This window comes from Enhydra lutris, unplaced genomic scaffold (genome assembly GCF_002288905.1).
Source record: "Enhydra lutris kenyoni isolate GAN:26980312 unplaced genomic scaffold, ASM228890v2 scaffoldscaffold64, whole genome shotgun sequence".
NCBI lineage: Eukaryota > Metazoa > Chordata > Mammalia > Carnivora > Mustelidae > Enhydra > Enhydra lutris.
In genome coordinates this window covers 8,705,671-8,843,948 of record NW_019154148.1, presented here as the reverse complement: position 1 = coordinate 8,843,948, position 138,278 = coordinate 8,705,671, and the positions used below count along the sequence as shown (strand labels likewise).

The following is a 138,278-nucleotide window of genomic DNA, read 5'->3' as shown; positions in this document are numbered from 1 at the left end:
GAATTTTCTCTCTGCCTCTCTTCGGCATCTGGATTGGAATTTACCCCATCGGTTCTCCAACAATCTCGTGCTCAGGAGATCTTGAGACTTCTCAGCCTTCGTAATTATGTGAGCTAATTCCTTATAATAAATCTATCCATCTATGACCTATCTCTCCTTTGGTTCCTCTGGAGAACCCAGACTAATACCAGGCGGAGCACGGCCAGCTTTGGAAAGATCTCTAAGACACCTTTTAACTCAATAATTCTACTTTTGTAATCTATCCCAAGGGGAAAAAAATCAAGATTAGTATGTGCATAACAGAAAAGTAACGAATGGTTACATTTTTCCTGTTCCACTAGCAGAGAACAGGTGAATTTAGCTCCCTGCCCCCCCCCCCCCCCCAGCCCAGCAGGGAACCCGGAGAGCCTCCCACCATCCCCTACCTGCTGAGGAGCCACACCTGAACCATTTCTGAGATTCCCCGGGGGGACACTGGTGCCTGCCCCTGGCCTCCACGTGCACAAGGGATGAGCCAGGCAGTGAGGGGCTGAGTGCTACGCTGACCTCAGTGCAGCCTGGCAACGCAGAAAACTTTTCCATCGATTTATTTACTCCCATGGCTTTATGGACAGTTACACCCTCTTTATTTCAATAATGATTTACCTCTTTGGAAGACGGCCATGTGGAGCCCGGTTTGGGTTTCAATTAAGATCTCTTCATGCTAACGTACACAACCTCTCCGGGTAGGTCTGCCTCGAGAGTTCATCGTTGGAACTCACATGCCACAGTGCTTAGCAGGGAGACCTGCTGGCAGGCAATGGGGTTGAGAGAAGGTGGGCTGGCCCGGGGTATGGCCTCGGAGGTGGCCAAGGAGGGCCAGATGTGGGGCCTAGTTTGAAGGTATAGACAACAGGATTTGCTGAGGACATGCCAGTCAAACACGAAAGCCAAGGAGAGGTCAAAGCCGACCCTGGGGTTTTTTGGCCTCAGCCAATGAAAGAGTGACCTTGCCATATATCCTGAGATGCAGGAAGACCGGGAGAGGAGCAGGAATGCAGAGGAAAGTCAGGAATTTGACACGGAGCGTGTTCTCTTGGAGATGTCCATTCCACAGCCCAGGGAAGAGAGTGAGGATGGACGGTGATGCTGGGGTTCAGAGGGCAATCACGCCTGGAAGGCTTCCGTGTGTGGATTGCCTCTAAAGCCAGATGACACATGAATGGAATGGTGAACAGAGGGAGATACCCAAGCCTTGGGCCTCTCGAATGTTCAGAGGCTGAGAAACAAGGCAGAGCCTTCAAAGGATGTTGACAAGGAGTTTCTAGAGGTCAAGAGGGAAACCAAAGAAGAATCTGAAGCTGATACAGACCCGGGAAGGAAAGGGCCAGCTGCATCCAATGCTGCTGAGAAGCCATGTAAGACAAGGACCAAGAGCTGACCTCTGGGTTGTCAACACAGGGCAATGAGCGGCGGCCCCCAGGGAGGAGTTCCAGGGAAATGTTAGGGGCGAAAATCCGACGGAAGATGGTGCCAAAGAAAATGGAAAGCTTGAGTATCCTGCAGAAGAATGGGCAGGAGATGAAAACAGTTCACGGAAGAGATGTGAGTGACCCAGACATGTGAGAAGATGCTCACAGGTGCCAGCCATACTCACCTTTGCATTGACCTTGCTGTGTCCCTCCAACCAGGGAGATCCTTCTCCCAGCCCTCAGATCGATATCCTGGGTGTTCCAAGTGATCTGACCTCAGTACAGCTGTGTTCCAGGGACAAGGAAAGCCCTGTGGGTTCCCCCTACTACTCCGCCCTCTTAACTCCTCCCCCAAGCAATGCTCTCCCCTTCCCTCTGAGGAAGACCACATGGGTACACCATTTTTAAGTCTTAGATCAACCAAAATTGTCATCGCCATCATCATCGTAACACTGTGTGGGCAAAGCTGAAGAAACGGGCCCTCCCACTTTGCTCTTTGGGGTATAAATTGCTAACCCCCTACAAAAGTGAGTCTGGCAATTTCCCCCCAAATTACAAGTCTGTGGAATGCAGCAATCCCAGTACTGGAAAGTTTTCTTCCCATTGAGCTCGCACACCGCCAAATGAACAAGCCCGCGTAAGGCTATTCGTTGCAGCACTGCGTGACAGCAAGAGCTTGGAGAACACCTGAATGTCAATAAATAGGAAACTGGTGAAATCAAGCACTGCATGGCCAGAGCGCAGAACACTATGCAGCCGTGAAGAGGATGGTCTTCGTGCACTGGTGTGAAAAGCTACCCGTGAGACAGTACAGATAGAATGCAACACGTAGGGTAGGTTGGCATTCGCATAAAGAGGGACGGGAAGGAATATATATTTACATTTGCTTATGTTACATTAAAAATCTCCTCAAAACGCTATAAACATTTAAAAATACACAGAAACCTAACAAATAAGGGGTAACTGTGTGAACAGAGAGAGATTTTCGGTCTTGGTGCCACGCAATAAGTTACCTATTCAAGAATGAAGTTAAAATTTAATTTTAAAATTTAATACGTACAGGGAGAGAGCACATATCTGAGAATCTGAGGGAAGAAGCCTTCCCATGTCTAGCTGTGGGAGATTTCCCTGCACGTGGGATTACCGGACAGGAACCGTATATTCTCTTACACAGAATAGTACAACATTGCTTTCTAGAATAATGAAAGCACCACAGTGCATTCCCATGATTCATGGGTCCCCAAATCCTTGACAAGACTTAGCAAGATATGTGCCCCAAAATGAAGAAATAAATCAAGAAAGATGACGAGGGTCAGTCATTGTAGGATCCAACACAGGGCGAGAACAAGGGAAGTTCTAGGAGACAAAGGGGCAGTGTTCAGAAAATACCCAGGACCGAATGGAGTCAGCAGGGCCTTTAACACTGTGAATTATTTTCAGTCAGACTTTGATTTTAAATTTTAATTTTAAAAATAATGCCTAGTGCCAAATCATAAAACTCCATTCAAGCATTTTCAAACAAAGAATTACAGTAATTCACTGTGGGTAGGTAGGGTCGGGTTTCCGAATCTGAGGGTGTGTGACCTTGCAAGGGAGGTCTGCTCCCAGGGCAATGAGCAGGGCCATGGTGAAGTACACGGACAGAAAAAGACAGATAAATCTCTCAAAGGTTATCTCCTTCCAGAATAATAGGATCCCAAACACACAGGGCTACCAGGAGGAACACCTGCGAACAGAAGACGGGGAGAGGCGGCCAGACAGATGCTCTGTTCCAGGTGCATATGATCAAAAACAGAGGGCTCCCTCTCCCCACCCCACCCCAGTCAAAGTCAGGGGTTACCATGTCTCCTCAAGAGGAGCCAACCGCCTTCCAGCTACATGTTGCAAAAGGTAAGCCTTGAGTGAGGGCAGCTGAGTGGTTGAGGGCCCTCTCCCTCCACATACTCCCCATCTGCAGAGTAGAAACTCTAGCCCAGGTGCTTCAGTCAGGGAATACTGGAGCCCTGATCACCCTCACCCCAGCTGACTTGTAGGACGTTCTACATTGAGAGAGGCAAGCCAAGAACACCAGAGGCTATACCAGTGCTCTGCTATGGAGTGGTGGCTCACAGGTTTTGTAGGGAGAGGCAAGCTGTAAGAACAGAGAACTCCCAAGCTCTACCCAAAGAAAATGACTTTACTTGAAACAGAGTATAGGGGAGCTCCAACTGAAGAGTATCTCAAAAACAATAAATTTTGGAGGTAAGCAATCAGTAAGAGACTGGTGGGTTCTTGAGAACAATCTAAGCCATAAATCAGCTAGCTTACCAGAGACTAGCCATGGAAAAGGACCCATGAGGAACCCAGTCTTCTTTTCCCCAGCCTCCAATAGTAGGAAGGACCTCACTGTCCTTTGGGTGCTCATGACCATATATCGTCAAGGCCACCAACCACTCCCAAAGCCGAAGTCACACGTTCCAGGCTTCCATTGAGACTATGCCCCACTCCCCACAAACTGACAATCGTTGCAGTTAGCTATTGCTGCATAAGAAATCACCCCAAAATTAGGGACTTCCTAAAAACAATCACTTTATTTTATCTCACGATTTGGTTGGTGGGAAATTCAGGGGCTCCGTTGAAAAGTCTCCCACTCCATGCGACAATAGAGGTCACTTGGTGGTATTCAACTAATCAATGGGTTAGTCTAAGAGAATCTCACCGTAAAAGAAAAACCCAGATTTTTTTCTTCCTGTGTAGGGAAAAACCCAGTTCTTCCCTACCATGAGTTTCTTCCATGTGAGTCTCCTTTACTAACTCACACAGAACACTTGACTTCTGACATTTCTGGTCACCAAATGTATGCAGGTTTTCCCCCAACAACAAGAAGTTCTCTGTGACACCAGCTGGGCATCCTACAAAATAACTCAATTCTGAGTTGTTAATCTCTAGCAGGAGATAGTGTCAGATGGCACAGGGTAAGGGCTTGGTCCCACGAGACTGTACCCACCACCAACACTTAGGGGCCAAATTGTAAGACCAGTCTGTTACCTGTGTGTCTGGCCAATCATCTATAGATTAAAGATTCCAGTGCCCCCTTCTTTGGGTTCTATTAATTTGCTAGAGCAGTTCACAGAGTTCAGAGAAATACTTGCATTTACCAGTTTATTAAAGGATATAATAAAGCATACAGAAAAACAGCCAGATGAAGAGATACATAGGGTGAGTCTGCAGGGTTCCTAAGCATGGGACCTTCTGTGCCCAGGGAGTGCCCACTTTGGGATGCGGAGGTACTCACCAACCAGGAAGCCCTCTGAGCCCCCTCCTATTGGAATTCAATGGAATCTTCTTCATGTAGGCATTCTCAATTATTAAATCCATTTCCAGCTCCCCTTCTCTCTTCTGAGAATGGCAAGTGTGGGGAGTGCTGAAAATTCCTATCAGGGCTTGGTCTTTCTGGTGACCAGCCCCCAACCTGGAGCAATCCAGAAGCCCACACAAAGTCACCTAATTAGAACAACAGATGCTCCTAGAGTTCTTATTGCTTAAGAATTTGCAAGGGCCTTAAAAGCTCTGTGTCGAGGTTGGGGTCAAAGGTTAAATATTAAAACAAGAGATATTCCTGGTATTCTTATCACTGAGGAAATTACAAAGGTTTCCAGAACTCTGTGCCAGGAACCAGAAGTAGAGAACAATATCTATTTTCTGTCATCTCAAACTCACTCATATGACTAACACATTGGTGGGGGGAATGACAGGAAGGTTGAGCTCAGAGGAGACTGTTAACAGAAGCCCCTATGGTTGTCCTTTATGAATGATTAGCTCAAAACAATGAACATGTTAATCCTAGGGTAATCAGGCTTTTTACATGGTGGCTGGATTGCTCCACAGTGAGAAGGTGCCTGATTTCTTATGACCTAGTCTCAAAAGTCCCAGAATATTACTTCTACCGCATTCTGTTGCTCGGGTGTGATCTAAACCCAGATCACAATTGTCAGACTTGATTTTTAAAAATTAACCTTATACTGTTTTAGGGGCACCTGGGTGGCTCAGTGGGTTAAGCCTCTGCCTTCGGCTCAGGTCATGATCCCAGGGTCCTGGGATCGAGCCCCATATTGGGCTCTCTGCTCTGCAGAGAGCCTGCTTCCTCCTCTCTCTCTCTGCCTGCCTCTCTGCCTACTTGTGATCTCTGTCTGTCAAATAAATAAATAAAATCTTTAAAAATTAACCTTATACTGTTTTAAAGAAGTAAACCTTAAACATAAGGAGACTAAAAGGTTTGAAATAAAATGATAGACGAGGATGTACTAGTCAAATATTCACCAAAAGCAATTTGGCCTAGCTATCTAATCTCAGACTTAGGAGAATTTAAGACAAAAAACATTAGTAAAGATAAAAGGAGACATTATATAATGTCTAAATCCATTCAGCCTGCTATAAAAAAAAATCACTAACTGGGTAGATTACAAACAATCAGAAATTTATGCCTGGGAAGTCCAAGATCAAGGCACCAGCATGGTTATCTTCTGGTGAAAGCCCCCTTCTGGGTTCATAGATGGTGACTTCTCACCGTGTCCCCACATGGTAGAAGGGGCAAGGAATCCCCTCGGAGCCTCCTATTCATGAGGGTTCCACCTTCACGACCTAAGCACCACTCAAATGCCCCACCGCTTAACACCATCATCTTTGGGGTTAGGATTTCAACATGTGAATTTTGAGGGAACATAAATATTAAAACTATAGAGTATAAAGATAAAGATAATGATAAAGAACTCAGTTCAATATCAAAATATCATAATACAAAATCTGTATGAATCCAATAACATAGCTTCAAAATATAAAAAGCCAAACTTGAAAGAACAAAGAGGGGAAATTCCAAAAGTCTTAGAAGAAGATTTTAACATACCTCTCTCAATAGTTGATAAATACATCCATAAGGTTGCAAGAAAGTAAGAGAAATCCCCCTGGCCCAACCCTTAGATAAGTGCCTTTTTAGATTTTGCTCTTAAGAATCATCCCAATAAAGCATTTCTAGAAATAGAAAAGAATAAGACCAAACATTCCAAGAGAAAAATGGACAAAGAATGAACAATTCATACACAAAAGGGAGGAATGAGAGGACCTTAAATATACGAAACAGTACACATTCTCATTCATGATAAGAGAACTGCAAATTAAAGTCACAACAACATATTTTTCACCCATAATACTGGCAACACACTCTTAACAACTTGTCAAGATTGTGGGGAAATAGGCACTCATATTAGCCTCCTCAGGCTGCCATAACAGAACAACATAGACTGAGTGGTTTAAACAGTGAAATTTGTTTTCTTACAGTTCTGGAGGCTAGGAATCTAAAAACCAAGGTGCTGGTTGATTTTTGTTTCTGGTAAGATTCTATTGTTAGCTTGCAGGCAGATACCAGCCATCTTGCTATGTGCTCACAGACCTCTTTGTTGGACATCTGTCTCTTTCCTCACTCCCGAAGTCCCATGTCTCCCTCTGGTATCCTTTCTCTTCTACCTCAAGAACTTCTGCTAACATTTCTTTGATTATGGTTTTGCTGGTGACAAATCTCAGTTTCCTGAGACACATCTTGATTTCAGCATCATGCCTAATGGATATTTTCACTGGATATCGAATTTCAGATTGACAGTTATCTCCCTTCAGTGCCATTCCCCCCCACTTTTTAAAGTAAGCTCCATGCTGGGAGCCCAACACAGGGCTTGAACTCCTGACCCTGATATCAAGACCTGAGTTGAGATCAAGAGTCAGATACTTAACCTACTGAGCCACCCAGGTGCCCCTTTGCTTCAGCACTTTATAAAGAGGTTGCCCTACTGTCTTCTGGCCTCTACGGTTTCTTTCTTTCTTTTTATTTTATTAACATATAATGTATTATTTGCCCCAGGTGTACAGGTCTGTGAATCGTCAGGCTTACATATTCATAGCACTCGCCATAGCACATACCCTCCCCAATATCCATAACCCCACCACCCTGTCCCTACCCCCCTACCCCCAGTAACCCTGTTTGTTTTGTGAGATTAAGAGTCTCTTATGGTTTCTCCCTCCTGATCCCATCTCGTTTCACTTTTTCCTTCCTAGCTCCCCAAACCCCCCACATTGCTCCTCAAATTCTTCATATTAGGGAGATCATATGATAATTGACTTTCTCTGATTGACTTATTTCGCTTAGTATAATACCCTCTAGATCCATCCATATCTTGCCAAGTATCAAGATTTTGGTTTTTTTGATGGCTGCATAGTATTCCATTAATATTTATTATATATTTTTTTTTTTTTTTTATATATATACCACCTCTTCTTTATCCATTCATCTGTTGATGGACATCTAGGTTCTTTCCATAGTTTGGCTATTGTGGACACTGCTGTTATAAACATTCAGGTGCACGTGCCCCTTTGGATCACTACATTTGTATCTTTAGGGTAAATACCCAGTAGTGCGATTGCTGGGTCATAGGGTAGCTCTATTTTTTAACTTTTTGAGGAACCTCCATGCTGTTTTCCAGAGTGACTGCACCAGATTGCATTCCCACCAACAGTGTAGGAGGGTTCCCCTTTCTCCACATCCTTGCCAACATCTGCCATTTCCTGACCAGTTAATTTCAGCCATTCTGACTGGTGTGAGGTGGTATATCATTGTGGTTTTTGATTTGTATTTCCCTGATGCCAAGTGATGTGGAGCACTTTTTCATGTGTCTGTTGGCCATCTGGATGTCTTCTTTGCAGAAATGTCTGTTCATGTCCTCTGCCCATTTCTATATATTTTTTAAAGATTTTATTATTTATTTGACAGAGATCACAAGTAGGCAGAGAGGCAGGCAGAGAGAGAGGAGGAAGGAGGCTCCCCGAGGAGTAGAGAGCCTGATGCGGGGCTCGATCCCAGGACTCTGGGATCATGACCTGGGCTGAAGGCAGAAGCTTTAACTCACTGAGCCACCCAGGCACCCCACCTCTGCCCGTTTCTTGATTGGATTATTTGTTCTTTGGGGATTGAGTTTGATAAGTTCTTTATAGATTTTGGATACTAACCCTTTACCTATATGTCATTTGCAAATATCTTCTCCCATTCTGTCGGTTGTCTTTTGGTTTTGTTGACTGTTTCCTTTGCTGTGCAAAAGCTTTTGATCTTGATGAAGTCCTAATAGTTCATTTTTGCTCTTGCTTCCCTTGCCTTTGGTGATATTTCTAGGAAGCATTTGCTGTGGCTGAGATCAAAGAGGTTGCTGCTTGTGTTCTCCTCAAGGATTTTGATGTATTCCTGTCTCATATTTAGGTCTTTGATCCATTTTGAGTCTATTTTTGTGTGTGGTGTAAGGAAATGGTCCAGTTTCATTTTTCTGCATGTGGTTGTCCAATATTCTCAACACCATTTGTTGAAGACACTCTCTTTTTTTCCATTGGACATTCTTTCCTGCTTTGTCAAAGATTAGTTGGCCATAGAGTTGCCCATTTCTGGGCTCTCTATTCTGTTCCATTGATCAGTGTGTCTGTTTTTGTGACAGTACCATACTGTCTTGATGATGACAGCTTTGTAATCGAGTCTGAAGTCTGGAATTGTGATGCCACCAACTTTGGCTTTCTTTTTCAACATTCTTTGGCTATTCGGGGTCTTTCCTGGTTCCATATAAATTTTAAGACTATCTGTTCCATTTCTTTGAAAGAATCGATGGTATTTTGATAGGGATTGCATTAAACATGTAGATTGCTTTAGGTAGCATAGACATTTTCACAATATTTATTCTTCCAATCCATGAGCATGGAGCGTTTTCCCATTTCTTTGGGTCTTCCTCAATTTCTTTCATGAGTACTTTATAGTTTTCTGAGCACAGATTCTTTGCCTCTTTGGTTAGGTTTATTCCTAGGTATCTTATGGTTTTGGGTGCAAGTGTAAATGGGATTGACTCCTTAATTTCTCTTTCTTCTGTCTCGCTATTGGTATATAGAAATGGAACTGATTCTGTGCATTGACTTGATATCCTGACACTTTACCGAATTTCTGTATGAGTTCTGGCAGTTTTGGAGGGGAGTCTTTTGGGTTTTCCATGTAAAGTATCCTATCATCTGCAACGAGTGATAGTTTGACTTCTTCTTTGCCAATTTGGATGCCTTTTATTTATTTTGTTGCTGTTGTTGTTTTTATTGTTGTTTGATTGCTGAGACTAGGACATCTAGTACTATTTTGAATGGTAGTGGTGATAGTGGACAGCCCTGCCATGTTCCAGACCTTAGGCAAAAAGTTCTCAGTTTTTCCCCATTGAGAATGATATTCGCTGTGGGTTTTTCATAGATGGCTTTGATGATATTGAGGTATGTAACTTCTATCCCTACACTTTGAAGAGTTTTGATCAAGAAAGGGTGCTGTACTTTGTCAAATGCTTTTTCAGCATCTATTGAGAGTATCATATGGCTCTTGTTCTTTCTTTTATTAATGTATTGTATCACATTGATTGATTTGCAGATGTTGAACCAAGCTTGCAGCCCAGGAATAAATCCCACTTGGTCGTGGTGAATAATCCATTTAATGTACTGTTGGATCCTATTGGCTAGTATTTTGGCGAGAATTTTCGCATCTGTGTTCATCAAGGATATTGGTCTGTAATTCTCTTTTTTGATGGGGTCTTTGATTTTGGGATCAAGGTAATGCTGGCCTCATAAAATGAGTTTGGAAGTTTTCCTTCCATTTCTATTTTTTTTGAACAGTTTCAGGAGAATAGGTATTAATTCTTTAAATGTCTGGTAGCATTCCCCTGGGAAGCTGTCTGGCCCTGGGCTCTTGTTTGTTGGGAGATGTTTGCTGACTGCTTCAATCTCCTTACTGGTTATGGGTCTGTTCGGGTTTTCTATTTCTTCCTGGTTCAGTTTTTGGTAGTTGATATGTCTCTAGGAATGCATCCATTTCTTCCAGATTGTCAAACTTGCTGGTGTATAGTCGCTCATAATATGTTCTTATAATTGTATTTCTTTGCTGTTTGTTGTGATCTCTCCTCTTTCATTCATGATTTTATTAATTTGGGTCCTTTCTCTTTTTTTTTAAGATTTTATTATTTATTTGATAGAGAAAGATCAGTAGGCAGAGAGGCAGGCAGAGAGAGATGGAGAAGCAGGCTCCTTGCTTGCAGAGCAGAGAGCCCGATATGGGGCTTGATCCCAGGACCCTGAGATCATGACCTGAGCTGAAGGCAGAGGCTTAACCCACTGAGCCACCCAGGCGCCCCTCTCTTTTCTTTTTGATAAGTCTGGCTAGGGGTTTATCAATCTTATTAATTCTTTCAAGGAACAATCTCCTAGTTTTGTTGATTTTTTTTTCTACTGTTCATTTGGTTTCTATTTCATTGATTTCTGCTCTGATTTTTATTATTTCTCTTCTCCTGCTGGGTTCAGGCTTTCTTTGCTGTTCTTTCTCCAGCTCCTTTAGGTGCAGGGTTAGGTTGTGTACTTGAGACCTTTCTTGTTTCTTGAGAAAGGCTTGTATTGTTATATACTTTCCTTCAGGACTGCCTTTGCTCTGTCCCAAAGATTTTTAACAGTTGTGTTTTAACTTTCACTGTTTCCATCAATTTTTTAAATTCTTCTTTAATTTCCTGGTTGACCCATTCATTCTTTAGTAGGATGCTCTTTAGCCTCCATGTATTTGGGTTCTTTCCAAATTTCCTCCTGTGACTGAGTTCTAGCTTCAGAGCAGTGTGGTCTGAAAATATGCAGGGAATGATCCCAATCTTTTGGTACCAGTTGAGACCTGATTTGTGATCCGGATGTGATCTATTCTGGACAATGCTTTATGTGCACTAGAGAAGAATGTGCATTCTGTTGCTTTGGGATGGAATGTTCTGAATATATCTGTGATGTCCATCTGGTCCAGTATGTCATTAAAAGCCTCTATTTCCTTGTTGATCTTTTGCTTAGATGATCTGTCCATTTCAGTAAGGGGAGTGTTGATGTCCCCTACTATTATTGTATTATTGTTGATGTGTTTCTTTGATTTTGTTATTAATTGGTTTATATAGTTGGCTGCTTCCATGTTAGGGGCATAGATATTTAAAATTGTTAGATCTTCTTGTTGGACAGACCCTTTGACTATGATATAATGTCCTTCCTCATCTCTTAGTATAGTCTTTGACTTAAAATCTAATTTATCTGATATAATTATTGCCACCCCAGTTTTCTTTTGATGTCCATTAGCATGGTAAATTGTTTTCCACCCCCTCACATTAAATCTGGAGGTGTCTTTGGGTCTAAAATGAGTTTCTTGTAGACAGCATATTGATGGGTTTTTTTTTTAATCCATTCTGATACCCTGTGTCTTTTGATTGGATCATTTAGCCCATTTACATTCATGGTAACTATTGAAAGATACGAATTTAGTGCCATTGTATTGCTGTTTATTGTCTCTATTCCTTTCTGGTCTGTTACTTTTAGGCTCTCTCTTTGCTTAGAGGACCCCTTTCAATATTTCCTGTAGAGCTGGTTTGGTGTTCACAAATTCTTTTAGTTTTTGTTTGTCCTGAAAGCTTTTTATCTCTCCTTCTATTTTCAATGATAGTCTAGCTGGATATAGTATTCTTGGCTGCATGTTTTCTCATTTAGTGCTCTAAATATATCATGCCCATTCTTTCTGGCCTGCCAGGTCTCTGTGGATAAGTCTGCTGCCAGTCTAATATTTGTAAAAATAACATTACATGTTACAGATTTCTTGTCCTGGGCTGCTTTCAGGATTTTCTCTTTGCCACTAAGACTTGTAAGTTTTACTGTTAGATGACATGGTGTGGACCTATTTTTATTGATTTTGAGGGGAGTTCTCTGTGACTCCTGGATTTTGATGCTTGTTCCCTTTGCCATATTAGGGAAATTCTCTACAATAATTTGCTCCAATATACCTTCTGCCCCCACTTCTTCTTCTAGATTCCCAATTATCCAGCATTGTTTCATCTTATGGTATCACTTATCTCTCAAATTCTCCCCTCATGGTCCAGTAGTTGTTTGTCTCTCTTTTGGTCAGCTTCTTTATTTTCCATCATTTGGTCTTCTATATCACTAATTCTCTCTTCTGCCTCATTTATCCTAGCAGTAAAAGCCTCCATTTTTTATTGCACCTCATTAATAGCTTTTTTTATTTTAGCTTGGTTAGATTTTAGTTCTTTTATTTCTCCAGAAAGGGCTTTTATTTCTCCAGACAGGGTTTCTCTAATATCTTCCATGCCTTTTTCAAGCCCAGCTAGCACCTTGAGAATCATCATTCTGAACTCTAGATCTGACATATTACCCATGTCTGTATTGATTAGGTCCCTAGCCTTTGGTACTGCCTCTTGTTCTTTATTTTGTGGTGAATTTTTCTGCCTTGTCATTTTATTCAGATAAGAATATATGAATGAGAGAATAAAATACTAAACATGTGGCATAGACCCCAGAGAAATGTGTGTTAACCAATCAGAAGAGACTCCAAATCAGGGGGAGATGGGGGGGGGAAGAAGTTAAAAAAAAATTTTTAAATTAAATATATATATATATGTGTGTGTGTGTGTGTGTGTGTGTGTGTGTATTTGACTGGTGAATAGAACAGAGCACCCACTTGATTTTGGCTTCTTAGAAGAAACTACCTTCCAAAAGTTTAAAGTAAGAAAAACTTATATAAATATATAAGTTTTTCTTACTTTAAAATTATATATATATATACACACAAAAAAAATAAGGGTAAACGTGATGAAAGGATGGAATATGACTGTAAACATAAATTTTTAAAAAAATTCTAAAAAAGGAGTTGATAAGATAAGTTGGTTGGGAAAAGAAAATGGACATAATTTGCTCAGGCTGGAGACTAGAACAAAGCCCTATGCTAGATTTAGGGTATATTTTGATCTATTAGAAGAAATTGTATCCCAAATTTTTTTAGAAGAAAAACCCTGTATGTATACAAAAAATAAAGTTAGATACAATGAAGAATAAAATGTGACTATAATAATGAAGGTTTAAAAAGACTTTTTTTTAAGAAAGGTATTGTTAAGATAAACTAGTTAAAAAACATTAAAAGAGGAAAGAGTAAAAATTAAAAAGATTGGAATAAGAAAAAAAATTAAAATTTAATAAACTTTGCAAGACTAAAGTATCATGGGGAGAAAGCCATGAATTCCATATTTTTCTTTCCCCTTCTCTGGAATTCCGCTGTTCTCCTTGATCAGTGAGCTTGGTCTTGGCTGGATGTTCTTGCTGATCTTCTGGGGGGAGGGGGCTGTTGCTGTGATTCTCAATGTCTTGCCTGAGGCGGAATTGGACTGCCCTTGCCAGGGGCGGGGCTAAGTAATCTGTACAGTTTACTCTTGGGAGCTTTTGTTCCCTGAACACTTTCACTTTCCGTAGAGCTCTGGAGGACAGGAATGAAAATGGTGGCCTCCCAGTCTCCTGCCAGGAGGATATGAGAGCTTGGGGCCCTGTTCCTCAGTGCACCCTCAGAGAAAAGCAATTACTCCCTCTCATCTCCCTGGTCTCTGGCCATGCTCTGAGCTCACCTGGCCTCTGACTGTTTCTGTCTCTGATGCTCGGCCCCATTTGGAGTCTCCAAACCCAGCAGAGTCCTGCCACATGCTTTCACTGCTTCTCCCAGGAGGAAGGTGAGTCTCCCCAGATCTGGGGCCTTTGGGGTCCCTGCTCAAAGAGCAGTGGTCTGACTGTACCATGGATCACAGTTTAAGGTAACCCCAAGCTGAGTGCTCACTCCTCAACTCCATCTCTGTAGCCACCTTCTCCACTCTAATACCTGCCAGCTCTGCCACACTCAGACACCCCCGATCTTTCAGTGACTCCGCAGGACCTGAGATGACACTGTTCCCTCAAGGGCTCCACCTCTGCTTAGCCTCTGGAGCAATGTCCCTCAGTGGAGCAGAATTCTGAAAGTTCTGACTTTGTGCTCCGTTGCTCCACCACTTGCCAGGAGCCAGCCCTTCCCCCCGTGGTCTATCTTCCCATCGCTTTGGATTCACTTCTCTACACATCCTACCTTTAAGAAAGTGGTTGATTTTCTGTTTCTAGAATTGCTGTTCTTCTTTTCTTCGATCTCCTGTTAGATTTATAAGTGTTTGGAATGGTTTGATAACTATCTAACTGAACTCCTGCGATCTGATGTCATCTCTGTTTTCTATTCCTCTGCCATCTTGACTCCTCTCCTTAGGGTCTTGTTTTTATTATCCATTCTGATATGCTGTGTCTTTTGATTGGAGCATTTAGCCCATTTACATTCAGGGTAACTATTGAGAGATATGAATTTTGTGCCATTATATTGCCTATGAGGTGACTGGTGCTGTTTATTGTCTCTGTTCCTTTCTGGTCTGTTACTTTTAGGCTCTCTCTTTGCTTAGAGGACCCCTTTCAATATTTCCTGTAACGCTGGTTTGGTGTTTGCAAATTTTTTTAGTTTTTGTTTGTCCTGGAAGCTTTTTATCTCTCCTTCTATTTTCAATGACAGCTTAGCTGGATATAGTATTCTTGGCTGCATATTTTTCTTGTTTAGTGCTTTGAATATATCATGCCAGTTCTTTCTGGCTTGCCAGGTCTCTGTGGATAGGTCTGTTGCCAGTCTAATATTTCTACCATTGTATGTTGCAGACTCTTGTGCTGAGCTGCTTTCAGGATTTTTCTCTTTGTCACTGAGACTTGTAAGTTTTACTATTAGATGACGGGTTGTGGACCGATTTTTATTGATTTTGAGGGCAGTTCCCTGTGCCTCCTGGATTTTGATGCTTGTTCCCTTTGCCAAATTAGGGAAATTCTCAGCTATAATTTGCTTCAAAATCCCTTCTGCCCCTCCCTCTCTTTCTTCTTCTTCTGGGATGCCAATTATTCTAATATTGTTTCATCTTATGGTATCGCTTATCTCTCAAATTCTCCCCTCATGGCCCAGAAGTTGTTTGTCTCTCTTTTTCTCACCTCTTTATTCTTCATCATTTGGTCTTCTATATCACTAATTCTCTCTTTTGCCTCATTTATCCTAGCAGTAAGAACCTCCATTTTTTATTGTGCTTCATTAATAGCTTTTTAAAATTTCAGCTTGGTTAGGTTTTAGTTCTTTTATTTTTCCAGAAAGGAATTTTTTTTTCTCCAGAAAGGGATTCTCTAGAATCTTCCATGCTTTATTCAAGCCCAGCTATCACCTTGATAATCATTATTCTGAACACTAGATCTGACATATTACTAATGTCTGTATTGATTAGGTTCCTAGCTGTCAGTACTGCCTCTTGTTTTTTTATTTTTTTTTTATTTTTGTGGTGAGTTTTTCCACCTTGTCATTTTATCCATATAAGAATAGATGAATGATAGAACAAAATACTAAAACGGTTGCAATGACCCCAGAAAAATATACACTAACCAAATCAGAAAAGACCCAAAACTGCAGGTAGAAGAAAATGGGGGGGGGGGAGAATATATATATATATATATATATATATATATATATATATATTTCCCCCATTTTATATATATATATATACATACACACACATATATATATTAGACTGGTGAATAGAACAGCCACACACTTGATTTTGGTTGTATTTTGGTCTGTTAGAAGATACTACCTCCCAAAATTTCAAAGAAAGAAAAACTTATATATATACAAAAATAAGGTAAACATGATGAAGGGATGGAATATGACTGTAAAGATGAAAATTAAAAATGATTCTAGGGGCACCTGGGTAGCTCAATGGGTTAAAGACTGCCTTCGGCTCAGGTCATGATTCCAGGGTTCTGGGATCAAACCCTGCATCAGGGTCTCTGCTCAGCAAGGAGCCAGCTTCCTCCTCTCTCTGTGCCTGCTTCTCTGCCTACTTGTGACCTCTGTCTATCAAATAAATAAATAAACGCTTTTTTAAAAATTTAAAAATTTTTAAAAAATGATTCCAAAAAATGAATTGATAAGATAAGAAGTTGGTTGAAAAAAGAAAAAAAAAAAAGAGGAAAGAATGTGATCAGGCTGGAGACTAGAACAAAGCCATGCACTAGATTTAGGGTGTCTTTTGATCTATCAGAAGAAACTGCATTCCAAAATTTTAAAGAAAGAAAAAGCAATATGTATACAAAAAATAAGGTTAAATACAATGAAGGGATAGAATATGACTATAACAATGAAAATTTTAAAAGATTTCTAAAAAGATATTGATAAGGTAAAATAGTTAAAAAACATTAAAATAGGAAAGAGGGAAAATTTAAAAATAGAAAAAGAAAAGAATAAAATTTTAAAAACTTACCTTTGAAAGACTAAAGAATCTTGAAGGTAAAGCCATGAATTCTATGTGCTGTATGCCCATAGCTTTTTAGTTTTGCAATTCTCATTGATCAGTGAACTTGGTCTTGGCTGGATGTTCTTGCTGATCTTCTGGGGGCGGTGCCTGTTGCTGTGATTCTCAAGTGTCTTTGCCCGAGGCGGAATTGTGTGCCCTTGCCAGGGGCAGGGCTAAATAATCTGCGTGGGTTCACTCTGGGAGCTTTTGTTCCCTGATCACTTTGCTTTCCGTAGAGCTCTGGAGGAAGGAAATGAAGATTGCTGCCTCCTAGTCTCCAGCCAGAGGAGTGGCGAGCTCAGGGACCCACTCCTTAGTGCACCCTCAGAGAAAAGCAGTCAATCCCTCCTGTCTCCTTGGTCTCTGGCCATGCTCTGAACTCACCCGGCCTGTGCCTGGGCATTTCTGTCTCTGGCGCATGATCCCATTTGGAGTCTCCAAACCCAGCAGATTCCTGCTGCACACTTCTGCCACTCCTCCCAGGAGGAAGGTGAGTCTTTTGGATCTGCCCTTGTGGGGTCCCTTCTCAAAGAGTAGTGGCCTAACTGTGTCTCAGATCACGGTTTAAGGTTACCCCAAGCTGAGAGCCCTCGCCCTTGGCTCCATCTTTGCCACCAGCTTCCCTGGTCTGATACCTGGCAACTCTGCCACACTCAGACACCCCCCGTTTTTCTATAACCCCGTGGGTCCTGAGATCACACTGTCCCCATGAGGGCTCCACCCACACTTAGCCTCTGGAGTGATGTCCCTCAATGGAGCAGACTTCTAAAAGTTCTGATTTGTGCTCCACTGCTCCACTGCTGGCTGGGAGCCGGCCTCCCCCCCTTCCGGTCCCCCTCGGTCTGTCTTCCTATCACCTTGGATTCACTTCTCCACATGTCCTACCTTCCAGAAAGTGGTAGTTTTTCTGTTCCTAGAGTTGCTGCTCTTCTCTTTGATCTCCTGTTGGGTTTGCAGGTGTTCAGAATGGTTTGATAACTATCTAGCTGAACTCTTGGGACACTATGATATTTAGGTCTCCTACTCCTCCACCATCTTGCTCCTCCCTCCAGGCCTCCATGTTTTCTGATGATCAATCCACAATCATTTGAATTACTGTCCCTCTGTATGCCATGTGCTGCTTTTCTCTGGCAGTTTTCCAGAATGCATTTATTTCCCCCTGAATTTTATTGAGATACAATTGACATATAGCATTATGTACAATATGATGATTTGATATGCATGCTTATTTTGAAGTGATTACCACATTAAGATTACTTAACATATCCATTACCTCACATAACTACTGTTTGTGCATGTGTATGTGGCGAGAACACTTAATATTTGCTCTCTTAGGAACTGTCTAGACTATAATACAGCATTGTTAACTATCATCATCATGTTGTACATTGGGTTCCTAAAACTTATTCATCTTATAACTGAAAGTTTGTACCCTTTGATCAATATCTTCTAATTTCCTTCCACCCCCAGTAACCACCATTCTGCTGTTTCTATGAGTTCAGCTTTTTCCGATTCCACACATGGTTTTTGTGTATTATATGGTTTTTTACTCTCTTGTATGACTTATTTCTCTTAGCACAATGTCCTCAGGGTCCACCTATTTTGTCAAAAAAAAAAAAAAAAAGGCAAGATTGGGGCACCTCGGTGGCTCATTCAGTTAAGCGTCCGACTCTGATCTCAGCTCAAGTCTTGATCTCAGGGTCATGAGTTCAAGCCCCACATATTAAGCCCTACACTGGGTGTAGACCCTACTTACCAACAATAACAATAAAGGCAAGATTTCCTTTTTTATGGCTGAATAATATTCTATTCTCTCTATAAACCACATTTTATTTATCCATTCATCCTTTGATGGACATTTTGGTTGTTTCCATGTCTTGATTATTGTGAATAATGTTTCAGTGAACATGGTGGGAGGTAATGCAGATATCTCTTCAAGATACTGATTTCATTTCCTTTAGATATATATACAGAAATGGGATTTCTGATACAAATTAATAACAATTAATTAATTACAATCTTAATAACAAATAACAAATAAAATTAATAAATTAAATCCCAAAAGATTTAATTGAATTTTTTGAAGAACCTCCATACAGTTTTCCATGGTAGCTGCACCAACCCACAGTCCCACCAAAAGGGCTCCATATCCTCACCCACACTTAACTCTTGCCTTTTTTAAAAACAGCCATTCTAATAGGTGTTAGGTAAGATCCCTTTGTGTTCTAGGTTGGCATTTACCTGATGATTGTAATGTTGAGCACCTTTTCATGTGCCTGTTGGCCATTTGTATGTCTTTGGGGAAATGTCTGTTTGGGTCCTCTCCCCATTTTTAAAATTTGAGTATTTGGGGTTCTTTTGTTTTGTTTTTGTTTTGCTATTGAGTTGTATGAGCTCCTTCTATATTTTAACTCCTTATCAAATGTATGGTTTGCAAATATCTTCTCCCATTCCATAGGATGCATTTTCATTTGTTGAGTGTTCTTTGGCTCTGCAGAAGCTTATTAGTTGCTGTAGTCCCAGTTACTTATTTTTGCTTTTGTTGCTTATACTTCTGATGTCATATCCAAGAAACTGTTGCAAAGGCCCATGTCAAGAAGCTTTTCCTCTGTTTTCTTTGTTCAGTTTCAGTTCTTATATTTAGGTCTTTAATCCATTTCAAGTTAATTTTTGTAAGTTGTATAGCACAAGAGTCCAGTTTCATTCTTTTGCAAATGAATAGCCAATTTGCCAAACACCATTCATTGAAGAGACTATCTTTCCCCATTGGATATTCTTGGCTCCCTTATCAAATATTAGTTGACCATGTATGAGGGAGTTTGGTTCTGAATTCTTGAATCTGTACCATTGGTCTATGTGTCTGTTTTTATGCCACTACCATATTGTTTTGATTACTCTAGCTTTATAATATAGTTTGAAATCAGGAAGTGTGATGCCTATGGCTTTGTTCTTTCTCAGAATTGCTTTGGTTATTCGGGATCTTTTGTGGGTCTACACAAATTTTCAGATTGCTTTTCTGCTTCTGTGAAAAATGCCATTGGAATTTTGATAGGGAAAGCATTGAATCTATGGATGGCCTTGGATAGAATGAACATTTTAACAATACTAGTTCTTTCAATCCATTAACACAGTGTACAAGATTTACTCCTTATTTTTAGTTTTCATCGGCTTGATTACGATGTGTTTGAGTACAGTTTCCTTTGAGTTTTTCCTGTTGATATTTGCTGAGCTTCTTGAATCTGTAAATGTTATCTTTCATCAAATTTGGGGAAATATCGGCCATGATTTCTTTAGTTATTTTTCTGTACCACTCACTTCCTCCTCTCTTTCTGAGACTCTGGTAATATGAATCATGAACCTTTTTTAAATTATTTATTTATTTATTTATTTGACAGAGAGAGATCACAAATAGGCAGAAAGGCAGGCAGAGAGAGAGGGGGAAGCAGGCTCCCTGCCAAGCAGAGAGCCCAATGTGGGGCTCGATCCCAGGACCCTGAGATCATGACCTGAGCTAAAGGCAGAGGCTTAACCCACTGAGCCACCCAGGTGCCCCTGAATCATGGACCTTTTAATATCATCCCATGATCCCTCAGGATTCTTTAGTTTTGCATGTTCTGTTTCTCTGTATTGTTCAAACTGGATCATTTCTAATACTCTGCTATGAAATTCACTATTTCCTTTGCCACATATCCATTCAGTGAATTTTTAATTCAGAAACTGTAATTTTTTGGTTCTAAAATCTCTATTTGGCTGTTTCCATTTTTTCTGCTGAGAATATCTATCTTTCCGTTTTTTTCCAAGAGTGTTTGCTTTTACCTCCTAGAGCATAGTTCTAATAGCTGCTTGAACATCTGGGTTATCTTGGGGTTGGGATCTTTTGTTGGTTGTTTTTTTGCTTGCAAATTGGTCACATTTTCTTTGTATTGACACTTGAACAAATTTTGGATGGTGTCTTGGACATTTTGAATATCATGTTGTGATACGCCAGGTAGTATAAAAATCTCTTGGAGGATGAATTTTTTTATGGTGGTTTTAGGAATCAATCAATCCTGGTTAGGTTCAGACCACAAATTTTGTCTCATCTTCCATCACTAGTAGATTCAATGGTATCTTAGTTTTCAAAGGTTTTCCTTGGTGGGAGTATGAAATGGTACAGCTGCTCCAGAAAATAGCTTACCAGTTTTTTATAAAACTAAGTAGGCACTTACCAGCAATTATATTCTTGGGCATTTATCTCAGGGAATTGAAAACTTATGTTCACACAAAAACCTGTACATGAATGTTCACAGCAGCTTTATTTAGAATGGCCCCAAACTAGAAACAACCCAAATGCCTTCCCTCGGTTAAATTGTTGAATGAACTCTCACACAACCATTCGATAGACTATTACTCATCGATAAAAAGGAACAGGTTGGGCACCTGGGTGGCTCAGTGGGTGAAAGCCTCTGCCTTTGGCTCAGGTCGTGATCCCAGGGATTGAGCCCTGCATCAGGCTCTCTGCTCAGCAGGGAGCCTGCTTCCCCCTCTCTCTCTCTGCCTGCCTCTCTGCCTACTTGTGATCTCTGTCAAGTGAATAAATAAAATCTTAAAAAAAAAAAAAAGGAACAGGCTATTGATACATGACACAACCTGGATGGATGTCATAGGAATTACATTTAGTGGAAAAAGCCAATCTTAGAAGATTATGTACTTGGGCAGCTGGGTGGCTCAGTGGGTTAAGCCTCTGCCTTCAGCTCAGATCATGGTCTCAGGGTGCTGGGATTGAGCCCCGTGTTGGGCTCTCTGCTCAGCGGGGAGCCTGCTTCCCCCCTCCACGCCTGCCTCTCTGCCTACTTGTGATCTCTCTCTCCATCAAATAAATAAAAGAAAAATTAGGTACTTTATGATTCCATTTATATCACAGTCTCAAAAGGACGGAACTACAGAAATGGAGACAAGGTTAGTGATTTTCAGAGGACAGGGAAGGGGATGGGGGTGGGTACAACAGTAAAGGGGCAGCAGGAGGAGGTCTATTTGCAGCAATGGAGCCATTCTGTGTCTCAGTTGTAGTGTTGGTTACACAAATCTATACATGGGATGAAATTGTGTAGAACTATATACACACACACAAACACAGAGTGCACGTGAAGGCTGGTGAAATCTGCAGAAGATCTATAGTATGGTTAATAATATTGTACCACTGTCGATTTCCTAGTTTTGATATTGCACTACAATTACTTAAGATGCATCATTGGGGGAGTTGGTGAAGGGTACACTCCTGTGAATCGATAATTATTTCAAAATAAAAACTTAAAAAAAAAACTTTGCCATACTGTTTTGGATCTAGGCTCACCTAGGATTTTGTGTCCACTCACCCACAGAATTAGGACTCCCTCTTCCGATCCTCTTCTCTCTAGGATTCACCTCACATTCTCTGGCTCACATGGGTTTCCTCTCAGAGGTGCAGTGTTAGTGCTGCTGCTCCCATGGTGTAGCTCTGTAGCTGGGGCTGTGCTCAGGGCAGGGGTAAGAGAGGGGAAAAAAAGATAAAATGAAATGAACTCAAGGATTTCCCCCCACATACTTCATCTTGCAGAGGCCCCTATCCCAGTCCTCTGGCTAGAGAGATGGTTTCTCTGCACATCCTACCCTAGAGCTGACCTCTATTTAAAACTGGGAAACCAGAGAGAAAAAGAGAAACTGGGACTTTCATCCTTGCGACAGGTCATTCTTCGGGTTTTGGTTCTTCTCCCCAACCCGCCTGCCATTGGTAACAGGTTCAGAATCTCAGCTGGTTACTTGGTTACTTTGTTGAGAGTTCTTGGTTGTAATCCGTGGGATGGATGGATTGTAGTCTTACTTCATCTTGATCAGCCTCAGAGAGCCCAACAATACAACTTTCAATTCCCAAGTACCATGTGAGATCAATATTAATTCCTTTACTTTAAAGATAAAGAATTTGAGGCTTAAAAGTTACCTCCCCAACCCAATGTAGCCAATGGTAAGGTGAAATATATACATGATTAAAATTATGTCATGGAGCAGACACATGGACCAGAGTTGGAAAACAGGAGAAGGCAAAAAAGGAAGCAGGAAGTGGAAGAATAGAGCGGTGGGGAGGGAGAGGCTGAAATGGAAGAGAAACAGAAGACAAGACTGAGAAGAAGGAGAGAGTAGGGAAGGCATGGAGGTCTCTTCCGCATGTCAGAACAGTATTAATCAACAGCAGTTCTGCAATGAGCGTACCTACCCAGAACTCACCGGCCCCTGCTTCCAGGCAGCCCTCCCTGAAGGGTTAGTGCTCTGTGAAGTTCATTAACTCCATGAAGTTAGTGCAAGCAAACTGCCAGTCAAAGCAATGATGTAATCCTATCTCCCTTTGCCCTTAGGACCCAGGTTTAACCCACTAAGCATTGGCATTCCAAACAAATTCCTTGTTTGTCCAGGAGCAACTGTCAGGTCACCACAATTGGCCAAAGATGAGGATTTTTTTAAAAGATTTTATTTATTTATTTGAGAGGGAGGCAGTGAGAGAGAGCATGAGGGAGGAGAAGGTCAGAGGGAGAAGCTGACTCCCCATGGAGCTGGGAGCCCAATGCGGGACTCGATCCCGGGACTCCAGGATCATGACCTGAGCCGAAGGCAGTCGTTCAACCAAATGAGCCACCCAGGTGTCCCAAAGATGAGGATTTTTATTCTGCATTCGAGGGAATGTTTTCTGTCTCCCCACCCAAGAGGAACAAGGAAATACGTTGTTCCAGTTACCACAGTTACCACAGGCTCAGGTCATGATCCCAGGGTCCTGGGATCAAGCCCCATGACTGGCACCCGGCTCAGCAGGGAGTCTGCTTCTCCCTTTCCCTTTGCCCCTCCCTCAACCCACCCTCCCCCCTCCCCGCCCACCCCCACCCCCCGCCGCTTGTACTCTGACTCTCACTTTCTTTCTCTCTCAAATAAATAAAATCTTTAAAACTAAATGCATAAATAAATAAATCTTTAAAAAAAAAAGACATTTTACCACTCTACAGATGCCAATGGTTTTAGGAGTTTGTGTGCCAGGAACCAGGGGCAAAGACCAAATATTTGGTTTTTTATTATACCACGTCTTCTTCTTTGACCCACAGTGTTGGGTGAAAGAGACTCCATCTGCCTCCAGGGGTAAGCATATGGGAAGGTCTGGCCAGTCAGAGAATTTTATCCTCTTGGTCACAGTGGTTTGCTTAGTGTTGAATTCATGACATGAAGTAGACAAATGAGACTCAGAATATGGAATGGAAAGGCCACTGAGAAAGAAAAGGACTTTCTCTCCTGCTGTGTCTTTTTGGGATTCTGAAAGAACAGAACAGAATGTACCCCTGAATCTACTGGGATTTATCTTGCATCCATATGGGGAGAGCCCACCTGAGAACGAATGAAGGAGAACAATGTTGAGAGGCGGTCAGAGGAATCCCAACCTGAACTAGATTCACTTGTGCCTGAGCAAACCTCTAGCTTTTTATAAGTGACCATATAAAAAATTGTCCTCCACATTGAGTTGGATTTCTGATACTTGCCACTAAAGTGGCCCTGATCAGTATATACCATCCACCACTTGCTACAGGGCCCTCCTCAAACTTCCCTCCTCACTCATACCCCAAATCCCAAACTCCTTCTTCATTCTTAGAGTTGCGTCTCCTCCATTGAGAGGAGCTCCCTTCTCTAGGCTGGGCTTAATTTGGGAATCTTTTAAAATGAACTCTATGGGGGATATTTCAGGATGCCAAGACACCCAGAGCCCAGGAACAAAATTTTTCCCTGGCCTCTCTTCTCTCTCTTTCTCTATCTATCAGTTAGGGCTTCATTCAGATGCAAATAAGGGGAAATCTTTCACACAGTGGTTTAAACAAAGAAATGCAGAAGAAGGAAGAGGGCTCAGACCCACACTCCCTCACCTTTTTTTTACTCCACCACCCTTGGTTTCCATGCTTATGATCCCCTGTGGGCAGGAGAAAGGGGAAAATGTAGCAACAGTGACCTTCCATCCCAGCATACTGGCAAGAAAGGCATCTTGGCTAGAATGTTTCCTGAGGGTGGGGATCTTTGATTGTTTGCTTAGGTATTCCAAGTGCCTAGAACTGATGCCCAATAAACATCCAGAGAGAATGAGTGAATGGATGGATGGATGGATGGATGGGTGGATGAATGGGTGAAAGTGTGGATGGTTGGGTGGATGGATGGATGGACAGGGGAATGGGTGGGGAGATGGGGGATGGATGAATGGATGGATGAGTGGATGGGTAGATGGATGGGTGGGTGGATAGGTGGATGGTTGGGTGGATGGATGGATGGCTGGATGGTTGGGCAAATGGGTGGGTGGATGGATGAATGGAAGGATGGGTGGATGGTTGGGTGGATGGTTGGATGGATGGATAGGTGAGTGGATGGGTGGGTAGATGGGTGGATGGTTGGGTGACTGGCTGGCTGGATGAATGGATGAATGGATGGATGAGTGGATGGGTGGATAGAATGGTGGATGGACGGATGGATGCCCTCAAGGGAAAATTGAGTTTTGTTTTGTTTTGTTTTTTTAATTTATTTGACAGACAGAGATCACAAGTAGGCAGAGAGGCAGGCAGAGAGAGAGAGGAGGAAGCAGGCTCCCTGCTGAGCAGAGAGCCCGATGCAGGGCTCGATCCCAGAACACTGGGATCATGACCTGAGCCGAAGGCAGCGGCATTAACCCACTGAGCCACCCAGGCGCCCCGAAAATTGAGTTTTTATCTCCTTATAGCCCCTGCATGGAATCAGGCAAGGGAGAAGGGACTGGAATGCCACTGGTGATCCCTCACATCATCTGCTCCCCATCCCCCACACTGGCATACACTATCTTGGCATTCTTCATGAGACTTCCTCCTCCACAGATAAGATCTCTTGTAAGAATTCTTTTTTCAGGGGTGCCTGGGTGGCTCAGTGGGTTAAAGCCTCTGCCTTCGGCTCAGGTCATGATCCCCGGGTCCTGGGATTGAGCCCCGCATCGGGCTCTCTGCTCAGCAGGGAGCCTGCTTCTCCCCCACTCCTCTCTCTGCCTGACTCTCTGCCTACTTGTGATCTCTGTCTGTCAAATAAATAAAATCTTTTTAAAAAATTCTTTTTTCATATATCTGATCATATCTGGCTACCCCCACCCCAATCTTTCTTAGGAGATACTTACCCACCATGAGACATATGCTTCACCAGGGAGATGTATTCCCCACTTTTTGTAACCTCTCCTGGGACAAAATTGATGACAGGAATGAGATCCAGCTGTGACTCCAGTGAGGGTAATGGGCTGGCCCCCTCTGCTTTCAGTAACAAGTTGGCATAACTTTTGAACAAAGACTTCTTATAGGAACATCGCCATCATTCATATCCCATCTGTTGCAATAATGTGAGATTTCTTTCTAGCAACGGTGCCTATAGTCAATAGGCCAAATCTATGTCTATTTTTCCCCCAAGGGATGGGGATAGAATCATTAAATGTATACGGAGTATTAGGGCTATAAAGGATAGTTTGTCTGAGGACCACCAGGAGCCACCCCTTCAAGTCTTCCACGCTGACCCCCCATAATGCTCAATCTCCCTACCCTTGGCTGCACCCCACAGTCCTACTACCTCAAATAGGTTCTTCGGTGATCTCCTGATGGGGATCAGAGAGAGCTTTGTTATATTTGCAAAAAGAACACTGCATTTTTGGGTGAAAAAAAAAAAAAGAAAGTAAAAACAGTCACTCAGGGCGCCTGGGTAGCTCAGTGGGTGAAAGCCTCTGCCTTCGGCTCAGGTCATGATCCCAGGGTCCTGGGATCAAGCCCCGAATCGGGCTGTCTGCTCTGCAGGGACCCTGCTTCCTCCTCTCTCTCTCTGCCTGCCTCTCTGCCTACTTGTGATCTCTGTCAAGTGAATAAATAAAATCTGTCTGTCAAATAAATAAATAAAAAAAAAAAACAGTCCCTCATATTCCTCCCAAATGAACCAAACTCTTTCACCTTGCTAGTTCCATTCTTGGCCTTGTTCACATATGTGGACTCAGTTTACAGAGTGACAGCCAGAGATTTATTTTCTGTTCTGCGTCTGCACTCAACAGTACATCATAAGTGTTCTTCCCATTGCCACAGCCTGTTTGATATATTAATAGCTGCATAATCATCCTCAAATTTGTTGTGCCATAATTTGCTTAACAAATAAATGAGTTTACTTCCAACTTTTTGCCTCTGTAGCTAAGGCTGCAATAAACATCCTTGGGCACATTGCTTGTCTTGTTCTTGGGTGGAGTGTTGGTTGAAAAGCTGCATGAAGGCCGCAGTCAGCTCTGGGCTGGTGGCTTGCGTGGCTTGACTCCACCCAAATCCTGCGGCTACTGGCCAGAAGGAAGCCACTGAGCCTCCGCTGTCAGACTCTTCGCTGGCCACAAATAAACAGAAAGCAGCATGGCCATGGCCCCCTGCTCAGTGACATGTCTGCAGAGATCGGTTTGGAATCCCACCCCTGCTTGTGGAAGAAACAAGCAGGGTTCAGCTGGCAGGAATGGGGACCAGGCAGCCTGTAAGGGTTCCCTGGAGCAGACAGAGCTGTCCTTGCCTCCCATGCTCACTGGGCTATGTCAGCTCTCAGAAGCTCTCCTCCTCCCTCAGAGGCTCCCTGGACAGGCTGACAGTCAAGGTGCCTTTGTTTCTAGGATCAAGGTGTGGGCACCTGATTCAAACTAGACAGGTCAGCTGCTTTCTTTCTGGACGAAATTGACACTGATTCAGCCCAACAGCTGGGTCCTGATAAAGTCATTCTATTCCAGCTGCCCAGATCCCCAGAACCTGCTGGGTGCTTGTCCTTTCTGAGCCCAGCCCGGTCACCTTGCCTTCACTTGCAACCCTCCAATAGAGTCTCTTTCTGAACGTGTCTCTCTGCCTGTGAACAGAGAGCCCTCCCAGATACAGCCAGGCCCCCTGGCAGAGGGGTCCTGGCGACCTCAGGGACCACCACTGCAGGTCAGCCTGAAGGTCAGCGGTCAGACCCGTGGGCCAGCCTGCCCTGGCCAGCTCAGCCCCGCCGGCGTCTCTTCTCTGGGCTCTCTGGCTCAGCAATTCATCACTCTGACCAAACAAAAACTGACAAAGGACAAAGTGATGCCTTCGATCCTGCTAAAAGGCAGCCATCCCAGCAGCCCGTGCCCACTCAGCGTCGGCCCCAAGCCCCACCCGAATTCCTGGACAGAGCCTTTGGCTTCCCAGGCTGGCTAAGTACCAGGAAAGTGAGACGTCGTCAGAATCTTGAACCTGGCGCCAAGCGGCTAGAGAGAGTTAAGCCTGGAGCGCGTGGGGACAGGGTTAGCTTCCCTGCTCACTCCTCATTGGCTGGAGCAAGTTCACTGGGCAAAGCGTTCACTCCCAAACTTCAGTTTTCTCATCTGCAAAATGGGTGCAACAATCCCTATGCCTGGGGGGGTTGGTCCTCGGGGAGAGTCACATCCTAGCGCCTGGACCACGACAGGTTCCAAATCCGAGCCCATTTTCTCCTCGTGCCTCTGTCGACAGGGGTTTGTACAGGGACACCCGGCGGGCCCCCAAGCCTGCTCTCCCTCGGTGGGCCCCAGGCTGGGAGGATTGCCAACACCGTGGGCCCACACTCCCTGTGCCCCTGCCACGACTTCCCTAATGCCATACCACCAGGAAAAGCGGGAAGGGCATCTGCTTCCTTTCTCTAGTGGGCCCAGAGTGGAGAGGAACCTGGGCTGCTTTCAATTTTGATCTTCCCTGTAGTTTAAAAAGAAAGAAAGTTGCAGCAACTTTGGTGTCTACACCAAAAAAGTATGAGACCATGTATGTGCCAGATGGACAAGATAATGGCAGAACTCAGTACGTTTTTGGGTAAACAACTAGGGGCGCTGTCTGTGAGGGACACAAACTCAGCAGTACCCGACAGCCATCTTCTTCTTGTAATCTGCAGGATTTGGGGCTGCACCCTCAAAGTCTTGAGTTTTGAGGAAAAAAACATCACCAAATCCAAGACTGAACCTTCACTGGATCCCATTAAAAATTAAAAAAAAAAAAAAAAAAATCAGTGGTGCGGGGACATTTTTTGATGTTTGGGAACATATGAATAGGGGAAAATATGGGATCATTTTATAGAATTACAGTGGGTTGTCTTGTTCATGGGAATACGAGAGAACAGCCTATTTGATGACTGATTTTACCAGTCATAAAATGGTTCAGAAAAAAAATTCTAAAAATAAAAGCAATAGACAGGTAATGGATTTATGACCAAATGTGGACCACGACTGAACCCAGATGGTGGGATACAAGTGTTTCATAGTGCCATTCTTTATACTTTTTCTTATATTTGAAGATTTTCATTAAGCAAGATGAAAAGGGGAGCCCCTGGGTGGCTCCGTCAGTTAAGCGTCTGCCTTCGGCTCAGGTCATGATCCCAGAGTTCTGGGATCGAGCCCCTCATTGGGCTCCCTGCTCAGCAGGGAGCCTGCTTCTTCCTCTCCCTCTGCTGCTCCCCCTCCTTGTGCTCTCCCTCTGTGTCAAATAAATAAATAAAATCTTTTAAAAGGAAGGAAGGGAGGGAGAGAAAAAGGAAGGAAGGAGGGAATGAAGAAGGAAAGAAGAAAAAAAGAAAAGGGAAGGGAAGAAAAGGTTGGAACTGCCCATTCAAATGTTTTGTACATTTTTCTAAACAAGATGCTATGATGTCGTGTCCCTGCTGTCCGTGGGGCACCTGCTGGTGCCTGAGGGTGCAGGATGCTGGCCAGCCTTGGCATCCACCCACCCAGGATGGCCTGCCCTGGGTCATGTCTGGTTGGGATGGGAGGAGCACTGCCCGTTCTCACTCAGGCCCCCACTCAAACACTTCACAGGTCCCTGTGCCTCCAGTGACAAGTCTTAGGGAAAGCAGGAGTGACGGTGGTAGCTACAGCTTCCGGGCACGCCTCATCCAATTTGCATGGCAGAGCCAGAGAGGGAAAGGTCATTAGGTCCACTTCACAGAGGAAAACTGACCCCAGAGGGGACAGGAGCTTGGAGAGCTCACCCACTTGACCTATGTCAAGGCAGAGACATTCTGGTAAATCACCTTCTGAAAAATAAGAAAAGGAGACAGAGGCAGATGGAGGGGAAGGGAGGTAGAACTATTACTTACCACCACAGTCAATTTAAAGGGATCAGTGGCTTTACAAATGACTTCAAAATCCCTCAGTACTTAACAGTCAGCACCATGGATTTGAACCCGGTCCTGGGTGTCCATCTCAGAAGTCCCCACCATCTTCTCTGCCAGCATTTGCTACACTTTGTTCATCTGATCACCAGGTGCCACACCGGTGTTCCACCTGGCTATTATTACATATTTTTCCCAAGACAACTCACTTTAAAAAAAAAAAAGTATTTATTTGCGAGAAAGAGAGAGAATGAGCACAAGCAAGGGTAGGGAGCAAAAGGAAAGGGAGAAGCAGGATCCCTGCTGAGCAGGAAGCCCAATGCAGGGCTCGATCTCAGGACCCTGGAATCATGGCCTGAGCCGAAGGCAGATGCTTAACTGACGGAGCCACCCAGGCATCCTGCAACACCTTACTTTTTAAAGACGGTTGACATTACTATCACTGAAAATCACTTGCTATAAAGAATAAGGTAATATTAAAATGAAAATTTAATTATTAAAGTAAAAAATTCTTTGCACTTCCTAAAATGCCCTTTCCATGTGCTGGCCCGGGGAACCCAGAGGCTGCACTCCAGGGACCTGGGGCCCATCCTTCTGCCGCCTTCCGTAACAGCCATCATGTGAAAGGCCTATGGCATGCCACTGGGTCCTTCAAAAGGAGGAGACAGCAAATTTGTTATGAACATGAAAATGTTCAGCCAGTGTTCAGACATGTGTCTTGTACAGGCTTGATGTCCCCACAAGGCTCTTCACCTGTAGCCTGTCCTAGGACCTCAGGATCCATGAGGAACACACTGTAAGCAGCTCCTCTAGGATGGCCTGCCCCATGAGGATTGGACTGGGTTTCCATAATCATTTCACCCCCGGCCACAATTTGGCGGGAGGGAGGTACAGGGTGTTGATCAAGAGCAGCAGTGGCAGTGCGACCGGTATGGACCAAGACCTCCAAGGGACAGAGCCCCAGGGAGGAAATAAAAACAGAGGTTTCTACAGAGGCCAACTAGTACAGGGCTAGTTTCCACCAAAGCTAAATGCGTGCCTACCCAGCAAAGCTGCCATTCCATTCCAGAACACATACTCTCAGAGAGGCTTGCACATGTCCACCAAAAGACACACAGAATCTTTGCAACAGTTCTGCCCCAAATAGCTCCAAATGGAAACCAATCCACATACCTATCAACAGAAAAATGGGCAAATCTGGTGTGGAATACTATACAGCAAAGAAAAAGAGCAACCACTACTACTACCACTACATGCAAGGAAGGAAAGAATCTCACAGACATAATGTCAAGAAAAAGAAACTGGACCCCAAGGAGTATGTGTTTGTGGTTCTATTTCTATAAAGTCCAAAAACGGGCAACAGAAGTCAGAATACGGGGGTGCTAATGACTGAGAAGCCCAGGAAAGCTTCAGGGGTGCTGGTAAGGTTTTCCACCTTATCTCAATGGCGGTTACAAAGCTGTGTTCACTTACTAAACATCTGTTGAGTTGTATAGGGAATATTTTTTTTTGCACTTTAGCACAGGTATGTTATATTTCAACATACAATATAATAAATAAATATAAGAAAAAGGTATACAAAATACCAGCACAGTGGTAGGTGAAGAGAGTAAGAACCAGAATGACATCTATAACCAACACTGTTGAAAAATAAAGAAGCACATGTGCAGATAGGATACCTCACGTTTTGGGAGAACTGAAAAGATATACATTAAGTGCATTCATAAGGTTGCCTGTGGGGAGGGAATGGGAGAGAGGGGTAGGGATAAAAGGGAAACCATAAACAATAAAATAAGATCAGGGTCTCACTAGGACCAGAGGGATCCTGGGCCATTTCATAAAGAAAAGGAAGAAGAAGAGGAGAAGGGGGAGGAGAGGAAAAGACATTAAATTTTGGACAATCCTTTGAGGTTCCCAACACTCCCCAAGGAATCCAGCTTGGGCTCTAATGCCTGGAGCTCCCCCCACCCCCATGCCATGCAGCGTGCTTTATACACAGGCTGTTCCTGTTTGTGGACCTGGGAGTGATGTTCTCTGAGGAGAAGGGGCATTTCAGATGGGGCTCACAGGTGACCTGGGATTTCTCAGGAGGTGGAAGATGAGAGCAGGGATAAAAGAGAGTCATGTGTTGGGAAGTCAGAGAAATAGCCCCACAGATGAGGGACCTGGAAGCTGGTGGGCATCTCATTCCCAGACCAGCGTGAGCCTCAGTTGGCCCTCAAAACACGTCTGTCATGAGACCTGCTGTAGCCAAGTACCACCTGTACTTTTACTAGTACTTTTAATAAAAAAAATTTTTTTTTACCTTAATGTTTTAGGTTTATCCAAGGTGTGATGTGGATATGGAGAAATGGGACCCCTGGTGCCCTGCTGGAGGGAAGGTAAATGTTGCAGCCACTGTGGAAAATGGTATGACAGCTACTCAAAACATTAAACATAGACCTATCTTATGGTCCAGCAAAGTCACTTCTGGGTATTTATGCAAAAAAACTAAAATCAGGATCTTGAAGAGATATTTATACACCCATACTATAGCCTAGCCAAAAGGCAGAAGCAATTCCAGTGTCCTTCAACGGTAGATTAACAAAAGTATATACATACAATGGAATACTATTCATCCTTAAAAAGGAAAGAAATACTGACACACACTACAAGGTGGATGGACCTAGAGGATATTATGCAAAGTAAAATAATCCAGTCACAAAACGTCAAACACTAAAAACCAAACCAAACCAAAAAACCCCAAAAGGTCAAATACTGTGTGATTCCACATATGCATGTATGTAAATGTCTGCCTGGGTATACTCAAATTCATTGAAATGGAAAGTAGAGTGGTGGTGATCATGGGCTGGGGGAGGGGGCCAGGGGAAGTTACTATGTAACGGGTACAGAAATTCAGCTTTACAAGATGAAAAGAGTTCCAGAGACGGATGGTGGTGATGGTTGCACAATGAAGTGAATATACCAAATGCCACTAAACCCTTGATAAAGGTCAAGATGTTAATTTTGTTTTGTGTGTTTCATGACAATTTTTACAAGGTAGCTTTATATCATGCTATACATGAGAAAACTCTTGCCCTAAAGGAAAGGTGTCCATAAAATTAAAACAATTACACTCCAAAATAAGGCAGTGTTGATGTTGCCCAGATGCTGGCATCTGCTGAGTCTATGCATGGAGACATCACCCCACTCCATACCCCATGCTTTGAAACACCGATGTAAAGACAAAGGAGAAAGGGGCATGAGAACGTCAGGCACAGGCAGGCCAGGGAATGCCCAGTAAGAAAAGCAGAACAGACAGACAGACCCCCACTAGGCCCAGGGCTGTCTGGGCAGGCAATTCCATGTCTCAGGTGCCTGAACAAGGGCTACTTCAGTTCCAAGAACTTCTTGCTCTGTGAGGAGGGGATCCGCTGTAGGAGGGCCAGAGTAGATCCATCTTTAAACGCTAGACCCAGGGAGAGGGCCTGGTTACTTTGGCCTAGGGCCTGTACTTCCTGGAGACAAGTAAATAAATACAATCCAGCCTCAACACGGCCAGGGCATAGACAGATGATGCCCAGTGAGGACGGAAGGGAAGGATATAGAGAAATTGTGAAGGCTCTTGCTGTAAGTCACCCGCGGACATCTGATATTTTAGCAAGCACTGCATCCAGACCCTTTTCCTGGAAACAGTACCTCGGTTTTCCTTTGGGAAGCTGCCTCTTTCTGGGATATTCCGTATATTTGGTTGGGCGAGGTTGATCCTCTGAATCCAGGCCTGGCTGGTCAGGAGATGCTATCCTTCCTCCTCACCTCGGAACCATAATAACGACACTGCCCGGTACTCTATAAGCTCCTGGATTCAGCCACAGCTGACACAAGATGCACCCCTCCTTGTCGTCTATACTTTAGAAGGGTGCACAGCCTAAGTGACAAGGTGTTTGTGCTGGGGGCTGGGCAGGTCTCCGCACGATCTGCTCCTTGTCCAGAGACTCCAGAGGTTTGGTCTCGTCTGTAGAGAGCTTTCTCAACCACACGGGTGCCCTTACAGTTCTGGGTGTTGTGGGCCCCCCACACCCCTTTGCAAACCACATCCCCTCCCCCGCGCGCCGGGATGTCCATTATATGACTTGCAGCGGACCGGCTGAAAGGTGGAATCTCTTAGACATCTTCTTTTTTTAATTAATTGTAAAGTTCGAACTGCTTTTCTTTGGCATTCTCGTTGCAAACTTTTCCGCAGCCTTTGGAAAGCTCCCAGGCTCCAGGCTCCGCGCCCATCATGCCAGCCGCACGGACAGCGCTCCGCGCAGCTCGCACCCTCGTGCCGGCGGGCGGGAGCGGGCAGAGCCTCGCACGCATGCGCGCGGGGGCGGAGCTGCGCCTCAGGCCTGCGCGTTGCCGCTAGGCCGCGGGGGAGAGGGGCTGGGCGGAGCGGCGGCGAGCGCGCGCCGGACGCGTCCGCGGGGCTAGCGGGACTTTGTGCTCCATAGACCCTCCTTCGGGCGCATAGTCCCGGAGCCGCCCCCCCAAACCTCCCGCCGCTTTCAGGCAAGGCGCCCCGGACTCGGCGGGACCATCCCCGGGGAAATGGAGTGGGCCCGTCCCCACGGCCCCAGAGGGGCCCCGAGGAGAGAACCGCGCGCGGCCTGAGCCGCCGTCCTCGCCCGGGGAGCCATGGGCGCGTCCCCGCGGGCGCGCCGCGGACGTGAGGGCGGCGAGCGGCGGGGCCGCGGCGACGAAGAGGGCCGTGCTCGTGCCCGGCCGCGCTCAGGCCGCGCGCGCGCGCTCCCGCCACAGCGCCGGCCGCGCCCGCCCCGCCTCTCGGCGCCGGCCCCGGAGCCCGGTCCGCGAGCAGCGGCGGCGGCGGCGGCCGGAGGGACGATGAGCGGCGCGGCGCGGGCGGGCCCGGCCCGGCTCGCCGCGCTCGCTCTGCTGACCTGCAGCCTGTGGCCGGCGCGGGCGGACAACGCGAGCCAGGAGTACTACACGGCGCTCATCAACGTGACGGTGCAGGAGCCCGGCCGCGGCGCCCCGCTCACGTTCCGCATCGACCGCGGGCGCTACGGGCTCGACTCGCCCAAGGCCGAGGTCCGCGGCCAGGTGCTGGCGCCGCTGCCCATCCACGGCGGTGAGTGCCGGGCGGCGGAGAGCGGAGGCCGGGCGCGGGGGGCGCGGGGGCGGGCGACGGCCCCCCCCCGGGGCGGGGGAGCTGGGGCGCGGGGGCGGCGGACGCGGCGCCCCCACCCCTACCGGGCTCGCCGCTCCGCTCGGCCGGCGGCCTCGGGGCCGAGGCTTCGGTCGTGGTGCAGCCCGGCCTGCTCGGCGGCTGGCGGTGGGGCTCCCGCGGCGGCTGGGGGCTCGCCTCTTCTCCTCGGAGGATTCGGAAAACCGTCCTTTTCGTGGAGGGGGCCTGTTTACGGGAGGGCATCGGCCTGCGAGTTTGCGGGGACAGTTGAGACAAAGGCGGCGGGGGAGGAGCGCACCACTGATTCCTGGCGGAGGAGGTGTTCTCCCGCCGGTTCCGAACCCACAGGTTTGCGCCCGAAATCCCAGACTTAGCGCGGCGCTGGCCCTCGGAGGACCAGGCCCCTTTCTCACGTGGAAACGTGCCGTTTTTCTCAAGTGGCAAGTGGAGGGGGGGGTTGGAGAAGGAAAACCGGTATCTTCCCTGTTGCTTCTGGCTCCTGCTCTGTCCCAGGAGTTTGACTGTAATTCGACGCCTGGAAACCTCACATTAGGGAAAATCTGATAACCGATTAGTACTGGTAGCCAGGTCTTCAGGGCACGGGTGCTGACCTTAGGGCAAATAGATAAAATTTTCAAGAATTGTTTTTGAAGCCATTTGGCTTACTCTCGTGTCTTCCTAAAAGCACAGCAGGCTCTGATTATTTGGTACGAAACATATATTTGTATACATCACTGGCTATGTTTTAAAGGGAACTTTCTTCCTTCTGATATTTTCTGTGGGTGGTTTTTTGTTTGTTTATTTTTTTCCTCCCCACTCCCAACTTTTTGGAAAATGTCTGCTGTCCTCTCCCCCTCACTCATCCTGAGAATGCTGAGAGGGGATTTTTTTTTTTTTTTAAACTGCTATTCATGTTAAGATGACCTAAACAAGGCAGCCTAAATAAGGTAATGGTGTTTGTTCTTATACTTTAAATATTAAAACATCATGCCTCTAACGAGATCTGTGTTTGTGTGCCGAGATGTTCGCATACTGGCCGAGGACAGAGAATCTTGCGGGGCTTTGGCAGTAGCTTGCCCGCCTCCCTCTCGTGTGGACCTGCCCTTTAAAACTTCCCTTGTACACCAACAGTCAGGTGCCTCAAGTACGTTCTCATCTTCCCTTCCTTAAAAATGGCAGTTAGGGTCCCCGCGTGCCCTCAGAAACAACTTTGGTCTTTGGTTCATTTAGTAAATATTTGTGTCCCTGATCTGTGCCAGTCCCTGTAGTTGGATCACACGGTGTTGCCAAACTGTGGCACTAACAATGGCAGCCTATTTTCTGGTGCTGAGAACCGTGAGGGTCACGTGGAAGGGGAGGAAGAGGAAGAGAGAGAGAGAGAGAGGCAAGCTGTTCTGGAGCAAGAGCAGGCCCTGGGCCGTGTTTTGAAATCTGTGGTTTTCCTTTGGGGCTTGGTTCCCTCTGGCACCCTAAATCCACTATCCTCAGGTTTAGACTCTTGCCTCCAGAGGGTTCCACGTTTTAAAACTACTTGTTGCTTCCTTGTCACCCCAAACAAAAGCCCTCTCTTTGAGAAAGCTTGTTTTAGGTGTTGGAGTACAAGGGTGTTGGGAGCTCACATGCAGCGGATGTGTGAGTGAAGGTTTAGCCCCATTCCCTTGTCCCTGGGGAGGTAGCATCGCTGTGGGATTCAAGGTTTTGAGCCCGGCTGTACATATACATACTTTGTGACATAGGAAAGTAAATCGGCTGCATGACCTCAGTTTTTTCATCAGCAAAATGGAATGATGACATACTTGTCTCAGTAAGGTTGTTGAGAGGTGTAAATGGTTCCTGTGTTTTTTTTAAAAGTAGGCTCCACACCCAGCATGGAGCTGGACACTGGGCTTGAACTTACGACCCTTAGATCAAGGCTTGAGTTGAGATCAAGAGTTGGATGATTTTTTTTTTTTAAGATTTTATTTATTTATTTGACAGACGGAGATCACAAGTAGGCAGAGAAGCAGGCAGAGAGAGAGGAGGAAGCAGGCTCCCTACTGAGCAGAGAGCCCGTTTCGGGGCTCGATCCCAGGATCCTGGGATCATGACCCGAGCCGAAGGCAGAGGCTTTAACCCACTGAGCCACCCAGGCGCCCCAAGAGTTGGATGATTTTAACTGACTGAGCCACCCAGGTGCCCATGGTTCCTCCATTATTAAAAAGAGCAAACTGTTAACCTAATGGATGTCTAAATTGGTGAGGTTTTAGACACCCCATTGAAGTGAACACATTGGGGGCAGTGTGTAAAGGCTGCGTCTGGGGTCAGTTTCCTTAGGTGTCTGTCTTCCCTTCCCCTTCTCCATCCTCTAGGAGCTCATCTTTTTGTACGTGAGGTTGCTCTACGTTCTCATGGTGTGCATGGTGAGATCCTACAGGTGGTTTGGATCTGACTTCCTACTAAGGATCTGTACACATAGGCGCTTTCAGTCCAGCAAATACTAATTGAAATCCTTTGTACCACTGGGGAGACAGAGGGGCAACAGCAGTGAACAAAACAGATAAAAATCTCTCTTCTTCCTGAAGCACTAGTAAGGGCCTTTTATAAATCAGTTTACCTGTAAATCATGAAGTCCAAGACATTTTCCTGCTTTTGCAACAGGGACTTAGGAGTCTGTCTTAAAAACAACAATGGTGGTATAAACCTGTTAAAATTACCCATGTTTAAGAAATAGCTTACATCAATTATATCTCAGGAAAAAGAGAAAGTCGTTATTCTTGATTTAGTCGGTTTCAGAATTTTGTATTTTAAGAAAAAATAATGCAATTCTCGTGGTATTTATGCTCTTATCATTTTGAATTGAAGAGAATTCTTAGCATGTTTGTTGAGGACTTACCGTGTATTGACAGTAAAGTGATATTCAAATCACACAAATGAAAAAGTTATGAGACAGAATTCCTGGCAAAAGCAGCTGTGGGCAATAGATGTGAATCAATCTCCCTTCCCTTCCTTCCTTCCCTTCTCTTCTTTTCATTTCCTTTCCCTTTCCTTCTCTTTTCTTCCTCTCCTTCGGCTCTGTACCAAACATGGGGCTTGAATTCACTACCCCGAGATAGGAGTCACATGCTCTGCCCCCTAAGCCAGCCAGGAACCCCTAGATGTGAAATTAATGAAAATGCATTTTGAGGATAAGTGTTTGGTAGTAAGGAACATAAAGACAAAATAACTTCACATTTTCCTAGAGCTTAACATTGTGACTCATTTTAAATCTATGACTTGATTGGTGAAATACTAGAAACCTGTCTTATTTCATAGTGCTACTATCAATTAGGCATGTATGAATTCCTGATCAAAATTTATTTGCCCTATGTCCGTCCTTAAAGGATAAGTAGGCAGCTTTTTCTTTCTCGGTGCTTTGGTATTTTCAAAGTACATTTTGGGAAGGTTACAGTTTATAAAACAGTAAGTGTTCCACTTTGAAAATCTATTCTTCGTCATTACATAGAATGCATTTGTAAATGGAGATTTCATTTGTCTGGTGCTAACGAATTTCACATTGTAACTGAGAAGGAATTCACTTTTAGAAATGGGCTTTTGCAAGGACCTGTCTTGTATTTGCAGATTCCATTTGCCTTCTTACTACTAATTTACTCAAAGGGTGAGCTTAGAGCTGGAAGCAAGTGTGAAGCCTCTCGCTCGTGCCTGCGGTGGGGCAGACCTTGTAACTGTGCTCTGTGTGCGCGCACACTAACTTTTTGTCTGAGCCTGGGGTGGGGGGTTGGGAAGGAGAAGGCCCTGTGTTGATGATGTCATTGTGTCTGCAGATGTGCTGGTGGGAAGAATCTGGTGTCAGCCACTTTTTGCTTTGCGTAGAAAATTTGAGGACTGGTTGTTAAAGCCTGAGAGAACAGTCTTAACAAATGTTCAGCTTGTTGGGGGAAGGGGGTCTTGCTGACTGTACAGATACAATAACATTTTTTAAAAAATACTTAGGTTTAAGAAAGTGATTCTGTGGGATGAATCCATTAAACCTGAACATGGCTTTTAAAATTCTGATGAAGAGTGAAGGAGATTGATGTGGAAATAAGGCCTTGGTCGAAAGTGGTCATGTAATGTTGGAATTCATTCATAATGGCAAAGGCAGGGGCTGCTGGAGATAGTCAGAGGTTTCAAAATATTCAGAGGAAAAATAGGTATGATCCTGGGAGTAGGGACTCTGAAAGGAAAGAGAATTCAAAAGGAGCTGGAAGTTCTAAAAACCAGACTTTTAACGTAAATAACCAAGCAAGCAGATAAAGGAGCTATATACAATAAGTTATATTTATATTGAATTTTATAATTTTTTAAAGATGTATTTGAGAGAGAGCATGGGTGGGGGGAGGCAGACTCTCTACGAGCAGGGAGCCTGATGTGGGGCTCGATCCCAGGACCCCGGGATCATGACATGAGCTGAAGGCAGATGCTTAACTGACTGATCCACTCAGGTGCCCCTATCTTGAATTTTACAATCTAGAAAATGGTTTTACATACTGTATTTTCCCTTCACTTTTGGATGATCCGTTGTCATATAATATTTGAAAATTTTTTTAAGATTTTATTTATTTATTTGACAGAGATCACAAGTAGGCAGAGAGGCAGGCATAGAGAGAGGAGGAAGCAGGCTCAGGCTCCCTGCTGAGCAGAGAGTCCGATGTGGGGCTTGATCCCAGGATGATGTGGGGCTCAATCCCAGGACTCTGGGATCGTGCCCTGAGCCGAAGGCAGAGGCTTTAACCCACGGAGCCACCCAGGCGCCCCAGTATTTGAATATTTTTAAAAAAACATTTGTCCTTCCCACCAAATATCCATCCTGCTACCATTCCATTTCTCTGTTTCTCTTAATGGCAAAGCTTCTCATCAGTGTTGTTCATATTTGCTGCCTTCAGTTTTTCCTCCTGCTGTTCACATTGTGAAGATCTTTGATGCTGTGACAGTGATTCTGATAAAGACGTGGCATATTTAAATGATATATTATTGGCCTTCAGAATCCTGAGGATCTCACTGTGTGGAATAGTTTGAAACTAAATGAACTGAAACTAAGAAAAAAGTTAATGGGCATGAATAAATAGTCCTGAATTCTAGTAAAAAAAAAAAAAAAATCAGCCGCATCGAAGGGTGTTGAAGGGAGATAAGGCTTAGTTGCCTTTCCTAGGAGGGGCCGTCTCTAGTCTCCGTGTATCTGAGCATCTGGATCCTGGCCAGCACTGGTCCCGCTTCATAGAGGCCAGACCCGCCTCTCATTTATGTTTAGTTCTACATATGAATTTTAAAAGATGGACAGAACACAGAGCATTGTTTTGAACGTTATAAAAGAAAAATCCTTCCTTTGAAGGAAGGTCAGATGAAATGACTTCTCAGATTCCCCCACCTTTATCGAAGTGTGACTGCAACTCTTCTTGAAGAACCTGCCAGCATACACCTATGAAGGAGCGTGGTTCTTCTCAAACCAGTCACATGGCCTCGTGTGTGTACACATATCCACACACGTCCTATTTAGCAATAAAAACAGATATTGAAACACTTCTAGAATTTGTCTTGTAAGGTTATCTTTTCGACTGAACAGTTAACAAAAAGATGTGCAGGGTAACAAATCTATGTCTTTTGTAGATAGATTTGAATTTTGACAATTGAAAGTTATTTTGAGGCAGTTCTTTTTTAATGTGCTCGTCTTGTGAACTCTCTCTTTAGATAATTCTCCAGAGAGAAAGTCCACTGTGATTGAGGCCACATCCGTGGCATCTGGGGGATGAATGGGTAATCCTCAGAGCTGATTCTTTTGAGTATTTAACAGTCTTGACTTGTTTACAAAATGAAACTGCTTTTCAAGACCATCAACATTTGTATGTTTTATCATCTTTAGAATATCTTACACAGGAGACATTATTTTCTATAAACTGTAGCTTTTTTTTTTTACTGTTGGGAGCAGTTTTGTTGTTGTTGTTGTTGTTGTTGTTGTTGTTTTAATTTTATTTTTTCAGTATTCCAAGATTCATTGTTTATGCATCGCACCCAGTGCTCCATACAATACGTGCCCTCCTTAATACCCACCACCAGGCCCTCCCAGGCCCTCACCCACTTCTTCTCCAAAACCCTGTTTGTTTCTCAGAGTCCACAGTCTCTCAGGGTTCGTCTCCCTCTCCAATGTCCCCCAACACCCTTCTCCTCTCCATCTCCCAATGTCCTCCGTGTTATTCCTTATGCTCCACAAATAAGTGAAACCATATAATTGACTCTCTCTGCTTGACTTATTTCACTCAGCGTAATCTCTTCCAGTCCCGTCCATGTTGATACAAAAGTTGGGTATTCATCTTTTCTGATGGCTGCGTAATATTCCATTGTATGTATAGACCACATCTTCCTTATCCATTCATCTGTTGAAGGGCATCTTGGCTCTTTCCACAGTTTGGCGGCTGTGGCCATTCCTGCTTTGAACATTGGGGTACAGATGGCCCTTCTTTTCACTACATCTGTGTCTTTGGGGTAAATACCCAGTAGTGCAATTGCAGGGTCATAGGGAAGCTCTATTTTTAATTTCTTAAGGAACCTCCACACTGTTTTCCAAAGTGGCTGCACTAACTTGCATTCCCACCAACAGTGTAAGAGGGTTCCCTTTCTCCACATCCTCTCCAGCAGTTGTTGTTCACTGTCTTGTTAATTTTGACCGTTCTAACTGGTGTAAGGCGGTATCCATTGTTGGAAGCAGTTTTGAATAAGACAAAGGGAACTCGTTGAAAGCAAAATGGCATAAATACAAAAGTACTCAAGTACCTGCTCTGGGTTGCCTGGGTGGCTCAGTGGGTTAGGCATCTGCCTTTGGCTCAGGTCATGATCCCAGGGTGCTGGGATCGAGTCCCACATCAGGCTCCTTGCTCAGTGGGGAGCCCGCTTCCTCCTCTCTTCCCGGCTTGTGTGCACTCTGTTGTTATCTCTGTCGCCATCTCTCTCAAATCAAAATTTTTTTAAAAAAGAAGCACCTACTCTGTGCTTGTGTCCCACGCATCCTATGGTATGTGCAGAAGGCACGGTGTGCACTTCCTTCCTGGGGGAGCTCAGCGTTCATGTTGAGACCAGCTTTGTCTGGGCCACACCACCAGCACCTGCCATTGTGGAAGGTGGAGCGGGCTGTCTTCCCCCATGGACGTTTTTCAGAAGCAGGGGTCGGCAGACAACAGCCACCTGTTCCTGTGAACAGATTATGGAAGATGGCTGTGGCCCTTTGGTCACGTGTGTGGGGTGGCTTTTGAACTGGGTGGTTGTGACAGGAGTGTCTGTGGCCTGGAAGCCTAAAGAGCTTAGTCCCTGGCCCTTTTAAGAAAATGTTTGACAATCTGTTTTCTAAAAGTTCGTTTATACCTTAGTTTTTCCTGTGAAAAACTATGTTATGGATTTATGGATGAGGGCTTGATTCCTAAATTGCCCTGGACTATGACTCCTGGCAGTTAGAGACAATGGCATCTTTGTTTCAGCCCAGCACCTAGGACTGCGCCTGGCACTAGCAAGCCACTGGATTATAGGATTGCATTTTGTCTTGTGCTGTTTGGTCTGGTAGTGAAACTGATGGCAGGCTCTGTAGGAAGGTGGGGCTGGGGGGTGATGGACAGTATACCTACGGTATACCGTAGGGCCTCTGTTAGTGTGCTACAGTGTAAATGGCATGAAGACCAGAGAAACAGAAAATGGTTTGGACGTGTAGTCTGGAAAGGTTTCGTTGAAAATGTGGAATTTGAAGTCAACCTTGATCAGTTCTCTTTCCAGCTGGTAAAAGGGACTGGGTTTACTTCCCTACCTAAAATGACTAGAAAGCCGGACAAAGTTATGAAACAGCAGTTTTAGAAATAGGTCAACAAAGAGTACAAGACAGTGATCCCTGAGAGAAAGGAAATAAACAATGGAGCCGTTTGCTGCTCCAGCCTTCAGCCTGGAGAGTTTCCATGTTGCAGGGCAAGCAAGGGGAATCCAGAAGGAGCCTGGTGGGCTCCTTGAGTTGCTGAGACAGAGTTCAGAGCTCAGGGAGGCCACGGGGTTGGAATGGGCTTGGGTGTGCAAGGAGGGAAAGCACAAGAGAAGAGGGAGCGGCACAGAGTGAGCTCTGGAGAGCCACAGTGGGTCCTCTCAGGTCTTTGGTTGAGTACTGATCTGTACATTTTATGAAGAGCCGTCAGAAATTAGCAGACAGAAGAACTCTCGGAGTTCTCACGAGGCTGGGAATAGTTCATATTCTCGTCAGTCAATGTAGGGAGACCCTCTAATGCACAGGGCATGGAGCAAGGCCACGTTAACCCTAAATAAAAGCCTAACACAGCTTACAAGCACACTTTCAAAGGGTCAGACTGATTCCCAGTAACTGGTCCAGAACAAAGCCTGACAGTAGTTAAAGGGATGCAACGCCATCTGGGTCCCAAAAACATAAAAATATCCAAGACCACTATCCAGTCAGAAATGACCAGACATGCTAAGAAACAGATAAAACAATCCATAGCAACAGGCCCAGAAATGGAACAAATGGTAGAGTTGCAGATGAGGATGTTAGAGCTGCTATTACAGATCTACATTTGTTCAAGGAGGGAAAAGAAAGTAAGAACACGATGAGGAGAGAAACGGATGCAGACCAGACCCACGTCAGACCTCTAGTCACGAACCCAAACTTGACCAAGTGGAGGGTTTCCACTGATAGAAAGGAGAGCAGTGAGTGCGCTGCTGCTGAGCGAGGGTTGTGCTCTGGTGCCATCCGTGTATCCCGGGCAGAGACGTGCAGTTAACACACAGCGTGTCCCGCACTGGACTGAGCTGTACCAGAACTGTATGCGGACTGGCCTTTAATAACAGCCCTAGGTGGTTACGGGTTTGGGGAATTAGGGTTCTTCAGTCTCTCGCTTGGTGTCTTTTATATTCAGCGCACTCTCCGTGATGGGAAATGATGCATCTGGTTGGTTGGTTTCTGCGGGCAGGAGTGCAGTTCATGTGTCCACTCTTGTCTGTTCGGTGCTTAGTGTGGGACCTGGCACGTAGTAGGCTGTTGGCGTTGGGTCATGAGCACTGGAAGGGTTGAAGCCGGTGAGGGAGCCCGCCAGCCGTGTGGCCGTAGGGGTTCAGCAGAGCTGGGATGTGATGTGGGTCTGTCTGGCCGCTGCGTCTACACTCCAACCACTTTTTTGTACTGCTTCCCAAGTGGGTTTAATAAATTATGATCTATCCACTCAGCGGATTGTTACACAGCCATTAAAGGGGATCGTGAAAGTTGCGTATATCCTACAAAAATAAATGTACAATGATTGAGCTGTGACTGTGTTAAATTTGTTTACAGTGGACAAGGACTCAAAGTAATGTGCAAAAATAAAACTGGTTGTGTTATATTGATTGGATTGTGGGTGACATTTCTCATTTTCTTTTCTCTCTCTCTCTCTTTTGAAATTGTTAATTTTCAGTACAAAAGCTTCATAAGGGAAAAGTCCTAGTTCCCGAGGGGACAAGTCCATGTCAACAGGTTGGTTTTCTGTTTGTTTATTCCCTAGCTTCAAGGAGAATGGCATGAATTCCAAGGCACATTCAGAAAGAGTAGGAAACTAGGAGATACCAGCTGTCTATTGAAAAGGGCATGTTTTTCCCTAGTAAGAAAAAAAGAACTCCAACACCAAGAGTACTTCGTCCAAATGGGAAACGAGTAAAATGTGGCATGATTTCGAGCGATTAGCAGATCCTAGAAAGAGAAGTGGAATCTTAGCACAGGGCCCAGCTGTTCTGTAACACTTCTGTAATGACAATATTAATACTTAAGTGGTTTTGTTGGTTTTCACTGTTTAATCAGTCTGCAGTTAAAGCATAGAAGGGTCTGTGACTTGTAGAACAGAAAGTAAACATTACTAACCTTAAGAATATACCACTATAGGTGCGCCTGGATGGCTCAGTCGTTAAGTGTCTGCCTTCAGCTTGGGTCATGATCCCGGGGTTCTGGGATCGAGTCCCACATCGGGCTCCCTGCTCAGTGGGGAGCCTGCTTCTCCTTCTCCCTCTGCCTGCTGCTCTGCCTACTTGTGTACTCTATCTTTCTGTCAAATAAAGAGAATCTTTAAAAAAAAAAAATATATATATATATATACCACTATAAACAGATGATGAAGGTAGAGAAATGGAAGAGAAAAGATGTGTCAGGAACGGTTGAGGGCCAGTGTCTTTGTCTCTCCACACAAGGTGAGCCTTCCGGAGGGCATCTGTAGCTGCAGCCACTGGGAGGGTTTAACCACAGAGGAGAATCAGGAACTAACAGAATCAGGAGAGAGGAAAGATGGTGACACCTCAGTAAGCAGAATCTTGATTTGTAACCTCTTAAATCTACAGTGTCTAATGGTGAAATAATGGCCGTAAGCCTTTTTGGAACTGTGGAGGGTATCCACCAGAAGAACTACAGATGGAAGTTAAAAGTGGATGTCTTTTGGGACTTGGGGCGCTGGAGTGAATGGGGCAGGGGCCCTTCCCTGTATGCCACTGGGAGAATTTGCCTTGGCTGCGTGTGGACACTGAGATCCTGCTCTTTCCCCTTTCCACACTTGAAGTGAATTCTGCTCCCAACCCTTTTCCTCTTGTTGAAGCTCCCTGCTTTCCAGGCATCTTCGGCCTTCTGCAGCTCCAGGGCCCTGATGGAGAATGTAGGGTTCTGCAGAAACTAAGCACTGTCTCCAGAGCGTTCCTGCTTAGTTGGCACCGACAGACTCTGAAATCAGGAAACGCTCCCATCGACTTACCTGATTTTATTTCATAAGCAGCACTGCGTCTGTAGACCCTAGAGGAAGCTATTGGAGTAGCTACTACATTGGTTTCCCTTTTCCCTGGCAGCTCCCTTCCTCCTCAGTCAGTGGTGATAAGGCCTCAGCCTTGACTGAGCATAGGATGACCCTGTCCCTTGGCCCCCTCTGGAGCTATCTCAGCCCTCTCCGGGCTTCTCACTTCTCTCCTTACTTGATGTCGATTCTGTGATTCTTCATGATAATCGCCCCTTTTTCCTCTATTCTGTGTCACACTCATGTGGCAAAAGCACCATCCTGGGTGAGCCACGTATCATTCGTCTTTGCACTTCCTGTTGCCATGCAGCTGGACGTTGCTGGAGAAAATCTGAACAGCCCAGCTGACCAAGGTTGAGAACATCAAATTTAAGCAAAAACAAATGGGCACACAATGTTCAGTAATCCAAAAACATTTTCTTTTTTACGTTTTTTTACTTATTCAATCTCTATACCCAGTGTGGGCTCAAACTCATGACCCCAAGATCAAGAATCACACACTCTTCCAAGCCAGCCAGGCGCCCCCTAAAATATTTTCTTCTAAAGAAGTGAGTCAGCTCTCTGAGGCAACAAGGTTCTCTCTCTCCAACACCTGCTGTCGTCTCTTCCCCTTTATCTTCAGCCTGGTCATCTCTTCTGAGCCCTTGAGTCACACATTCAACTCCTCCTGCTTGGCATCTTCAACTTAAATGTCTCAAGGACCTCTCCGGATTGAAGAGCCTCAGATGGAGTTTTTGACACTATTTTTTTTGCCTTCCTGTCTGCTCCCCCTGCTCCTCAGTCTCCCCCATCTCTGTAAATGACATCACTGTCCGCTCTTAATATTTAAACGAATCTAGGAGTCATCCTTGCTGCCTTCCCTCACATGCCACCTCCGATCTTTCCTCCACAGGCCACTGGCAGGACTGCAGAATATGCATCTCTCTCTGTAGCTTGCCATTCTCCCTCCTGCCACCTCGGTGTAGGCAGCTCTACCCCCTTGCCCTTTCCTGGTCTCTCTGCTTCTTCTCTGAACTCCCATCAATGTTTTCTCCCTACAGCAGCCAGAATCATCCTGAAGCCTCCACATGAAATCGTAACACTCCCTGCCTAACCCCCTTCAGCGTCTTCTCATCGTCCTTAGAATGGCAGTGTGGACCCCTTGCTGCGGGGGACTCCTTCGCTCCCACTGCTCCGCTCGCTGCTGCTCCCCATGCCAAAGCCGCTCTTGTCGTCTTTACTTCCTGGTGCTCCAGAGTTGTCTTCAGGATGTGTTACCTCCTGGCTGCTGTCCCACCCACCTCCACTTCCTCCTCCCCCAATAAGGTGGTTGCCTCCACCATACGGTGGAGCTTTCCAATTCTTTGGTTCTGTATAAGGCCAATTAAAGGGGCAGACAGAGACACGGGAGAAGAATTACCGAATGTCAGAGCTCAGTGGCTGTCAGTGATTCTCAAGTCTAGCCACCCCTCCGAAGCCTCAGCATTCCTGTCTGGTGATTGTACAGCTCCCGCGTGCAATTCAGCTCTGGAAAACAGTATGAGGAAGTTTTTCACCTGGGGGAAAAAATTGGTTCAAATATTTGTAGGCAGTAGTTGATTCCCTTGTTTGACTCAAGCCCTCTAACCCTTGGGCTTTCTATCCCTGTTTCTTTGAGCCATTCTTAAGTATATGGTGCCGTAAACGTCAGAATGCGCTTGTCTATGGGCACTCCACTCCAGTAGGCTGAATAGTGTCCCATCAAAGTTTATATCCACTTGGAATCTCAGAGTGTGACCTTATTTGGAAATAGGATCTTGACAAATTTAAGTAGTTAAGGATGGAGATAAGATCACAGTAGCTTAGGGTGGGCCCTAAATCCAATGTGGGTGTCCTTTTAAGGAAAGGAGAGGATTCAGAGAGGCACAGAGGGAAAAAGGCCACAGGAAGAGAGAGGGAAGCAGAGGTCACAGTTACTCTGCCACGGCCAGCACACGCCAAGGGTTGCTGTTGAGCCCCAGAAACTGGGAGAGAGACTTGCGACTGTTTCTCCCTTGAGCCTCCAGAAGAAGCCAACCCTGCTGACTCTTTGATTTCAACTTCTGGCCTCCAGAACTGCCACACAATCCATTTCTTATTTGAAGCCACCAGGTATGTGGACATTTGTTATGGCAGCCCCAGGGAATGAATACAGAAAAAACCCAGCTGGACATAGTCGTGCATTTGGTTTCACCAAAGCAGAAGAAAGCAGAGCTGCTTTTTCCCATCGTGCTGGACACCTGCCTAGAATCCTATAAGTTATTTTGGTAGCGTTAATCACTGACTCATACTGAGCTTACCGTTGATTAAACCTTCTAAGTCTTTGTCAGTGGCTGCCCTGAGCTATGTGATTTTATCTTCACCAGACGCAGCCTGTTCTCTCAGCCTTTCCAGATACTCTCTGAGTCTTGAATTGTCACCCACGGTCTTTCCTCTTCCCAGTGGCCTTGTGTCTGTAGTGAATGTGATGAGCCTACTTTCAGGATCTAAGTCAGGTCTTAACCTTCTGGGCTTATGGAGCCCCTATAAGACTGTAATGAAAGCCATGGAGCTTTTGGCCAAAAAATTTTGTATTGATGTAGATAATACAGAAAATTTTCAGTAAGGTTTAGAAGGTTCAGATACCTCTTGAAGCCCAAAGGGGTCCAGGAACCCGAAGTTAAGGGTCCCTGCTCTACATAATACGGTATTGAAACATGGGAATGACCAGACCCTCTTAGTGTGTTGGTCAAAACCTTCCAAGGTGGTTGACCTTGTTCCATTTATCAGCACTTCTGGGGCACGGGCACGTCACAGAGTTTTCATTGACTTTGTAGTGGGTGCCTGTTTCTCAGTCTTAGGATATCATAAAAGACATGATCAGGTGTTTTGAGGGAAAGAACAAAGGTATTTATTTATTTATTTTAAGATTTTATTTATTTATTTGACAGACAGATCACAAGTAGGCAGAGAGGCAGGCAGAGAGAGAGGAAGGGAAGCAGGCTCCCCAGCGAGCAGACAGCCTGATGCGGGGCTCAGTCCCAGGACCCTGAGATCATGACCTGAGCTGAAGGCAGAGGCTTAACCCACTGAGCCACCCAAGCGCCCCAAGGTATTTATTGACTCTGTTCTGGATTTGCTAGGTCAGGAGCTGGGGCAAGGAAGGAGAGGAAGTGGATCTTTCATGACTCAGCCACAGTAGCTTAGTTTCCTGTTGCCACTGCAAACCAGCTGGCTTAAAATAATATAGATTTATTGTTGCAGTTCAGGAAGTAAGAAGCCCAGAATCAGGTCTCACTAGGCTGAAATCAAGGCACTGGCAATCCTGCACTCTTCCCAGAGGCTCTGAGGGAGAATCCGTTCTTTTCCCTTTTCTAGCTTCTAGAGGCTGCCTGTATTCCTTGGCTTGTGGCCCCTCCTCTGTCTTCAGAAGCTGTAGGGAGGCATCTGCAGGCTCTCTCCTCCATCTGACCTCCTGCCTCTCTCCTGCACATTTCAGAGACCCTGGGATTACCTTATGCCCACCCACGCAGTCCAGGGTAATCTATTTATTTATTTATTTTAAAAGATTTTATTTACTTATTTGATGGGGGGTTGGAGGGCGGACACAGCAGGGGGAGTGGGAGAGGGAGAAGCAGGCTTCCCACCTAGGATGGAGCCCAATACGGGGCTTGATCCCAAAACCCTGGGATCATGACCTGAACTGACGGCAGACGCTTAACGTATGAGCCACCCAGGTGCCCCTAATCTCTTTATTTTAAAGTCTCCTGAAGAGCAACTTTTAATTTCCTCGTGCAGCATAACCTAACATATTTACAGGTCCCAGGGATTAGGGTGGGGACATGTAGGGGAGGGGGACAGCATGGACTTGTGCTAGCACCCTGTGATGACAGCCTTCTCTTCTCAGGGTCTGCAGTTACTCTTTCAATTATACCTTTTAAAATTTTGCCAAGGAGCCGCAATTCCTGAGCACATCCGCAATTTGCACCATCCACCTTCATCACTTGTAAACACTGGAGTGCTGTTTACACAGGCTACTTTTGTAATGTCGCTCTTCTGGGGTTCACCAGACGGTGACTCATCTGGATCAATAATCCTGAACTCATGGGGCAGTCGCTTCCAACGCTCTTTCAGCAGAGGCTCATTCAGTGCCTACTGTGTGGCAGGCAGGACAAGACGGTCCGGCACGCTTCCGGGCGGAGAGGCAAAGTGAGTCAGCGCCCGGGGATGGTCTGGTGGTGAAAACAGACATTGAACAGATGATAACACAGGTAACTTTATCACTGATGCCTGGCGGGAGGACCAGGATGCCGAGAGGGCGTAGATGAGAGCGGCAACGCAGTCCAGGGTGGTCAGGGAAAGTTCCTCTGAAGAAGCGTTAATGCTGAGACTAACGCATGAGTAGATACTAAACTAGGAGGGGCGCGAAGAGGAAAACGGTTCCGGGGCCGGGGATCCTCCATGAAGACCAGAAGGTGCAAAACACCTTTGGTGTGTGGGAGGAAAGGAAAGGAGTAATGGAGAGACTAAGCGAAAGTGGTATACAGCAGAGGCGAAAGGGTGGGTCAGTATTTTCTAGGCTGTGTCAGGAATTTGTCCTTGTCTCAAGAAGAATAGAAAATTTCTGAAGGGTTCACTGGTTTGTTTGTTAAATGTTTAGTTATGGTAAAATACAGAGAATATGAAACTTACCGTCTTAACCCTTCTTTAAATGCACCGTTCGGTAGTATTACGTGTACCTACATTGTTGTGCAGGCGATCTCTAGAACTCTTCATCTTGCCAAACAGAAATTCCCCATTTCCCCCTCCACCAGCCCCCGGCAAGTGCCCTTCTACTTTCTGTCTCAAAATCTGGCTGCTCTAGAACGTCGTCCTGTTGGTAAATCCCACAGAATACCGTGTCATTTTGCAACTGACTTCTTTTCTTTTTTTTTTTTTAAAGATTTTATTTTTGTTTATTTGACAGAGATCACAAGTAGGCAGAGAGGCAGGCATAGAGAGAGGGAGGGAAGCAGGCTCCCCGCTGAGCAGAGAGCCCGACACGGAACTCGATCCCAGGACCCTGAGATCATGACCTGAGCCAAAGGCAGAGGCTTTAACCCACTGAAGCTACCCAGATGCCCAGCGACTGACTTATTTTCACTTAGCCTGATGTCCTCCGCGTCTGTCCATGTCGTGGCGTTCGTCAGTGCCGTAGAAGGGCTTTAACCTGAGGGCTGAGCTGGCTGTAACCCACACAGAAAAACACGCAGCCCTAAGTGCAGCTTGGGGAATTATCGTAGCCCGCACGCTGATATAACCCCAAGCCTGGTCAGGAACGTGAGCATCCCCAGAAGCCCCCTTTCCATCACAACACCCCCCAGCCCCCCCAGACTGAAGACCGCAGATTGTGCCTGTTTTCACCTGATACACGTAGGCCTTGGTATGTGTGCCTTTGTGTTCTTGGGCCAAGTCTCTTCTGCTCCCATCGCTAGTGTGTGAGGTCAGCTCCTGTTACCGTCTGTGGTTTTGTCGGTGAGTCCGAGCGTGAGCAGGTCACAGCTTAGCCGTGCCTCTGTGGACGGGCACATGGGCTGCCTGTTACGTGGCTTTCATGGCTTCGCATGCCGTCATGCACACTGTGTATGCACACGGAGCGTTTTCTGGGCTGTGTGCTCAGGAGGGGACTGTTGTCTCCCTCCGTTTTCTTTCAGGCCCGCTATGCCCGAGACAGCTCGTTGTCGTTCCTCCGGAGCTCTGTTCCTCCTCTGAAGGTGCTGTTTCAGTCAGCAGTACCACCTTCTACCCAGGCTGTAGGCCAGAAACTGAGACACTTTCTGCAGGCCTCCAGCCCCTGTATCTAGTTACTCACGCAGCCTTGTTGGCCCAGATTCCTAAGTGTCTCTACAGTGTGTCCACTTCTCCCCACATCCACTGCAGACTACTCTGATCTCCTCTCTCGGCTCTGTGGCCTCCTGATAGGCTTCCTTGTGTCCACTGTTACCCACTCTGACGTGTCCCTGCGGTGCGGGGACACAGACACTCCTGGTTGTGCACACACACGTGTTCCCAGTAATGTACTTAGGAATGGTACGCCATCCTCTCGGTGTTCTCTGATACAGCATCTAATAAGTTTGTATTTCTAATAGTCTTTATGTTAATTTCTAACTGTTTTGCTTTATTTTCCCAATCCAATTAGTTAGCTTTTGTGTTTTGGGGGGGCTTTTTGTTCAGGGTTTTTTTGTTTGTTTGTTTCCCTTTCATGGTGACTAAAAAGAGCTTGTACAGCAGTAGAAATGTGAGTTCTGCCAATTTTTTTAAACTTTATTTTGCAGGCCTTTTTTTTTTTTTTTAAGACGTTTGTCTCATAAATATGGGACAGTTTAATTAAAAGTAGATGGTCTCGTCTGTAAATCCAGGTAACTCGGCTATTTTACAATAAGGGGAAAACACATACATGTGTGAGGGAGTCACTGCTGTTCCCTTTACATTTGTGGGATCCCACTCAGGACGCCTCAGATACCATAGGAGACACACAATAGGCGGGTCACGGATTGAGAAAAACAGCCAGTGTTAATCCATAATGAAACATCAGTAAAGCTTCATTTCTTACTACCTATAACAGAATGATTTTCCTTTTATAACTCAAGTTAACTTAGAAAAGTCAGTGGATATAAGAGCAATACAAATACAAAAAAGAAGCTAATTGTACTTCTATATGCCAGGAACAAGCAATTAGACAATAAATTTTTAAAAATACCATTTAAAATGGCATTGGCATCAAAAACTACAGAACACTGTCATAAGAAATGAAAGATCTGAAGAAGCGGAAAGACATCCCATATTCAAAGATCCAGAGACTTACCATATTGTTAATATGGCCGGTTGACCTACAGGTTCAAAATGATCCTAGGAAAATACCAGCTGGATTTTTGGAGAGATTGGCAGGCTGATTTTAATTCACGTGGACCCTGAATAGTCAAAACAGTCTTGAACAAGAACAGCACAATCAAAGGGCTCACATTTCCCGATTTCAGAACTTACTACAAGACAGTGTGGTACTGGCACAGACCTACAGATCAATGAAATAGAAGTGGGATCCAAAAAAGCTTACATTTATGATCAATTGATTGTTGACCAAGATGCCAAGACAACTCAGTGGGGAAAACAACAGTCTTTTCAACAGAGCGTGCTGGGAAGACTGGAGAGCCAGGAGGACTGAGTGAGAGGGAGGAGGCCAGAGAAATGTGCACTGTCTCAAAGTGGTTCTCCCCCCATGGACATGCTGAGGAGGGTGTCTGCCAAGGGCTAGAAGATTTCCTCTACACTTGGTGAGGTAGAAGCACGGTGACTGGAAATTTAGAAGGAAGCAACTATATTGTTTTCTAAGTTGGCCAACCCCAGGGCAAAGAAAGCTATGGATTATTCCAGATCATCTTAAGGGAATGAGAGATTTCTTGAAGAAACCAGCATGAGTGCACCAGATGCAAACAGCACTTTTACTGAGATGAGAGTGTGTCACAGAGAAACGTACCCCAAGGATCTGTGGATTGGCTTTCTAACGATCTCTGCCATCAGTTGCAGTGTCCCTTAGTCTCCCTCTGACGGTCACCCTTCTCAGGTTCTTCTCCTTGATAGAGGAAAAAAAAGCGAAAAATGGTTTTGGGAAATGTTGTCACCCACTGTTTTTGTTGACCCCACAGTAGACCTATTACTTTCCTACTTGTCTTGCTCTGAAAAAAAACTTTTGAAGAAATCTTTTGGGAACGGGGTGAGAAAAGCCACTTTGCTTGCTCCTGTCATTATTTGCAATATTTAACTCTTCCTGGGCTTTTTAATTTTTGAAAAAAAAAAAAAAATTCTAAGTCTGCACTGTCATCCTGCATTTGCCTTTATGGCTTTCTTGCTGTTCTGTTCATTATCTTTCTCATCAGGATGATTTGTAATTACCAGCTATCGTTGCCCTGGGTTTTGCAAACTCTGTAATGATGGGTTGCTTTCTTGCAAGTTACTAGTCATTCTGCATTCTGGGTGTGTGTTGGGTTCTGGGTTCCAGTTTCCCCTGGTTATGCTTAGGCATTAGCTTGTTGGAGAGAAAGCGAATGGTAGAGCAGATCACGAACTTGTTAGATGCCCTGCTTTTAGCTGAACAACATCTCCCCAGTTCTGTAGATCCTACCTCAGTGACCTGTTAAGAACTTTCATATTTACTCTGTTTGGCTGGTTGGCATAGGTATATTGCCCCATCACAGTTTCATTTCTGTGTCTTAGGTTCTTGAGGTCTGTTCTCTTGGATTTCCCTAAAAGAGGTCTGTTATCTTGATACAAAATATCTGCTTCTTTTTTCCCTCTAGTTCCTTAGGTACACTTTTCCCATCATCTCGAGACCCACTTCAATAAGTTCCGTTGATTAATTGTTATTTAAAATAAACTAAAGGGTTTTCTTATTACTTATATTTGTTTAGAGATATCTCGGATTATGAAAACTTTAAATCTCCTGTTCTCAAAAAAAAAAAAATTTCCTTTTCTCAGTGTTCATTTGAGTAGTCCCTCAAGTGGTTTTTTTTTTTTTCCCTCTAACTGTCCTCCACAGGGACTGACTTCATGATTTTTTTTTTCATGTTCTCCTACCTCCTTCCTCAGCAGTTAGCTATTCCTAGCCCATCATTTTTCCTTTTTTTTTTTCTGTAAGGATGAGTCATTTCTTTTAACTCCCATATTATTTATTCGAAGGTTAACAACAGCATCACACACTGAGCTAGCACCTGTCAAATGTAAGGAATGGTGGAGAACTGTGTGATAGAGATTTGCATAAAGCAAGGACCCTAAGATGAAGAAATTTCTTGCTATATGAATTCTCTATATATTTTGCATATTAGCTCCTTATCAGATACATGAATTACAGATATTTTCTCCCATTTGATAGGTTTCCTCTTCACTTTGTTGATGGGTTTCCTTAGCTGTGCAGCAGCTTCTTAGTTTGGTGAAGTCCCACTTGTGCATTTTTGCTTTTGGTGCCTTTACTTTTTACTCGAATCCAAAAAATCACCACCAAATCGAGGAAATTACTGCCCCTGTTTTGTTTTAGGAGTTTTGTGGTCCCGGGTCTTATGTTCAAGTCTTTGATCCATTTTGAGTTGATTTTTGTGTACAGTATAAGATAGTGGTCCTGTTTCATTCTTTTGAATGTTGCTGTCTTTCCCAGAACACCATTTATTGAAGAGAACATCCCTTCCCTGTTGTATATTATTGACTCCTTTGTTGTAAATTAATTGGACATACATGTGTGGATTTCTGGGCTCTCTATTCTGTTCCATTAATCTGTGTCTTTTTTTTTTTTTTTAAAGGGGATGCAGTGGGGGGGCAGAGTGAGAGAGAGAATCTTAGCAAACTCCACATTCAGCGCAGAACCTGACACAGGGTTCAGTCCCACAACCCTGAGATCATGACCTAAGCTGAAATCAAGAGTCGGGTGCTTAACCAGCTGAGCCTCTCAGGCACCCCTGGGTGTCTTGTTTTATGCCAGTACTATACACTTGATTAGTACAGTTTCATAATATAGTTCAAAATAAGGAAGCATGATATCTCTAGCTTTATTTGTCTTTCTCAGAATTGCTTTGGCTATTCAGGCCCTTTTGTGGTTCCATGCAAATTTTAGGATTATTTGTCCTATTTCTGTGAAAAATACCATTGGAATTTTGATAGGGATTGCATTGAATCCCTATTCAATAGAGTAGATTGCTCTGGTAATATGGGCATTTTAACAGTATTGATTCTTCCAATCAAAATATCTTTCTATTTGTTTCCCCCTTAGTTTCTTACATCGATGTCTCATAATTTTCAGTATACAGCTCTTTTTACCTCCTTGGTTGAATTTGTTCCTAGGTATTTCATTCTTTTTGATGCAGTTGTGAATGGGATTGTTTTCTTTTCTTTCTAGTAATTCATGAGTAGTGTCTAGATAGGCAACAGATTTATGTGCGTTTTTTTGTATACTGTAGCTTTACTGAATTTATTAGCTGTAACAGCTTTTTGGTGGAATTTTTAGGGTTTTCTATATGTAATGTCATGTCATTTACAAATAGAGACAGTTTTACTTCTTCCTTTCAGATATGGATGCCTCTTATATTTTTTCTTGCCTAATTGCTCTGGCTAGGACTTCCAGTGCTATATGTTAAATAAAGGTAATGAGAGTGGACATCCTTGTCTTGTTCCTGATCTTAGAGGAAAAGGTTTTAGTTTCTCACCGTGGAGTATGATGTTAGTTGTAGGCTTGTCTTATAGGACCTTCATTATGTTGAAGTACATTCCCTTTATACCCATTTAGTTGAGAATTTTTATCATAAATAGAGTTGAATTTTGTCAGATGCTTTCCCTGCATCTTTTGAAATGATAGTGTGGTCCAAAATGGAGGCATTTGTTAATGTAGGGTACCGCATTGTTGTGGAGGTTGAACCATCATTGCATCCCTGGAACAAATCCTATTTGATACGGTGTGTGATCCTTTAAATGTACAATTGAATCCATCATTCTTGTGTTTGAAGTTATGTTCCAGATGGCCCAGTCTTTGTTAATATTGTCTCTGTGTCCGACTCATTTGTACTAGAAGTACTAGAAGAGGTGATAGATAAAACAGGAATGCTTCCATATTCTTTCCTCTTCTGCCCAAGAGTTAATAATGCCTTCCCATGTTGCCAGCTTTCAGTTATAAGTTCTGGTGATACACATACAGTGGGTGACTATACCGTAGTGTGTACTTGATATTTGCTGAGAGACTAGATCTCAGGTGTTTTCACCAAATAAAAAAAAATAATAAAAGTAACTAAATGAGGCGATGGATATATGAATTCACTTGACTGTGGTGATCATTTCACAGTACGTATCAAATCACATTGTGCACTTTAAATATATGTAGTATTTGTTTATTAATTATACCTCAGTAAAGCTGGGGGAGGGGAGGGGAATAATGCCTTCCAAGACTCTCCTGCCCAGTGGTATCCTTATACCCTTCTGTGCATCAGCAGTGTTGAGGTGTAGAGTGGCTTTGCTTGGCCATTGTGGGTTTTTGGTGGTAGCCAAGAAAATGGAACACTCTATTTAGTCCTCTCTCTTAATCGTCACTTCCTTGTTTCTCAACAGGGATTTCAGTCTTGTGTGTTTAGGTGAGTGATGATGCTCTCAGTCAGAAATTCCGTAGTGGGAACATCACATTTGATGGGGGAAAATAATGAGTTGGAGATACTCAGTATTCGTGGAGAAATATATAGCAGACAGTTGAAAATTGCAGAATAAAACACAAGAGAGAGATTTAGACATTACATACATACAGGTGATGGTTGAAGCCGTGGGAGTGGGTAAGATTGCCCACTGAGGAGAGAGGGCCCAGGGCAGATGCTTGGTGAAAGCCCTCCAGCTAAGAGGCTAGCAACGGGAAAATGAGAAAGAGTAGGCAGAGAGGCGAGAGGAAAGTGTGGTGAACAGAAGTCAACAGAAAAGAGAGCTCCAGAAAAACTTGTACTCAATGTGTAATGCTTTTGTGGAATGGGGAGTGATGTGGATTAGGTAATTAACACACACTTCCATTGCACTGTGGTACACTTGTCCAAGGACTGAGCATGATTTTTAGTTATTTTTATTTGCTTCATCTCTCTTGCATGAAGTATTTGTTGTATCAGTTGTAATAGAAATTATTTCTGAACATAACTTTTCAGGTGAAGTGATTTGTATTAGTCATCATTTAAAATTGTCTTAAGATGCTTTTTATTATGTCATGGAGAACAGCCAGCAGATATATTTAAGTTGTAAGGATGTGAAAAATAATCAAAATCCATTTGAGATATGCAGTAACTAAGTATAGAAGACAAATGATAATGGATAGCTATTGACAATTAAACTTGCTGACAGATCAGCTCTGTAGGACCCTTCTTGCAATGTTGACTGATATATCCAGCACTCTAGGTGTACAGAAGATACTCTATTGTTGCCTTCTTGTTAAAAATTCCATACAAAAAGGCAATGACTTGTAAAAATTTGTTTCTTTACAATAAGTATAAGCAAAGAAGCAAAACTTGCCAACTCGGAGAAGAATAAGGGACACATTTATTTTACTTTTTAAATATACTAGACTCAAAGCTGCAAAGTAGATAAAATAACATTTGAGAACCTTTACAATTAAAAGGTTTTCTTCAGCTTCTTCTCATCATAAGAAGCAGAAGACAATGGAATAATATCTTCAGAGTGCTGAGAAAAGTATCCAGAATTTTTACCTAATTAAGCTGTCATTCAAGAATGGGATCATATGAAAGATGTTTTCAGATATAAAAAGACAAGTTTACTCGAAACCTGACTTTATCCTGAACAGATCCTTATTTGAAGGGAACATCAAAGGGATGTTCTTACTATTCTTATACGGAAGGAGGAAATGAAAGACAGAAGGAAAAAGTGAGATATGAAGAGGATAGCGATGATTAATTTTTTTAAAGATTTATTTATTAGAGGGGCACCTGAGTGGCTCAGTTGTTTAGGCATCTGCCTTGGGCTCAGGTCGTGATCCTGGAGTTCTGGGATTGACCCCTGGGTCAGGCTACCTGCTCAGCAAGGGAGCCTACTTCTCCCTCTCCCTTTGCCTACTGCTTCCCCTGCTTGTGTGGTTGCCCTCCCTTTCTCTCTCTCTCTGTTAAACGAATACATAAAATCTTTAAAAAAAAAGATTTTTTTTTTTTTTTTTTAATTCCACTCCCCACGTGAGTTGTGGGGAGGGGCGGAGGGAGAGAATCTTTACACAGACTCCCTGCTGAGCACAGAGCCTGATGGGGGCTTGATCTCACAACCCTGAGATCGTGACCTGAGCTGAAACCAAGAGTCAGAGGCTTCACCTACTATGCCACTCAGGAGCCCCTGTCGTGGTTAAATTTAAGTATCACTTTTACTGGGCCAGAGGATATCTAGGTGATTTGGTCAGATATTCTGGGTGTCTCTCTGAGGGTATTTTTAGATGAGATTAACATTTAAGTTGGTAGACTGAATAAAGTGGGTCAAAGGAGATTGCTATCCCTGATGTGCGTGGGCCTCATCTAATCAGTTGAAGGCCTGCATAAAACAAAAGAGCTGATTTTCCTTCTAGTAAGAGAGAATTCCTCTTGCCTGACTGGTTTTGCATTGGGAGATTGGCCTTTCCCTGCCTGCAGACTCAGACTGAAACATTAGCTCTTCCTGGGTCTCAAGCTGCTAGGCTTCCGACTAGAGACATACCATTATCTCTCCAGTTTGCTGACTTAGCCTGCAGATCTTGGGGCTCGTCAGCCTCCACAGCCCCATGAGCTAATTCCTTACACACCATCTCTTTATACACACATGTATCTTACTGGTCTGTTTCTCTGGAGATCCTAGACTAACGTAAGGACTGACCAGTATCTGTAGGTAACATTGAACAGGCATTGACCATATGAAACTATAAATATTAGGGATGGGATAATTAGAGCAAGGTAGATCTGAGTAAGGGAAAGTGTAGGTAAGATAAAAGGGGGTGGTTGGAACTGCATCTGGCAATAGGTTGAATGGTGGCCTCCCCGAAGATGTGTCTGTGACCTAATCCCCAGAACCTAGGAATGTGGAAACCTTATTTGGAAAAAATTACACTGAAGAAGTAATTAGATGAAGATCTTGAAATGAGAGCACCTTGCATTTACCAAATGGGCCTTAAATCCAACAGTAAGTGTTCTTAGAGACAGAAGTGAAGGCATGGGCACAGTGGAGAAGGCCACATGCAGACAGAGGCAGAGGATGGAACAATGCAGCCAGAAGCCAAAGGTCGCAGGGGGCCAGCAGAAGCTGGGAGAGTCAAGCAAGGGTCTCTCCCCTGAAGCCTTCGGAGGGCACGTGAGCCTGCCAGCACCCCACTGCAGACATCTGTCCCTCACAACTGAGAGAGAATACATTTCTGTTGTTTAAGCCACCAGATGTGTAGTGGTTTTTTGGGGGGTAGCCCTGTGAAACCAATACATATTTTAAGAGCCTGTATTCTTCAGGAAGGAACTAGAGACATTGATGAAATGTAAACTCTTTATCAGGTATGCATGTTAACATTTTAAGAGTAACCTCTAAAAAATAGGGCTTGAATATATAAATGGAGGAAAAGAGGGGAATAGAGAAAATGTGATCAGTGCTTTCAGAAGTAGGGACAGATGGAGGAAAGTATAAAGAACTTAGGAATCACAGGATACAGGAGGACAAAGTAAAGTAACAGAAACGGATCCAAGTCTGTCTTGTAAGCAGTATGCATTCGCGAACCCTGGCGGCTGAGGCTCCGTTTGCAGTCTAATGAAAGAGAGACCCCCAGGCTGCTTCTCAGAGTAGTGATCTGTGCAAAAGTAAATAGGATTAAAGGGAGCCGAGTCTCCTGAAACGGCAGCATCAGTATTTAAAATAACTGTGCTTCCTTCTGATCACATTAAGTAACAAGATCTAGCAGTGGGTCTGATCATCTTGATTACCGGTGTTGGGTCTGCGAAGCTTAATCGCTGGGATGTTTTCATGTTTTTGCAGAATCTGCAGTGGCTAATGTAATTGCTCTTAGTTACAGAGTTACAGATGTTTTGTTGTCTACCTTCAGATGTGAAGAAAGCATGAGATTTCATTTATGTGATGAAAATGAAGATGGTTTTCCCTCATTCAGATTCCACCAGCCTTTTGAGTTCTGCCTACGCAGATCCTTCTCCAGAGTCCTTGCTAAAGATGTTAGTCTTCCAACAGCTTGCTCCTCTCCCAGAGAGCTGCCACGTCCCTTGAGTGAGGGAAGGAGCTAGAGGATGGGTGTCCTGGCTACCGCCCTGTGTCAAAGAACTTTCCCAAGGATGCTTTCTCCTCAGGTTTTGTCATCTTCTTGGTGGGCTTTCATAGCCAAGCATGGATCCTGGAGGGCTAAGAAAGCCCCTCAGCAGGCATAAAGCCCCCATCTCAACCATTGCTGCTTGACTCATACAAGAAGCCAGACTGCTCCAAGTGACAAATCCCTACTTAGATTGCTTGCAGTGGTCTGTGTCAGAACTGGAAGCTCAAAGCTAGGGCCACTTTTAGGGTTCAGGGATTCAACCCTTAGCAGGGTTACTAGGGATCTTGTTCCTTTTGCTCTCTCCCCTTTGCCATCCTAGCTTTAACTTAATCCCAGGATGGTTCACTCTTTATCGCACAATGGCTGCCAGCAACATCTGTAGCCACATGTTTCCTTATTCACTTCCCTGTGGCTCATCTTGGACTGTTACGTCTACTTGCCTGCCCCTGGAGCTGGAGCTCAGATAGGTGTCACTAAAAGCATATGGCAGGGTACAGGTGATCCGTAGATGCCCAAATTAAATAAGGCTTTTGTTTTTGTTTTTGTTTTTTGGGAGAACTAACAGAATCTGCTTCAGACCCTGGGGTGATCCCTTGGTCCTGCCTGGAAGTGGGGCAAAGTAACCTGGGAACAAACAAACCAGACAGAGTGACCGTGTGCCCACCTGCCTGCCTCCTTGTGAACCAGTAAAGACATTCCATTACACCTCTTAGCTCATCAGGGTCAAGTGCAGTTTCTGTTTGGAATGGGAGAGAATGGACCCTTTCCTGTGTATAATTTTCCATATTTCTCTCCTGCTTCTTAGCTTGCTGTTTACCTGCTTTAGTTGTATATACTGGAAACTGTGGATTTATAGAAGTAAAAAAGGAGAAGTAATTTCTCAGGAAAGGGCTGATTGGCACAAGATGTTAGTAAACCTTCTTGTTCCAGTAAGAAAAAAGTATACCATCAGTGTGGAGAAGTTCTAGCCCTGGAGAGTCCTCGACCTACATCGGGGTGGTCGCAGTCCTTAGTAACGTCAACACTGAAGGTTCAGGTGCAGGGAGAGGCGTCAGGAAAGGAGACTAGGAAGGAGGGCTGTGAAGGAGGAGGGAGGGAGGGAGGAGGAAGAGCACCAGGAGGATGAGGGTCCTGAGAGCCAAGAGGAGAGAGTGCTCAGCTAAGGTGAATCTTACTGAGAGTCCGTGAGGAGGAGGACACAGTGTCCCAGGACTTAGCAATGCTGAGGTTATTGGTGCCTGTTAGCCAGAGCACTTTGATGGAGCAGATGAGTGCAGAGATGAAAATGTGATGAGGAATGAGTGGACACTGAGGAGGTAGGAATGGGCAGCTCTTGACAACAGTGAGAAATCTGTAAAATTGGAAGCCTTTTGAGAAATCTGCTTTCTTTTCTTAAGAAGGAAGGGACCAGCAGTCTTAATTGAGAGGAAAAAGATAAAGAGGGAATGATCATTAATATAAGGTTCCCCCAAAATCAAGAAAGGGTAGCGTCTGTTAGGGTCCGTGATCAAAGGAACGAGACTGATACAAAGCGAAGGTCAAGCAAAGCTTTATTTCGCGCCAAGCATCAAGAATCAAACTGACCGGTCAGGGCTGTCTCTTACGAAAAGACGACGACGATGATCCCGACAAGGTCCCTCCCAAGAAAGCCGCTCCCGACGAGGCCGCTCCCCAGTCGGAGCCGCTCCCAAGAAGAGGCCACTCCCAAGAAGGCCGCTGCTGATGAGGTCACTCCCCAGACAGGGCCGCTCCCAAGAAGAGGCCACTCTGGAGGAAGCCGCTCCCAGGACGAGGCCGCTCCCAACAACGAAGAGGCGATGACGACAGCGACGATGACAAGGAGGACAACACCGATGACACAGACTCTGCTCCCCATGACGCCACTCTAACAAGGCTGCTCCCCAGAGGAGGCCACTGCTCCGGACGAGGCCGCTACTAATGAGGTCGCTCCCCGGACAGGGCTGCTCCCCAGACAGGGCTGCTCTGGTGAGGCCGCTCCCCGGACAAGGCTGCTCCCTGGACAGGGGCTGCTCCGGCAAAGCCGCTCCCTGGACAGGGGCTGCTCCGGCGAGGCCGCTCCCCAGACAAGGCTGCTCCGGCAAGGCTGCTCTGGAGGAAGCCTCTTCCCTGATGATGCTGCTCCCGCAGGGCCCCTCACCGAGGAGGCCTCTTCCCAGACAAAGCCGTTCCCCGGAATGACGCAGCTCTGGCGAGGCAGCGGCTCAGGGTTCGAGGCGAGGTTGCTGGCATCTAGGCCGATCCCCACGGCGCCGCTGCCAAGGGTTGCGGTGTGGGTGGGGCCGCTGGCGTTCGGGCGGCTGGTGTCTTGGTGGTGGCGAGGCTGCTGGCGGCTCGGGACCGCTGGCGGCTCTTATAGCTCTGACAAGAGCTGTTACAACTCTCACAGCTCTTACAAGAGCTGTTACAGCTCCTACAGCTTTTACAAGAGCTGTTACAGCTCCTACAGCTCTTCTTCTCTCTCCGACGACTCTCCTTCTTCTTCCTTTTTCTTCCTTTGACAGCTCTCCTCCTCCTGCTCCCGACAGCCTGGAAGACCTTTATGGGGGTGGTTGAGCCCCACCCCTACACAGGCGGCCAATTGAATCCCAATTCACCCCAGTGGATATATGTGCGCCGCACCGATTGGACGTCTCCACCCCGCCTGCCCCGCCCCTACATCCGGGGTCCACAAGCCAGTTCCTCTGGGAGGAGCAGGCCCTTACAGCGTCCAGATCATTTTTCCTGGCCATTATGATAACAACTCCTACCAGAAAAGAAAAACATGAACAGAAGTGGAAGGGGGTAGGGGGAAAGGATAAGAAAATTAGAGGAACGAAGTAGATAGGAGGTTAAGAGAAAAATGGAACTTACAAATGAGTTAATGAGAAATTAAGACAAAAGGAAAGCAGAGCATTTCAACAAGACTAAACAAACACTGAAGATAAGTAATGAAAAGATGGTAGATTAAAGTGAAAATGTAGGGGCCTTAGTGGCTCAGTTGGTTAAGCAACTGCCTTCAGCTCAGGTCATGATCCTGGAGTCCCAGGATCGAGTCCTACATTGGGCTGCCTGCTTGGGAGGGAGTCTGCTTCTCCAGCTGACCTCTCTCCTCTCATGCTCTCTCTCTCTCTCTCTCAAATAAATAAATAAATAAAATCTTTTTAAAAAAGTGAAAATGTAGAAATTGTAAGAGTAAGTTATCTGTGGATGTGGATGAAGGGATGAAAGCTAGACATTTAAATCCAATCGCTGAACATTAAAAATTAAGAAACTGGAAACGCAAATAAGGAATTCTCTTTTGTCCTTTGAATCATAAAATTAGAATTTAACAGAGGGAAAATAAGGAAATTCAGGAGAAGAAGCAGGAAACCTAAAGATGAGATTCTAATCTCATGTGGAACTAGGGAGCAAGGAGCCAGAACATACTTGACCAGGGAAACATCTAGACCCAGGGTAACTAGTTAGGCTTATCTTTATTTTTACGTCTTTCATAGGAAGCAGCTGGCAGAACATCAGGCTGGTCAGAACACTACCACAGGAAAGAGTGGTCTTTGGCACAGACTCTTTCTTTGTGTCCGTTTTTGTTCAGTCTCCGTCTGTCGTTCTCCCATTTCTCCCTTCGCCTAGAGGTCCGTTGCCTCCTCTGTGCCACACGTACTGGAGGAGATGCTGGGTCTCACGCTCGAGGAGAGACTCCGAGCAAACAGCCAGTTGCTAGGACGGTAAGATGAATGCTAAGCTGTGTGTCATCTCAGGGTGCCATGGAAACAGAGCACCCAGCTCAGGCTCAGGAGGCCAGGAGGGTGATCGGGAGGGGAGATTTTAGCAGAATCCTGAGGTTTGGGAGGACGTCAGCAAGGAAGCAGGGGGCGTGGCCTTTCAGAGGGAGGAACTAAGATGCCCAGGCTCTGAGAGTGGGAGGTGCCCCGGGGGAGCTGGCTGTGCCCCGGCCCAGCAGGACTCTTTCCTATGGCAGTGGACTGGTGGTTCTTGGGTGCGGAAGGAGACAGGACCCACACAGTAATGCCGTGGGGCGCTTGCATTTTCTCACAACGAAGTCTAAGTCAGGTGAACCAAAGTGGGAGTTTTGGGCTGCTTGGGCAAGACAGAGTTTATTTATTGACTGACATCGTCACTCACAGAACCCTTGAAATATTTACATGCTCCTTGTGCCAGGATATTCTTCCTCTGTTCCCACCGCAGATGGGGTCGTCTTTTCAGAACTTGATTCTCTTACATTGATATAGTGTTGTAATGGGGGTTATGTGTCATCTTACTTGATTGTCAGGAGAGTTCAGGAGAAGGGCTTGTCTTTGTCCTCTGTTCTGGTGCTGGTCCCTTCTGCACCCCCTGCTCAATGCCTAGCGGTTTTCCAGTGTTCCATCTGAGTTCCAGCCCCCAGGAGACCTTTACCGTTGTGTGGCTCTTTTCCTGCGTCTCTAAGCACCCTTCATGTTGTACTACTAACCAGTTTGCTGAGATTTCATTTCTGTGTCCGGCGTTGCTTTCTCAGTACACCTAGAGGTTCATTGAGACTCAAAGACCAAGGTGTTGGGTTGTTGCTAAGCATCTGTGTTTGTTGAGGTGAGGGTTCCGTAATTGTTCCTGTCAGTAGTTGTTTGATTCTTGTCAAGGAATGAGATTCTCATTACTGTTTCTGGATTCAGCAGGAAAGGCCGTACAGAAAAAAACAGAAGTTTGGTCTCTCTGCAATACAACATTTTTTCAGGTTTATCGAAGTATAATTCACAAAATTGTAAGATATTGTAATGCAGTATTTTATATCATCTGTAATTTCATGTTTTCACGATAACTTCCCCAAAGTTTTTCCTCACATGATAACTAATAAATGCAAAGAAGTCAGAGGTTAAGTCCTCCTCTAGATTTGGCAGGTTTAAAAAAAAAAAAAAAGGAAGTAAAATGATTTTGAATTTGAGCAAAATTGCTATTGATAAATTTTAATGGTTCTTAATTGCGTAGATATTTGATGCCATACTGCGTCCTCACTTAATAAATTGCTTCAAGTGTAAGCAACTGGTATTACATTGCGAAGTAGGACCACTGAACCCATTCGTCTTCGGTCCTCTTGGGAAGTTGTGTTAGAGCTGTTCACATTTTCACTGTTCAAGTTATTTTTTAATTACAGGAAGGGATGAATAGATACAATAAACACATGACAGTATTAAGTGGTTATGAAAACCTCTTACTTTCTTTTTCCGAATAATGAAAACTCCTTCCTTGAACAGGAACTTGAATATCTTATTCTCCCTTATTATTTCATATTCTTGCTGATATAAATGTTCACAAAGTCCTTTTATGGACTATGACTTGGGTGAATTTTGGGAACAAGGATATTCTTCCGCTCATATAGTCTGTCGTTGGAATTTGTTTGGGTCCTGCAGTTGTGGGTAGAATCTGTTCTTAGTGGGTGGGGATTCCTTAAGAGAATTTTCAAGTTCTCCTTCAGTATGTTTGGTAGATTTTGCTCCATGGTTGCATCCTTTCCTGTGTCTTTTCGGTCTTGGAAATTATGACTGTTATCTTCTAAGAGGACGATGACGCTGTCAGCGCCACAGGGAGAGGGACTGAGACAGGAGCAGTAGGTGTTAGGAGCCGGCGATGTGGGGCGGACATGTGCTCTGAGCTGTGGGTGGATTTCACACACATCGATGCAGAAAATCGCCACGGCACCAAACTAGAACACTAGGACCAGATAAGATGAAACCCATAAAACTAAAGGAAAGGCAGTTGATTTTTTTTTAAGATTATAAGTGTGTATGCATATATGTATGTACGTATGTATTGAATGCATGCGAGTGAGCATTCGGGGAAGGGGCAGAAGGAGAGGGAGAGAGAATCTCAAGCAGACGCCCCGCTGAGCACAGGGCTCAACACTGCAGCCCTGAAACCATGACCTGAGCCGAAATTAAGAGCCAGACGCTCCAACTGAGCCACCCAGGTGCCCCCAAGAGAGTTAATTTTTTTAAAGCACTTAAGAGTAGAGGAATTATTATAGCCTTTTTCACATATATAACTCTCATGAGCTAAGAATTTTAACTCAGTCTTTGTTAGTAAAAGTTGAAGATGAGATCATTGAGCCTAGGCGGTTATTCAGCTAGTGAATAATTGATCTAGAATGTGAGCCCCGCGTCTTGCTGATTCCGTGACCGTCTTGTTGTTTCCTCCTTACGGCCCTGGGAATATGTGTGAAATCATAGGGAGCACAGGATAAGTTATAGAAAAATGACCATTTTTCTGAAGTATATACATCCTTTTGGGTATTCTTGATTCTGAATGTTCTTCCAGGGTTTGTGCAGCAGTGTGTTATGAAAAATAACAAACAAAACACTTAAGCCAGCTCTTTGCTTGCTCTCTATGTATGGTATTGGAGGTTTTTCCAAGACAGGTTATCTAACACATAGCCTAAATGCTTCTATTCTAAAGCAGCATAATTATCTGGGAAACAGATTCCACTGCAAGTGAACAATCTGTTTCAGGATTTCAGAGTTTCACAATGCCTTCAATGTGTCTTTCAGTAAATAGTTGACTACTGGGGTGCCTGCCTTGGGCGCAGGTCATGATCCCAGGATCCTGGGATCTAGCCCTGAGAGGGGATTGGGCCTGCTTCTCCCTCTCCTTCTGCCCCTCCCACAACTTGTGTGTGCATGCACACACGTTCTCTCTCACCCTCTCAAATAAATAAAATCTTTAAAAATAAACAAAATAAGGGTGCCTGGATGGCTCAGTTGGTTAAGCGACTGCCTTCAGCTCAGGTCATGATCCTGGAGTCCTGGGATCGAGTCCCGCTTCGGGCTCCCAACTCCATGGGGAGTCTGCTTCTCCCTCTGATCTCCTCCTCGCTCATGCTCTCTCTCACTGTCTCTCTCTCAAATAAATAAAATATTTTTTTAAAATGTAAAATATGTTTAAAAAAATAAAAATAAACAAAAATAATTGCTAAAATTGTGATATAGGCTTTTTTTCCCATCCATTTACTTTGACTGAGAAAGGACTAAAGTTTCAGAGTGCAGAAATTGTTTAAGGAAAGGGGTGATATTTGTCAACAATGTAAATCATGACATTGTGAAATTATTTATGTCTCAGTTGTGTCAGGAGACCTCTGATAGCAAATACACTCTCATGATCCCTCACCACGATAATAAGAGAATTTGGGGTGAAATACAGTGTAAGTGGGAATGATAGATGTACCATTTCTCCCAAGTTAGTTGGCATCTCTACACTGTGTGGTTTAAGTGGCATGAACGTTTCATTTCTCCGGCTAAGTAGTATGCTTCCAGGACGTGGAAAGATGTATTTCCCCACTGATGTCAACTTTTCATATAGTCGATTATTAATACTGATTTCGTATTTTTATTATTTATTTGCTTTTACTGTTACTCTCTTGCCCTCCCTGCCCCCACCCACACCCCAGCCAGTGCAGAGCCTAGGGCCATCTTCTAGCATTGTGGATGGCGGTCTGCAGCCTTCTCCATTGCGATTCTTACCCCCTCACCTTCTGGACCACCCTGCCGGTTCAAGTTCACCTGTTAGAAACATGAGGAGAGGGGGAGAGGAAGGAGCAGCCAGGGCAGGGGTGGGCAGGGCTGTCGTGACCATCTGTGCTGCCTCGGAGAGAGGAGCCTGGCCTTACAAGCTGCTGTGTACTCAACCGGTGTCTGGAACAGACTCCCCCCGCCCCCCCAGATCCACAGCAATAGCCGTGCTATCAGGGTCCCCAAGGGAGTGTCCTGGGGTCTGCATGCATCTTGTTAGACAAGTGGATATAGTAAAGTTAATATATATATCTTAATGTGGAATTGTAATTTTTACCAATAAATGTAAATTACAGGAATAATCTAGTTTCTAGTTTCATGTTATTTTAACTATTTGAACTTCCAATACAAGCCAGAACTTACCTTTGTAATTTCCTTAGACACTTAGGAAGAAATTTGTTCAAACATGCTTGAATTTCAACAAGCCACTTGGTAACTGAAGCAGGGGTTAGTTTGGCTGCCTCGTTTACCTCAAGCAAAATCAGTCTCTCTCTGCAGCGTGGGGGTGGGGTGAGGCGGGGTGAGAAGAGGGTGGGGGTAGGGTAGGGGTGTGGAGAGAAGAGTAAGTGCCAACGAATGAGCAGAAGTCAGGGGTAGATCACTCAGTCACCTGGGTGTTGGGGGATGAGGGTGTCTCTTTGCCCCCCCTTTTGTCCCCCTCTCTTCACCAGCCTACACTGGGCATTGTCAGTCTGTTTTTCCTTTGTCAGCCTATGAAGTTAAACAGGATTTTTCACGGTTTTCATTTGCATCACAGGTAATATGTTAATGGAGCCTCTCTCTCCCTGTACAGATGAGGGTTCAGGTTCATGGGTATATTCATAGCTCTGCTGACAGGGAGCTGCTCAAAGTGCTTTGGATACACCCAGTATTTGGGGAACAGTTGAGCACTTTGATAAAGATTTGATTGATTTTATTTATGTTGAGAAAAATTAATGTTGTTTTTTTCTTTTCTGTTTAGTTGCTGATCATCTGGGCTGTGATCCTCAGACACGGTTCTTTGTCCCTCCTAACATCAAACAGTGGATTGCCTTGCTGCAGAGGGGAAATTGCACATTTAAAGAGAAAATATCACGGGCTGCTTTCCACAATGCAGTTGCCGTAGTCATCTACAATAATAAATCCAAAGAGGAGCCCGTCACCATGACTCATCCAGGTAAACAGAACAAGGGGGGCTGTAAATTTTGTTGTTCCTTCTAGAAATTAGTGCTTTGTAGGTAAGCATTTTACCACCACGGAACCATATCATTTACAACATAATTCTATGATTATATTCATTTTTTAATATTCATTTTTGGTATTACCATTCGTTTCTTGAGATGCATGTCTTTTTCCTTTAGTTGAATTTGTTTCTTAAATAATGATTTTGAGAGTCTGTAAAACTTGCACTTACTAAATAACTGGCTGTGATGGAATCCTTAGTCATTTTGCATTTCTACATTTCACTTAATAACTTTGCAAAATGACATGTTCCATTGAGAATCATTCATCTAGGTTATGGACTCTGAAGGATTACCTCTTCAAGGAGGATGCTTTTTATCTTATCAGGATAAATGTCTAAATGGACTCAGTAGTAACTGTCTTCATTTCTTGTGGGAGCATTTGAGGTTATCTCTAATTTAACTGCTTTAGTAACAAGAGTTGCAATTTATTGAGCACTTACTATATATATGCCAGACACTGGACTACAAGGGGTTTTGGGGGGGGTGTGTTTTTTTAATAGTCTTTATTCTTCAGAGCAGTTTTATGCTCCCAGCATAGCTGAGTGGAAAGTACGGAGACTTCCCCTACAGCCCCACACAGGCAGGGCCTCCCTCAGTATCGGCCTCCCCCATCTGGAGCGGTGCATGCATTACAGGTGGTGAACCTACAGTGATGACCTCTAATCACCCACGGTCCATAGTTTACTTGGAGGGTCACTACTGCTATGGAACATTCTATGGATTTGGACAGATTTGTACCCACTGTGATGGTATCATACCAACTATGTTCACTGCCCTAAACATCCTCGGCGCTCTGCCTATCCATCCCTTCCCCCATCCCTCCCATTTCTCCACCCCTTGGCAACCACTGATAAATTTTTTTTACTATTTCCATAGTTTTGCCTTTTCCAGAATGTCCTGTTGTTGGAATCATAACAGCATCTAGCCTGTGCATATCGGCTTCTTTCAGTTTGTAGTATACATTTAGGTTTCCTCCCTGTCTTTTCATGGCTTGATAGTGCATTTCTTGTGAGTGCTGAACAGTGCTCCATTTTCCAGATGTACCGCAGTTTATCTGTCACCTACTGAAGGACATCTTGCTTACTTCCGAGTTTTGGCAATTATGAATTAAGCTGCTGTAAACACTCGTGTGCAGGTTTTTGTCTAGATGTTAGTTTTCAGATCCTTTGGGTGCGTGATTGCTGAGTTGCGTGGTAAGCGTGCGTTTCATTTTATAAACTGCCAGACCATCCTGCTCAGCGGCTGTACCATTTTGCAGGTCCACCAGCAATAAATGAGAGCTTCTCTTGTTCCACATCATCGCAAGCTTTGCTGCTGTCTGTGTTCTGGATTGTGGCCATTCTAATGAGTTGTTTTAATTTGTGTTTCCCTGCTGACATGATGTGGCGCTTTTTAATCCATGTTTTCATCATCCTCGCCGTAGCTGTACATGGTGTAGGCACTCCCATCTTCTAGAACCAGGAGAGCGCAGCAAGAGTCAGACCCGTGGGTTCGCCAGTGGTCTGTCATCTCCCAGAGTTGAAACCTAGATAAAGCTGAGTCTGTGTTCATAAAGGTTTTAAAGTTTAATGTCGTATTTAAAGAATGTTAGACATCAGTTTTAGACAGTAATCTTGCAGAGGCATCTGCACCCCAATTGAGGGTCACCTTTTGTGTCTATTTTGATAAGAGTAATGAGATGGATTTCAATTTTATTGTTCTGTGACTTGTTTTCTTCCTTTCAAATTAAGCCTTTTAGAATGAAACTGTATTTTTTCTAGTTGCAAAAGTAATAACACATGCTCGCTGTAGAAAAGCTGAAACAATAGTAAAACACAAAGAATAAAAGAGAGTGAGTGATCTTCACTATCCGGAGATCACTGGAGTCCTGTAGCTTTTAATTTCTTCAGGGAAACCACAGGGAGATAAAGGGACAGCCTGTTTCAGCTGGCCATCTGTGTGGGAACACTGGATTAGAGACATGGGGCTTTTCTGCTCTAGGTCTCAGAGCAGCTGCTAATTTGTTCTCCTCGGCTGTTTTAGAGCAAAGAAAAACTATTTGAAATTTTGGACCTGATCATTCCATACTGATTTCTTTTTACTGAAAGCATGAAGAAACCTGGAGAGGGAGAAATTCATTTGAGCAAAATGTATTTTTCTTTCCTGGTAGTGGTAGTTTACATACATAAAGCTGCAAAGAAGTAGCTAAATGAGTCTTCTAAATATGAGAAGATCTGGAGATTATAAGAGAGGAAATTGATTTTTTTAAAGGATTTTATTTATTTATTTGACAGAGAGAGATCACAAGTAGGCAAAGAGGCAGGCAGGGAGGGGTTGGGGGGAAGCAGGCTCCCTGCTGAGCAGAAAGCCCGACCTGGGGCTCAATCCACGACCCTGGGATCATGACCTGAGCTGAAGGCAGAGGCTTAACCCACTGAGCCACCCAGGCGCCCCAGAAATTGATTTTATTAATGATTTTTGTTTTAAAAAGGTTGGAAGCCTCTATAAATAATCACAGATCTCCCCTCATCTGTGTTCCTTAAAACGTTAGTTTATTCAAGTATTTTCAAAGATGACCCATGACTGAAAAAAGGTAAGTGGTGAAATAAGCTTAGGAAAATGCTTGAACTGTAGTCCACTCTCAGAGGTTCCTGAGAGACATACTAAGATCTCTGAGAGTCTTAGGGTTAAGAACTTGTCCTACGTAGATTAACCTGTGGTTTCCCAAATTTATTTGACCATGTACCCCTTTCGTCACAGGTTAGTGTGGAGCAGCACGAGGAAGGAACTTTAGGTTTGAGGATCTAGTGTTAGGAATTGGGACGTGGTAAGGCAAATGGAATCAAAGCAGACGTGAGAGCAATGAGAAATGGCTTTATGCTGTAATTAGACACAGAAAAAATCAGAGTAATCTGGGAAACTAAATTGGTACAGTACTTTGGAGAGAAATTTGGCATTGTGTGATATCGCTAAAGAACTGCTACATTGTGATCTGGGAATTCCTTGCCTGTATACCTCCTCCAGAGTACTTTCCAGACTTTACTGTGCATACAGGTTACCTGGGCATTTTGTTAAAATGCAGACTCTGATTCAGCATATCTGGGGTACAGCCTGAGATTCTGTATTTTTAACAAATTCCCAGCTGATGCTAATGCCTCTAGTCCACAGCTCTTGCTTTGAGAACAAGGAAGACAGGAAACCTAGGTTTTAGTCCTAGCTTTTCCACTGACTTGCTGGGGAACATAGGACAAGTTGCCTCCTGTCTGGGAAGGCCTCTCGTGACTCTAAACCCAGGTTCTGTGGAAGGCCTTGAATCCCCGTCACGGAGGACAATCGTTTGCCTTCTTATGAGATCTCCCACTTTCTGCCTCCGACCGTGTGGGAGCCAGTGGGGAGATTTCGTGTATTTACACAAGCATCGGGGGCCCCTCCCTGTCGTCCTCCAGACCTTTGCTACTCTTGCCTGTGTGCATGAGAAGCACACGAGAGTGTTCGTGGCAGCGTTATGTAACAGCATTTATTGGAAACACCCAGATGTCCATCACGGGAGAATGGAGGGATTGTGGCGTATTTATAGAGTGGTTAACTGTCAGTGAGTTAAAGCCACACATATTTATATGACTAAATCCCAAAAACATAATAATGAGCATAAAAGAGTAAGTTGTAGAAGAATATGTACAAATAACATAAAAATGAATGTGCATTTAAAAATGCACAACTGTAGCTGCCATGTATAGATAGATATGAATAAAATAGCAGGAGTACAAATTAGATGAACAAATATCAAGTTTTGGGATAATGGGTCTTTCTGGAAAGGAGATTTTTTGAGGGGCGGCGAATTTAGGATCAGGGGAAGTATGTGAGGAGGTTCGGACGAGCCAGTCGTGTCACTTCTTAAGCTGAGGGTTGAGTACGTAGATGTTCATTATATTCTCTCTTATTCTTGGGCTTTGAAATATTTCAAAGTAAAAATCGTAAGAAAAACTGTAAAGGATTAAAAGTAAGCAGAAGAAGTGGCCTTTCTGGCTGTGACCAAGTAAGGAGATCACCGGATTTTCTTTTCAGAAGAAAACGACTCTAAAACTGGACAAAACTGACAAAGCAGCCCCTTCAGTGTTCTGGAAATCAACCAGAGGCATATAACAATCTGAGGCTCATTGATGTTTTGAACAGCTGCCAGACTTTGGGTGGGAACAATGGGAAGCTGTGGTGTTTGGCCCGGGGCTGCTTCCCACACTCCCCAAGCTATGTCGCTGGGGGTTTCTGCTGGGGCAGGGCGGGTGGCAAGGACAGAGGGCTAGCCCAGCAGTGACAGAAGGGTGGGTGACACCATGCCCGACACTATTGTCTCTGGAAGTGACTTCTTGGGGACTGGCAGGTGGAGGAAGGTCAGTGTCTAACTCAAGTATGTTCTTGTCTGAGACCACGTGCTCCGTGATTTCGGAGCTGAAACTGTTTACATTCCCGGACGACCTTGAGACTCTGCGCCTGCAGGTAGGAGACAGGACTGGCAAGAGTAAACCAGGCGGGACTGGAAGTGGCCACGGCTTTGAACACTCTTCTCTCCCTACACCCAGATCCATTAGCAGATGATATCAGCCTTACCGATTTGAGATGTTTGAACACCCATGTCCAGTAACTGGCTGACAGCTAGTCTTGGAAGAATATTAAATAAATAAGAAACTGAGCAGAGACATCAGTGGAAGAGACACCACAGAGGAAGCAGACTTCACAGGTCTAACCCGGCCATGCTACTGAACAAAAAGCAGGCAAACAGACAAGGCAACAGCAGCAACCTTAAGGGAAAAAAAAAGATCAGAATGCAAGTTGAGACATTTTATTGTCCAGAAGGTCTGGTTTTTAACAAAAGATGACAAGCTAAGCAAAGAAATATGAAAGTGTGACTCATACTCAAAAAAGAATCTGCAGGGGCACCTGGGTGGCTCAGTTGGTTAAGCATCTGATTCTTGATCTCAGCTCAGGTCTTGATCTCAGGGTCGTGAGTTCGAACCCCTCATTGGGCTCTGCACCAGGCACGGAGCCTATTTAGAAAATAAATAAAAGAAAAAGTCAGCAGAAGCTGCTTCTGAATATTCTCAGATGCTGAATTTAGCAGAGAAAGAATTCAAAGGAATTTACGTACATTTGGAGAACTGAAAGAAATGATATTTAAAGAATTGAAAAGAAAAATATGACAATAGTGAATGGCACCAGAAGCCAACACATAGAGATTCTCAATAAAGGATAGCAAAATTATGGAAAAGAGCCACATGGAAATCATGGAGTTGAAGAGTACAATATTGGGAATGAAAAACATCATTTGAGGACTTGAATAGCGGATTCAAAACAACAGAAGAATCTGTGAGCTTGGAGGTAGAGCAATAGAAATTATCACTCAGTAGAACAAGTTAGGAAAAAAAAAAAAAACCTGAAGAAAATGGACAGAGCCTCTGAGGCCTGTGGGACACTGTCACATTCCAGAGGACCCAGAGTGGCAGAAAAACTATTCCAAGAAATAATAGCTGACAACTTTCCAAATAATATGCTTTGTAGAAATTAATAAGGTAATCCTAAAAATCAAAGTACCTAGGATAGCCCAAAGAATTTTGAGAAAGTACAACCATGTCGGAAGACTTCAGTAATCAGGGTGTGTGGCATTGGCATAAGGATGGGCCCGCAGACTGACGGGTCAGAACTGAGAGTCTACAGATAAATCCTTTAATGCTCAGTTGATTTTCAGCAAAGGCGCAGTGACCTTTCTGTGGGGAAAAGATAGTCTTTTCAACAAGTAGTCCCAGAAGGGTTGTTCTCCAGATGCAAAAGACAAAAAAGGATGAAGACCCTTACCTTCCAGTTTATAAGAATGACTTCCCGGGGCGCCTGGGTGGCTCAGTGGGTTGAGCCGCTGCCTTCGGCTCAGGTCATGATCTCAGGGTCCTGGGATCGAGTCCCGCATCGGGCTCTCTGCTCAGCAGGGAGCCTGCTTCCCTCTCTCTCTCTCTCTCTGCCTGCCTCTCTGTCTACTTGTGATCTCTGTCAAATAAATAAATAAAATCTTTAAAAAAAAAAAAACTATTAAAAAAAAATAAAAAAGAATGACTTCCCAATAGATAATAGACAAAATGTAAGAAGTAAAACCACATAAATTTCTAGAAGAAATCATAGGAGAAAGTCTTTGGCATTTAGGACAGAAAGTTCTTACTCCAAAACACTATCCATAAAAGACAAGAACAGTGTTAGTCTTCAGAAGTGAAATACCTTGTTATTCAGAAGATACCATGAAGAAAATGAAAAGACTAACCCACAAACTGGGAGAAAATATTTCCAGCTTATAGATCTGATGATATATGACTGGTATATGAAGAATTCTTAGAAATTGGCAGTAATAATGGGGCGCCTGGGTGGCTGAGTGGGTTAAAGCCTCTGCCTTCGGCTCAGGTCATGATCCCATGCTCTGCTCTGTAGCCGGCTGCTGCTCTTAAGCAGCTGGGAGGTTTTTCCTGGCTTCTCTGCCCTCCCAGTGTGGGCTTGGGAGACCCAGCAGGAAGTATTGGGTGGGGGTGTGCAGGGAACGAGCAGTGGCCAAGCAGACCCCACACAGTGTGGGCTCCCCTCTCCCCTCCCCAGGTGAAGAGCCTGGGAGGAGGGGGGCCCTGGGACACTGTCCATGATCGAGGTCAGGGAGATGCTGTTTCAGCCGAGCCAAGTGACACTAGATGGAGGCCTAGTAGCCTCTGGGGATGGGGTGAGCTTAGCACCGGCCCAGCACACACAGGGTCTCAACCCTCTTCTGGCCCCCATCTTTCCAGCAGAGCAGTCCTCAGCATGCCATAAGTCTCTGCTCTTCTGGCTGTGCTTGTGCTCCAGAGGGAGTCCTTCTGCACTGAAACACGCTTGCTGGCCTGCCACATTCGTGTGCTGCTGCTGCCCCATCCCTCCACAGAGCCCCTTCTGTCCCTATTGTCCACGTAAGGTGCAAGGACACTTGCCTCCGAGTAACAGCCTATAACTCATAATCTCAAGGAGTGGATCCGAAGGTACGTGTCTCAGTCTTCCCGGGCTGGCCTGTCAGTTCAGCCCACCCTCCATTCAGTCAAGAAACCTTAGATCAGTACCTCTCTGTGCACTGCAATGGGAACTACCATGAGTTCATAAGAGTCCAAAAAAACAACCCCAGGAGACCTGGGTACCCCCTCAGTGCATGTACCATCCTGGGTCTCTGCGGTCTCCAGAGCGCCTTGTTGAACCTCCCTGATGGTGTTCTCCTGTTATCTTGGTACTTGCACACTTGACGGGCAGAAGGGAAAAAGTACTGCAGGCTTCTTTATGTGAAAGCATGTATCTTGCTGTTCTCTGCAGCGGTCAGCAGAATGCTGTGAGCAAAATAAGTGTGCACTGCACTGAAATGATTTCATGAAGATACTTAGTTTTATTGAGCTTTCCTTCCACTTAAGGACAGAGTTTATAACTGACCTAAAAATTACACATTGTTAAATATAAATATTTTGTTTTCTTGCTTTGTCAACGATGTTCCAAGAGCTTGCCCGTGTTTGTTTTACTGAATGCCCTTCATCGGGTGCCTGAAGGACATCTTTCCCAGTGCAGTGTCCGTGACATCATTGACAGGAAGGACAGCTCAATTTGTGGTTTTATTCGTTACCTCTAGTTAGAGAATGAGTTCTTTGTAATGTAGCTAGCGGATGTGTGGTAGTATAAAAGGGAAGTTACGGGCTCTTGGATAGTTTAAAATGTGCATTTGTCTGAAAGTTAAGGATTTATTTTCTTGGACTTTAAAAATTTATATAGGCTTTACTGTTACTGTTTATCAGTCTTCCATTGTGTCAAACCATTGTCAAGTTGGAAATCTCTTACAGTTTTATCTGTGGACAGTCTTTCCATTGTTAGTAGAAAAATGTAATTTAGATAAAGATGCAACCAAATAATAATGTTGCTTTTCAGTCTTGGTATCAGCCAGCATTATCAGGTGCTTCTTACTGTTCCTTTGGCTGCTTGCACAGAATTACTTAAATGGCCCTTTACCTTCTTTTTCCCATCATACTTCTTTTTTTTTTTTTAAAGATTTTATTTATTTATTTGACAGACAGAGATCGCAAGTAGGCAGAGAGGCAGGCAGAGAGAGAGGAGGAGGCAGGCTCCCCGCTGAGCAGAGAGCCCGATGCGGGACTCGATCCCAGGACCCTGGGATCATGACCTGAGCCGAAGGCAGAGGCTTTAACCCACTGAGCCACCCAGGTGCCCCCCATCATACTTCTTAAAGAAAAAAAACACTTCTATAGCTCTATATTTATTATCTAGCAATAAATAGGAAAATATCACTTTGTACAGTATAGAAAATTTACTTTGTGAATATAAAAAATCATTTTATGAAAGCAAGTAAAGATAAATCATAAACATATTGTAAAATATCTTTAAATATCAGTAATTTGGGCCCCTTAGTGTAAGTCTAGTATCTTTATCCTAAAAAAAAACCATCACAAAAATAGAGTCACACTATTGTTTTAGTGCTTAAGGTTTTTTTTGTTCTAATTGAATATGGATTTAATTACCTCAGAAAAGATGGAGCCTACAGTTTAAATGTACTGCTGTGATAGGAAAGAAGAGTTTGAATTGTATGTATCTCTTTGCCTGAGTTGCAGTTATTTCTCTTTTATCTCCCATGCGATCCACTTTTTAGAAAATGTGGAATTATAAAAAAAAAAAAATCAAAAACTGAAAACAATGGGATAGAGGAGAAAACTCAGAAATAAACCCACAACTGTATGGTCAATTAATCTTTGACAAAGCAGAGAAGAATATCCAATGGGAAAAAGACCATCTCTTCAACAAACAGCGTTGGGAAAACTGGACAGCCACATGCAGAAGAGAAAGTGGACCACTTTCCTATACTACAGACAAACATAAATTCAAAAAAGATACAGAAGACCTAAACATGAGACCTAAAACCATAAAAATCCTAGAAGATGATACAGGCAGTAACCTCTTTGACATTGGCTGTGGCATCTTCTTTCTAGATATTTCTCCTGAGGCAAGGGCAGCAAAAACAAAAATAAAGGATTCAGTCTTCATTAGAGTAAAAATCTTATGCACAGAGAGGGAAATAATCAACAAAACTAAAAGGTAGCCTACGGAATGGGAGAAGATATTTACAGACCACATATCTGATAAAGAACTAGTATCCAAAATACTATAAAGAACTTATCAAACTCCACACCTGTAAAACAATCCAATTAAAAAATGGGCAGAAGACATGAACAGCCGTCTCTCTGAAGAAGACATCCAGATGGCCAACAGACACATGAAAAGATGTTCATCATCAACCATCATCAGGGAAATGAAATTCAAAACCACAGTGATATCACCTCACACCTCTCAGAATGGCTAAAATCAGGAGCACAAGAAACAATGGGTGTTGGTGAGGATGGGGAAAGAGAGGAAACTCGTGCACTGTTTGTAGGAATGCAAGCTGGTGCAGCCACTGTGGAAAACAGTATGAGGTCTCCTCAAAAACTTAAAAATAGACCTACGTTATGCCCCAGCAATCGCACTACTGGGTACTTACCAAAGAATACAAGAACACTAATTCTAAGGGATACAGGCACCCCTATGTTTATAGCAGGATTATTTCTGATAGCCAAGATAGGGAAGCAACCCAAGTGTCCACTGACTGATGAAAGGATAAAGAAGATGGGGGTGTGTGTGTGTGTGTGTGTGTGTGTGTGTGTGTGTGTGTGTGTGTGTTTACAATGGAATATTATGTAGCCATCAGAAAGGATGAAATCTTGCCATTGTCGACAACATAGATGAAACTAGAGAGTATACCGCTAAGCAAAATGAGTCAGAGAAAGACAAATGTGGAATTTAAGAAACAAGCAAAGGGGGGAGAAAAGAGACAAACCAAGACACTGACTGTTAACTGTAGAGAACAGGCTGATAGTCACCAGAGGGGCAGGGGTGGGAGAATGGGGGAAATGGGTGATGGGGATTAAAGAGGGCATTTATGGTGAGCACTGGGTGTTGTGTGGAGTTCTTAAAGTACTGTTTTGTACACCTGAAACTAATATAACACTGTATGTTTACTGGAATTAAAAACTTCAAAAAAATAAAACGGAAACACTTAAGCCATAGCTTTTTAAAACTAAAAATTGCTTATAAAAAATAACTGCTGATGGTTCTGTTCAAAAACCTTCCCAGAAGCTCTGACCTTTTCCTTTGTGTCTCTGAATCTTAACTGAAGTGGAAGCGAAGAGCCCGTCCATCTGCCAGAGACTTGAGACAGTCTGTCCACTCGCCTTCCTGTCTAATTCTGACCTTGCGGGCTCTGTCTCCTGAGTGGGTTGCTTGAACTCCCCTCTTGGTTTGCCTTTTTATCTTCCTTGTGCTTATCTTTCCCTCACCAGCAGCAGAGAGTGGAAGAAGCCAAAATAACGTAAAGGATCAGCAGAAGTTTAGAATACTGGCTTCAGAAGCAGGTCCATAGTTGACAGGATGGAAGACGCGTTTTACTTGGTAGCTGTCGGCGTGTTGATGGGCAGGGCTGCTAGGGAAGGCGGCACAGAAGACCTGGTGGGGAGGCCTCACAGCACCCCGCACTTGTGGTTTGTCAGAGCGTGAGGCCCTGGGGAGACAAGACATTGCTTGTCCTGCAGGACTGTCCTCTGCATTGTATGACACCTGGCCTCCCAGGCCTGTGCCTACAAAGCCCAGTGACAGATTCTCCACATGCACAGCCATGTACAGCCCTTCCCCAGAGTCTGCAGATAGACTCACCCTGAGAGGCCTTTTCTGCCCCACTGATCCCCACTGTCCCCTTCCAGGTCCGGGGTACCCGTAGAGGAGGAATGCGGAGGGGTCCCTTGTATATGGCAGCAGGACGGGGAGGGGGAGGTCACGGGAATGGCAAAGTGATGACAGGAAGGCCATGGGCTTATAGATCAGCCTGCAGAGTAGCACTTCCTGTGTGGTTTGTAACTCCCGCTAGTTCCACATTCCCTGTCAACCTAGGCCGACTTTTTCATTGTTTCTCCCAGTGCAGATCTGCAGGGTGTGAGTTCTTGCATCACTCATCTGTGAAGATGTCTTTTTTCTGCCATTGTTTTACGAGGACGTTGACATAGAATTCTGAGCTGACGATGCTTTCAGCACTTTAAAAAAAAGTGTTTATTTTGTTTTCCAGCCTCCATTCTTCCTGATGAGGGAATGTTCTCTTTTATGTAATGTCTTTTTTTTTAATAAATTCTTTTTTTTAGAACAGCATTACAGGCAATTGCAAAGACAATATAAAGAATGCACCCAGTTTCCCGTCAACTTCTACATTAGTATAGTACATGTGTGATATCTAGTGACCCAGTCAGCATGGTACGCGGTCATTAACAAACGTCTGTACTTTATTCACATCTCCTTAGTTGTTACTAATGTCCGTTTTCTGTGCCAGGACCCCGTCCAGGAGGTGGGTGTCCTGTGTCTCCTTTGTCTCTGGCTGTGACCATTCATAGGCTTCCTTTGTTTCTGATGGTTTTGAGGACTCCTGCTCAGGGATCCTGTAGCACGGCCTTCAACTGGGATGTGTTCGATGTTGTTCTCTTCATCAGACTGAGGATCTGGGGCTTTGAGAGGACGATCACAGGGTACACACTGTCAACATGAATGACCACCATCACCTGGCTGTTTGTTGGGTGTTTGTCAGGGTTCCTCCCCGGGAAGCTCCTTGTTTCTCTCTTCTGTATGCTATTTTCTAGAAGGAGGCCACGGAACACAGCCCACACGTAAGGAATATGACTTTTGGGGGATGACTCTGCGTGGATGATTTGTTTCTTCTCTGCTTCTTAATTTATTCATGTATTGATACCAGTGTGGACTTGTGGATGGTTATTTGATACTTTGTGTTAGAATACATTGCTACTTTGCTTGTTTTTGTTGCCCAGACTCTTCTGTCTTTGGCCCTCGGGAGCACTTTCACTTGGCTCTGGGTCCTTAGACGTGCACTCGTTACCGTGGGTATTGGGTTTTTGTTTTTTGTTTTGTTTTATTTTTGAGCACTTTCTTCCTTTCTGGTGCTCTGAGGTGCTCCAGGCTTATCTTATATGCACTTCCTGTCTCAATTGGAGAATCGGCTGTTTTCTCCCAGGAGCCCTGGTTCCTCTGACTGGAGAATGACATTAGAAACCAAGCTGTGGGCGTTAGGTGTGCTTGTTACCATTGTGGTTTTGTTGCTTCTGGGTCCTCTGTGCTGACAGAGCAAGGGAATATGTGTATATATACCAACGCTTTCTTGTACACATATCCACAGATACTTCCGTACGTAACCCTGTGTGTCTTTGTCAAGCTAAGAATGAGGTCTTAGCTTGTCTCCAGGTCTCCAGCTCTAACCCATGACCACATGCATCATTCTAGCCTCCCCTGCTTGCCTGCCTGTAAACTCCCACTGCAGCCGCAAAAAACCTGGCTCCCACCACCCACCATCCGCTTTCCTGTTGAGTTCACTGAGTGCCCGCAGACTTAGAGATCCTTAAACATAAATAACAGGTCTGCAGGCTGTCACAGTGTTGGTGCTCAGTGCATACCTTCTCTGGGTAGAATGCTTCACTCAGTACTTAACCTTTCTCTCTCCTCCCATTCAAAATGCTTCTATCAAAAATTTGTAAGAAAATATAAAGGTAGGTATCTTAACTTGAAAATGACATGAAACTAGGTGGATCTTGGAACACATGAAACAATGAAAAGAAGGTATTCATTAGTTAAGTTAACCTGCAAACAGGCTCAAAAAATTAGGAGCAAGAGTCTATGGAGACTTGGGTTAAGTAATAGTTCGAGCAGAGGATCCCTGGAAACCTTGTATCCTGTAATCCCTGCGTGCACTAACATGTGTCCTGGTTGCCAAAAAGTACATTGGAAGCTTGGGCTGTATCCTTGGGAACATAATATTCAGAGGTAGGGAGAGGTTAGCCCCGTGCTGCTCTTAATATTGGATGTGTTGTATTCATTTTTAGCATTTTATTTTAATAAATAAATTCATTTATTTAATAAATAAAATGCTAAAAATGAATACAACTTAATAAAGACATTGAAAAACGGATGTCCACAAATGAACAGGTTGGAAAAGATCTGTAAATAGTGATTTACCATTTGGAATTTGAGCATGAAAATGAATGACAGTAATGATTTTATTAGCCCATTAAATAATATAGGAACATGAGTTCATACTAATCTTTTATTTTATTTTATTTATTTAAGAGAGACAGAGAATGAGCACACGAGTGGGGTGAGGGGCAGAGGGAGAAGAAGAAGCAGACTCCCTGCTGAGCAGAGACCCTGATTTCAGGCTCAATTCCAGGACCCTGGGATCATGACCTAAGCGGAAGGCATACGCTTAACCACCTGAGGCACCCAGGCACGCTGAGGTCATACTAATCTAAAAAGTAAAGGAGTATATTGAAATCTTGATGAGGAATGGAGTAGTTACCAAATCTCAAAGTACCTCCCCCCAGAATACTTATGAATTACAAAGAGGGGAAAGAGTGGCTTCACAGTGGAAATGGATGGAGAACGTCCCTTTGGCAAAGCACGTGATCAGAAGGAACTTCCGCATTGTCGGGCTGTGTCCTGACAGCACCACCTGCTAGGACACACCGAACAGAGCACAGCCTCACTTCTTTTGGGGCTGCTGCCAGAAATGTGTGACCTGAATCCAGCCCCACGGAGACGCCGGATCCATCCAGACTAAGGGGCTGTCTGTCATCTTCCCAAGTGTCAAGGTTGTGGGCATCAGGGAGTGTCTGAGAAACTGGTCCAGACTGACAGCCATAGGATGAGACGGCTGAGGGCAGCACATACAGCCCTGATCCCTTTCTGCTCTAGGATGTGGTTGGGAAACGGGACTCTTGAATGGGCTCTGAGATGAGGCCGTAGTTATGCATCAGTGTTCGCTTCCCGGTTCGATGGTTGTACTCTGTAAATGGGTTTTGTTTGTAGGAGAAGACACACTAAATGTTTGGAGGGGATGACATGTTGCGCCAGTAACTTACTCATGAATGGTTTGGGGGAAAAGAGGTTTTTAGACCATACCTCCAGCTTTTCTGTGTTGGGTCCTTTAAAAATGTTTGTAAATGAATAATCTGGGCCTCTAGGAGGAGCTAGGTGGAGGAAAGCCCGAGGTGGAGTACCAGAGAAGTGGTCTTTGACTATCTGAATGAAGGACTGCTGCGTGGAAGAAGAATTTTCCTCCATTCTGGGACTTACAGCATGAAGTTGGGGTGTTTCTTATATCTGGCGGCATCTTATGGTTTACTGGAGGATTTTTCCTTCGTAACCGTTGATGGTGTTTTTACACCATCGATAGTGAAATATAGTGTATTTGTTTGGTGGTGCTTCTCAACCGAAGAGAACCAGGAGCCATGAATGGACATTTAGGAATCAAGATTTTAATTATAGGGAAGACCTTTCCAACACTTAGAACTACCTGTGGCTCAAGCTAGCTACCTGAACCGGTCAGGAAGTTATTTGTATTGTGTTGAAGAAGACCCCTAAGAACGCTCTTAACTCAAAGATTATCTGACCTCTGCTGACTGGTGATTGTCTCCCAGTTACCCCTTCCGCTCATTTCTGCCCCTAAATGAAGGAAGAGAAAGTGACTTTCTCTTCCATGCGGGTCTTGGCTCCTACTGTCCTTTTTGAGGAGGAAGAGATAGATTACGTGATGGGTGCATACAGTCAGGAGATGGTATAAGAACAGAAACCACCTTTTGAACACTGGGCGTTGAGCCTTTGCTCTCCTTGGGCTGAGACTGAAGGGACAAGGGTTTAGTAGACCCTAGCTCTTACTGAGGATGGACTGCAGCCGAGTATTGTCAGGAATTAATCGAGTGACTTTGGAGTCCCCCTTGTGGCACACCCATGGAGCCCCTGAATGTCAGCCTTGTCAGGAGAGTCAGGTCCAAGCCAGTCAGCACTGTGCAACTGGGGCACCACCCGGATACCGTGGGCCAGTGTTTTCTAGATGCAGTGCAGCTGCTTTCCCAGTGACACAGCTTCACCCTTCATTCCTGTGCTCCACACACTCACATCCCCACGCTCCTCAGAGGCCTTGACTCCTGGCTGACTTACCCGTGCACAGCCCTGCCGTCATCCCAGCCAGCCTCCCAGTCCACAGGGAAAGTGCACACCTGGCCTGAAACCCATCCTCGGTATCTCCCAGAATCGTTAACATCTCTGGTCTCGAGTCCAGTGTCCTGTTCTCTGACCATTGCTTCTTCCCTTTCTCTCCTCTCCTCCTTACCTTCTGTTTTGCTGAAGCTTCCGGGTCCATTTTCTTGCAGTTCTCCTCCCCTGGGCATGATGCCTCCATTCTGCTTGGACTGTATGAGCCACTGTTTCAGTCCCTGTGACAAACAGCTTCATTTGGGCAATAGAGTGTCTACTGTCACGTGACTGTCTGTTACCTTTAGGCCCATTTGGCTCCCAAAATGCTTTGAATGTCAGGTTAAGAAGTTTGAACTTTATTCAGCTGACAGAAGGGGTAAAGACTTTTCTTTGGTTTTGTTTTTTCTTTAATTTTTGTTGAAGCATGGCTGACACCCAGTGTTATCTGAGTTTTGGGTTTACAACATAGGGATCTGACGATTGTGTGCATGAGTCCGTGCTCACCACAGGGTCACATCCTCTCACCATGCAGAGTCAGTACTGTATTCCCGGCTATATTCCCTATGCCACACTTCCCATCTCTGTGACTTACTTATCACGGCGGGCTTGTACCTCTCAGTCCCCTTCATCTATCTCATCCATCCCCCACCCCCGGCCCCTCTATATTTAAGAGTCTGCTTTTTGTTGGTTTGCTAATTTGTTTCATTTTTTTAGTTTCCATATAGTTAAATCATAACGGCATTTGTCTTTCTCAGCCTGACTTTTTTTTGCTTTGCATACTGCCCTCTGGGTCCCTCCGTGTTGTCGCAGATGTCAGAGGCTTTGAACAGAGTGATATGACAAATTAGGCGTTAGAAAAATGCTGGCAGATCTCAGCAGGATGTCTATAAGTGATACAACCTGCCATCTACGTCTGTCAGAATTAAAGCTGTATTCATTTCCTAAAGGAATTAGCATATCTTTTTTTTTTCTCTCTCTCTCCCCCTTGAGTTCCTAAAGGGGGTCAAAGGAGAGAAGAATGAGTACTGGGTTTGAAGAAGCCAGAGTGTTACAGATAAACGTTTGAGAAGGACTGAAGTCTGTGGAAGGCAGAGTGAAGAGAGGGCCTCAGACCACTTGTGAGCAGACTCCCTGAGGCACAGGATGGCGGGTGCTGCGATCTGTGCAGCCTGACGGGGAGAGCTACAGAAAGTCCCTGGGTTAGGCCCCCCTTTCCCTCAGCAGCAGCCAGGCTGGAACCGGAAAGGAAATTTAATTCTCTCACCTAAAGTGTTAGTGTTCTGTTTTATATGTAAACATATGTCACTGAATTCTGTAGGAAGAAGTCTGATGCCACTGACCATAACCTACCAGAAGTTATACTGGTTTCACTGCAGATGCTTAGGGAATACCGCACCTCCGTGAACCTTTTTATGGGAAATTTACCAAAATCACCTAAGAGCTTGAAAATTCCCTAAAACTTTGGCAGGTGATTTGAACTTAACAAACATCTTCATCCGTTAAGAGATAAAACCTCTACTAAGTGGGGTTTTGTACAGGGAGGTTGTTTTCTTTTTTAAAATAAATTGGGTAAGCTTATAGTAAAAAAAGTAAAGCAGCTTACAGTAAAAGCACCTCTCTCCGCTTGTGGCCTGATGCCTCAGACAGCTCATTTGTTTCCTTCCTGGATCTGCCTTTCTAAGGTGAAACGGTCAGCCACCCTGCTGGACTGGGCTTGCCCTGAGATTCCGTTCCAGGAGAGGGAAGAACAGCTATGTGTGGGTCAGGGCTGGGCTTCTGGTACTTCCCATCTGGAAGGACTCCCGGAGCTGAAGCTCAGATCCCTGTGAAAGCCTTGGGGATAGTGTTGGCCAGCAGGTTCGTGCTTCCCGGGGTGGTCGGGAGGAATGAATGAGAGAGAGTTCCAGAATTCAGTTGGAACAGTTCTGTATCAGAGCTCAGTTTCTTAAAGGTGATAAATGAATTAAGGAGGTGATAAATGAATTAAGGAGACGAAGTATTCAGGGAGGAAATGTCATGATTTGAAACGGTTCTGGGGTTTGCAAATTCTCCAAAGGAGAAGGAATTTTTTTTTAAAGGCAAGGGTGGGAGAGAAAGAATAGAATTGTTTTCATAAAGTAGCCAAATTCAAGCAGTGGAAACACAGATTCACATTAAAGAACAGATGAGGAGAAAGTTTCAAGAAAATAGGTAAAAGCAGGGATTGCACTTAGATTTTTACTGATTTGTCATCTCTGGTAAATTAATCCTGGATGCTGGGTGAGTTGAAATGCTTGGGATTCTGAGGCCATATCCGTGATTTATTAGCAGTGTTGGCTAAAGGTTAGAATTAGGGTTAGTGGTGGTAGATGTTCCAAATATTTGTCATCTCTCCTTGAGTGTTTATATCATTTTAGTCTGATAAATCTTTAACTCTTAACAGTCACCACTTGACCTAATGTGACCTTTATCCTGAAGCTTATACCCTCTCTGGCCTTACTCTCCCCACTGGAAGCTGGGCCAAGGCTTCTCAGATCTTTAAAAGTCAGGTGTCCAAGGCATCCTTCATTCAGGGTCTTTGAGCCCAGATCAGGTTTAGGGGTGGGAAGTGAGGAGATGAATGAAATCAGCAGAATGGGGCTTTTCTTGTTAGGAGGGTCTCCTGTCATCAGATACTTTAAGTGAGTTAGAGGCAGAAAGGGTTAAGAACCGAGTGGCTTGACTAGTATTCTCACAACCTGCTGTCATTTTTCTTCATTTTGCTTGAGGAGCAGTGGCTTAGCCCCCTTGCCTGTCCTGCTAGCAATCTCCCCCTCTCTGCTAGCCTATAAGACTGCCTGCTTGGGCTTCTCTCTCCAACCCCTTTAAGATTTTTCTTTGCTCCCGGCGCCTGGCTGGCTCAGTCCGTTAAGCGTTCAACTCTTGGTCTCGGCTCAGGTCATGATCTTGGGAGGTTGTGAGTTCAAGCCCCACAGGCCCAGTATGGAGCCTACTTTAAAAAAAAAAAAAAAAAAAAAAGATTCTCCTTTGCTCTTTTTTTTTTTAAATAGGTGTACCTTTTATTTATCCATTACTTTGTTTAACCTTTTTTTTTTTATTCAATTGCAATTGGATTCTCCTTTGCTCTTTGAGAGTAAGTACAGTTTTCACATAATCAAGAACAGGTATAAAGGAAAAAATCCTCTTGTGTGTGTGTCTCCTGTGCTAGTCACACATATGCTTCTGTGACACTTCCAGTCGCCTATTGTGTGGGGCTTTCGCCTATATGAAGCAATTCTCAGCCATACCAACTGGGTGTCCAAGAATTCAGTTGGATTCTGACCCTCTCTGCCTGGAGTTCGGGTCATATTCCATGGGTTAAGAGCTCAGACCCACAAGGCTGCCCCCTTCCTGCCCCAACCAAAAGTCCTAGGCCGTCGCCTGTACTTCACCAGCTAGCTGTAAATCATTTTCCCACAACCCCCTCATAGTGTCCAAAACTTTGTTAGAATGGCTCACAGAACTCAAGGAAACACATTTACTGGTTGATTATGAAGGGTATAGGAAAAGATACAGATGAATGGCCAGCTGAAGATGTTCAGGGCAAGGTTTGTGGGAAGGGGCCCTCTGGTTTGCTGCCCTCCCAGCTCCCGCACATGCTCACCAACCCAGAAGTTCTCCAGACAGCACAATGTGGGAGTTTTTATGGAGAATTCATCACATCAGCATGATCGGTCATTAACTCAGTCTCTTTCTCCTCTCCCCTCCCCAGAGGATGGAGGGGATGGACTGAAAGTTCCAAGCTTCTCTTCATGGCCCACTGAGAGTCATCTCATTAGAACAAAAGACTCCTGTCACCCAGGAAGTTTCAAGGGACTTAAGATCACCATGTCAGGATCCAAGACCAGATATCAGAACAAAAGATGGTCCTCATGCTCTTATCACTTAGGAAATTGCCAAGGGTTTTAGTAGCTCTGTGTCAGGAACCTGGGGAGACCAATATATCTGTTTTCTCTTACTTCACGGCCCATAAATTTTCTGTCTTTAAAAAGCAGACGTTAGGCTGGGGAGCACCTGGCTGGCTCAGTTGGTAGAGCATGCGACTCTTGATCTTGGTGTTGTAAGTTTGAGCCCCACATTGGGTGTAGAGATCACTTCAAAATAAAATCTTTAAAAACAAAAAAAGGTAGGGCGCCTGGGTGACTCAGTTGGTTAAGCAACTGCCTTTGGCTCAGGTCATGATCCCAGAGTTCCAGGATTAAGTCCCAGCTCTACAGGGAGTCTGCTTCTCCCTCTGACCTTCTCTCTCTCTCTCTCAAATAAATAAAATCTTTAAAAAAAAAAAAAAAGTAAACATTAGGGAACCTTGATCATAGTATGTGCTCAATAAATATCACTGAGTGGATGGTTGAAATAATTAACGGCTTCTTTTTCCAAACAGCTTTCCCATTGAAATTAGGTGGTGTTCACTTAGTGTTCTTTGAACAAGAGAAATTGTGTGGATTGGTTTCCCCGGCTACCTGTGCAGCTTTCCCTGCTCCTCTCCCAACTTGAGTCTTCAAGAGGAAGCCTCAGAACTGGTTTCTAAAACCCTCTGTGCCTGGTGCGATTATAAAGCAATGAGACTGATTGTCATGTGTCGGTTGTGGGATCCGTCTCAGTTACTTTATAGCCGGGCCTGGTACCCGACACCGCACACCGTTCCCTGCCGAACAGCAGTTTAAAAGCACAGACCTAAGGTTTCTAAATGAAAAATTTAAATGGTTTAGCATTACTTGATGATTTCTCTCTAACTCACTGATCAGAACTCTTAGATGTTAACTTTGTTGCTTTCTTTACTTCTGCAGCTTTCTTTTTGTTTTTTGAATTTTTTTTTAATTAGTATTCTGATAACATGGCTGGCACAATTTTGAATAAGGTAATACAAAAGGTCTGTGTGCCACCAGGTTAAATTCTTCATGAAGCTTTTAATTATTGACTTTCTTTTCAGTTGCCTGTGGCCTTTTGACTGCCTGGGATAACGAGGGTAATTCTTTTAGCTAAAGATGGTAAACACATAAACCAAACACTTAGCAGAATTCATTGATGAAGTCTTTGAAAGGGCAAGTTCTGGGGTGTTTGTTCATTTGGCTTTGGTGGTTTATATTTACGTGCAGACCTTATTCAGACTTGGATAAATAGTTATAATTTTCTCTTTCCTGAAATAGAAATGTTTGTTCTCCTTCCTGCGACCCCCAGAGTCCTAGTCTTTGCTTTGAAGTGTGCTGGAAGTTGCACATTGCCACCAGCCCCAGCTTAGGAAGGAGGCTCGTCAGCAGCTCAACTGGTGTAGCTCGGCAGCCCTATTTCCTGGAAAGGAAGTGGGAAATGACCTCCCTTTGTGGAGGAGGAAAGGAAAAGTAATTTCACGCTCCACAGGAGAGAGAATAACTTGCCTTGATGGTGTTACTCCTCCTGGAGATTACATAAGTGAAAGAGGTGGATGGCTTGAAGAGAACCTCGCATCCTGGTGTTTGCCTTCAATGGCTTGTTGCTGTGGCAGAACCTCTGGACCGCTGTTAGAAGCCGGAAGGGTTTCTGTGCCCAGCTAGTCCAGGCTGTTGAAGCTTGGGCGTGTCTTGAGGGGGGTGTTAATTTCTGGAAGGGTTCTGGGGTAAAGAAGAAAGGAACCTTCCTCTCATCAGGTCTAGACACAAGACCAAGGGGAGTCTCTGCTGTTCCTCATGAAACTTTACCACCAGGCCATTTGGCATTTGCAGCTCTGTTGGCGGATTTGTGTCATGTTGGTGATATTATAAAGCTGCAGATGCTGTACTTCTTTCTATTCCTTATAGCAGTTCTGCACACAGTAGATGCTCCATAAATATTTCTAAGAGTGAGTAGTGCAAAAATACTAATTTTTTGTATGATAAATCCTAGTGCTTTTTGTACTATAAGTACTAGCACTGTTTTCCTTTTCTTAAGGAGGTGGGACTTTCTCAGGAGGGTTTTAATGGAAAAGGTTCTACAGTAAAGACCTGTGGTGATTTTATCACAATATGTTGTATCCTGTGTTTTATACTGTCTGTCTTCACATTTGGCTGATTTAATCTGTTTTTTAACTATAGTTATAAGACAAGTTAATGTGGCTCTTAGCACTACAGTCCTTCCACGCTCTGAGTCTTAAGCACTCCACACGGATTCTTGTTCCCACTTGGAGCCAGCGTACCCAGCTGCAGATTCGTTCCACTTGAGAAGCTGAATCTGCACACCCCTCCCAGTAGCAGAAATCATAGTTGTTTCTCTAAATAGCATTTTCATATGTGTGATGTTCCTGTAAATTTTAAAGGTCATTTGAGCGTCTATATTTATTTTACATTACAGGCACTGGAGATATCATTGCTGTCATGATTACAGAATTGAGGGGTAAGGATATTTTGAGTTATCTGGAGAAAAACATCTCTGTACAAATGACAATAGCTGTTGGAACGCGAATGCCGCCAAAGAACTTCAGCCGTGGCTCTCTAGTCTTCGTGTCAATATCCTTTATTGTTCTGATGATTATTTCTTCAGCATGGCTCATATTCTACTTCATTCAGAAGATCAGGTACACGAATGCACGCGACAGGAACCAGGTGAGCTCCTGGCACTCTCTAACTATCCATCTTACAACCATAATTCGGAGACGTCTATCGTGGTCATTCACAGCACAGAGTTCTTCACTTAAGAAAAAAGTTGTGACCTTCAGTTATGTCCATGTGTTGAAAACATATTTACATACGTTATTTTCAGGATCTTTTTTTTTTTTTTTTAAGATTTTATTTATTTATTTGACAGACAGAGATTACAAGTAGGCGGAGAGGCAGGCAGAGCGGGGGAAGGGAAGCAGGCTCCGGGATCATGACCTGAGCCAAAGGCAGAGCTTTAATCCACTGAGCCACCCAGGCGCCCCTTTCAGGATCTTTTTTAAATGCCTAAATGGGGAGTCTACATTTATAGTGATCACTTGGAATATCCTGGGTAGAAGGCTAGCTTAGTATCATGATATGATTTAGCTGACTCTGGTCATTTGGAGAGCTCTCACAGAGTTGCATTTCTGAGCTGGAAGCATTGGTTGTCAGGGGTGAGGCGAGCTGGGAGGTGGGGGAGGGAGCCTTCACGTACTTTAGTTCCATGTGTATTATCTATTCAGAAAAATAAGTCAGTTAAAAATTACCCTGTTTAAGCTTGCCCGTGGGGTGACAGTGAGGTGGAGAAGGTCCCATAGAAGAGATATATCCGGTCGTCCTAGAACTTCCCTTCCTCCCTCAGTGAGCACAGACTGAGTGTTCAGTGGGTTTCAGATCAGTGAATAAAGACCCAGGAAGGACAGGAGGGCCTGCCACCCTGTAGTGGAGAACCTGCAGGCGGTGACCTGGTCCGTTTGTTAGCTGGTTGGATGCCCTCTAGATAAAACGTGCACCCAGGGGGCCCAGATGGAGGTGTGAGGTCCCAGCCCCAGTCCGAGTCTTCTCTGCTAGGAAACCAGCAAACAAGCTGTTTGCAGAGTGGTTTGAAGCCAGTCTTCGTGGAATGCTATCCTCTCCTTATAAACAGAGGACATCCAGACCCCTGTGGGAGAGCTGAAGTTTTCAGCCTTCCTCATTCTAGTGAAAGCACAGAGGCTGCTACGGAACAGATCTGAGTTCGAATTCCGACCTGATCACCAGTTTGCCATGGTCTTTTCGTAGACCATTTATTTTACTTCTCAGTTTGTTTCTTCATCTGAAAATAGGTACAGAATATCTGAAAACTGTCATTTATTGCACACTTATGTGCCAAACTCTGTGCAGTATCCTGTATACCTTTAAAGTTTTTTATTACAATAATTTTTATTTATAATTTCATACTTGGAGAAGCTGTAAAAATAGTATGAAGTATTCTCTTCCCCAGACTCTTAAACTGTTAGCATTTTGCCCTAGTTCCTTTTCTATGTGTATATACTTTTTTTAACCGTTTGAGAATAAATTTGAGAAATGATGCCCCTTTACCCTTTAAATACCTCAGTGTGTATTTTTAAAAACAAGAATATTTCCTATATAATCACAGTATAATTATGAAAATCAAAAGTTAATGTTGATACAATACCAGATCTACAGACCTTTTTTAAGTTTTGTAAAACTGTCTTAATTAATAGGGGCACCTGGCTGGCTCAGTTGGTAAAGCATGGGACTCTTGCTGTCAGGGTCATGAGTTCAGGCCCCACACTGAGTATGGAGCCTACTTAATTTTTAAAAAATTGTCTTAATGCCTATAATGCAAAGCAAACCCTGGATTGATCCAGATTGTACTTTGCATTCAGTTGCCATTTTCTTTTTAAGTAAGCTCTGTACCCCACATGTGGCTTAAACTCAAACCCCAAGATTAAGAGTCATGCGCTCTACCAACTGAGCCAGCCAGTTGCCCCTGTTAGGTCTCTCTTAATCTGTCTCCTGGCATTGACATTTTTTTTTTAAGATTTTATTTATTCATCTGACAGAGATCACAAGTAGGCAGAGAGGCAGGCAGAGAGAGAGGAGAAAGCAGGCTCCCCAGCGAGCAGAGAGCCTGATACGGGGCTCGATCCCAGGACCCTGGGATCATGACCAGAGCCGAAGGCAGAGGCTTAACCCACTGAGCCACTCAGGCTCAGGCTCACTGAGCCCCGGCATTGACATTTTTGAGGAATCCAACCCATTTGTTTTGTCTTTGAGTTTGCCTGATACCCTGTGTTCCTGGATCATCAGATCCAGGTTATGTGCATTTTTTTAGGAACACCAGTCCTTTACATTTGTTAAACTTTTTATTTTGAGGTAGCTGTAGATTCACCTGCATTTGTAAGAAATGATACAGGGAGGTCCCAGGTACCCTCATGCATTCCCCTGCACCTGGGGTAAAATCTTGCATAACTATAGTAAATAGTTCAACCAGGATCCTTACATGGATATACCATCCACTGAGCTGACTCCGATTTCTCCAGTCCAGCCTGTACTCGTGTGTATGTGTCTCTCCACAGTGTCAGTTCACCACCACCATGGTCAAGACATAGAACAGTCCCCCACCAGGATCCCTTGTGCTGTTGTTCTTCTGTCCCAGCCCCCCCTCCCCCGCCTCCCCCTGCCCAGCCTCTGACATCACTGACCTATCCACCACTCTGGTTCCATCAGTTCGAGAATGCTGTCTAAATGGAATCCTCCAGTCCTTCCCCTTTAGAGTTTGTGTGTCTTCACCTACCATGACTCCTTGAGAGCCTTTCAAGTTGTTGTGTGTGTCGATAGTTTACTCGTTTTTGTTGCTGAGTAGAATTCTGTCACTTGGGCATACCACAGTGTGATGAACCAGATTTTTTCAAGGTTTGGGCTATTTTAGAGTGGCTGTGAACATTTGTGACAGATTTTGTGTTAACATGAGTTTGCATTTGCCTTGGGTAAATGTTCAAGAGTGAAGTATCTGGGTTATTCTGGTAAGCACATCCATAATTCTGTAAGAAACTGCCATACCCTTTCTCCAGGTGACCACAGTGTCACTCGTTCGCACTAGGTACGGATCCCTGACCCGGTTCCCCTGACTCCTGGATGGCATGTGTGTTGTTGTCACTGTTTTGTATTTTAGGTCTGTGGTCCCCTCTCCCCTATGGTTTTCATTTGCATTCCTCTCGTGGCTGCTGATGTGGAACATCTTTTCATGTGTTTATTTGCCACCTGTGTGTCCTCTTCAGTGAAATGTCCCTTCATGGCTTTTGCCCATTTCCTACCTGGGTTGTTTGGGGTTTTTTTTTTACCATTGATTTTTGAGAGTTGCTACATTCCATATACAAGCCTTTGTCAGAATTGTGGTCTGCAGATATGTTCTCCCAGTTTGTATCTTGTCCTTACATCCTCTTAACAGGTCTTTTGAAGAGCAAACATCTTCAATTTTGATGAGGTTTAATTTATCAATTTTGCTGTTACTTCAAGTCTAAACACTTTTTTGCCTGGTCCTAGATTCTGGAGAGCTTCTCTTTTTTTCCTTGAAGTTTTATAGGTCTACCTTTTACATTGAAGTCCTTGATCCATTTTGAATTGATTTTGTATAAAGAGATTTGGGTTAAGATTTTGTTTTGTTTTGGGTTTTTGTTTATTTGTTTGTTTTCCCTCATTTTACATTTGATATTACAACTTTGTCAAAGCTCAGTTGGGCAGATTTATATGGATCTGTGTCTGGGTTTCTGGTTCTATTCCACTGAACTATGTGTTTATCCCTCTGCCCATCCCACACTGCCTTGATGACTCTAGCCTCAATATTGGGTAGAGTGATTCCTCCCACTTTATTCTTATTTTTCAAGGCTATTCTAGGTCCTAGAGTCTTTCCATATAAATTTTAGAATAAGCATGTCTGTGTCTCTACAAAAAAAGGAAAAGGAAAAAAAAAAAACCACAGAACCTTCCTGGAATTTCTATATAAACACATTAAACAATCAGTTGGGGGAGAACTGATATATTTACTATGTTGAATCTTCCGGTCCATGAACCTGTAATGTTTTTCCACTTATTCAGGTCCTTTTTATTCCTTTCATCAGCATTTTGTGGTTTTTAGCATAGATCCTGTACATGTTTTAAGTTTATACCTAAGTATATCATTTTGTTTGGAGTAACAATAAACAATAATATAACGGTAAATGGACTGCAGATGTGTTTTTAACTTCTTCAAGTTCCATATATTCATTGTTAGAAGATCAGAACGTGATCCAGTTGTGTGCGTTGACTTTTTACTCTGCAGTCTTGGTAAACTCACTGTAGGTTGCTTGGGATATCTGCAGATAGGGATTGTTTTACTTCTTCCTTTCTGGTCTCTCTTGCCCTTGTTTTTGCTTTGTTTGTTTTGCCTTAATTACGGCGACTACAGTCTTCAGTGCTATGTTGAATAACAGTGTTTGCGAGAATGGGGGGCATCCTTGCCTGTACCCTGTCTTAGAGGAAAGGATTCAGTCTTTCATCGCTAAGTATGTTTTAGTTCTCAGGTTTTGTAGTTGTTTATTACCAACCTCACAAAGCTCCTCTGTGTTTCTAGTTTGCTGAGTGCTTTAATCACAACTAGTTCAGTTTTGTCACACGTTTTTTGTGTCAGTTGATGTGGTCGTGATTTTTTGTTTTGTTTTTTTTCTTCATCCTGTTGACATGGTAGGTTGCATTCATGGATTTTTTCCCCCCAAGTTTATATACAATTTTATTATCTACAAGGGATACAAATCATTGGGGAAAGGAATAACAGTTCTGGGAAAATAAGTTTTCTGTTTGGGCATTCATTGATTTTCTAATGTGTGTAATAAATCCCACTTCATTGTGGTGTGTAATTTTTTATGCGTTGCTGAGTTCAGCTGCTTAATTTTGTTGAGGATCTTTGTGTCTAAGTTTGTGAGAGATACCAGGCTATAGTTTTTTTTTGGGGGGGGGTGTAAAATTATAATTTCTTTAATGGTTAAAAGAATGTTCAGTTTGTCTATATCATCTTTATTGAATTTTGGTAATTTGTGGTTTTTTGAGGAATTGACCCATTTTTTTAGATGTCAAATCTATGAACATAAAGTTGTTTTAATGGCTACAGTGTCCGTGGTGATACTCCCTCTGTGTCTGATCCGAAGGATTTTTATCTTCTCTTTTTATTTTGGCCAGTCTTGCTAGAAACTTCTCAATTTTACTGATATTTTTCAAAGAACCAGCTTATTTTTTTATTTAATTTCATTTTTAAAGATGGCAACTTAGATTTATTTATTTGAAAACTTTTATCTTTCTAACGTAAGCATTTAGTGTTATAAACTTCTTAGGACTACTTTAACTGTGTTCTATACTTTGATAGTCCTATATTTCCATTTTTGTTCAGTTTTATGTAATTTTTTCTTTTGAGACTTCCTCTTTGACCCCTGTGTTGTTCACTTTCCAGTAGTTACGAGATTCTGCAGTAATCTTAGTGTTGCTGATTTCTATTTTGGTTTCATTATCATCAGAGAAATACTCTGTATGATTTCAATTCTTTTAGATGTGTTGAGATTTGTTTTATTAGCTAGCATATAGTCTGTCCTGGTGAATATTCTGTGGGCGGTTGGGGAAAAAATGTGTATTCAGCTGTTGGGTGGAGTATTTCATGGATATCAATTAGATCAGTGCACAGAGTTTGCTTTTTCCAGGAGATGGGGTGGAAGGATCACCTTCCCACTGGGCCCCACTGAAACCATCATGGAAAGAGGGGTGCGGTTTTTCCCTATGCATTTGGCTAGAGTGGGACAGGTGCAGGCATTCCACCCTGCGTTCCTCCAGTTTGGAGGTCCCTGAGCAGCCTGCCTTGTTTTTCCACTTTTCAGAAGACCTGGGCGGGGGCGGGGGAGCAGGAGGGGCTCCTGCATTGTCAGAACTGACAGTCCCCAGAGCATCTCCACTCTTGGACGCAGATATGAGTGATGAAGGCGATAAAGGAATATTAGGTGAAAGTGTTAACTGATCTAAAATATGCCTGTCCTAGAAAAGATTAGACATAACGTGCGAAATCACATTTACAGCCTTCAAGTAGAAGACACCCGTTTTATGAGGTTTTTGCTAAACGAATAGATGCAAAAACCAGTTTGGATGAAATGAGGACTAGAGTCACCCCAGCACTAACAAAATGACAGCCTTTGTGTATTTATCACTGAAGTCCTGTCTGATGAGGCTGGAGGAGAACAGACATCAGCCCAAGTTTTCGAGCTTCTGGAGGGACAGTAGCACAGCCCCAGAGTGGTTTTTAACAGCCCACTTTCTTCGCTGACGTAGCTTCCATTTTTAAATTTAAATACTTCACCAATGGAACACATGATTCTTAAAAATAAATAGCGCCACAAGGCTTGGTTCGTCGCCCAGTCTTTTCCTAATTCCTGTTTCCCAGAGACGAGTGACCTCTCTCAACTTTTATCTCTTCCTTTTGTTACTAACTCCGTACTGACATGGAGCAGGCTATATTGCATTTTTTTTTTTAAATAAAGACATGTGTTAAACATGTTGCCCTTATGGAACACCACGAGTGAAATGGTCGAGCGTTGCTCTGAACTGGTGTCCTCGCCGGGAAGACCCACGCTTCGGGGGGAATGTAGCGCATCCCCCACGACTTCTGGGGAAGAGCGCACCCGGCCCCAGGAGCTCGGGGTTTGACGGCGTGGGCCCGTGCGAGTGTGCGCATGCGTGTGTGTGGAAGGTGGCAGCGGCCCAGCCATCTGGCGCGGTCCCCGCCTCCCCGCCGCGCTCTTTCCAGAGCCTTCTCCAGCAGCCGCCAGAGGGGAAAGTGAGGGTCTGACCTTTTTCCCTCCTTCCGTTTTTTCCCAAAGGTAGAGAAACGCTTGATGAAATTTTTATGTGGCGTAAAAAGCCTAGCTTATTAAAGTTTCATAAGGTGGCAGCCGCTCCCCTGGCTGAAACCTTTGGCTATTTTAAACCAGAAGTACTGGCAGGAGAACCGGTGAGTTTCAGGAGAGGCTCATTTTCCCCACAAACGGTCCTCCCGAAGCCCTCGGCAGGCAGCGCTGGGCACAGGAGCGCTACGAGAGAGGGCGCGCATGGTGAGGAGCTCTGGAGGCCCGGCGCGGCGTCCGCGGTGGGCAGCCTTCCCGCGCGCGCGCGCGCGGCACCAACCTCACGCGGAGGCTCGCGGGTGCTCATGGTCTGCGGCTGCTCTTCCCGGGAGCGCGTGCGAGCGCCTGGAGACCCCGCCTGTGTGCGGGGTAGGGGAGGGGCGGGACGGCTGCGGGCGGCTGGGAGGGTGACCCGGAAAGGCGGTCGTCCCTCCCGTGGGCAGGCGGGCGGGCGTGTGTTCACTGTGTGTGCGTCGGAAGGCAGCCTCCCGTGGAACTTTCGCAACTAATGATTCCTCTTGCCCCTGTGACCCTCAAGCAGTCAGGTTTCATTCCCAAAACGGAGCAGTAGCCTTTTCTGTTACTGTTGAGGAAGAAGACGGCAGATGTAGAGACGGGCCACGAGCTAACCCTGAGTTTACGGTGTGTCTTTTTATGAAAACTCCCCATGAAAATGCATAGTTTCTAAGGTATTTAACACTTACTGGGGCGCCTGGGCGGCTCAGTCGTTAAGCGTCTGCCTTCGGCTAAGGTCATGATCCCAGCGTCCTGAGGTCGAGCCCAGCATTGTGTTCTCTGCTCAGCGAGGAGCCTACTCCCTCTCCCTCTGCTGCTCCCCCTGCTTGTGCTCTCACTCTCTCTGGCAAAATGAATGAATAAATAAATAAATAAATAAATAATCTTTAAAAAACAAAACAAAACTGTTAAAGCTCCTTGCCAAAATATGTATACGTTATTCTTAGAAGTAGGCTTTTATTGCCCATTCTCCTGCAACGTCGCTGGTAGGAGAGCACACTTATCATGTGAGTGTGAGGAAGAATAGGAATGTCCTTCAGAGGAGGACTAATACTTGCCTCATACACGGTGCCTCTTTGAAATATGGTGGGCTCGGTGTCTTCCTTGCAGACTGGCAGGTGGGAGTATTGTCCATATTGTCAAGACTTTTCCCCTAGGGGGATGCCTGGGTGGCCCTGTGTGTTCAGTGTCTGCCTTCAGCTCAGGGTCCTGGGATCCAGCGCTGCATGGGGCTCTCTGCTTAGTGGGGAGCCTGCTTCTCCCTCTGCCTGCTCTCCCTGCTTGTGCTTGCTTGCTCCCTGACAAATAAATAAATATATAGAATCTTTTTTAAAAAAGAAAAAGATTTTTTCCCTAGGAAAAGATGACGTAGTTCAAAGAAACAGACTTCTCTTGTCATTGTCAGATTGCACATTGAGTTTTGCCTATTATGTTTATCAGGGATTAACAATTCCAGAAAACTTGAGAAAAGAAAATAGGTGTCTGAGCTGAGTATATACATATTACTTTATCATTTTTCTTATGTACCCCAGATAGTGTTACCTTCTTTTTCATGTCCTGCTAGTATATGATCAGTTTACATAAATACCACCGTGTATATGGGAAGTACCTGGCTTCTAAAAGGTATACATACATCAGGAGCTTGGGATTTTTTTTCTAGCACAAAATGTGCTGTTGAAATGAAGGTGTTTCTGAGACATTCGTTTCTGCCTCCTCAAGGTTTAGCGTGCGGCCTGGCACATCACACTGACTCAGTGAATGCTTCCGTGGATCAAAGCTTGAGCTTACATTTTATGAGGAAGGCAGACAGGTGTAATCAAAATACTGTGTGGTGTGCATTACTCTTCCGGGGGCAGAGCGATATTACCCGGGGTGTCAGGGACTTCACAGCAGAGGTGGTGACACTTGAGCTGAATTTTAAAGGATGGGTAACCATTCATCCAACAGGGACTAGGACAAAAGTCAGGCAAAGTGATCATTTTCCACAGAGCTGTGGAGGGATGAAGGGAGTGACAGGACTCAGGAATCGTGGGGAGGAGACCAGAGCCTGCGAGCTGTCCTGGGCACGCGTGTGTTGACGCGAGAAGGTGAAGGGCTTGAGTCGCACGCCGAAGCATTGAGACTTTATTCTCTAAGCAGGAAGGAACTGTGAAATGATGGCTTTTAGCACTGGAGCAATAGGAGATATTTTTCTGAGGGTGAGACTTGGGGGAGGGAGCTCTTAGGGAAATACTGAAGAGCCAAGGAAAGTCATTAACAGAACAAGGTCATGTGGAGGGCTGGGGTCAGGGCACGTGGTACTTTGGAAAGGCGTCGGGGGTACTTCTTTTAGACGAAAGGGACAAGTCATCGTCGTGATGAGAGTGTGGAGGCAGGTGCAGACGAGAAGGAGGTCTCCGGGAAAATGACCTTCCCACCACCTGGATTTCACCAGTGTTTGGAAGAGAACCCTGCTCCATGTCTGTGGGAGAGATTCGGTGACTGAAAAGAGGAACCTGAGCTAAGTTACATTACAGTGACCTGTCTTCAACATGCTGTGAACCAGCTGGCTTTGAGCAAATTATTCCTGTTCAGTGAATCCAGAGTTGTTTTCTACCAGTTTAAAACCTGGGTGCCCTGCGTCCACGTCTAGAACTGTGTCCACATTGGCGCTATCCGTGCCTTTAACAGAGTGAAGTAAGATCAGGTGGCCCCTGGCAATCAGAATCCCTTTGTATTTTATAATACAGAAAGTCTCTGCAGTGTTTAGAATGGAGGAGGGAGGCTCTGGTCCCAGCACTTGTTATTCACTTGACGCACATCTCACCTGTGTCTGATTTGGGTTTCTTCCTTCGCAGAGTGATGCGTTCCTGTGGTTTTGCTCCATTCTAATGCTCTGTGGGTCCCACGGTGGAGACTTGGGTAATTTTACTATGTAGTGAATGGAGCACAGTCAGAAGTACAAAGAATATGAGTGAGTGTGCAGAGTGTTAGGGGAAAGGCTTTGGAAACCAGGGTCAGTAGAGTATACGTAGTTCGGTGGGTCTCAAACTTCAGTACGCAGAGGAATCATATGGAGACCCCCCCTTTATTTTTTGGTGGGGGGCACTTTAAAAGTGCAAATTCCCAAGACATTTCCCCCCTCCTGGCTGATTCAGGAAGTCTAGATAGGACCTGCTTACCAGCTTTGGATTTGGGCAATTTACTTAATCTTTCTGTGCTTCAATTTCCTTTTCTGTAAAATGTGTACAATGTAGTTCTTTCTTATAAAATGAATATGAGGATACACAAGTCAGTCCTCAGAAAGGTATAGAACAGTACCTTGCACATGGTGTGTATTGAATACATCTTAGTTACTCCAAATATCATTATTTCATATTATTATTAAGCCTCATGGGCCACACCTTGAAAAACAGTGACTTAATGGCTTGGTCGTCAGATATAGATAAGGGACTTATTAAAAAATGATCCTCACAAAGCAAATTTGTGCTTCATCTTAGCTTTTCAGAGTCAGCAGAACACAAATAGTATTAAGAAGAAGAGGGGAAAAAGCAGTGGCTTTTAGACAGATTCAAGTAAAAGACCAGAACCGTGGCTGACTGAGGTGTACGTGTCACAGAGTGATTGGGAACATTGGGGACAGGGTCGGCAAGAAGCAGTAACACAGAAGCCAAGTCTAGTGAGAGATACTACAACAAAGATGTGTGACATTCGTCAAATACAGAGGAAAGATGAATTTTTTCCCTTTTACCACAGGAGATGTTGGAAGTTCAGAAGTATAAGGGGGAATGGATCCAGATACTTGGGAGCATTGTCTAACGTGATACCCTGTGTGCGTTGGTAGCAGCTTGCTGACGCTGAGCCCCTCTCCCCCCAGCACCTGCTCTTCTCTTTCTGAAACACCCTCACGTGGTGCCACTCCCACAGAGCCAGGCACCTAGCTCGGGAGCTGACACTCTTGACTCCCCACTGTTGTCATGCCCCCACGGCTGTTCGCCATTAGGTTCTGCCCATTTTACCCCCTAAATCTCTCTGGATTTTTGCTCTCTCCCCTTTCCCTGCCCCCACGTGCCTGATTTGGGCCCTTAGGCACCAAAGCCCTCAACCCTACTGGGTCTTCACTGCCCCCACGCTTCCCTGTGTCCACATAGCATTTTCTCAGGAGTCCAGGCCTCAATTCTCCAAAACTCCCATCTCATCAGGGATCTCCTGTTTACAATTCTTTAGCAGAATCCTGAGCTGAACAAGATGGGAGCAGTAGGGGGTTTTTTTGTTTGTTTGTGTTTTAAATTTCCCTAAATGCCTTTAAAACGACACAGAGAGCAGGTAGGATAACAAAAGGAAAAGTCCTCAGACATCTTTGATGACACCAGGCCGCAGGGTGCCCCAAGAACTCCAGATAAAGCAATGGTCAGGCCAGGCTGCCAACAGCTGCAGGGTCCAAAGAAGGCAGCCAAGGGAAGAAAGGGGGTGGTTCTGGTGGCCCTAAGAGTCAGAAACCCAGAAAGCAGAAAGAGAGGTCAGAAGCCTCTGCAGAAAGATCCACAGGCTCTGATCCAGGAGCCTGTTCTGGAGCGGTGGGGAGCACAGCAGGTGGTGGGCATTCAGTAGCCTGCACCTGCACACACACAAGCCTGGAAGCCCATATCATGCCCCACAGGTAAGTGGGAAGACATTCCCCCTGCAGTGAGGCCGAAGCAGAGCTGCCCTCTTTGATGTCCTGCTGCAGGTACTGACCCGGGCAATTCAGTAAGAGCAGGCAACAAGATGCATAAGGCTTGGAGAAGTATCTCAATTTTCAGTTGAAAGGAGCATCAATCTGAAAATCCCAAAAAGGTCAATGGAACCATACAAAACAGGGAGATGACTTAGTAAAGCAACAGGATATAGAATTAACGTATAGAGGGGCACCTGTGTGGCTCAGGTGGTTAAGTGTCTGCCTTCGGCTCAGGTCGTGATCTCAGGGTCATGGGACCAAGGCCCACATCAGGCTTCCAGCTCTGTAGGGAGCCTGCGTCCCCCTCTCCCTCTGCTGCTCCCCCTGCTTGCACCCTCACTCTCTGTCAAATAAATAAAATCTTTTTTAAAAAATTAACATACAGAAGAAAATCAGTAGATATAATGGGATGGAAGGCAACATTTACAACTGAATGGGTGGGTGGCTCAATCTTTCTATGAACTTCTCAAACACTGTGTAAAACCTACATGAGGAAAACTACAAAACGCTCCTGACATACCTTGTTCCTGTTGAATATAAACATTCAGTATAATGAAGATGTCAGTTCTCCCAAAGTTTATTCATAAATTTAACTCAATCCAAATACAATAAAATACAAATACAATAAAATACAACTCAATACAAATGCAATAAAATTGCCTTCCTTTTTCTGAGGGTTAGATAAGGTAATTATAAAAATCATATGGAAGAACAACTAGCACAGAGTAATTAAAAAAAAAAAAAAAACTTAAAAATTTGAGGAGCAGGGCACTTGGGTGGCTCAATGGGTTAAAGCCTCTGCCTTCAGCTCGGGTCATGATCCCAGGGTCCTGGGATCAAGACCCACATTGGGCTCTCTGATCAGCAGGGAGCCTGCTTCCCACCCCCCACCCCCGCTCTCTTTCTGCCTGCTTCTCTGCCTATTTGTGATCTTTGTCAAATAAATAAATAAAATCTTAAAAAAAAAAATTGAGGAGCAGTGATGGGTGGCTGGACACACAAAGTTTAATAATACATAATAAAGCCTCTTGTTTAAAAGAATGTTAAAAGTTAGCCCATGAGTAAGCAGACCCATAGAACAAAAATGCAAAATCCAAAAATAAACTACTGCATGTAGAAATTTAAGTACAGTATATAATAAAAAAAAATCATCTCAAATCAGTGGAGAAAGTTGAACTTTTTAATAAGTGGTTGTGGGACAACTGAAAAAAAGACAAAATTAGAACTATTCCTTACATTGCACAACAGGATAAATTTCAGATGAATCAGAGATCTATTTATAAACAGACTACAAATATTAGAAGAAAACATGGACTAAATTTTCCTTTATGACAGAGAACTTGGAAAACTTTGAATTATGGCTCAAAATAGAGTAGAATAAAAAATGACTGATAACGGGGCGCCTGGGTGGCTCAGTGGGTTAAGCCGCTGCCTTCGGCTCAGGTCATGATCTCAGGGTCCTGGGATCGAGTCCCGCGTCGGGCTCTCTGCTCAGCGGGGAGCCTGCTTCCCTCTCTCTCTCTCTCTCTCTCTCTCTCTCTGCCTGCCTTTCCGTCTACTTGTGGTCTCTGTCAAATAAATAAATAAAATCTTTTAAAAAAAAAAATGACTGATAAATTTGACTCCATATTTTAATTTTTTAAAGGAAAACCAAACATGAATCAATGACAAACTAGAAAAAGATATTTACAATGTTTACTTATATTACACACAAAGGGCTAGTATCCTTGAATATAAAGAAGACTAAAAACCTGATAGGGGAAAATAGGCCAAAAAAAAAAGATGACTCACTTAGAAAAATGCCAAGTGGTACTTAAAATAGTAAAAGATGTTCAACCACACTGATAAGTTAAATGTGACTTAAAAACTATACTGAGAAAAAATATATATATACTGAAATATCATTTCTTATTGATCAAAAAGGAAAATTCTAAAGTTTGACAGTGTTCCCTCTTGACCAAGTGGTAGGAAAACAAGAATTCTCATACACTGATGAAAAGAATGCAGAATGGTACAGTTCATGGGGTGGGGGAGTGACTGGAATCTGTAACAGCTAGCAAAAGCTCATATGTGCTTATCCCTTAGTAACCTTGCCTGTAGCATCATAGCCTTAAAAAGTGAAAAAAGACATATAAATACAGTACTGTTCATCTTGATATTCTTTATAATGTAAAGACTTGAACCACCCAAACATCCATCAGTAGGAGTCTGCTGGTATAAACTAGCACTCTCCACCATGAAAGACTCCAAATGCACTGGAGCTGTAGAACAGAAGGACAGTCTAAAGCTCTGTCTGCTGTCTGCAGGATTTGGTTTTGTTTTTAAGATTTTTTTTTAATAATAATTTTTTTTAAAATATTTATTGATTTGAAAGAGCGAGCAAGTGTGTGAGCTGGAGGGAGCGGGAACAGGAGAGAAAATCTAAAGCAGACTCTACACTGAGCCCACATGGGGCTCCATCTCACAGCGGTGAGATCATGACCTGCTGAAACAAAGTAGCAACCAGCTGAAGCCCCAGGCACCCTTGTTCAGAACAGTTTTATGTACTAGTTTATTGTAAGAAAGAAAGGGACTGTGAAAATACACCCATGTAATGGAGGTATAGAGCACATATACACACACTACTACAGGTGTAAGCTTTTATTTCCAGAAGGCAACAGTATAAGGATAGAGCAGAATTCTCTTAAAAAAGAGTTTTGCTTGAGGGGAAAGAGAACAGGGTGGAGAAACTAGGGATGAAAGTGGACTTCATTGTACCTGGTTTTACAGTTTTGACTCTGGAACTGTGTGACTGTTGAGATAATTTAAAGAAGAAGAAGAAGGAATCATCAAAATTGAAAATAAATGGAAACAACCTAAATATATTTCAAGATGGTGGCATACACACACAGAGGAAGGAATTATTTTAGGGCACTTTTTTTGGACAGTACATTTCTACCAGGATATAGTCTAAGGATTAAAAAATAAAAATAAAAAAGTCAGCTGCATTGAATTATCTTACTGTTAGTGGTATTGTTATTTGAAACTGTTGTATGTGTATTGCAAGATAAAGCAAATAAGTAATTGTGGTAATGATCTTAGAAACCAAGTTTTTCACTATAAGAAAAAATATTTAAAAATTAAAGACATTAAGTAATAACATTATGATCTAATTTTTGAATTGGAAACAGTGTGAAATCCTGGTTTCTTTTCCTTTTTCTAAAAGAATACAGAGCTCCTCTGTCCATGGTAATGACAACCCAGTAACAAAGAACACCCCTGTTCATGGAATAATTCCAGCTACTAAATGCAGAAGGAATGGCAAAATTACCATTTTACATCCTTAATAAAATAATGAATCTCTGTCCCAACTCAAGGTCGTGTGTTCAAGCCCCAAGTTGGGCTCCACAATGGGTATAGAGCCTACTTAAAAAAAAAAAAAAAAAAAAAAAAAGACCCTTAAAAATGATTCCTCTTGAGTCTTCTGTACACATTGTATTATTGCATCATAACCAACTAGTTGGTGAAGGGAAGTTCTTGTAAAAGAATTCCAGCTCATCGATGAATTACAGAACCACCATTTTGTAACTGTTCATGAACTGCCAGCCTTAGGCAGTGATCATCAATGGATGCTAAGATCAGCTGGAGGATGTAGGGAGCTGGATAGTGGATGGATGGAGCTGACAAAGCCTGAATCTATTGATTGTCTTGATGTCCGTGAGGGCAGGGAAGGCGAACACCGCGTCCTGGCACTGGGAGCTATGAGGAAGCACACAGCACCTTCTAGGACGTATACTCACCAGAGCAGGCGAGCCTAAATCTAACTGCTGTTTCATAAGAAATAGACCAAGTGCAATGACACCAGGAGGAAACAAGCAGCCAAATTTAGAATATGGGACACTCTGTTAGACAAATAACCCAGTTTTATCATTTTAAAATGGCCTTTTAAAAAAAGTATTATGGAGACTTCTGTTTGGGGCCAAAATAGAATCAGATCATGAACTTGGTTTACCCTTCTGCCTGAAACAGTTAAGAGACAACGGCAAAAACATATGAAATCATATTGTCAAGAAAACAGACGACAGCAAGGATCAGGGATGCCTGAGAAGTGGCAAACAGAAAAGATGAGCTTCAAGTTTTAAGAGTTTCCTCTAGTGTTGGAAGCTTCTCTTCCTTCCTCCCCCAACCGCCGCCCCCCCCACCCCGTTCCTGTTCTGCTCAGTCCAGGTCTTGTTTTCCTCAGGAAGGGAGGGCCCTTTCTTTTTGAGGGGGTTGTGGTGGGTGTTTCAGATACTCAGGGGAGTGGGCCGCCCTGGATTATCTGATCTTTCCTCCCTCGTTATGTTTTGTTTATCTGTAAAGTGGAGCCTGAGAAATGTCCCTGTCCCTGGTTGTATCTCAGAGTCACCTGCCAAGGCTTCTGTTCAGTGAGCAGTCTTTCTCTCAGGAGTGTGGGGAGGTATTTTATGCTGGTTTCTGGGTTCCCTGGCTCTTGGGACTGTCAGAACCCCTTTTCTCTTCCCTTTAGCACAGCTGCCGAGTCTATATCCTTTTAGAATAACACTACAGTTGGTGGTTTGACCCCGATTACTTGTCCTCTCGGGTCTGTGGGAGACCCTTCCACCTACCTTCATTAAAGTTGGTCTGCGCCCTTTCCTCAGGAAATTCAGTAAGATTTAAACATTACCCTGCTCCCACCACCTTGTCCCAGTTAAAGGCCTCTCCACTCAGGATTTTCTTTCTGTCTTTCCACTTTGTGACATGGGTCAAGGCCACCATGACCCATGTTTGCTGTCTCCAGTAGCCAGGGCTCAGTACTCGTAATGCTTGGCCTTGGACATCATACATCCCAACGTGCACTCTCCCAGCCCTGCCCTCCCTTCATCTTCCCCCTGTTGTGAAATGGTGATTTGACTCTCTGAGCTGCACAGCCAAAACAATCTTGAGTAAGAACTAAGTTGCAAGTCTCACATTGCCTGATTTAGTAACTTACTACAAAGCTACAGTAATCAAAGCAGTATGGTGGGGGCATAAAGACAGACCAGTGGAATAGAGTAGAGAACCCAGCATTGTTCACAGTAGCTGAAACATGGGAGCAACCCAGGTGCCCACCGACAGATGCGTGGATAAGCAGAATGTGTGTGCATACAACAGAGTATCATTCGCCTTACAAAGGAAGATGGCTCTGCAATACACTACAACACTGGTGAACTTTGAAGACATTTGCCGAGTGAAATAAACCAGTCACAGAAAGACAAATACTGTAGGACTCTACTAACATGAGATTCTTGGTGTAGTCAAAATTGTAAAGCCAGAAGGGAGAACGGTTCTTGTTCTCAGGGGACTTCTCAGTCGGTGAGCGTCACTTCTTGATCAGAAATTATTCGATTGGTGAGAAGACCTGGCACCTAAACATTTACGCTCCTGACAAATTACAAAGCTCCAAAATGATGTGAAGTGAAAACTAAGGGGATGCTGCAAGAGACATAGCCCTGCAGTTAGAGTCCAAGACCTCTACCCCTTTCTCAGCTATTGAAAGAGGAAGTGGACAAAAAATCAGTGAGCATGCAAAAAAGATTTAAACAGACATCATTGATTAACTTGACCTGATTGACATTGAAAGAACACTCCATCCAGCCTTTTCAAGTGTACTCTGAGCCATAGAACAGGTCTCAGTGGATTTAATGGTATTTGAGTCCTGCAGAATATGTTCTCTGACCACTTGGAATTAAATCAGAAATCAAGGCTGTCTGGGTGGCTCAGCTGGTTAAGCATCTGCCTTTGGGTTAGGTCGTGATCCTGGGGTCCTGGAATCAAGCCCCATGATGGGCTCCCTGCTCAATGCGGAGTCTGCTTCTCCCTCTGCCTCTGCCCCTGCCCCCCACTCATGCTCGTGTGGGCTCTCTCTTTTTATCTCTCAAATAAATAAATCTTTTTTAAAAAATCAGAAACTAACAACAGAAGTCTTCGGAAAACTCAGATATTTAGAAACTATTAAATAAGTCATGGGATAAAGGGAAATAGGAGAATCATTTGAATGGAATGAAAATGAAGACACAGAATATCATAATTTTCAAGATTCCGCTAAAGCAGTGCCTATATTAGAAAAGGTGAACGTTCTGAATACTGTCAACTTATGCCTTAAGAAACTCGGGAAGAAGAGCAAATTAAATCCAAAGTGAACAGAAGAAAAGAAACAATAAAAGATCATAGCAGCAGTCAGTGAACTAGAAAACAGAAAAACAGTGGTGCTAAGAAAAAATCAATAAAATTGATAAGCCTGTGGCCACAATGTTCAGGAGGAAAAGAGAGAAGGCACAAATTAGCAATATCAAAAATGAGAGCAATGACATCACTACAGATTATAGGGATAATAAGTGAATATTTTGAACAGTTCTATGGCAATTAATACAAAATGGACAAACTCCATGAAAAACCCTAATGACCAAAACACATTCAAGAAGAAAAGATAACTAGCTCTGTATCTACCAGGAAAACTGCATTTGTAGTGTAAAACTTAAAAAGAAAGAACAAACGAACTCCAGGCAGATGGTTTCTGTTGAGTTCTATCAAACATTTTAAGGAAGAAATGTACAAACTCCAGAAAATTGAAAAGAAAGGAATACCTCCCATTTCATCCTGTAAAGCCAGCAACATCCTGATACCAGAACTAGACGAAAACATTACAAAACAAAACTGTAAACCAGAATCCCTCTTGAACAAAAATGGAAAAATTCTAAAGAAAATTTTAGCAAATGATACCCAAAAATATATAAGAAGGCTAATTCATCATGACTAGGTTGTGTTGATCCCAGGAATGCAAGGCTACTTAAACACTAAGAAATTAATTGATTATAATTTACTATATTAACAGACCCCCCGAAAAAAAGAAAAGAAAACCATATGTCTCAGTAGATGGGGGAAAAAAACACTTGCGAAAATCCCACATTTCTTCCTGACTTTAAAACTTTTTTATAAACTAGGCATAAAAGGTAACTTCCTTAAACTGACAAGAGGCATCAATGGAAAACTAGCAGCTCTACCATCATATGAAATGGTGAGAGATCAGATGCTTCTTTTTAAGATTAGGAACAATGATTTGTGCTTCAATGATTTTTATTTCCACATTGTGCTACAAGTTCTAACCAGCACAACAAGGAATAAAGAACATAATGAGGGACCCCTGGGTGGCTCAGTTGATTAAGCGTCTGTCTGCCTTCTGCTCAGGTCATGTCTCAATCTCAGGGTCCTGGGATGAGGTCCTGCATCTGGCTTCCTGCTCATTGGGGAGTCTGCTTCTCCCTCTGCCTGCCACTTCCACTGCCTGTGCGCTTGCTCACTCTCTCTGAGAAATAAATAAAATCTTTAAAAAATAAATAAAGGTACCCATATCAGAAATGAGTACGTAGGGGCCTCTGGGTGGCTCAATCAGTTAAGAATCCCACTCTTGATTTCAGCTCATATCATGATCCTCAGGGTTGTGAGATCGAGTCCCACATCGGGCTCCACACTAGGCACAGAACCTGCTTGAGATTCTCTCTCCCCCTCACCCTCTCTCCCTCTGCTCACTCTCATTTGCTCTCTCTTAAAAAAAAATAAATGAATAAAGCAGTTTTCATTCACAAAGGACATTAACATCTATTTAGAAAATTTGGTGGTGTCTATAAAAAGGCTGCCAGAACTAATAAATGGGCTTAGCAAGGTTGAGAGATATAATACAAAAATCAATTTTATTTCCATACGAGCACTGGATGAAAATTGAATTTTTTTAAGTACCAATTCCATTAGCATCAAACAGAAAATAAACAGGAAATTGTTAGAGATCTGACAAAAGATGTGTAAGACCTGTACAGTGTAAACTATAAAATATTGCTGAGAGAAATTAAATAAGAACTAATCAGATGGAGAGATATACAGTGTTCAGGGGAAGACTCAGTGCTAGTTTGATGTCACTTCTCCCCAAATTGATCTATGCATTTGGTGCAATCAGTCCTAATGTAAATCCCAGATAACTTTTTTAATAGAAATTGACAAGCTTAACCTAAAATTCTTATGGGAACAGACTGGATCAAGAACAACCAAAAGGATGTTGGAAAGAAGGGGGAAAAAAAGTTGGAGGTGTAACACTGATTTCAAATTTGTTTTTACAAAGAACTACAAGAAATTAATAACTATAAGAAATTAATGGGTGTGATATTTGCTTAGTAATAGATACATGCTACAAAATAGTGTTCAGACACAGACCCACACATTTATGGGCAAATGGTTTTTGCCAAATGTACAAAGGCAGTTCAGTGGAGAAAGATGAGTTTATGATGCTGGAACAATTGTGTATCATATGCCAAAAACCTATGCTCAGGACCTCACATCATATACAAAATTAACTCTATGGATCAGAGGCCTACATACAAAATCTAAAATGATAAACCTTCTGGAATATAGGGGAAAGTCTTGTAATCTTGGGATAGGCAAAAATTACTTAGATATGTCACCAGAGTACAGTCCACAAGTGAAAAATTGATAAACTGACCATCAAAATTAAGAACTTTTGCCACAAAGTGAGAGGAAATGTATGCAAAAAGAATGGGATCTAGAATATATAATATAGGGGCACCTGTGTGGCTCAGTCTGTGGGTGGCTGACTCTGGTTGAGCCTCCAGCGCTTGATTTCAGCTCAGGTCGTGCTCTTGGGGTCATGAGATTGAGCCCCACATCAGGCTCCCCACTCAGTAGGGAGTCTGCTTGAGATTCACTCTCACTCCTCTCTCTGTGTTCCTCCCCCCAAAATAAATAAATAAATCTTTAAAAAAGATATGTAGTATACTGTCAGATCAATAATAAGAGAACATACAACTGCATAGAAAAACAGGCAAAAGATTCGGACAGACACTTCACCAGAGAAAATATGCAGATGGCAAATAAGTACATGAAAAGATGCTCACTGTCGTTAGTCGTTAGGGAAATGCAAATTTGAGCTACAGTGAGATACCACTACATACCTCTTAGTGATTACAATCAGATGGAAAAGACTGACCACCCAAGTGTTGGTGAGGATGTGGAGGAAGTGGGATTTTCATACACAGCTTGTGGAGACATAAAAATGGCCCACTCACATTGGAAGACACTTTGGCGGTCTCTTAAAAAGTCAAACACAGGGGCGCCTGTGTGGCTCAGTGGGTTAAAGCCTCTGCCTTCGGCTCAGGTCGTGATCTCAGGGTCCTGGGATTGAGCCCCACATCGGGTTCTCTGCTCAGTGGGGAGCCTGCTTCCTCCTCTCTCTCTCTGCCTGCCTCTCTGCTTACTTACTTAAGTAAGTAAGTAAGAGATCACTTACTGTGATCTCTCTCTGTCAAATAAATAAATAAAATCTTAAAAAAAAAAAAAAAAGGTCAAACACACTACCCTATTGCCAGTCTTCCCTACTGTGTAAAATATTTACCCCAGAGGACAGAAAGTGCATGTCCTCACGAAGACTTGTACAAGTCAGTAAGATGGTTTTCAGCTTTATTCATTGCAGCCCAAACCTGGCAAACAATACAAAAGTTCCATCAATAGGGTAAAAAGATAAATTGCGGTGTATCGGTACAGTGGGATACTACGTAGAGTAAGAAAGCAATGAACAGTTGACAGTTGCAGCAGCATGGATTAATCTTAAGGTAATTATGCTGAATGAAAGAAACCATATACAAAATAGTACGTAGTGTATCGTATTTATGTAAAACTCTGAAAAATAGGAAGTACAGTAGCATAAAGTAGGCAGTGGACAGAAGCTGTGATGGGAAGAAGGGATTAGGAAGAGGCGCAAGGAAATTGGGGAATGATAGATACGGTGTCTTAATGGTAGTCATGGTTTTGAGGGCCATGTCAAAATATCAAATTGTAGGGGCACCCGGGTGGCTCAGTGGATGAAGCCTCTGCCTTCAGCTCAGGTCATGATCCCAGGGTGTTGGGATTGAGTCCCACATGGGGTTCTCTGCTCGGTGGGGAGTCTGCTTCTTCCTCTGCCTGCTGCTCTACCTGCTTGTGCTCTCTTTCTCTTTCTCGCTGCCTAAATAAATAAATAAAAGCTTAGAAATATATATCTAATTGTACACTTCCAATATATGCAGCTTAAGTCAATTCTGTTTCCACAGGCTAAAAAGATACATATATGGTAGAGGAGACTCTCACAGACTAAGAGAAAATTAAGGGGAACAGCAACCAAATGCAATGTTTGGACTTTGTACCCTGAGTCAAGCCAACTATATAAAAAGATATGTTGGGGGTGCACCTGGGTGGCCAATTGGGTGAATGGCCAACTCTCGATTCCAGCTCAGGTCATGATCTCAGGATCATGAGATCAGGTTGGGCTCCACTCTCAGCCATGGTAGGGGTGGGGAGAGTCTCTCACTCCCTCTGCCCCTCCCCTCCCCCCACCCACATATGTGTGACCTTGCGTGGTCTCTCTGTCAGATAAATCTTTTTTAAAAAATAGACTTTTTGGGGTGCCTGGGTGGCTCAGTTGGTTAACCAATTGCCTTCAGCTCAGCTCGTGATCCTGGAGTCCCGGGATCATGTCCTGAATCGGGATCCCAGCTCCACGGGGAGTCTGCTTCTCCTTCTGACCTCCCCTCTCATGCTCTCTGTATCTCAAATAAATAAATTAAATATTTAAGAAAAAATAAAAATAGATGTTTTTAAGAGAGCTGGGGAAATTATAGTATAGTCTGAGCATTTGATAATGTTGATAAATTATTGTTAATTTTGTGAGATGAGACAGTGGTAGCAAATGAAAGTCCCTATCTATAAGACATAGTGACAGTTTTATGTGTGAAATGCTTTGTGATATGCTTTGAAATCCTCTAGCACAGTAAAGAGGAGGGGATGGATGGAAGGATGGAAAATATTGGTAAAACATTGATCATTGAAGCTGGATGATGGGTAGATACATAGAAGTTCATTAACTTATTTTCTTTTGTGTATTTTTAAATTTCCCTAAAATGTTTATGTTTCTATGATTTTTTTTCATCCTCAGGATATAAAATCCAAGGTCTCCCCTTCTCTTAGCCCCCACCATCCCCCCTCAGGCTCAGCATCTGCCTCTTCTCACCGTTCAAGATCTGCTTGTGTGCAGAGTGACCACCTGTCTCAGCGTGCCTGTTTGCACCCACTGTCCCGTGTAATTACTGATAGGGCCCTCTGACTCCCAGAATGTTCTGTTTTGCACAGTCAGGTATATGCTCATCCTAGCGATATCGAATAATTTCCTTCATAATCCTGTGCTTCATGCCTATTTATTTTTCTTAGGTTTCCTTTGTCCAGAAGGCCCCTCCTGTCCCCTGTGCTTTTCCTGGTCGGATTCCTTCCCACTAGTGTTCCACATCTCTGCTCAGGGCTCCTTTCCTCAAGCCTTCCCTGATGTCCCTCCTCTGCCCCGGCCCCCCACCCCCACCCCCACCGTGTTAGGCTGCCCCTCTGCGCCGCACACCACCCAGGCATACTCTGCTGTGCAGGACTCAGTCACAGTATCTCCTGGTCTGTCCCCCGATTCACCTGGCATTTTGAGATTTGGGAGCACTTTCCCCCTGTGTGTCTTTGGTATCTAGCAATGTCTGCCCAAATGTGGGATCCTTCCAGTCTCTGAGATTCTGTGACTTAACCCTTTCAGACAGCTCACCCCTCGGAAGGTAAATGCACCTTGCTAAGCTCACGGAGCATTGTGGTGGTGGAGACGGAAGGAGAGCTCGTGACTGCCTCTCTCCTGCCTCGCTGGGCACCGTGCTGCACCACCGCGGGGGCATTGGAGTCTCGAACTCATCCTTCTGATTGTCCCGGAGCCATGAGGGCCGTGCTTGCAGCTCTGACAGGTGCAAGAAGTAGATCTCAGTAACGCTGTAGTATTTCAGAGGTTTATTAAACACAGGGATGCAGCAGTGGTTATGACCCTGGTGTTTTTTTCCCACTATATATACTTTTGAACTATTCAAGGTTCATTCAGTATTCAGGATAATTCAGTAATTCAATTCAGAAAGCTGAATCTATGGGAAAACTGCCAGTTTTTCTCATTTTTTAATTGCTTTGTTAGAATCCTTTCCTGTGACGTGACCTAGAGAATGTTATGGGCTAACAGAGGCCTTATACATTTAACGACTTTAAAGTGAAGGACGTCATCTAGAGATCGCACATTAATGTCCGTTTTTCTTTGTAATTGTCATAGCGTCGTCTTGGAGATGCTGCCAAGAAAGCCATCAGCAAATTGACCACCAGAACAGTAAAAAAGGGTGATAAGGTATGGTAGCGAAATAACTTGACATTATAAAAACAGTAAAGTAGTTTCACCTTCGATTTGGTGGGAGAGAACACACCCTAATCATTTGTGTCTCTCCGGGTATATGGCCTAGTGCTTCATTTTAGACTAGCCTCCCTTTGGACTCTTACCCTTAGCATGTCTCATTTGGAGGCCATCCCTAGAGTTTCTGACTTTCCTGGACTTGCAGTGCTCCTCCATTACCAGTTGTACTGGTCTCCTTCCCCTAGCCGTGGTGTCACACCACAGCCAAGGATGCCTTCAGGCAGAGCCCTCGTGGGTCAGTTGGTGCCCTCGGTGGCCAGGAGTATACCTCCTCTTCCCTGTGCTTCCTTTGTGTTTTAGTCCCTCACCAGTTCACCAGAGAGCTGGAGCCCCACATCACCCGGGAGTGTCATTCACAAGGTGCTGCCCAGTGGGCCAGACAGTTGGAAGGAAGCGCCCAGTGTGTCAGGGTTGGGCCCTTGGCGTGGGGAGACGGAGTGAGAAAGCCAGTGACTGAGGCCGTGGCTGAGACAGCTTACCAGAGCTGCCCGGTTGGGCCTCGCGTCACGTGGAGCCCGCTTCTGCTGCATGAGGACGAAACAGCAGCTTGGGGTTAGAGCCTATACGCCATGCATTCGGTTATTTAGAGGGAAAAGTTGCGCCTCTACAGGCATAAGCCCGAAGTTGTTTTCTGCAGCGCACCCGGCTCTCACATTGTGATGAACAGCCCTGGGAGGGTAATTTCAGACAATTCTCCATCCTCCGTAGTTTCTCCACTTTCTTGACTTCACCCATTTTTATTCCCACCCCCTTTGACATGGCTCTGGAGGGTGGAGACCTTTTCAGTGAACACTAAGGGAAGAGACAGGTAAAAACATCGGCAGAAAGTAAAAGCAGCATCAGGACAGCAGCTGTCTAATCCCAGAGGGAATAGTCACCCTTTTGGCCTGGCGGCCTTCAGCTGCCACATCAACTGAAATTCCCCAGAGCTGGTCTAACCTACGCATCTTATGTTGTCCTTCAGGCTAACACCAAACAGTCTTTCCTTATTCACACCAACACCTCTGCCAAGTTTGCATCTCCTAGACCTACCCAGAGTTGTCCCACTGAGTTTCAGTCCCAGTGGCTGTGACACAGCAGGTTGTTTCCCCTTTCCCGGCTTATGTTCTGGTAGTGCTCCACTTACGACAACTCAGGGGAGTCCCTTCCTGGCATGGGCAAAGAAGGAAGCCAGTTAATCTGGGTGGCCAACCACCCGGCTGAGTCCTCCGGAGTGTCCACAAAAACCCAGGATTGGGTCAGGCCATGATTGTTCTCTACCCCAGACCTGGGACCAGCTCCCATCCTTGGGGCTTGGTCTTTTGGGGGCTCACCATCTTTCCTGCCCACACTCTGATACGTAGTCGGAGGACGACCCACACTGTGGAGGGTGTGTGGGAAACCCACTGACCCAGAGCAATGATGCCGCCGTGGTGGGGCGAGAGGAGGTTGTCCACAGTGATGGTGGGTTTGAATCTTGAAACACAAGTAAAAATTCTACCTTCTAAGACCCTTCACAAATAGAATTAGCAGTAACTATTACAACATAGTTTCAAAACGAGGTAGAGGGGTTTTAGTATCATTTGGATCAGTGCAGTTAAGCAACTGAAAACGTGAGAAGCATTGGTAGCTGTTCACTTCCTAATGGTTTGCTCGCCGTGGGTGCCACGGGAAGATGCTCTGCTGGATTGTCTACCCGTTTCTGTATGGCTTCCATTCTAGCCTGTGACTCTCATGCCTGTGCTTCTCCTCGCAGGAAACAGACCCCGACTTCGATCACTGCGCAGTCTGTATCGAGAGCTACAAGCAGAACGATGTGGTGCGGATTCTCCCCTGCAAGTATGTCCATGTCCTTTGTTTAAAACAGAGTGCTGCTTGTGGGGCACGCACGCCCCCCTCTCAGGGCGAGGGTCCCACTGGCTCTCGGCACCTGCTTTCCAAGCTCTGGTGGCAGGCGGGGGCAGGGCACCACGTTACCCGTGATAGGGGTAGCAGTCGGCAGGAGCTGTGTGCCTCGGCATGCACTGACAGCAGGCCTCCGCTGCTGGTGAGAAACACGGGGAGAACCTTTGGCCACATCATAGCCTAAGACCGTAAGAGTCAAGAATGTTCAATTCTGGGACTCTCATGGGTTTCAAAAGGAGCCCCTTGCTCCTCTTCCTGTTAAATCCCAGCGCATCACTAGGCCCTCCCGTGAAGGCTCTGTGGTGTTCACTTGTCGCCAGGAACCAAAACTCTAGGACTTGGACCAATCCTTCTGAACCTGGGTTACTCGGACTGCCTGCTGGGCCAGGCCCTCTGCTGGGTGCGCTTGAGGTTACTGTCCTGTGCCAGGGTCCGTGCTTTTCTCCCCGCTGTACCTGAGGGACAGGGACCCTCCTGGCAGATGCCGGGGTCTCATGGTCCAGAAACGGGGGAGTCAAAGTAAAGGTCTGCCTTTACTGCTCCTTATATCGGGCCACATTCACTCGTGTGTGGGGCTCTAAATAGAGCAAATGTTCTTTAGAAGCATGTCGAATGGAAAAAATACAAAGTCGCTTACTGAGAAACCTCAAATCAAAGACTTTAACTTTTTCCGCTCCCTTAAAACATAACCATGCTGACCACTTAATAACACAGAACATGTGAACAAATGAAATAATTGTCAGTGGTTGTCTCCATGAGGCTACTGGTACTGTTTTCTTCCCAAAGTCATCGATTTTAAACCTAGAAAGATCCGCGAGGGGTTTTGTTTTTTTCCTTAATCATAGAACTTAAGAATAATTCCATATGCTGAAACAGAAAACCAGCTTCTAGAATTCAAGTCAATCTAGTTTACTTATAAAGGAAAATCTACAAAACTAACGGTACATTTCCTGTAGAAAATTAAATTGCATAATTAGCATATTTCCTTCAGCTGCCGTCAGGTATGGTTTAAAACATGAGTCTGGAGGAAATACACATCCAAATACAAACCAGGAAGATCAGTAGGTACAGTATAAAGCATTACCCACTCTTGGCTGGTTTTAAACCTGTTTTCACCTGCACGGATCTCTGATACCAGAATCACCAGGAAGAGGCCAAGTCTTTCCAAATTCTGTCTTCCTATATCAGGCCAGGGTCCCTCTCGCCCCCCGAGAGGGACCATCTGGACTGAAGAACAAAGGCCTCTGAAGCCAATCATGGTTGTTACTAGCTCGAGAGTGTCTTCCTCAGGGGGGCCTCCACCAAAAATAGACTACTCTGGAAGCTTGCTCACCCTCTTCCCCGCCTACTGAGCACTGGCTGTTCCGAAGTTTCATTCTTCGTTCTCCTTTTTCTTAACTTAATCCAGTGCTTTCCAAACCAGACGGTGTGTCAGAATCCGTGGGGAGTGTTCAGAAGAACACATCCCAGAGCCTGGGCCTGTGGCTCGTCATAGGCACCTGAGCAGCACTCCACAGTATGCCCCTCCGTCCCGGGCCTCGCCCTTCTGTGGCTGCGCCTGTGGCTGCAGTCCGCTTTTGGATGTTAGAATTCTGGCAAACTTAATGACATTTCTCTGTGCCCGCTGTCAGGGCACTGCGTCCTCGGTGGGTTGTGTTCCGTTGCTGCGTCCTTGTCTGTCGCTCTCCCCGAGTCCCCCTTCTGCTCTGGGGCTGGGTGCTCTCCGTTACACGTACTCCTAAAGCCTCAGCAAGTGGTAGCCTTCTCTGCTCAGCACAGCCGTTTACCTCACTGAAATGGTACCGACAGCAAGATTCTCAGGTATAGGAAAAATTAACCTTGCACGTCGAGCAACGTTCTGTGGGACCGGAATCGACAGCTTCCCACCCAGAGCAAGGTTTCTGAGCCTTGGTACTGTTGACCTTTGGGACCACATGATCCTTTGGGATCCTTTGGGGTGGGGGTGGGGCGCCTGGCCTGTGCATCACAGGATCTTTAGCGGTGTCCCTGGCCGCCGCCCCCCCCACCCCGAGAGGCCCACAGCAGCCCCTACACACAGTCGAGGCAACCACTCACATAGAGGGTGGCCTTGGCCAGATCTCCATCTTCACTTCATATCTTCCCCACACCTCTGGTTTCTGGGGGACCCCCTCTAGGATACTTACAAATGAATTTGGGCTGTGGGTTGCTACCTCCTTTCTTCCCTCTGCCTGGAACATCCTGCCCTTCCTCTTTTGTCTGTAGGGCTTTGGAACAGAGCAGAAGAGTGACTCTGCTACCTCTCCCTTGAGCTCTCATGCCCAGCAGTGCTGGCGCCTCACTGCCTCCCATGGGACTCTCTCTGGCCCCCACCGGCTGGGCCTGGAGTGCTGCCCAGAGCACCCGTCTCTTTCCCTGGTTGGCTCTCCTTGTTCATTCTCCTTTAAACACCGTGGCTCATCCCTTTGTTCCTCACTCTGGCCAGATAGCTTCCCCCGCAGCTTCACGGACAAAGTTATGGTTGTTTGACCCCAAAATTCCCTCTACTTCCCGGCCTCAAGCTTTCAGTGCACCTGCCTCCCCACCCAGCCTTGCAGTGTCCCTTCCCATCAGGATGGCGGCAGGCTCCTTTTGTTCTGACACACTCTTTCTGCCTCAGCCTCCCCGTGCCCAGGGGACCTTACTCTGCTGACTCTCTGCCCCGCCAGTTTTTGTTCTTTCTGTCTGTACGCCGACATTTCATCATATTCAAGCCCGTCCTATGCCATTGTCATAAGCCATTGCTAAACACCGTCCTGCGGCTCCTCTCTTCACAGCCAGACTTCGGGAAGGAGCTGTGCTCACTGTCCCTTCTTCACTTGAGTGAGGAACCAAGGAAAGCCCAGGTGCCTTTGTTTCTGTCCATCCTTAATTTTTAACAAGCTTCTCTGCAGACTGAACTTAGACTTTCTATCTAGAGAGAGCATAGCTCATGGATTGCTGCCTTTTTGCTGCATGACCTTTCTTTTTCCTCTTCCGTCACATTAATTTACTGTGGACAGATGGCTCTTGGCCTCGTTTAGGGGCCTCCTGCTTGTGTCCGTTGATTACAGCTGATCATCCTTGGAAGTTAGCCAGCACGTCTTAGAAACTGCCACCTTATTTAGACCTCTTATTTAAAGGTCAGCCACAACATTCTTTTAGTAGTTAAAAATACTTTTCAGAAGTCGAGGGCCATCGCTTGGATCACCATGTGTCCAGGATGTTACATAGGGAGCCTAAAAGGGGTCCATCCTCTGACCGCTGCATCAGGCATCACGGACGTATCCCCACCTTGAGGGAGAGCCTGTTCCAGCACTGTCTGCTGCCAGCCCGGCAAGGGGGAAGAGTTCTCATCTCTGACCTTTCATAATTCTGGATCCCTCTATATTTGCCAGGCTCTTGCACGGCACCAAGAGGAGCTGGGAAAACCACTCAGCTCTAGTGCACCCTCCTCTCCCCATCTCCGGCCATCGCTCTGCCCTCTCCAGTTTGTGAGGTGTGCAGGAAGTAAGAAAGGGGAGGGCGCCCTACTACTGGTTTCACTCTGCATTCTGTACCCCAGAGCATTTCTTGCAGGAATAAAGAGATTTTCCCCGAAGTTCTGATCTGCTTGTTCTTTCCACGTTTCACTGGTCCTCGACGCATCGCCTGCTTTCACGTGTACTCTGACTGCTCGAGTCTTTTATCACAGTGGGAAGGGCTTCTCTGGCTGGCCCCAGAAGCCACCCACTGAGGTGACCGTGGGGGCCCGGGGTACACCTGTGAGCTAGTCAGACATCACTGGTGCTGGGCGTGCTGGCACCAGAGGCCTGCGCACACATTCTGACCACTTGTTGGGCTAGTGTGGGAAGCGTTAGCATGACTTCGGCTGAGCGCGTGTTTAATGGTACCTTGCATTTGCACGCCGCTGGGGGTTTTCTAAGTGTTCTACGAAGCTCGTCACTTGCCTCTCCAAACAGCGCGTGCCTTCGCCTCTAGGCCTGGCAGCTCCACGCTGACACAGCCAGGAGGCAGGCTCAGACTGCAGCGGCAGAAGTGTGTCTGGGAGGAATGGGGGGGCACTGCCGAGCTTCGTGCAGCGGTAACGCAAGAGGGGAAGGGGATGGGTGAGGAGGGCAAGAAGGAGCACAGGGCACTTACCCACCAAGATAGCAGCAGTGGCCCCGAGGAGGCGGGGGTCTGCATCAGAGGGCCCGTGGGTGGACAGGGAAGCTGCCGGGCCATTTTCAGACGAGAGGGGCATGCGTGGGAGCCAGGCTGACAACCTCTGCATCTCCCCCCAAGGCGAGGTACATGAACCAGGCTCTCGGGGACTCTGTCGAAGGAGGGAGTGGGTAGGTGGCTGACTGAGGTTGGGGTGGTCAACAGGAGAAACACAGGGTACACACACAGTCACAAGGAAAAGATTTTTTTAGTTTAAGGAAAAAAACTTAATTTCTTCAGATTTGGGGCCAGCTAGGGAAGGGAGACATTCTGAGTTTCTCCCTGGAGACCCAGTTAGTTGTAGTTGTCCATTACTGTACTGCAAGGGGGGGTGGAGGGACAGTCCTTTACATCGACAAACCTCAAAGGGAACAGTTTAAAACCCCGACATAGGGAAAACCCGTGTATAACTGAAGTTAAAGAACAGATAAACAAAGAACACTCAGCTCATGCAGCTTTAAAAATTAAATATGGGATTATACTATCTTTTTCTGAACAACCAGTAATAGAAATGAAAGGCAGTAGGCTAAGAAAAAAAGAAAAGTGAAAACGCTGATGATGGAGAGCCTGGAGAGCAAACCACCATTTGCCCCCAGGCTGCGGCTACTTGCTGAAACCAGGGTCTCTCTCTGCAAACAGCTGCTGCCGGTGGCCCCATCACAGGTCATGCAGCCTCTTCTCTCCTGTCACCTGCCAACCACCCAAAGTCCATCATCCACCCCACATGAAGCTGGCCTCCATCGCCTGTCCCACTAACCAACCCGGCACTAACCAGACCTTCAGAGGTCTGTAGGTCAGAGGTTAGGCAGATGCACCCTTGTGAGGCGGAGGATCCTGTCACTTAGTCGACCTAAAGGGGTCTGTATCCCCAGAAAGATTAGAAGCCTTATGCTAGTCTTTACCAGACTACAGTGAATTCTGGCACAGTTGACAGCTGCTGGGGTATGGGGCCCTGCAGGCAGGAGCCCTTCCCCCCACTCCCTCAACCCCCCCCCCCCACCCCGAGCACTCTTCTACGAGGATACCGGAACAAGAAGTGGATGTGCTTTGTGTGTACTAAATGAATTTCGGGCTCACCTATGGTTTGATGACTTTTGCCCCTTGAGTAAAAACCTGCAAGTTAAATAAAAGCCTACCGGGACAAGGAAGTTCTGGTTCACTGCACTGATAAATTCAGTCTTAGAGATCTTTATTCTTACCCGAAGAAGTGAGGGCAAAGTTACCAACTATCAGTAGGTGGTGCGGATCCAGTGTTGAGGTTGAAGCTGTAAGCATGCATGTTTCTTCCAAATCCCAAGTAAAGCAGCAAGATGTTTAGACCCCTTCCTTTATTTGATGAAAACTGCATTTTTAAGCAGCTGCATATAATTATAAGCCACATATAAATTACAGATTCACAAAGTTGTAAAGGCGTACCATGTTTCCATCTGATATCTTTCTTGAAATTTCTTTTATCTTGAGACTCCAAATATAGTTCCTCTGAGGTGCTCAGGCTATGTGTCCTGGCACCCGCCTCTCTCCCTCTCTGGCCAGGACTCTGGGGCCTCATTTTAGCTTCTACCAGCTGCCATGGGGAGTCCTTGAATTTGAGAAGTGATTGCCACAGCTCCCTCAAAGTCTCTCCCTTCCACAAGGCACAGGTCCCTTTTCTAAGAATGCAAGACTCTGTGACTGCTTTTCCATCACAAGGAAGTGATTTTCCACTCTCCTGAGTGAAAAAAAAAAAAAAATCACCCATCCTCTCTCTCTCCCCTTCACATTTCCACTGAAAACTGTTCGCTCAGTGTCACCATATTCCTAGGCACCCTTCATCTCTAAAACACTCCTAACCACCTCATAACTTTCACATTTAAAACATTGCCTAGAAGTCTTCTTAAATAATGTTATAAATGACATGGAAACCAAGTTCCATGAATAATTCATGGTTGTGCAAAAAACTTTTCATTCAACCCTTGGTTCGTACCTTCTTCAGTTTCCCTTCTACTCTGGCTGTTGTATAAAACATAACTGATTGATAAGGTATAGTTTGTTCCATTCTTAAGAAAATCCTGCTTCTTCAAATGCTAGAATAAAAAGACTGAACTGCCAAATACCACTTGCCAGTTTTCAGCATACAGATTGGGGTCAGGAGGTTTTCTACCAGCTGTATTTTAATACATCCCCAATATTTTTCTCTTAGGACTTGCCAATATTTCCAAAAGGAGGGAGAAACAGACTAACTAAAAATTCCATTTCTGGGTCTAATAGTTGTTCAGTATATAATCCATGATACAACTCTCCATTTTTTGTGTTTTGTTTTTATAGGCATGTTTTCCACAAGTCCTGCGTGGATCCCTGGCTTAGTGAACATTGTACCTGTCCAATGTGCAAACTTAATATTTTGAAGGCCCTGGGAATTGTGGTATGTTTCCTGTTTCGTCACTCCTTTTGTGTGGTGGTGTCTGCATATGAGCCAGCATGGGACAGGTGGGTGGTTAAGTCTCGCGAGAGAGCACAGGCTTTCTCTGCCACACAGCCATTCTTCCACATTCTTAGAGTCCAACCGTCTTGGGGAACTCCCAGAAGAGAAGATAAGACCTGAACTAGTCCACTCGGAAGCCATTGGGTGGTAGAAATGCAGGGAAGAATGGCAACAGAGAGAGGGGTGGGGTTTGCTTTCATTACAGGGTTTTGGGGGGGGGGGTTGTTTGTTTTGTTTTGTTATTAAGGGCTAGATATAGAGACTTTTGACTTTGGTCCTGTAGTAAATTTTTTCCTCATTCAGCATCTTATAAAACTATGTCATCACTTAAGTTTCATTCTCTTGAATCTGGCTTCGCTCCTTGGGGCGTTGGTCAGCTACAGGTCGTGAAGGTGGGCGGTGAGTGCCTGGCAGGGCCTTTGGTCCAAGGCCACACAGTACTTCATTCAGCTCTGGCCAGGCGGGTCAGCACTGACTCACCAAGGACCTTGGGAGACTTCCTCCAGGTCGCCCTGGAGGACATATCTGTCCAAAATTAATGCCCCTTAGAGGAAAATAAAATACTTGCTGGTCTCAAGAAAGAGTGGATGAATGATTTCCTTGTGGAACCAGAAGTTTAGTGTGTCCAGCAGATGAGTTGCTCATTTTAGCTTTGCAACCCAAAGCTCGTCTGAGAAGTCCCACGTGAATTATGCCATCGGTCAACACCAGAGTGGTCCAGGTGGGCAGTGTGGCTCCTCCCAGCTCCAGAGACCACATCACTGACATAGTTGAACATAGGGTTACTCTTCCTCAGAACTGCTGACACTGGACCAGATAATTCCATCAGGGTGGGGGGCATCCTGTGCCCTGTAGAGTGTCCCCCGCATCCTTGGCGGCTCCCAAAGGCTAGTAGTCACAGTCACTCACCAGTCACACAGTCCGAATGTCTCCAGACATGGGGAACAGTCACCCCCCGTGGGAAGTGTTTAGCATAGAGCATCCGCCCTGATATCTGATGTGTGGCAGATGTTTCCAGAAGTATTAACTTCGCCTCTTTTGGTTGCTGTGGTTGGTTTGCCTTCAGTCCTGTTCTTTGAAGTACAGACACATCTCCCTTGTGTTTTTAAAGAACATCCTTCTGGAGTCTATTACAAGCTCTCATAATTTTAAATCTAAAAGCCATAGTAAACCTCTTCTGACTGGGTATCATTCTAAGCATTTTCCTCTGGCTGTGGGGCAATCTAGAGCAGTTCTTCTACCCAGGAAGCCGTTGCTGTGGGTCTCGTTGGCTGTCACTTCTCCATTCTTGAGCTCCTCTCCGCCATCCTTCCCCACTCTGCTTCCAGTGCCGTCTGCCGGAACTGAAGGCTGCTGGGGAAACCAGATAGCCATCTTGCTACCTCAGGAGACTTCCGCACCCATTTTTTAGTGGGTAGGCTTTGGCTCAGGGCAGCTCTCTACCTCTCCTTCAGGGCCAGATGCTTCAATTTTGAAACCAATGGTTTACCCACAACTCAAAGGTCTTTTCACCGTTGATCTGCTCTTGGTCGTGTGCTTTCCTTGTGTCTAAAGGTAGAAGATATTTTAAAACTTTTTCAGAGCAGGGCATTTCAGAGAAGTTAGTAGGAGGAAAGCAGTATTTGATTTTCTCTGCCCTCCCTCAGCATTACTGAAAGACCCAGAGTGAGGCGTTTTCCTGTTTGTCATTTAGCTGTGTCTCCCAGAGCTTGTCATCTCTTCGTGAGGCTCAAGTGTCCAGTTTTCTCAGCTCTGCAGTGGATTTTGGTTTCCTTTGTATCATGTTTGGGGGGAAATCATCTGTTTCTTTTAAAGGAAAATTCTTGGGTGAGAAAGGGTAAATGGGGAAAGAAATGAGAGGAAGTCACATGGAAAAAAAATCTTTAAGTCTTTCAGCAGGGTGTCAGACATTCAGAATTTTGTCAGAGATTTGCTATGCTTCTAAGTACTCTTAATCTGGGAATGTTTTGCAGCCAAATTTGCCATGTACTGATAACGTAGCGTTTGACATGGAAAGGCTCACCAGAACCCAGGCCGTTAACCGAAGATCAGCCCTAGGCGACCTCGCCAGCGACAACTCCCTAGGCCTCGAGCCACTTCGAACTTCGGGGATCTCGCCTCTTCCTCAGGATGGGGAGCTCACTCCCAGAACGGGAGAGATCAACATTGCAGTAACAAGTAAGTGGGGCCCTGTACCCAGGCGCAGGGCAGGTTTGCTGCTGCGGCTTGGTGTGTGTTGACTGCTCCAGACGGCAGAGGAAGGAGGCAGTCACCCAGGCCAGGGAGTTAATCTGTAACGGAGGAAGTGACAGATACTGCTGTTGAAACGGTATTTGGGAAGACAGACCTTTCCTTGTAATAAGGAGCTTGTGGATTTGTGTGTACTAAGTCAGAACAGCTGCCGTCTGACAAGTTGTCTCGGTAGCTGTACAGACACCTGCTTTGATGACTGCCTTGCCCACGGGTGTTGGAAGCGGTCACGCTGGGATGCGACGCAGGGTGTCACGTGTGGTGTCACCAGCCTCAAGCACCAGGCTGCAGGCGGCTTTGTGTAAAGCCAGGGCAGAATCTGAACACAGAGGTGAACAGCTCTGGGGAAGTTGAGACGTCCTGTTGCTGCTCACTTCACTTTATGAAGTCTGGTGTCTTGGCACTTCCCTCTTTGGGGTCACTGTATCTGGGGCGGGAAAAAGCCAAACGGGGATGTACTTTTAAAAACGCTCTCACTAGGCTGGAATGTCTTGCGGGGTGAAGTGTTGCCGAGGAGAGACGTGGCGCTCCGAGTGTGTCGATGGCCAAGACTGAAGGACAGTGTGCGTGGGCCGGCCGGCGTGTGTGTGTGTGGGCCCTGTGGGCGTTCACCCTGTAACAAGCCAGCTGTCCCCTTCAGTTCCATCCTCTATGTGGTCTCTCCATCTAACCGCCTCTTCTCCGCGCTCCTTGTCACCACTGTGGTGCTGCCTTCCCAGTGCGTGCTGTCGCTTGCTGTCGCTTCCAGCCCTAAGCCCCACGAGGCCGCGGCACGGAGTAATCCGTCACAAAGGATTTTTCCTCCATGTAGTAAGGCATGTATGGGCTGCTCAATTGCAGTGCACATGTTTCCCACTGACCAGAGATTAGTAGTCATGAACAGTGTCCCAGCTTTTGTGCTATCATTTGTCTAAACTCAAGGAAACTTCATTCAGTTATAAAACAAGGAAAAGTATTCTTCGATGCAGTTTGACTCATTTCCTACCACGTCCCAGTGATTTGTTTTAACAGCTTTTCATGTTTTCAGGTTTTAGGGGGTAGATTTTTAAAAACTGATCCAATAGCAATAAAGGAAACAGGTTGTTTATCAATGAGTTTTTGTAGGCTCCTCATTGATCGACATTTATTGAGCACCTACTACTACATTAAGTTCTGATCCCATTATATTTTATGCCGAAATGCCCTTTCAAAATCTTATATTTTGATGATTAAAAAAATGTTACTTCATGTATCAAATGAATCACCTTTAGTGGAATTGACACTTGTTAATCAATTCATGTGGTTAAATTAGCCCAAAGCATCCTCACCTTTCCCTCAGAGTTCTGTAGTGTCCCAGCATCCACTGTGCAAGGCACTGTGCTAAGTACCCAGTGGGGTGGGCAGGGCTGACCAGGGGCCCGGCTGCTGCCAGAATGTCCCTGGGCCCACAGGGGATCATTGTGGTTGCACCTGCTTCTTTTTGGTTACTAGTTTTTATAACCTAAATGCCATGGGTCTGTGGATGGTCTGTTCCGAATGCAGAAACATGGAACTTGCAGCTCTAAAACGCAGTCTACTTATCACGTATGAAGGTCTCTGGGAAGAAAAAAATAAATAAATAAAGAACACCGAATGAAGCGTCTTGATCCTGATGACCAGTCATCTCTTAATTTTTTTCAAATGCCAGTGTCCATTTTTCCTAACTTAAAATCCACGCAGGTAAAGATGGCCAATTTGGTATCGGTTCTTAAATGTTCATTTTTTTTACTTAAAACCTTATAAATTCACTGTACTCATGAGGAATTTATAATCCAGGAAGCAGTGGCAGCACTACTATCAAAAAAGAAACAGTTTGCTAAGCATTTTAATAGTATAAAACAAGATGGCCGATGCTCATAGAACAAACTCATCATCCTGGAGCCCTGAAGGGCAATTCTTAACCTTTTGAAGATCACCACCTTTAAAATCCAATGAAAATATAAGAACCTTTTTCTAGAAAAATTCCTAGGAACTCATAGCTTTGCATATCTGTGGGACTGGTGGACACCAGATTGAGAACATGCGTGTTACACGCTCCGCTTCCGCGTGTAAACTTTGGGCATTCCAAGGCCGAGTGTCTTCCAGCTGCCCCACTGCTGATACAGAGGGGCTTCGCTGTGAGCCACTTTGTTAAACCGGCCCCGGGTAGCATAGACTTTAGGAAATGTTTTGTAGTGAACACTTACTAGGAAGTCAGGATTGGTTCACAAGTTATTTTGGAGGTTTTCAGTTAAAGAATGTTTGTGGAACATTATCTTGATAGCGTGGGCTTTCAAGAGAAGGGAAAACATTAACTAACTTCCTGGATCTAGAAGGAGGCTAGCTGAAAATTCTAGAGTTCTGCGTACCAGAGATTTTCAGCCCTCTGATGGGCCGGCTTTCTGGTGAGTCACCGGCTTGACACAGCCAGAGCCGCTTCGCCGCTGGGGCTGGGAAAGGCAGTCCTTTCCAGGAGACACCAGGAAGGTGCCCTTCTTACATAAAGGCTGTAAGTAAGCCCAAGCCCAGGAGAAAAGAAAGACCAGAAGACCAGCCTGTGGACTGCGTGGAGTGCCCCCAAGACTTCTGGGACCCCTACTCCGTATTTATAAGCCTTCCACTAAGAATGAGTGACACAACCACGCAGAAGTGACAGAACGAAGAAGGAAAGGTTGTAGAAGTGTGGCTAAGTCTGCCGTGCTGTCATGTAAAGCAGCGGTTTAAAAATCTCTGTCCACGTGCGATCTGATAGACCTGTTTCTCCTGCACGCTTTTCGGTGGCCACACTCCTCACAGACGTCAGGACCTTAACTGGAAGAACTGTCCGGGCCATGCTTTCCTTTCTCCCTTGCAGCTCTCACCGCTACCTCCACTAACCTTCTCCAGTTAGTAGCTCTCTGGCAAACCTCCTCCTGCTTCACTTCCTTGGGCCAGTCTTGGCTTACACCTCCGTTGACGTCTGCTTCGTTGCATTTGAGGGAAATGTTGACATCGATTTGACTTAAGCCTTCTCCCCAGAGTGATTTCCTCCCTTTCCTTTGTCAACAGAAGAATGGTTTATTATTGCCAGTTTTGGCCTCCTCAGTGCTCTCACACTCTGCTACATGATCATCAGAGCCACAGCTAGCTTGAATGCTAATGAGTAAGTAACAAATTATTTTTTGGATTGCATGTGCCAGATGACCCCAAGAAAACTTGTAATTTTCATAAAGCTGGTGAAAATTGGCTTCCACCAGTTGCATAGTGATCCTGATGATATCATACCTAGCAGAGTAAGGTATTTCGTGACTATGTACTTGTAGTCAGGATGCGGATTGGGAGGTCACCTTGCTCAGCAACACAAGCTCCCGGGAGGAAAGATCTAGGGGCTTTCGCTAGCCACAGCATAGAGGACAGCAGCTGTGTGATGCAGACGACCAAGGGCGCCCGTACAGTCACGGGATGTCAAGAAGGTCCATGTCCTGATCATTGGCAGGAATAGGCCCAGCAGACTTTACCCGGATTCTTACATACGTAGCTTTTGATGGAACACTGGCACCCTGACCTGGGGTCGAGGGACAGTGACGTGGATGTGTAGCCTGCAAGAAAGAAGCGATCAGCAAGACCCGCTGTTTCCAAATATTGGGAAGACTATCAGGGGGAGAACAAAATAAGTGTCAACTATATTTCAGTGGGGCAAAATGAGGACCAGAGGGCAGGGGACGGGAAGGCGGATTTCATCTCAGGGAAAGGAAGACCCACCTGTCAGCCAGGCCCCCGCACCAGGGAGACAGTTTGCCATGGGGAATGCTCAGGACGAGACGTGTTACCTGTCAGGGCTGCTGGAGGTCAGAGGTTTTGAGGCTAAACTGGGCTAGCTGACTGTCGAGGTCCATTTTGATCCAGCAGTATTCTAGGAGCTGCTTTCCAAGGGGGTAAGATGCAGGAAAGGCTTTTGGTTTTGTTTGTTTTGTTTTTAATTTAGGTCATTTACCGTAAGGTTTTATTGAGTTCTTTCTTCTACCAGTATATATGAAAACTCATCGGAGGTAAAAGTGTCCCTGGGACACAGCCCAGATACAGACCTGAATTAGCACCACTGGAATTCATGTGCTCGCCACACGCACTTATGTCCTGGCATTTTGACAGATTAGTAATAACCGGCCAAGCCCTTGTAATTGATTTAATTGAATGCTCATTGCCCAGCTGTGGAAACAAATGGGCAAGTAACCCCCACTTACAGTGACATGATTTTATTATCTCTAACCTGACCTGTTGACTAGATACTTGTAAGAAGTACCCTTAGGCATCCCTGCCCCTAGCTCACACTGGGAGGATGCCATGGTCGGTCGCCATCCTTCAGCCTGCAGGTTGCTCCTCCCAACAGGTCAGCCCACCTGACGCAGGCTGACTTCGGCTTAGCACAGTGTTCACTGCTCAGACTCCAGAGTTAGACGTAACCTGGGTTTGACTCCCTGCTTTTCCATTGTCTGCTTGGGAGGCCTGGGCAGCTGTATTTCTCAGGAAGCTCATTTTAGTCCTGCAGAAAATAACAATAACAACAGGACGACATCATAGGTGTTACGAAGTAGCATATAAAGTGCTTAGCACAGTGCCTGGTACATAGTAAGTGCTCAGTAAATGTTAGCTTAGCAGTTCCACTGAGAATCTTCCAGGGTCCTGGGAACGAGATGACTGTCTCCCTGCCTTTATCATTCGGCAAATGAATTTAATTTTCTTCCAGGAAATAATATTGAATCACAGGATCTCCATGAGTCCTGTGATTCGGCCCTCCGTTTGGAAGGAAATACTGATTTTGCCTGCAGTCACCTCTTTCGCTTCCTCTCACAGTGACCCCATCAGCTAGCTGATGGTGTAAGCCCCCTCCTTAAGACTTTCGCAGATGAGCAAAAACCAGTCACAGCGGATAGAGGCACTCCAGGCACTTGTAGAGAACTATTAAGGGACCTCACAGTTGCCTTGCTGCCACCCAGGACCTGCCAGAGGCTCGAGTCACACATCAGTCAGATGGTTTAGAGAAGGCTCAGTAGACGTGTTACCTTGTAGAAATCAAAGTCCCTGGGCCATGATAGTTCAGCTCCACGCGTAAATGGCTGTATGACTCAGTCTCAGCGTCCATCCTAGATCCGTTTCTGAAGCCAGCCCTTCTCCCAGTAGCCTTCGCAGAGGGTTGATACCGAAGTTGTCCATCCAAATACTGTCTGTACCTTCAGTCAGAACTCCTCTGAAGGACGATTTTCATGATCCCATGGAGAGAGAGAGAGAGAGTGAGTGTGTGTGTGTGTGTGTGTGTGTGTGTGTGTGTGTGGACACACATGGATGCATGAAAGAATGGTCACCAAGATATGAATGGTGATTATCTAAATTTAGTAAGATTTTGGGTGATGTTTTTCTCTCCTATTGTGCTTTTATGGGTTGGCTTTTTTATGTAAGATGAATTACTTAATATTTTAAAGGGCCTCTTAATTGTGGAGGATCAAAGAAAGACAGTAGTCACTCTTACTCAGTGTCTCCTTCCCAAGAATGTTGATGAAAAATTCCTAGGTCATTTTAATTCCACAGAAATGTTTATATAAGCAAGTAAATTTATAATTAATCTTCATTAATGAATTCTTTGAAATCTATCTCACTTCCCTTTTTTGTCTTTACCAAAAACTTACAGCCAAAATGAGATTGTTTTTTCAGTTGAATTGCTGTTCTGATTTTCTAGGTGACCTCATCCATGAGTGAGATAGTCTTCTATATGAGTAGAGTCCGTCTTTTCCCATGTGAGCGATTTATCCTGGAAGTTGATAGCAAAATTCACCTCCCCACATTACCTCCCCTCCTGGTTTACTCTTCTGTCAGCAATACCCTGAACTTGTGTATTGTGACTGCAGCAGGACCTTGACCCACTCCAGTTCCTGGTGAAAGCCAGTGGGCAGGAGGCAGCAGTGTGGGCCCCGTGTGAAGGCAGACGTGGGGAGGCCAGGCGAGCCGGCCTGGCTTCGGTGTGGGCGCTGCTGCCCCGCCGCGGGATAGAGGCTCGGCTGCCTACCTCACCACACTCCGCACCCGCGCCGTTACCCAGGGCTTGACCTGACACTGGTGCCTGATGGGAAGTCACTCCCCTCCCAGTGTGTCAAAATACTATTAAAATACTCACCATGACTAATTGTGCTTTAATTTTTTAACACGGCAAACAACTCTAGTGAATGTTGAGACTTTGCAAATATAAATAGAAAAGTAGTCAAAGAAGCAGATATACACAAGGTAAATTTATTTATTGTCTTCTCATACCCCGTTTCTTAGTACCTCGTAGGCAGTGTTAGTGAACTTCAGTTCCCAAAGGGGGTTTGTTGCTCTACCTCATTATTCAGAAAATCTCGTTAAGTCCCAGCGTTTATCAGCTTCCAGTCATATCAGTCGATTTTCCCCTCAACGTAAGAAAAGTGTATGTTTTCATTGTTGTTATTTGAGGCACAAGTTGTGAGACAAGGAAGAGGACGTAGGATTTTGAGCTGAACGGGAGGATCGGATGGGTATCCTCCACCGTGTCCTTTCTCAGTTCCTAGGTTCTGATTCCTAGAACTCGTGCCCGAGGATCTGCCCAGGAGTGTAACCCAGACATTCAAGATCCAAAACCATCTCAGCAGGAGGAAATGAACTTGATGTGGTTCACGTACAGTAACTGGAACAAACATAAAATCCCGCAGCATAACCCGAGGCCGGGAGCCCTAGCTCTGCCCCAGGTCAGAGCCATCCCCACCAGTGTGCCTGGTGAGCCAGCTCCCCCAAGGCAAAGCGATAGAGACATGAGCCCGGTCAGAGGAATGGGTGTGTCTATTTTACTCTCTGTTCAGTATTTCTGAATTGTTCTGTTCACACTCTTTTTTTTTTTTTTTTTTTAAGATTTATTTATCTTGGAGAGAGTGAGCAGACGAGGGGCAGAAGGAGAGGAAGGGAGAGAATTTCAAACAGACACCCTGACGCAGGGCTCAGTCTCACAACCCTGAGATCATGACCTGAGCCGAAACCAAGAGTCAGACGCTCAACCAGCTGAGTCACCCCAGGTGCTCACACTCTTAAGAACACTGGCGTGTTTCAGTATAAAAGGATCTGAAAATGGAATCATTTTTATGTCTTGGGGATGCTTGGGTTAGAAGAGAGGAATTGAGGATCATGTGAGGGATGTGAGGGATGTCTCCAAGTATTTGAAGGGCCCCCAAAGATGACAAGAACAGCTCCTGTTCACTGAACACCTCCCACCAACTCCCTCCCATGCGGGGCCCTGGGCGACACCCAGCAGAGTCCCGTGGGGACCAACCAGTGCAGGCAGAGGGTGGGTTTACGTGGGGTTCGGGAGCTCTGGGGCACCCGCAGGAAAGTAGAGCGCCGCCAAAGACTAAGAAGAGCTTCATGCCAGTTGGCAGGGCCTGTCCGCGACTGGGGTGCCCTGAAAGCTAGGAAGTTGCTAGGACCTAATGCAGACAGAAACGAGCTGCAGGACTGGCCCTGTTCGGAGGCAGACCCCACAGCCCGTTGGGGAGTAAGAGTCTCCTTCCAGTTCTGAGAGCCCTTCTTCGGTTGTCTGTCCTGAAGGGTCCTTTCCTTGGATGGATCCGCGCCCGACGGGAGGGGTTGGCTGCCTCTTTTAGAACCTGAAGTATCAGGATCAGTTACTTTAAAACTTTTTTTTTTCCTTACCACCTGCTGCTATAAGAACCGCATTTTACATTGTGGGACCCATATCCACATGTGTGTAACTGGACAGGTTTCACGGACGTTTTCCTCAGCATGTGCAGTGTCCACTGATCTTTTCTCTGCACCTGGTTGTTAAGGCTGCTCGGGACCCCACGTTGCTCTCATGGTCCAGTAACAGGCGGCAGGCTGCGGTTTGAGAAACAGACCTAAAACCTGAATTTCTGGTTCTCAACCGAGTACTTCTGGCTTCCACCAGCACCCATGGCGGATTGTTTATTTTTTCCAAGGCAGCCTTCGTGTAGCAATGCCAGCGAAGATTTGAACTTGCCCCCATATCCTCTTCTTTCTGTTAGTACTGACTTTTCCTTTTGGTCACTCAGAGCATAAGACATATACACAAAACAACCTGGGGGCCAGAGGGGCTGGGGGGAATCCCCTGAGAAACACCCTAGGAAGAAGGGCTTGTGGTTCAAGCCTGTGTTTCTGGGCCCACCTCTTTACGCTGCTTATCTGTGAACGCTCCAGAGAGACATTTAAGGGCTCCGCGTCACATGGTGGAAGGAGATAGCTGGCTTTCTGGAAGTGTGAACTTTGATGGGACTTCTGCTCTGTCTCCATAGTGGTCATTTCTAGTTTTCACAAGTACCTTTTATCTTGTGGCTGCATTAGTTTATAGTTCCTTAGAAGAACAGCCAAATAAATTAGGTATAAAAATCTTGGTTCACCCATTCAAAGTTCTGACCTCTAATATCTGATTTCTCTGAGGAAGTTTTATAAAATCAGTGCATGATCTTCAGCAGAGCTGCAGTGAACAGTCAGGTCCGGAGCTCTATGAGGAGTGGTGAGTGGCCTTTCTGCGGCTCATTCAGTGTCCCCAGCACCCCCAGGCACCAGGCCTTGCCCTGCAGGGGCGCTGTGGGGCAGGGGCTGTCCTGCAGGGGGCTCAGGCTTACGGTGCCCACTGAAGGGACGGGAGAGCCTACAGCCAGGGCCCAGCCACTCGGGGTCACATAGAGGCAACAGAACTGCCAGTGTGGCTCAGGGGAGTCGTCAAGGGCTTCCTGGAGGAGGTGACTCAGGAACCAGGCCGGGCATAATTAGGGCACAAAGAGGAAAAAGTAGAGCAGAGTCAGGGAGTTGTGGGTTTGATGTGTCTGCTGGAAGCGGTGGTGTTGGTAGGCCAACTGCAGAATTTGGACTGGGTTCTTGTAAATAGCAGGCAGTGTGTCAGGCCTTTCAGCAAAAAGAGGATCTCTGTGGCTGAGAAGTCGCTCTGGCTTGTAGAGACTGGAAGCAGGAAGATGGGTGAGGTGAAATACTGAGCTGAAGGAGGAAGTCATGAGGAGGAGAGGAAATCAAGAGGGAGCGATGACCAGAGATGAAGAGGTCAGGAACGCAGATGTAGAACCGGACAGAGAGGAGAGGAGAGAAAGCACCGCTAAAGACATGAATTGGGAACCAAGGAAGTGAACCAGCTGTGCAAGGCTTCGGGGAGCTAGGGCAGTCCCACAGAGCCAGGCTGAGGGGAGCAGTGTTAGCCCAAGACCCCGGATTCCGTCAGGCTCCCCACTGAGGGACATGCGCGCACGCAGTCTGGGCAAGTCCGCCGAGAGGGCCCTCCCCACTGGAAGCCTGTCCTCTGCAGAATTCGTATCACAGTAAAGACTGACATTCTTGTTTGAGGCATAAATGGGGGATCCTGTTGCAAAGACACAGACCTAGATTTCAGGACACACAGCCCTGAGAACATGCATCAAACCAGGAAAAGTTGTAAATGATGCAGTAACTGTCTCCTTATTGCTAAACAAGATGCTGTTAGCCTGGGCTTTTCCCCGCAGTCCCGCTGGGAGTACACACACACGTGTAAGGTGACCGAGCCACTTGACCACAAATCTTAAGCTGCTGAGTTCAGGGAAGTGCCAGGAGCTGACTGGCTTTATCCAGCGGGGCTGGGAAGGCGTTGGGGACAGCCCAAGGCCACCCTTCAGTGAAGATCACTTTCTCTGTTATTTTAAAATATTGGCAACTCTCCTTTAACTAATTCTTGACCTCTGTCTTTTTTTTTCCTTTCATTCCACAGGGTAGAGTGGTTTTGAAGAAGAAAAAAAAACTGCTTTCTGACTGATTGCCTTGAAGGAAAAAAGAACCTATTTTTGTGCATCATTTACCAATCATGCCACACAAGCGTTTATTTTTAGTACATTTTATTTTTTCATAAAATTGCTAATGCCAAAGCTTTGTATTAAAATAAATAAATAATAAAATTAAAAAAGACCATGCTGTCGAGTGTTATTGACCCACTCATGTCCCGAAGGCCGACCTGGAGATCACATACACCGGATTTCGTGTGCATGTGTTCCAGAGAGAGAATGTGTTCACGAGTCCCCGCTGAAGGAACAGTGACACTGTTGGCATTTCACACGGTACTGACCACGCCCCAGTGAGATTGGAGCATGGGCACATCCTTCGTGGTAATGCCTGCCCGGACCCTCGGTGGGGTTCCTCCGTCTCCCTTTCTTCAGAGTCAGCGTCATCTCTGAGACTCTTACTACTTCATCAGCCTCACAGCAGCAGAGACATTCAGCCATGTTGCGCGCCACCGCATCCCTTGTGCCTGGTAGAGTGCTTTTGCACATAGTAAGTGCTCAATAAATATTGGTGGGATGAAGGAATGAGTCTAAGGAAAATTTTCCAGAACACACACTGATTAATAATAAATTACATCTGTCCAAGATGGGTTTCCACCTGGTTTGTACAGTATTCTTTAAAAAAAAAACAAAACCAAAAAAAAAACAGCAAATTCTAAGAAGCTGGAAAAGAGCAATTTTACAAGCGTAAATGAAATATTTTTGCTGTATTATTGAGGAAAATGTTGAAATATTTTACGTTCTGTTGCATTCTGTGCTTGAGGGGTTATCGGTATGTGTGAACATTTTGAGCAATGAATTCTCCACCTTTTACTTCAGGATCTCTGAGAGATGAGAACTTACTCCCACTTGTAATGGGTTCACTAACCCCAGTCATTCTCCAGCCAGTAGGGGGTAAAGGTTTTTATCTTTCGATTAACACGCCATAGAAATTAACCCTTGCAAAGGATAAGCCATTTCAGTGGTTTTTAGTATATTCACAAGGTAGTGCAACCATCTGTCTAATTCCAGAACATTTGCATCACCCCCAAAAGAAGAAGCCCTATACCCAAGAGCAGTAACCTCTCAGCCCTCCCATCCCCCTGCCAGCCTGGAAACCACAAATTTGCTGTCTGTCTCTCTGAATCTTCCCGTTCTGGACTTTTCATAGAAATGGAATCATATAGTATGTAGTCCTTTTCATCTGGCTTCTTTCACGTAGGATAACATCTTCAAGTTTTCCCATTACAGCGTGAATCCTGCTGGTTCTTTTTTGTGGCTGAGTAATATTCCGTCATATGGACGCATTCCACATTCTGTTCATCCACTCTTCCAGTGATGGACATTCGTTGTTTCCCTCTTTTGGCTACCATGAATCATATTGCTGTGAACATTGGTGGACAAAGTTTCTGTGAATATTATCTTTTCAGTTCTCTCAGGTCTGTCCCTAGGAGTGGAATTGCTGGGTCATGTGGTAGCTCTGACTTGTTGAAAAACGGCCAAAATGTTCTCCAGAACAGCTGTAGTTGCATGTTCCCGCCAGCAGTGTACAAAAGTTCGTGTCTCCACATCTTCACTAGCACTTACTATTTTCCTTTTTAAAACCATCTCGTTACAGTTTTGATTTGCATTTCCCTAATGACTAATGATGTTGGGCAGCTTTTCCTGTGCTTGTGGCCCCCTGAATGTCTTTAGAAAAAGTCAGTTTCGAATCTTTTGCCCATTTTTTTTTTGATTGGGTGGTATTTTGTTGTTGCATTCTTTATATATTCTAGATTACTAGGTCCTTACCAGATATATGGTTTATAAATACTTTATCTTATTCCTTAAGTTGTTTGCTTTCTTGATAGTATCTTTCAAGATACAAGTTTTTAATTTTGATGAAGCCCAGTTTATCTGGTTTTTTTTCTGGTTTTTTTCTTTGGTTTGTGTTTTAGGGATCATGTCTAAGAAACCATTGCCTAATTCAAGGTGACAAAACCAACAGTTCTATCGTTTAGTTCTCTTGTATTTGGGTCTTTGACCCATTTTGAGTTAATACATGTATATGGTGTGAGGTAGGGATCCACATTCGTTCTTTGCATGTGGCTATCCATTTATCCCAGTACCATTTGCTGGACAAATTATTCTTTCCCCCCTTGGAGTGGTCTTGGTACCCTTGTCAAAAGTCAGTTAACCATAATATATGAGTTTATTTCTGGATTCTCAATTCTATTCCACTGGTCTCTCTTTCTGTCCTTGTGTCATTATCATATGATATTGATTACTGTTGCTTTGTAGTAAGTTTTTATTTTTTTTAAATTTTTTTGAAGATTTTATTTATTTATTTGACAGACGGAGACCACAAGTAGGCAGAGAAGTAGGTAGAGAGAAAGGAAGGGAAGCAGGCTCCCTGCTGAGCAGAGAGCCCGATGCAGGGCTCGATCCCAGGACCCCGAGATCATGACCTGAGCCGAAGGCAGAGGCTTTAACCCACTGAGCCACCCAGGCGCCCCGTTTGTAGTAAGTTTTTAAATTGGGAAGTGTGACTCCTCCCAACCTTGTTCTTTTTCAAGATTGTTCTGGCTATCCAGGATCCATTGCATTTCCATATAAATTAAGATCAGTTTTTCAATCTCTGCAAAAATGCCACCTGGCATTTTGATAGGGATTATGCTGAATCTGCTTTGTTTTAGGTAGTAGTGTCATCTTAACAATATTAAGTCTTTTGAGGTGCCTAGGTGGCTCAATAAGTTAAGCATCCTTCTCTTGATCTCATCTCAGGTCTTGATCTCAAGATTGTAAATTCAAGTCTATGCTGGGCATGGAACCTACTTAAATTTTTTTTTTCT

The 138,278-nt window shown here is 44.7% G+C and overlaps 1 protein-coding gene across 1 annotated transcript; it reads left to right on the top strand.

Annotated features, from left to right (window-relative positions):
- The first annotated feature begins 34,325 nt into the window (after window positions 1–34,325).
- Window positions 34,326–135,600, top strand: LOC111158869 (ring finger protein 130). Its single transcript, XM_022521169.1, has 9 exons — window positions 34,326–34,970; window positions 69,117–69,311; window positions 90,835–91,085; window positions 114,709–114,780; window positions 116,579–116,661; window positions 123,235–123,331; window positions 125,365–125,569; window positions 128,687–128,780; window positions 135,402–135,600. Exons 1-9 carry the CDS (start codon window positions 34,517–34,519, stop codon window positions 135,415–135,417), a joined length of 1,467 nt encoding a protein of 488 aa, XP_022376877.1. The 5' UTR covers window positions 34,326–34,516; the 3' UTR covers window positions 135,418–135,600.
- Window positions 135,601–138,278: the final 2,678 nt, after the last annotated feature.

Bases quoted from the DNA above. Each gene is read 5' to 3' on its own strand.
- LOC111158869 (XM_022521169.1), top strand. From the start codon at position 34,517: ATGGGCGCGTCCCCGCGGGCGCGCCGCGGACGTGAGGGCGGCGAGCGG. The intron at 91,086-114,708 runs GTGAGCTCCTGG...TAATTGTCATAG, and splicing joins ATGCACGCGACAGGAACCAG to CGTCGTCTTGGAGATGCTGC. The intron at 116,662-123,234 runs GTATGTCCATGT...TTGTTTTTATAG, and splicing joins GTGCGGATTCTCCCCTGCAA to GCATGTTTTCCACAAGTCCT.